Source organism: Miscanthus floridulus, chromosome 8, assembly GCF_019320115.1.
Source record: "Miscanthus floridulus cultivar M001 chromosome 8, ASM1932011v1, whole genome shotgun sequence".
NCBI classification, from domain to species: domain Eukaryota; kingdom Viridiplantae; phylum Streptophyta; class Magnoliopsida; order Poales; family Poaceae; genus Miscanthus; species Miscanthus floridulus.
Window position 1 is genome coordinate 160749295 of NC_089587.1, and position 121345 is coordinate 160870639.

Sequence of the window (121345 nt, forward strand, 5' to 3'; positions counted from 1 at the left end):
ACTACTGCTAGGTTGATAGCGGACAGTGTAAGGAGGTACGGGGCACGGAGGATTCCCCCACACCCTTCCGAGACTTCATGGAGACCTTGTGGACTCGGCTCATGACTCACAGTTTCAGCCGCCCCAGACTAGACTTGGGGTGTACCAGGGCTGAATGGTAGAGTGGCATTATCCTAGGCTAGCAAGCGGCCGGAATTAGCCCAGTTGACGACGGTCAACGAGGAAGGCGGATCTTATGGTTAAGTAAAACCTCTGCAGAGTGTATGGTTGATCGATCGATACATGTGCCGACTTGTCGGCTATGGATATTTCCTGGGTTTCGCTTAAACTAGATAGTGAGATGAGTCCTTCTCTTCTTCCCCCGTGAGAGAGTGTCGGTCGTAGCCAAGGGCTACAGGCCATGAGACAGTGCCGAGAGGGAGTTGGCCTATCGACTAAGCGATGGTATGGTAATGATGTGGAGATAGTGGTATATCGATCCTAGGATCAAAACCTGGCTCTAGACGGAAATGGGGTGGAATGGGTGTGGAAATGGTGTTAAAACTTGACCAACTACTATCAAACTCTTGATATGCTAATACATAGGAAACCCCAGCCTTATAGGTTCCTTTTGATTATATCCAACTTGCATCCAAATTCCACAAAGCAATGCTCATAGGGTGGGAGTGGCCAGTACAAATCGTACTGATAAATTTTGGCACACAGGTTCTGCTAAGGAGTATAGCTCTGAAGAGTTTGACGGTTGAGGGGTTCGCTCCTACACTCGAGTTTGGCGATCTTATCTTCAAGCTATTCTGAATGAATGCTACTTTTGATTCCGCCAATACGGCGATGTAATAAATTATGTAATTCCGCACTATTTGTACTATGATATTATCATTGTATGGATGTGATATTCGATTGGGATTTGGGTAATATGATCTACAACGGTCATAATACACTTCGACTCTATGGATTTCCCTTTGTGGAAATCAGGTCGTTTCAGTTGGTATCAGAGCCAAACTTGACCCTAGGACGAAACCCTCAGAAATGGACGATAGAATAGGACGTGAACATCCCTTCTTTCAGTTATATACCGACCCTGCATTTACTTTTATGCAAGGCTTATCTATTTACTGACCTACTAACACCTGTTTCCTTAAAACATGCAGATGGCAACGAATGTCAAATGGCCGCCTCTAGGACCACTACCTCTGGACCATGCCAAGCTTACCTTCGACCTACGTGAGCTCGGGAGTTTTGCACAGACCCTCTGCCGAGTTCTCGTCATGTTAGGAGTCCCTGACGAGCTTGTCAAGGTCACCTGCACTGGGAAGTTAGCTCAGGAAGGAGGAATCGAAGGACCAGTTGTCACCTCAGTCGAGTTCCTAGCTGGCACTACCTTACCTTCTATCCCAGCTTTCACTGAGTTGACTATAGAGGACATAGTCAAGGAGGGATTACGAGCTATCTCACATAAGGCACTTCGCAGAGTGATGAGGGACCACTACGAGCACCTAAAGACGACAGAGTTCCATCTACTTCCCCAGGCCTTCGACCTCAGCCTTACCCCTACTGAGCAGAGTTTTGCAGCCGACAGAGTTATCTTTGCCGAGGAGGACAGATGCCTTCGCGTCTCGGCTATCCACCTACTAGAGCAGGACAGGTACGTGACCCAGCTGGAGCAGAGGAGACATTAGGACTAGGCCCTTCTGAGGGAGTACCAAGAGCGAGACTCACAGGGAGCACAGGAGTGAGCTAGTCTGCTTGAGACAGTTGCCAAGCTACAGGATGAGCTCAACCGTCGTGAAGAAGTCCACGAAACCAAGGTTGTAGACTTACAGGACAAAGCCGCCGACCTAGGCAACAGGAACTGCTACCTCGAAAGTAAGGTCTTGGAGTTGTAGAGAGAGTTGGACGACAAGAAGGCCGAGTTCAACCGTAGAGGAGATAGAGAGAGGTACAAGGGGATTGATATGCTGAAAATCCAATCTTGGAACAAGACCATGACTTAGAATCTAGAGGAGTTCAGGAAGAAGGCCATTCGCAACTAGGGTCACCTGATCGAGGCACTCAGGTAGAACGAGTACCTACAAGACAAGTGTGAGAGGACTTGGCAGGCTTGGCAGAAGTCTAACAAGAAGCGCCTCAGGGAGATGAAGGGTATGTGGGATCAGCTACCCAAGGAGATTCGCAGTAAGATGAAGCCTAGGATAGAGGAGTTTGAGTTAGCCCCGACTCGCCTCAACCTAGACACCTACCCTACCCTACCTAGAGCCAAGCCTACTGAGGAGCTCGCCGAGGCCTTGAAGTACGTGTCCCGACTTCACAAGTCTGACGAGGAGATCGAGATCGAGAACAGTCGTATCCCAGCTGCGGTGTACGAGTTAGAGTAGATGACCCTATGTGGTCATGAGTCATGTCAGTGGCTTCCATAAGTTGTACCCTGTGATGTACCCTTATGAGATGTAATGTGAGACGCTATGCGTAGTACGATTCTCGCGAGTCTTCAAGTGTAGCTACTGGAGATGAAGCTATGTAATAAAACCCATGTAATGAATGTTTTGGATCTTATTGCTTCTTATGAATCTTATTGCTTCTTTGTAATGAGTGTTGGATAGTATAAATGCTTTTTTAAAATCATCAAAATCATGTAATCATACTGAATTATAAGCACTTAAGGCACAAACACTAAAATTCCTATGATCCGTGTTGCAGATGCCGAACCGCCGATCTGCTCGCCTGATGAACCGTGGACGTACGCCCACCCCCAAACCAGTCGAACCAAATAGGGGGCGTGGTGGCAACAACTATGGCCGTGGCTATGGCCATGGACGTGGAGGGATACCCTTCAACCTGGAGAATACCCCGCCGCTTGATGAGGAGAACATTCCGCCACCACCACCACCGACCCTGGCAGAGGTGATGGTGCAACAGACCCAGCTTCTTGCAGCTCTTATTGACAGAGCAAACCATCACCAAGGAGGCCAGTAGAATGACTTCCAAAGGAAGATGGATTGATTTCTGAAGCTAAGGCCACCTACCTATGATGGCACCAACCCTGACCCACTTGTAGCCGATGACTGGCTCAAGGAGATGGAGAAGAAGGTTGACCTCACCACTTTCATCGATGATGAGTGTGTTGGAGCTGCCACACACCAGCTCACAGGTGCAGCACATGCCTGGTGGGACAGTTTCAGTGATTCCCATGAGGACCCTGCCAACATCTCATGGGACGAGTTCGCTGAAGCATTCACTGAGTATCACATTCCCAAGGGTATCATGGAGGCCAAAGCCGAGGAGTTCCGCAACATCAAGATGGGAAAGGACAAGGTGACTGAGTACACCACTCATTTCACCAACCTTCTGCGTTATGCACCTTCCTATGTTGTGAACTCTGAGAAGGAGAAGCTATACTATTGCCGCAAGGGACTTAACCCGCACATCAAGCTGAAGTTTGGCAGTATTGAGAGTAGCACGTTGCATGCTCTGGTGGATCGCTACATCCAGATCGAGAAGGACTATGCTGGAGCTAGAGAGGAGTATAGAGAGAGGAAGCGTAAGCCTGAGGAGTCCTTTCGTGGTCATGATCGCAAGAGGTTCCATAGAGATGCACCATCCAGGGAACGATCCCGCCACAATAGGGATGACAACCCTAGATTGAGTAGGGGTAGTGGAGGCTACACCACCAAATACTCCCGCCCTGCTCAGGATCGTTACACTCAGGATTGTTATGCTCAGGACCGCAACACTCAGGACCATTTCAACCGTTCCCGCTCTATGAATGAACGCCCAGCACAGAACCGCTCTGCACCAAGCACTAGAAACTGGAAGGCACCCGTGCCAACCCCTACAGGCGGTGCGCCTTTCACCTACTTCGCTTGTGGCCAACCGGGTCACAAAGCCACTGAGTGCCCTCAGAACTCAGCCGCTCAGAAGTCTCAGTTCAAGGGACCTGCTACTCGTGGATGTCTCAACCATCTGGACGCCGAGGAAGCACAGGCTGCCCCTGACGTGGTGTACGGTATGTTTTTAGTTAATGACAATACTGCATCAGTTCTATTTGACTCTGGAGCAACTTATTCTTATATATCATCCAAGTTTGCACGAGAGCATGACCTGCCTGTAACCCCACGTGGAAAGCCTATCATCACCAGTTCACCTTTAGGAGACTTAAAGTGCACCCACATCTGTAAGGGAGTGAGTCTTGCCATTGAGGGTCTTACCTTTAAAGCCGACCTAACCCTGTTACCTTCCACAAACCTAGATGTCATCTTAGGAATGGATTGGCTAACCATTCATCGAGGCATCATATCATGTTCACCTAGATATGTCCAAGTGACCCACCCATTAGGCCAAGTTATTAGATGTGAACCCCAGTTTGGAAAGTCCACTTCTATCCTATGTGCCCTTAAAGCCAGTTCAGAATCACAAAAGAGGAGAAGATAGTTCATGATGTGCCTGTGGTCAGAGACTATTCCAATGTATTCCCTGAAGAATTATGAGGTATGCCACCAGACCATGACGTGGAGTTCATCATTGATCTTTTGCTGGGAACAGGACCCATTGCCAAGAGACCCTATCACATGTCAGTGGACGAACTAGCCGAGCTTAAGGAACAGCTTGATGAGCTCATATCAAAGGGGTATATCAGACCCAGTGCTTCACCCTGGGGATCCCCTGTCCTGTTTGTTAAGAAGGATGGCTCGATGAGAATGTGCATTGACTACCGGAACTTGAACGCAGCCACCATCAAGAACAAGTACCCTCTACCAAGAATCGATGATCTGCTTGATTAGCTTCGAGGTGCCAAGTATTTCTCCAAGATTGATCTTAGATTTGGCTATCATCAGATGAAGATTCAAGAGAGTGGCATCCCGAAGACAGCTTTCGTGACTAGGTATGGGCAGTATGAGTTCACTGTGGTGTCCTTTGGACTCATGAATGCTCCTGCATACTTCATGAACATGATGAATAAGGTTTTCATGAATGAACTGGACAAGTTCGTGGTAGTATTCATTGATGACATCCTTGTCTATTCACCCACCGCTGAAGAACACGAACATCATCTGAGAACTATGCTTGAGAAACTAGCCCAACATCAGCTCTACGTAAAGTTTAGTAAATGTGAATTTTGGCTACAGGAAGTTGCCTTTCTAGGCCATGTACTATCAGCTGAAGGTGTCACAGTTGACCCAGCCAAGATTGAAGCTGTGAAAGAGTGGGATCAACCTCGTAATGTGACAGAAGTCAGGAGTTTCTTGGGATTGGCTGGATATTACCGTCGGTTCATCGAGAACTTTTCCAAGATAGCCCGCCTGATGACCCACCTTCTAAAGAAGACCAAGGAGTTTGAATGGACGCCCAAGTGCGAGCGAAGCTTCTAAGAATTGAAACAGAAGCTTACCACAACTCCTGTTCTAGCATTGCCTGATATCAGCAAAGATTTCATGGTCTATTGTGATGCATCCCGTCAATGACTTGGCTGTGTATTGATGCAAGGTGGAAGAGTGATAGCTTATGCTTCTCGACAGTTGAAAGAACACGAGAACCGTTACCCTACTCATGATCTTGAGTTAGCAGTAGTTGTGCATGCTTTGAAGATCTGGAGGCACTACTTGATAGGCAACAAGTGTGATATCTATATGGATCACAAGAGCTTGAAGTACTTTTTCACTCAAGAAGATTTGAATATGAGGCAACGCCGTTGGCTAGAGTTGATTAAAGACTATGACCTGGAAATTCACTATCATCCGGGAAAAGCTAATGTAGTTGCAGATGCTCTCAGTCGCAAGAGTTACTGTCACACTTTGATCACTAAATCCATACCACCTAAGCTCAAGGAAGAGATTGAAGATTTCCAACTTGAGATACTACCGCATAGCTTGTTGAATGAGCTCCGCATACAGTATGATCTCACAAATCGCATCCGTCAAGCTCAGAAAAGTTGTGAAGAGATCGAATATCTCTGTAGTTTGATGAAACTAGGCTACAAGACCAACCACCAGGAAGATGAATAAGGAACCATTTGGTTCAAGAACAGAATCTATGTTCCATCTGACCCAGTACTACGAGAGGAAATTCTATTAGAAGCTCATGATTCCAAGTACTGTATTCACCCTGGAGGTTCAAAGATGTATCAAGACTTGAAGAAACACTTTTGGTGGAAAGGCATGAAGACAGACATTGTGGGACATGTGGCACGATGTGACACCTATAATAGAGTCAAGGCTGAACATCAAAGGCCTGCAAGATTGCTGAAGCCTCTTGACATTCCCGAGTGGAAATGGGAGAGCATATCCATGGATTTCATAGTTGGATTGCCCCGTTCACAGAAAGGCAATGATTTTATCTGGGTGATTGTTGATCGTTTGACCAAGATTGCTCACTTTGTACCAGTTAAGACCAAGACCGATGCCAAAAAAATTAGTAGATCTATATGTTGAGCATATTCTCAGACTGCATGGAGCTCCCTCTAGTATTGTATCTGATCGTGGTCCTCAGTTTGTGTCCCGATTCTAGGGAGCTCTGCATAAGTCCATTGGGACCAAACTTGATTTTAGTACCACTTATCACCCACAGATAGATGGACAGACAGAACAAGTAAATCAGATCTTAGAAGACATGCTTCGCGCTAGTGTACTGAATTATGGCTCTGATTGGGAGAAATGCCTACCCTATGCAGAGTTCTCTTACAACAACAACTACCAAGCTAGTATCAAGATGTCGCCATTTGAAGCTCTGTATGGCAGACCTTGTAAGACACCTTTGATGTGGTCTCAATCGGGGGGAAAGATCGTTCTTTGACTCTGCTAAGATTTAAGATGTCGAAGAAGGAGTTGCCCAAGTAAAGGAGAATTTGAGAATTGCCCAAAGTCGATACAAGAGCTATGCTGACAAAAGAAGAAGAGAACTTGAGTTCAATATGGGAGACTTTGTCTATCTCAAGGTATTCTCGCTACGTGAAACTATCAGATTCCATGTGAAAGGCAAGCTTGCCCCTAGATTTGTTGGGCCATACAAGATCTGTAAGAGAATTGGAAAACTCGCTTACAAACTTGAGCTACCTGAGGAATTGGCGGGTGTACATCCCGTATTCCATGTCTCACAGCTACGCAAGTGTTTGAGAGTGCCCGATGAAGTGATCCCAACTGATACACTTGACATCCAGAACACTCTCGAGTATAAAGAACATCCTATCAGAATTCTAGGTAGAGATACCAAAGAGACCCGAAGCAAAACTATTCCTATGTGCAAGACCCAATGGAGCAATCACACTGAGAGAGAAGCAACATGGGAGAAAGAGTCTGACCTCCGGATACAATATACTTATCTCTTCAAAGAGTACGTTACGCTTTAATCTCGGGGACGAGATTCTGTTAAGGGGTAGGACTATAACAACCCAAAAATCCACACACCAAAAATCCCAACTACAAAATTTTTTTTCTTCAAAACCCCATGTGATGATAAGTGACATTTGTAGGAGCTAACCCTAAGTGTTGCATTAATCATAATCTAACTAAACCTACATGACTTGCACAAGTATCTCACCTCATCACCTTGAATTTATTTTACCACATAACATACATCAAGTTGCATTATATTCAACATGGTGATTTGGATTTTATTTGTGTTTATGTGATGATTAATAAAAGCTAACAAATATTTGTTTATAAATAAATGTACTAACATGGGACATTATACCAAAGGAGAAATATGTTACTTTGATTTATATATATGAAAGAAGTGTTACATAACACAAAAAGAAATAGAAAAAGAAAAGGAAATAGGAAAGAAGAGGGAGGCAGCAACTCAGCCTCGCCTGCCCTTCCGCGCGCGTAGCACACGAAGCCGGCCTAGCATCACCGCCCGCACGCGCACAGTCGCTGACAAGCCGGGCCCACTCGTCAGCCATCACGCACCGCACACAGCCACATCGCGCCAAGCGCCTGACGACCTGACCCCGCTCGTCAGCACAGTAGCGTCTTCCTCCCCTCGCCCACGCTTTCTCCCCACACGACCGGGAGCCAACCACGGAGTAGGCATGGGCCCAGGGTCATGCAAATCGCATGACCTTGTTCCCCCTTGCACCGCGCTTACGCTACCACACGCGAGCCGTCGGATGCGTCGCACATATCACCACCGCCCGATCGCCGTCCGCCATTGGAGCCCTTGGAGCTCGGCTATAAAAGCCAATGTCCGTGAGCCCTAACCCTCAGCCCGTTCACCGCCGCCGCTGGTGGCACAGCACCACACAGCGTCAAGCCGAGAGAGAGGGAGGAGGGAGAAGCAAGGTGGAGAAGGAAGCCGCTGTGGGGAGGACCTCGCTGGAACAAGGAGCGCCGCCCTAATCTGCTACAGCGACGTAGCTGCTTGGCACGGCACTGCATCGCCTCATCATGGCCTCGCCACCGCACCGCCATCCTACCGCCATGAACCCTGCGGTGAGCCATCTTGCTGAGACCACCTCCCTAGCCAAATGGAACGTGCACTGCCATGATCAGAACCTTGCTGAAGCTTCGAGCTCTGGCCTAGCCCAACTGGTTAGCTAGGGAGACCGCCATGGCCACGCTTGCCGAGACCCAGGACACACCATGCATGCTGCCATCAGCCAAATAGAGGACCCCAGCCATGACGTAGTACACCAGCGTAGGAGCGCACATGCGCGAGCACGCTCACCATGGCCGAGAGCACAACAGTGGTGAGACCACTGCGTCTTCTACGTCGCGGTAAAGGCAACATTGACACCCCGACTGGCTCCGCCATGATGAGAGACACACCGCGCTCACCTTAGCCGAGGAAGAAGCCCACCGGAGCCCTGCGTTGCCGCACCGCACCTTGTCGGAGCGCCACCGCCTCCGCTTTGCCCCCACCACCATGGCTAGAGCCACTGGGAGCACCAGGAGCTCCTTCAACACGCCCACCATGGACGTAGAAGCACCATGGAGCTTACACGCTCCTCCAACTAGGCTCTCGCTACCACTATAGCCCTATTCATGCACACCGATGAACCCTAGGAAGCCCCAGCCGCCACTTTGACCCCACCACTACGCTCGCCGAGGCTTGGCGACGCTTTAGCCTACCTTAATCACGCACCAATACCGCTGCGGGGGCTCGCCGGTGACCTCACCACCGGTGGAAGCACGCCGGGGAAGAAATAGGGGATTTTCCCCTCGTAGACCACGTCCCGAGCAGCTCTACTGAGCACCGACCACGACCTCGTCGACCACATCCCGAGCAGCTCCACCGAGCACCGACCATGACCACGTCGACCATGTCCCGAGCAGCTCCACCGAGCACCGACCATGACCACATCGACCATGTCCCGAGCAGCTCTACCGAGCTCCGACCATGACCACGTCGTGCACGTGAACCGAACCCTGGGAAGGAGTAAGTGGACCAAGTCCTTCGTAGACCGGCTCTGCGGTCTATGGGCCAACACAGGTGGGTTCACCATGAACCGCGCCTCACCTGCGCCAGAGGATCACGGCCCGTTAGTGGCCCAGTAAGACGATGTGGCCGCACCAGCATGTGCCATGTGGCGGGCCAAAGCCTAGCTCGTATCCAGGCCCAACCGGCCCAGTTTGGGCCCGGCCTGAGCTGACCGTTGACCGGTCCCACAAGTCAGCGACACAGAGCCGTAGGACCCACTTGTTAGTGGGTGACGTCATGCTGACGACATGATGACGTTATGCGGGTCCCACCTGTCACTGACCGTTTGACCCAGGACCCACCTGTCAATGACCAACCGAGATGATGATGTCATGCTGACGACAACAGGACCCACCTATCAGCCGTGGTTTAGCTCTGATGATGCCATGCTGATGTCATGCTAACGTCAGCATGCCACGTGAACTAGTCACAGTGTGACACGTGTCAGCCCTGAATTAATCGGCCTTTATTATTTTTAGAAATGGATTTAAACTTCGGAAATTCATAACTAATTCATACGAACTCAGAAAAATACAAGACCAGGACCAAAATTCATCTAAAATCAAGCTCTACGCAATGGACCCATGTTTGTGTGCATTTGGCTCTTTTGAATTTTTGTTGCTTCTTTGTGCTATTCTATAGACATCGCTAACGCGACTATAACGCGATCGTTTGTAGACTCGGAGGAGAACCAGACGGACAAGGACCGAGAGTACCGTGAGGAGTACGAAGACGACTTCACTGAAGGTGCCACATCCCACCCAATCTCATAGCACCTATTACGCATGGCTAATATAGAACTGCTATTGCTTTACTTTATTGTTATAATCACACTATGATAGGACTTGCATGGTAGTATGCTTTCTTGATGGCCTTTACCTTGACGCAACCTTATCCCTGCTCACCCTGCTGTTAGGCTAGTCACACGCTCACTGCTATATTTCATTACTTATTATTTCTACTACGCTTATATATACTATATTGATGCGTGGTGGGAACTGGTGTCATCTGGACTATGGGGAGAGTGCTACGTGTGTGACTTGGGTGTGTGGAGGGTAAGGGTTGTGTCAACCAAGTTGGAGTATACGATAAGCCTAAGGCAAGTCTTGCCTTGGGGTGCTACCTGGGCACCCCTAGAATGGATACCTGTGGTGGGTAAAATGGTATATGAGGTGGCTCTGGGTGTGAACTTGTGATGGGAGAAGCCTAGGGTGGAGGTGCTATGGTGGCACGGTAAATGGAAACCCTGATGAAGACATTCTAACTTGGTCATCCCTAAGGACTTACTAGTACTCAGATTCACCGGAAAGCCTTACGTACCACTCGCCATATATGATGCGGGACGGCCGGACTACTTGGTAGGATATTGCCACTACTGCTAGTTTGATAGCGGACAGTGTAAGGAGGTACGGGGCGTGGAGGATTCCCCCACACCCTTCTGAGACTTCATGGAGACCTTGTGGACTCGGCTCATGACTCATAGTTTCGGCCGCCCTAGACTAGACTTGGGGTGTACCAGGGCTGAATGGTAGAGTGGCATTATCCTAGGCTAGCAAGCGGCCAGAATTAGCCCAGTTGACGACGGTCAGTGAGGAAGGCAGATCTTGTGGTTATGTAAAACCTCTGTAGAGTGTATGGTTGATCGATCGATACATGTGCCGACTTGTTGGCTATGGACCTTTCCTAGGTTTCGCTTAAACTAGATAGTGAGATGAGTCCTTCTCTTCTTCCCCCGTGAGAGAGTGTCGGTTGTTGCCAGGGGCTACGGGCCATGAGACAGTGTCGAGAGGGAGTTGGCCTGTCGACTGAGCGATGGTATGGTGATGATGTGGAGATAGTGGTATATCGATCCCAGGATCGAAACCTGGCTCTAGACAGAAATGGGGTGGAATGGGTGTGGGAATGGTGTTAAAACATGACCAACTATTATCAAACTCTTGATATGCTAATACATAGGAAACCCTAGCCTTATAGGTTCCTTTTGATTATATCCAACTTGCATCCAAATTCCATAAAGCAATGCTCATAGGGTGGGAGTGGCCAGTACAAATCGTACTGATAAATTTTGGCACACAGGTTCTGCTGAGGAGTATAGCTCTGAAGAGTTTGATGGTTGAGGGGTTCGCTCCTACGCTCGAGTTTGGCGATCTTATCTTCAAGCTGTTCTGAATGAATGCTACTTTTGATTCCACCAATGCGGCGATATAATAAATTATATAATTCCGCACTATTTGTACTCTGATATTATCATTGTATGGATGTGATATTCGACTGGGATTTGGGTAATATGATCTACAACGGTCATAATACACTTACCTTCTGTCCTAGCTTTCACCAAGTTGTCAGCTCAGTCGAGTTCCCAGCTAGCACTACCTTACCTTCTGTCCTAGCTTTCACCGAGTTGACTATAGAGGACATAGTCGAGGAGGGATTACGAGTTGTCTCACACAAGGCACTTCGCAGAGTGATGAGGGACCACTATGAGCACCTAAAGACGATAGAGTTCTGTCTACTTCCCTAGGCCCTCGACCTCAGCCTTACCCCTAGTGAGTAGAGTTTCGCAGCCGGCAGAGTTATCTTTGCCGAGGAGGACAGATGCCTTCACGTCTCGGCTATCGACCTACTAGAGCAGGACAGGTATGTGACCGAGCTGGAGCAGAGAAGATGTTAGGACTAGGCCCTTCTGAGGGAGTACCAGGAGCGAGACTCGTAGGGAGCATCAGAGCGATCTAGTCTACTTGAGACAGTTGCCAAGCTATAGGACGAGCTCAACCATCGTGAAGAAGTCCACAGAACAAGGTTGCAGACTTATAGGACAAAGCCACCGACCTAGGCAACAGGAACTGCTACCTCGACAGCAAGGTCTTGGAGTTGCAGAGAGAGTTGGACGACAAGAAGGCCGAGTTCAACCGCAGAGGAGACAGAGAGAGGTCCAAGGGGATTGATATACTGAAAATCCAATCTTGGAACAAGACCATGACTCAGGATCTAGAGGAGTTCAGGAACAAGGCCGTTCGCAACCAGGGTCACCTGATCGAGGCACTCAGGCAGAACGAGTACCTACAAGACAAGTGTGAGAGGACTTGGCAGGCTTGGCAGAAGTCTGACAAGAAGCGCCTCAGGGAGATGAAGGGTATGTGGGATCAGCTACCCAAGGAGATTCGTAGCAAGACAAAGCTTGGGATAGAGGAGTTTGAGTTAGCCCCAACTCGCCTCAACCTAGATGCCTGCCCTACCCTACCTAGAGCCAAGCCTACTGAGGAGCTCACCGAGGCCTTGAAGTACGTGTCCCGACTTCACAAGTCTAACGAGGAGATCAAGATCGAAAACAGTCGTATCCGAGCTACGGTGTACGAGTTAGAGTAGATGACCCTACGTGGTCATGAGTCATGTCAGTGGCTTCCATAAGTTGTACCCCATGATGTACCCCTTATGAGATGTAATGTGAGACGCTATGCGTAGTACGATTCTCGCGAGTCTTCAAGTGTAGCTACTAGAGATGAAGCTATGTAATAAAACCCATGTAATGAATGTTTTGGATCTTATTGCATCTTATGGATCTTATTGCTTCTTTGTAATGAGTGTTGGATAGTATAAATGTTTTTCTTTAAATCATCAAAATCATGTAATCATACTGAATTATAAGCACTTAAGGCACAAACACTAAAATTCCTATGATCCGTGTTGCAGATGCCGAACCGCCGATCTGCTCGCCTGATGAACCATGGACGTACGCCCACCCCCGAACCAGTCAAACCAAACGGGGGGCATGGTGGCAACAACCGTGGCCATGGCCATGGCTGTGGACGTGGAGGGATACCCGTTCAACCTAGAGAATACCCCGCCGCTTGATGAGGAGAACATTCCGCCACCACCACCACCGACCCTGGCAGAGGTGATGGCGCAACAGACCCAGCTTCTTGTAGCTCTTGTTGATGGAGCAAACCATCGCCAAGGAGGCCAGCAGAATGACTTCCAAAGGAAGCTGGAGGGATTTCTAAAGCTGAGGCCACCTACCTATGATGGCACCGACCCTGACCCGCTTGTAGCCGATGACTGGCTCAAGGAGATGGAGAAGAAGCTTGACCTCACCACTTTCACCAACGATGAGTGTGTTGGAGCTGCCACACACCAGCTCATAGGTGCAGCATGCGCCTAGTGGGATAGTTTCGGTGATTCCCATGAGGACCCTACCAACATCTTGTGGGACAAGTTCGCCGAAGCATTCACTGAGCAAGGGACTTAACCCGCACATCAAGCTGAAGTTTGGCGGTATTGAGAGTAGCACGTTGCGTGCTCTGGTGGATCAAGGGACTTAACCCAATCGTTGTCGCCCCTTCACCACCACCGCCGTCCAGACCGAACAAGGCAGCAGCATTCTCTTGGGTGTCGTCGTCGTCCTCAGGTGCTAGGCCTACCGTGTAACACCTCGGGTGTTTAAATACTAAAACATGCCATGTCATCATATGCATTGCATATCATTTTGGGTTAGTGAAAATTTTGATATGCATACACTAAAACAAGTTTACCTTTATGTTATATGTGTTGACTTGTATGGTTTGAATTGAGTTCAAAATCTTTGTATTGAATTGAATTTCCAAAAACCCTAATTTCTAGTATTTAAATTCTACCCTAAAAACCTAATTCAAAATCTAAGCACATTTTGGGGTTGAGCCTAAAAGCAAAAGTGTAGAGCTTGTCAAGGTGTACAAAGTTGGCCTTTGGAGTTTTCAAAGTTGTTATATAAAATTTGAAGTAATTTGAAAAGGCAAAATGTACTTTAAGTGTCCCCTTTTGATTTTAAACTTGCATTTCTAAATGTAGACCGAATTAGAGTATGGTTATTAAAGAAAAGTTGTAGAACTTTGAATTTGGAACAACTTTTATTTTTGGAGATTTTTGAGTTACTATATAAATTTGGGAGTAATTTGATAAATTAGACGAGTGGCAATTCGGTAATTAGTTGGAACAGTACCAACGGGCAGCTGTCACCGCCGCCGACCTTCCTCTGGCTTCCAGGCATGCTCGTGGCCATGTTCGGCTTCGCGCTGGCATGGAGAAGGCCGCAATGTGGCTTCCTCTTGCTTCCTGGCCGCTCTTTAAAGCTTGTGCCGTCGCCGTTCTTCTCTTTTCTTCTCCTCTGCTTTTCCTGTCGCCACCGTGCTGCTCCGGTGAGCTCGCATCGTCGCCATAGCGCATACCAGCCTCGGCAAAGCCTGTCTCAGCTCCACTTGTTAGTTGCGAACCCAGCCGAACCGCCCTTGTAGCTTGACTTCGCCGAGAAGCGTCGCTCATTGCTTTTCTTCCTCACGGCCGGCAGCGTCACCAGTGATCCCGCTTCACCGTGGCCGGAGTTCTACGGTTAGCCTCTGTCCTTGCGAAGTGTTGCTCCATCTTCTCCATGTTGCCGTGATGCTTTGTGCCTTGTTGCTTGACCATTTTGTCCACCGCAGCCACCGGAGCACCATCGCCGACGTTGTTCGCGCTGCCGTGATTGCTGGGACCGACGACGAGCTTCTCCGTTGCTCCTCCTGTCCATCTGTCTGCTCATGAGTGTTTGGGGTGAGCTCCTGATGCTTCCTGGGCCTTTTATTTAACCGCTACCGGCCTCCCTTCACCGGCGTAGTGCAGCCGCTCCGCTGTGTCTGCCATGGCCGACGTCGAGCTCGGTTTGAGCTGTAATTGGTGCAATTAATGCCACCAATAGGTGTGCCTCGTAGTAGTGATCACGTTGGTACCCTCGCCGTCGCCGTTGATCTCACCGGTGGCGAGAAATCGTCGGTCAGAGCGCGGTCGTCGCTGTTGAGCGTGGGAGGACGACGCTGACATGTGGGACCCCGTTGTCAGTGACCGTTATTTGAAAATGGATTTTTCTATTTTGCAGAATTGAATGAATAGTGCTGTGATTTGTTATTTTTGTATAGAATTAATTAGAGCTCCAAAAATTATGAAAATTTTTCTGTGATCTCCCTGAGATGTAAACTATGTAGGAAAAATATTAAATGTTGATTTTCAGTACATTTCGAATGTGATAAAATTTCTCTAATTAATTAATAAATGAGCTTCCATGATTTTTCTAGGCTTTATTATTTATCCAAAAATTATGAAAATTGTTTTGCCACTTAGTTATCATGTGATAAGCCTTCATAAAAATTTTGAGCTCATTTTGAGAAAGTTGATTTCTTTCATATCTTTTAATTAAATAATTAATTCATAAAAGAAAATAGTAAACCTTAATAATTTAGGTTTTTGTTTGAATTTTGGATTGAGTGATGACCTTGGGTCATTAGTATAAGATGATCCTTGGTACTTAAAGTAAGTAATTGAGTTATGAAAAAGGTTTAGTTAGTTTTGGCTTGTAACTGTACCGCGAAGGAAAGTTGTATTCAAGTTATTAATTTTTGCATCCATTGTCAAGCATCATGTTTCATATCGCGTATCATATTAAATATGGCATTGTTACTACGTGTAGTGAACGAAAGTGAGCACGTGGTAGTCAATCAAGTTGAGGAGGAGGTTAATCCGTCTGTTGAAGTCGGGTTTGATAATTGTGGAACGTCTCCAGAACCTGACTTTTCCGTTAATCAAGGCAAGCCCCGGATGCATTTAAGCCTACCTTGTGTTTTACAAATTTATATCGCTTTTGCTTTTCAATACTGCATTAAGTGATTAGGAGTTGAGTGAAAACCTAATTGGTGCATTACCAACCTTGTTTTTTAATACCAACCTTGTTAACCGTTTCAATCCGAGTATGCTTATTTCATGCTTAGCCATGCTTAGAATGATAAAAGTCGAGTGATCACCGGTCACCTATGAGATATAAAATGGTTTCTCGGTTATGATTGCTTACTTATATTATCATGAGATATGAGCATGTGGAGTAATAAATCGAGATCGGGCGGACTCGGTGTATGGGAGCCACAAGACATGGAGGTCTTATGAGTGGGTTCTTTCCGCCTATGTCGATTAAGACATGTCTGTTGTTGAATTGCATGAGGTGAGACTTTGTAGTACTGATCACATACTCCGGTAAGCCTTAACTTGGCTATTCTATTACTAGAATGGCTACTCACACACTGGGAGTGGAGAGATGGCGAGAGTAGCGTGTACCCATGTGGCAATGGGCTGGATTGGTGGAGTACTGTATTCTCGGGTGGCGCGGACCCATTCTTGTTTTAGAAGATCTGAGGGTGGGTTGGTATATGTAGGTCGGGGACCTACATATATCGTGTGGTTGGGAATCCCCAGCTGGGTTATAATCGGTTTGAATCATCGTTGCTCCTCGGTTATGGAGACTCAACTCACTATTCATCATCGTAGTTAATAACTAAAACTTGGGCTGGTTTTGAGAAAGAGTTTGATATGAAGTTCATGATCTCATTACGGATCATGGCAGATTCATATATGGTCTTTATGAAGAATTAAATGTTGAAAGAATCTTTTTAAAGAGCTTTTACGCAAAAGAACCTTGTTTATTGCTAAAGCCATATCTTGAATCCCTGAGCCTGCATTCCTGAGTCTTATCAGTTTTTATTTTAGTTAAGTCTTGTTGAGTACTTTTGTACTCAGGGTTCATTGACCCTTGTTGTAGGTGAGCCTCATGCGCAGGTCTGTCTGGGACCGTGCTGCATGACGGTTGTTCAAATCGAGGATGATAAGCAAACGTGTGACCCTTGGGCAGGGTACTTATATTGTGTGTTTGTATTATGTTACTAATGCCACTCCACTACTATGGTTTGTAATAATAATCAAACTTAGTTTGTAAGGTTTGAAACATTTGGTTTGTAAACTAAGTTATTGTAAGACTTCCGCTATTTTACTCTGATGTAGATATTTGAATAAATATTGTAATACTACGATGACTCTGTAATGGGATCCTGCTCAGAAATCATGGATGATTCGGGGTTCCCTGTGGACACCCGACAGTCTTCTTAAGTTACCGAGAACATATGCATAGTCGTTAGAGGTCATTGGACAGTGATAGGTGCATGTGGGCCCTATAATTTAGGAGGTTCTGCCACATACCACGATGAGACCATCATTGTCGGTGAGCGGCCAGATGATCTCGTCATTAGCACCAGCCATGGCGCCCTCGACCGTGGAGCGCTCTCTAGCACCGTTCCTCAACGGTGCGCGGGGCAACCTTGGTTGCTCTATGCCACAGCTAGAGGATGACGCATCGGCTACCGACCTACGTAAAGACATGGAAAAGGAGGCAAACAGTACATCATAATAGATCATAAACCATTCATCAATGGAAGACGAGGAGGGTTAGTGTTAGGGTTAGAGTTAGGGTTAGGGTTAGGGATGTACCTGTGCAATCGGAAGCCCGGTGTCGGAGAAGACGAGGGCCACCCAGAGAAGACGACAGTAAGCTTAGAAGGACAGCGAATGGCGGAGGAGGGGCAGACGGGGACACGAACTCACATAGTTACCGAGATCTAGAGGGGAGATAGGGATAGGGAGAAGGGAGAGGTGGAGAGGGAGCAGGGAGGGGATCAGGTAGGACTTAGGAGTAGTAGGGAGCTGCTCGCCGGCGGCAGGCGGGGTTAGGGTTAGGGTTAGGGTTAGGAATGTACCTAAGCAACTGAAGCCTGATGCTGGAGAAGACGAGGGCCACCCAGAGAAGACGACACACCGGTTAGAAGGACGGCGAGCGGCGGAGGAGGGGCAGACGGGGACACAAACTCACATAGTCACCGAGATCTAGAGGGGAGATAGGGATAGGGAGAAGGGAGAGGCAGAGAGGGAGCAGGGAGGGGATCGAGTAGGGAGCTGCTCACCGACGACATGCGGATCGTTGAGGTCACCTCACCGGAGTCGGGGAGGACGAAGCCGAGAGCGAGACTGCGAGGTGCGAGGCGAGTGAGCCAGCGAGTGAAATGAGCTAGGGTTTTTGGGTGTGAGCCACCGCGGCCGTGGCGTGCGTTATATATGAGAAGGGGGGGGAGGCGAGGACGAAGGCTGGGCCGAGCAGCGCGCTGGGCCGAGGGGGAGGGGGGTGGTCGGGCCGCTACCGGGCCAGCTGACGTAGGCCGAGCCGTGGCGTGCCAGCCCATGGGCCTGAGTAGCGGCCCAGGCATGGCCTGCTTCCTCGGGGCGGGCCAGCCTGGGCCCACATGTCATCGTGTTGTGCCGTGCTCGTGTCGGGCTAAAAAATCAGGCTTCGTGCCGTGTCGTCGTGCCTCGGGCTACATGCCCAGATATACCCACAACAAGCCGATCAGGATGGTGTGGGGTCCTTTGAGGCCGTGATACGATTCAGATGAGGAAGGGAGGAGGTAGCCAGGAGATAGAATGCAGGAGGGCATTTTGTACATGAAAGTTCAAGATGATCGCTACTTGTTTTACAGCAACGATTTAGAATCAGAGAAATTTACCTCTTAGATGATCTTCGCCCATGATAAGCGTGCTATAGATTAATTGAAACAGATAGGGAGCCCAAGGGACAGTAGTTGGTAGGTGATGGTACTTGTATTTTCTAGAAGAGCTTCTACTAGCGGTATTGAGTTACGACCCTGTAGAAAGTAGATGACGTGGCCTTATGATTTGCTTGAGCTTGGCTCGAGATTAGAGTGTAGAGATATACTCAAAGTTGTAGTAAAAGCCCTAACAGTACACGTCTAGAAAAAATGAGATGACATTCCAAACCTCACCAACACTGCAGCCCCGTTCGCTGGTTTGAAACTTGGCTGAAAAACACTGTTCTGGCTGGTTTGTTGTGAGAGGAAAACACTGTTCGACTGGTTTGATGAACAGTAACTTGTGAGGGGGATCAGCCGGCTGGCTAGACGAGTCCAGACCAGCGAACACCACCTGTAGGTGCTCATGTAGATGTTACTGTATCTTGTAGTTCATCCCCTCAATTGTTGGTACTCCTCCAGGCTCCACCTCCCGTATTGTGCCAATGCCGCCCTTTTCGGTCTCTGCCATCGCCAACCGCTTCGCGACCCACTGGATAGCTGACATCTTGGCCGTCGACGAGTCCCTTGAGGTCTCCGTGCTCAAGGGTGAGGCTCTAAACCCTAACCTCCTCCGTCGTTCGCCTAGACGCTTTTAGTCTCTGTCTCTCACCGGATTGAGTTATTGGCTTGTTGACGAGCACTGCTAATGGATTAGGCTAGAATGGGTTAAACAATTTGGGGTGTACGCAGCCTAGGGCCACTAGGGCCGTGGCCCTAGACGTGCTCTAGATACGCATATGCTCTTTGTAGAGAGGTATCTGGAAGAGCTCTAGGCATGTGAGGCGAATGGTGATTCACGAGAATGTTTTCCAAAGCCCATTATCCACGCACTTCTTTGTAGAGAGGTATCTGGAAGAGCTATCTGGAAGAGCTCTAGGCATGCGAGGCGAATGGTGATTCACGAGAATGTTTTCTAGAGCCCATTATCCACGCACTTCTTTGTAGAGAGGTATCTGGAAGAGCTCATGGTGACCAAGCCGGCTCAGGGGAGCACGCGGGTGGACTGTCGGCATCATCGTCGAGATGGCTACCCCCATCGCCTGGTCTCCCAAAAATAAATGTTGATGCAACAATGGCAAAGACCTCTGATCTTTCTGCCGCTACTGCAGTGTGAGAGATGAAGCGGATAATTTTTTGGGAGCATCAGTGCTAGTGTTGGAAGGCATAACCAACCCGAAAATAGTGGAAATAATAGCTTGCCGGGAGGGTTTGGCGTTGGCATCAGACTTGCTACCACACAAGTTTAGGGTGGCTTGCGACTGTATCAATGCAGTGGCCCTGTTCGCTTCTCTTATAATTTGTTTTTTTTTTCAGCTTGTTTTTTAGCCGGGACAATGTTTTTCTCTCACAACAAATCAGCTAAAACAATATTTTGGCTTGTTTTTTTAGCAAAGCAAACGGGGCCAGTGAAGAGTATTCATGGAGAGGGAATGGGACTATACGGGCCAATAGTAAAGGAAATCAAGACGAGGAGAGGGAATGGGACTACCCAAGCTCGCCTAATGGAGATGTAGCCATTGCCGAGGTGGATTTCTCTCATTGGAGATGCAGCCAATAACCAGGTCACCATGATCCCCATCAACAGCGTCTTTGGTGAGCACACCCTCGATCTTGTGCCTCTGAGAACTCGGTCTCGTTGGTCTCATCAGTGAGTTGCTTGAGCCATGCTAGCTTCAATTCCTTAAATAAAAAAAAGGAGAGGATGCTAGCTTCATGCATGTAGCTCTGGAGCTTGCACGCAGTTCTGTATTCGAATTAGTTATTGGTTGCCTCTTGAAATTGTAATAAGAGTTAGAGGTTGCCCAGTTCTGTAGCCTTTTGATACGGTGATGAGGTTCTTGTTTTATTTGTTGGGTGTGCATGATTTATGATTTTGTTTTGTGCCATGAATAAATTCTTTCCGTTTGGCTTACCCCATATTCGGCTTATTCGACTTCTTTTTTGGAATAGTGTTTTTCTCTCGCAACATTTCAGCCGGAACAGTATTTTCCAGCCAATTTCAGCCAAGATTCAGCAAGCTGAACGAGGCCATAGGATATTTCGGGCTTTAGCTCAACTCATGCAAGGAACCAGTCCATAGTCTGACAAACCATTAGTGAGCATATTCCCAACATCATCTACATGTTTTACCTGATAAGCCATCCTAGCTGTCAATGCAAATATGTTTACCTCATTATTAGAGCTACAAATAGTTCTCATTTTTCCCCTTGAAGTCATTATTTTGTACTTGTGAATATTGTAATGAAATAATACTTGCAATGAAATAGAAATAACATAACGTCAGGGGTTGGGATGGTTTCTTAGTGGGTTAAACCACACTTTGGCCAATGCTTTGGTACAGTACGGGCTGAAATAACATAACGTCGGGGGGGGGGGGGGGGGGGTGAGTTGGTTTTTGTAGACTACAAAAAGGATTGGGGTGGCTTTATTTTTTGTTGAATACTAGTATGGATTGGTGTGGTTACAGGTTGGATTTCAGCCCACTAGCAGGGCTAGTCTGCAGTGCTGGTGGGCTCCACGTCGGAGCCCATTGTGGGCGCCCCGGAGGCCATGCGTGAGCAGGTCGCGCTCTGGTGCCTGCAGGAGGTGTCGTCCGTGATAGCCGCTGGGGGTGATGCCGCAGGGACGTCGAGGGTGCTTAGGGTTGATGGCGCCCGGTCATGCGAGGATGTGTTGTTTCGGCTTATCAGAGAGTTGTGTTTTTCAGATGCTGTGATGCGCACTCTTGCGATCCACATTCGCCTTCCAATCTTGTTAGGTAGCGCAGAAGTTTTGTTGAGTGCTTGCATTTGTTTCTGTTCATGTTTGGAAGCATTTCATCTAGGGAATAGTGGCAGTGGGTAGTTATTTGTAGCCTCCCGGTTCCTAATTCGGCGTTGCTGCTTTATTACTTCGGGTTGTATGTTGGTAGAACAGTAGGTGGTAGATCCATTGGGATGGACCATGGAATATGTCCTGGAATTAGATTGTTGGTATTGGACTGTTGGGGTCTTGGGGATTGGTATAAATCTAGACAGGATGTCTCGTTGCAAACTTATCTTACTACAATGTCATTATCACAACTTGTTGAAAGGAAAACAAATGTAAACATATTGGTGTTAAATTTTTAGGAATCCTTCTCCATGGTAGCAATAGTGATTTATATTCTGGTGACATGCTCTGAGATATTCCCCAACATTGGCAAAATCCATAGCTACTTCCTCCTATTATGCCAATTATGTGCTGCCTTAGCACCAATTATCATAGAACTGTTATGGCTGGCGTGACATTTCTGCTACTCTGCTGCATATATGATTGTGAAGTTCTAAAATACTACTACATCTCCTTAAGATGGACGTTTCCCTGATATTTTCCTTTTTGCAGAAATTCAGCGTTGCCATCAATTTATCATTTATCACACGAGTGTGCATGGACATTTCAAACAATTCATTATATTATACAGCAGAGAATTTTGACAGACGCTTCATGCTACATATATGACTCTTACCAAGCATCAACATCGAAGAAACCCTCCATTCCTACTTGGCAGTGAGCATTTAGCACATTCACTATGTACTACTACCACATTAGTGTTCCACTATATTCTAGTACCTCATCAGTATTCACTATGTACCACTACCACATTAGTGTTCCACGATGTTCTAGTACCTCGTCGGTGTTCTATGTGGGCGGCATCATATTTGCAGATAAACTCAAAGAGGTGAAAGTATGGTTAGTAATTCAATATGACAACTGCTACATATATGTAAGATTGCCAGCATCAGTAGCCAACCCACTTCTTCATGTTTCACCACTTGACCATCAAATCAGATGGCAGGCGCTTCCTGTGAAACACATCACTACCATATTCTAATATCTGAATCCATGGAATTTGCGCATCATTCCGTGGAGTGAAATTTGCCATCGCTTTCTAGATCATCACAGTGAATAAATGATAGCCTGATGGCAACATCTCTGATGGCTGTGATGCACCTTTGTAGGAGATCTTAAGCAGATCTTATGATGTTGCCATATTACGAGCTGAAGCAAGCTGGTAATGACAACTCATCTCATGAAACAAGAGCTTCATCTCATAGAAGATGCGATCCTCCTTCAAATCAGGAGGTTGAGGCTGACCAGGAGGATGGTCTTATAGCTTCTAACCAAGCTGGTGGTTCTGATGAATTAGAAGCTACATCTGCAAATGACTCTAGCGAGCGATCATCACCCCTTGGTGTAATATGAGACACAACAAAAAAATATTGCAAGAAAAGGAATCAGCTGTATCAAGTAAATCTAGAAAACCTATTGCAAAGCAGGATCAACATATGCCTACTTCACCAAGAAAAAGAAATTCTATACACCCGCAAAAGTGCTAGTAAGTGTCAAAATGCAGTTACAGTACCACTTCTTTTCTTGACTTTAGTCTCAATTGTTGTGTTTACAGAGTAAAAAGATTAATCAGTGATTCAGTATAGCTCTGCTGGATTAACTAAACATGACTGAGGTCTATACCTGATTTAGGATTGAATGATATTTGAGTGTTCTGGTCTACATATGCAAATAATAAAACTCTACATGGATATTAGTGGGGGTGGCATTTGCATGTACCAGGTCTTTTGTTCTTGCTCAAACAGTTTCCATTATTCTGTTAGCTCGGTATCATGGATAACATGGTGGTGATCAGTTTTGACACTATTCGAACTTTTAAGGTCTTAGGCCTTTTGAGAGATCATTAACTATGTCATGGCTCATGACAGTGATTTTGTGGAAAGCCTCATTTTCCATGCATTGTTTTCAAATTCTTATGAGAGTTTTTCACATACATATGGTTAGTTCTATGATATATCAAATTAGATCACACTTAATTGCAATATCCCAATATAGGTACTTAGCATTGGTATTTCGTTATTATGCAATGTTGAATGCGCACCGATGGTATTACCCTGTGTTCCGTGCCATGATAAAATATTCTGCTCATATAAAAAAAGGAGGCTAGAGCATAAAAGTTGAGCTAACTGTCTTTTTGAGTACTACAGGTCTTGACTTCTCCATATATTCACATTTTCCATCTATTATAGGAAATTTCATTTCTAAAAATGTCTCATTTAATTCTATTTCAAGAACTGAGCACATGTGTCCTGTAGTTCCAATCTTGTTGCACCTACTAGAAGACGTAGAAAACTCTGTTGAACGGAAGAAGCTGCTGCTTTTTTTAGGGTAATCATTCTTTGGATGTAAATTTTATTGTTGAAACATCATCTTTTGTGCTGGCTATTCCTAGGCCAGGTTTATAGTTTGTAATTATGTCTTGCTTGGATGTGTGTATTTATACTTTTGATTGTGATGATCTAGGAAGCGATGGCAAAATTCATTCCACAGAATGATGCGCAAATTCCATGGATTCGGATATTAGAATATGACAGTGATATGTTTCACAGGAAGCGCCTGCAATATTTTTTTTTGCTGTGTCTCATATTACGCCAAGGGGGTGATGATCGCTCGCTAGAGTCATTTGAAGACGTAGCTTCTAATTCATCAGAACCACCAGCTTGGTTAGAAGCTGTAAGGCCATCCTCCTGGTCAGCCTCAACCTCCTAATTTGAAGGAGGATCACATCTTCTATGAGATGAAGCTCTTATTTCATGACATGAGTTGTCATTACTAGCTTGCTTCAGCTCATAATATGGCAACATCATAAGATCTGCTTAAGATCTCCTACAAAGGTGCATCACAGCCATCAGAGATGTTGCCATCAGGCTATCATTTATTCACTGTGATGACCTAGAAAGCGATGAAAAATTTCACTCCACGGAATGATGTGCAAATTCTATGGATTCAGATATTAGAATATGGCAGTGATGTGTTTCATAGGAAGCACCTGCCATTTGATTTGATGGTCAAGTGGCGAAACATGAAGAAGTGGGCTGGCTACTGATGCTAGCAATCTTACATATATGTAGCAATTGTCATATTGAATTACTAACCATACTTTCACCTCTTTGAGTTCATTTGCAAATACGATGCCGCCCACATAGAACACTGACGAGGTACTAGAACATCGCGGAACACTAATGTGGTAGTAGTACATAGTGAATACTGATGAGGTACTAGAATATAGTGGAACACTGATGTGGTAGTAGTACATAGTGAATGTGCTAAATGCTCACGCCAAGTAGGAATGGAGGGTTTCTTCTAACTAGGATATTGATGCTTGGTAAGAGCCATATATGTAGCATGAAGCATCTATCAAAATTCTCTGCTGTATAGTATAATGAATTGTATGAAATCGGCAGGTTACTGTAAAAAGGACATGAATTGTTTATCCTTGTCTAAAGACCTCATTGTTCATCCTTGGCTAAAGACTTTATTGTGCACCCTGGAAAATATTGTGTACAATGCATCTCTGCCTTTTTTTTGCATAGAATCCTATTTTATTTTCTTCTTATGCTGTACCCTTGTATTTAAAAAAAAGATAGAAAAATTTTGCTCCACCTATGTTGTCTCAACATAGCAGGTCCCAAGCCCTGGTAAAGGAGGAGGGTTATGATAGGCATGGTGAGCCAATGTTAAATCTAGCCATTCTAATGGAGATGAAACCTGAAAGAAAACCGTTGGGGCGTAACCCTCTTAGCGACGCGCCATATCGGAACCCGGGTATGATGTTAAATGAGCAAGAGCCGGGTCGTCACCCCCGTGACGCGTCGTGTCGCAATCTGGGCACGGTGTCAAGTGAGCAAGGATCGGATCGTCGCATCCTTAGTGGCGTGCTACATCGATGCCCGGGTGTAGTGAAAAATGAGCAAGGGTATTCACATCTGAGTCAACGGGTGCGAAGGGTAAGGAAGCTAGTCGAACCAACTAGGATCCATTTAGGTAGTTGGAATGTAGGGTCGCTTACAGGTAAGTTAAGAGAATTAGTTGATACCACGACTAGGAGGCGTGTAAATATATTATGCGTTCAAGAGACTAAATGGAAGGGTCAGAAGGCGAAGAAGGTGGACAATACAGGTTTCAAGCTTTGGTACATAGGGACAGTTGCGAATAGAAATGGAGTAGGAGTTTTGATTGATAAGAGCCTCAAGAATAGTATGGTGGGAGTGAGAAGGTAAGGAGATAGGATTATCTTAGTCAAGCTTGTCATTGGTGATATGGTCTTGAACGTAATTAGTGCGTATGCCCCCCAAGTAGGCCTCGATGAGAGTGCTAAGAGACAGTTCTGGGAAGACTTAGATGGCCTGATTAGAGCTGTACCTAGTAGTGAAAAGCTTTTTATAGGAGGAGATCTTAATGGGCATGTAGGTACTACAAGCATAGGTTTCGAGATAGTTCATGGAGGTTTTGGGTATGGTAGTAGGAATCAGGAGTGGGGGGAAGTTCTAGACTTTGTGGTAGCTTTTGACCTAATGATAGCCAACACTTTCTTTAGAAAAGAGAGAATCTCATCTAGTGACCTTCAGTAGCAGACAACACTCTAGCCAGATTGACTTTGTCCTCACAAGAAGAAAGGACAAACGATCATGCTTGGGGTGCAAGGTGATACCAGGGGAGTGTGTTGTTTCTCAACATAAGCTTTTGGTGGTTGACTTTCGTTTTTAGGTGCATGCCCATAGGGATAAACAAGCTAAGATTGAAAGAACAAAGTGGTAGAAACTGAAAGGGGAGACGTCAGAGGTATTTAGGGAAAGGGTTATCAAAGAGAGCTCTTGGAAGGAAGAAGATGACATAAACAATATGTGGGAGAAGATGGCAACCAACATTCGAAAGGTAGCCACAGAGGTGTGTGGAGTAACCAAAGAAAGTGGAGGTGAGGCTAAAGAGTGTTATAGACGCTTGTAGATGCTTGTACCATGATAGGAGTGTGGACAACATAGAGAAGTACAAGGTGGCAAAGAAGACTGCAAAGCGAGCTGTAAGTGTGGCAAAGGGTAGAGCATACGAGGATCTTTATCAATGTTTGAGTACGAAGGAAGGAGAGAAGGACATTTATAGGATGGCTAGGGTTTATGAGAGAAAGACAAGGGACTTCAACCAAGTTAAGTGCATTAAGGATGAAAGGGAGCATCTCTTGGTGAAGGAGGATGAGATCCAACATCGATGGCAAGAGTATTTTGACAAATTGTTCAATGGTGAGAATACGGACACAACCTTTCAGTTGGATGACTCTTTTGATGACACCAATAGGCGCTTTGTGCGGAGAATCCAAGAATCTGAGGTCAGAGAGGCGTTGAAAAGGATGAAAGGAGGTAAGGCGATGGGACCAGATGGTATCCCAATCGAGGTGTGGAGATGTCTCGGGGACATAGCTATAGTATGGCTAACCAAGCTATTTAACCATATTTTTCGATCGAATAAGATGCCTGATGAGTGGAGAAGTATATTGGTACCGATATACAAGAATAAAGGGGATATTCAAAGTTGTACTAATTACCAGGGAATTAAGTTGATGAGCCATACTATGAAGCTATGGGAGAGAGTTATCGAGCATCGCTTGAGAGCAATAATGCGGGTCTCTATGAACCAATTTGGTTTCATGCCCGGAAGGTCAACCATGGAAGCCATTTTCTTAATAAGACAAGTTATGGAGCGGTATAGGGAGAAGAAGAAAGACCTACACATGGTTTTTATTGACTTGGAGAAGGCTTATGATAAAATACCAAGGAATGTTATGTGGTGGGCTTTAGACAAACATAAAGTCCCAACGAAGTATGTCGGGCTCATTAAGGACATGTACAACAATGTTGTGACTAGAGTTCGAACAAGTGATGGAGACACGGATGACTTCCCGATTAGGATAGGACTACATCAAGGGTCAACTTTGAGCCCTTATTTGTTTGCCTTAGTGATGGACGAGGTCACAAGGGACATACAAGGGGACATCCCTTGGTGTATGCTTTTCGCGGACGATGTAGTGCTAGTTGATGAAAGCCAGACAAAAGTGAATCAGAAACTGGAGTTATGGCGGGAGACTTTGGAGTCCAAAGGTTTTAGACTCAGTAGAACTAAAACTGAGTATATGAGATGTGACTTTGGCACTACTACTCGGGAGGAGGAAGATATTAGTTTGGAAGGTCAAGTAGTGCCTAGGAAGGATACCTTTCGATATTTAGGATCAATGCTACAGAGAGACGGGGATATTGATGAAGATGTTAGCCATAGAATCAAAGCAGGGTGGATGAAGTGGCGCCAAGCATCTGGTGTCCTATGTGACAAAAGGGTACCATAGAAGCTAAAAGGCAAGTTTTATAGGACGGCGATTAGACCTGCTATGTTGTATGGTGCAGAATATTGGCCTATGAAAAGACGACATGTTCAACAGATAAGTGTCGCGGAAATGCATATGTTGCGTTGGATTTGCGGTCATACAAGAAGGGATTGAGTTCGGAACGATGATATACGTGATAGATTAGGGGTATCACCAATTGAAGAAAAGCTTGTCCAACACCGGTTGAGATGGTTTGGACATGTCCAACGGAGACCTCCAGAGGCACCGGTGCATAGTGGAATCCTAAGCCAGGATAGTAACGTGACGAGAGGCAGAGGAAGACCGAAGTTGACTTAGATAGAGGCAATAAAAGAAGACTTGAAAAGATGGAATATACCCAAAGACTTAGCCTTAGATAGGAGTGCTTGGAAGACAGCTATTCACGTGCCTGAACCTTGATTGCTTCTGCTGGATTTTAACTCTAGCCTACCCCAACTTGTTTGGGACTTAAAGGCTTTGTTGTTGTCGTCGTCGTCTAATGGTAGGTAACATCTACATTGTTGAATGTAAAGAGAAAACTAGCATGCGCAGTGTGGGAGGCCTGGCCTCAGTTGGATGGCAAAAAATGGTTGAGCTTGAGCCCAAATTTGGAAGCGTCCCAAACCTTTACTGCATTAATCTATTACTAGTCCATCACACGCGCCCTCGCGCGCGCCGTCAAATCACCTAGTTAAGGCCATAAATTTATCTATGCATATACGATAAACAACAATAATAAGAAAAAGCAAACAGTGCTAAAAGCGAAAGAACGGCTGCACAAATTGGAGTGGAAATAGGCTGCCAGGAAAAAAGCAGAGCAAGGCTAAACCAGTAACTGCAACAGTGTGCATAACATTAACTGAACAACTTAATCCTACGTGACATATTGCACGTAGTAGAGCAATGGAGCAAGTTGAAAGATGGTTGTACCTAGGTAGAATTGGGCTCTTGGCACATGTCATGGCCTCTGCAATTGGCTGGATGACTGTACCAAAGGCTGTGGGGGGGGGGGGGGGAGGGAACAACTATTCACTAAGAACAAGCATGAACCAGAAGTATCAAAGCATTGAGACGCGGAACTTTCCATTGCAATAGCAACACGGTTTCTGCTAACACTGCTGTATTTAGATTAGGCAAGAAGCTCCAACACTGGACAGGTAATGAACTTTTTATCCTCGCTTAACCAGAAAACCTTGTATTCACAACAGTAAATTAGGAGATGCAGATGAACTGATTTTCCATTTGTCGGAAAGATAAAGCAACGAATTTCAAACTTTAAGCGACCCAAATAGGACAGAGGATGACAATGCGCGTGCAGACAGTACATATCTAAGTTTGGGACTAATTTGTGCATTAACTGTAGAAAATCTAATAGGAACTACTAAAATGGCAAGAGCTGACCATGGATACTTAGAATAAGTTAGCAGAGCACATTTACATTCTCATCAACAAAATTATGAAAAAGCACTCATCAGTTGACACCTAGTTGGTCTTGAGAAGCACCTTAATTTGTAAATGTATAATTTCAATACAAATCTGCACTGCCCATGGCTTCAAGATATAACAACCAGAAAATATCAGAACACTCAATCATCAGTGAATGGCCAGCAGAACTTGCAAAGTGAAAAACAATAGGGCATGCAATTAATCTCTGAGCTAGAATGAAGTGAAATATAAGATAAAAAGTGATAGGGTATGCAATAGCTGGTAATGAGACAATTGGCTAAAACTAAATCACCATAATACAATCCATTAATTCAACATATAACAACTGGACAAGAACCCAAGATCTAATTATCAAGAGCCTATGAACCTGAAAATTCGAAACAAATCAATTAGTTAGTGTACAAGCATGACTAGGGGAAACAATTATAAGAAATTGAGAGTATTTACTTGTAGAGGAGGCCATGGGGAACCTACTTCAGCCATCTTGATAGAACACTGGTACTAATGAATCTAGAATTTAGGTTTGGAACGAATGGTACAACGGAACCTCTACAGAACAACAAGCCATCATCACTATATAAGTATATAACAACGTAAAAAGAGAACTACATAGATAAGTAGGACCATAATCAATGAACATCACCTGAGACTGATGCTCTGTGTGCCGACGGCGGCACCAGCGGGGCCCAGTCGCACCGAGGGCACCCACCATGGGCGACCACATTGGGAGAGGAGACAGGGGGAGAGAGAGATGCGCACGCGGAGTAGGGGGTGGAGGCGTAGTGGCTGGGCCCAGCAGCGAGGCCCGGCCGCGGTTGCGCCGCCTCGCCGGAGGATGGCCAGCAAGACAGTCCGCCCGCGCGCGCGCCGCTGTGTGTCTCCGCGAAGCGCTTGCTCGAGGCCGGACAACCAAAGCGGGGGGAGGTGCCGTGGCCGGCACGCCGTGCGGGGGAGAAGGAGGGGTGCTGCCGCGACGCGTGGGCGGGCGAGGAGCCGCGACCATCGGGACAACGAGCGAGGGCGAGAGAGAGGGAGGGGAAGGGAACACACACGAGGAACAACGGATCCGTGCGGAGCACTTGCAACAGCCCGCGCTGGGGGAGGGAGGGAGGCGATAGTGACTAGGAGAGAGCAGAGGAGACGAGGCAATGCCGCGGATAGGAGCTGGAGCAATGGGAAGCGATGAGATTTTTTTGTGGACAACCATTTACTATGTGATGCGTGGTGGTGCACAGTAAACGTCCGGTGGAGTAAAACTCAGCCATCGAAACAAGATCAAACGGCCGAAATTTATTTGACTACCGTGGCCACGCTAGCTGGCCGGCAAAGTAAACTGCCTTGATATATTAGAATTACTTTTAGTGAATGATGATCCAAGACTGGTAGGTAAGTAAAGGCGTGTTTATTTGCGTGGACACGGGCCAGATGCAGACCCATGGGGTGCAGTCGGCCTGGTTTGTTTGCCTGGATGCGTTTTGAGCCTGGCCAGCACGCTGCTTAAAGCAGCTGGGAGCCCGGCTCAAGAGAAACGAAAGGCTCGGCTGGTTGGCGTCACCGTCCCTTGCTCTCACCCACTGCGTTCTCCCTCCGTCCATCCTCTGCTCTTCTCCCACCCCGTCACCGGTGGCCAAGCACGCATCTCCGGCGCGGCCTCGCACCAGCGCATCCGAGCGCCGTCCTCACCCTCCCCTTCCGAGCGCGGCCAGTGCCACCATCCGACGCGGGGCCAACGTTCCCCAACGTGCTCGTCAACGCCGCGTGGGCCCAGCCACCGCCGACGCGCGGCCTGCGCAACCACGCGGCACCGGCACTTGCGCGGGGCCGCCGTGGAGCGCGAGCGTGGCAGCGTCGTGCGCAGCGGCGACGCGGGGGGCGTACGGCACGGAGCTGGCGGCCTGGCGCGGTGGATCGGCCACGGAATAGCTTGGGGCGTGCGGCAGTTGCAGCTTGGTGTGCGCCACCGGCGGCTACCGTACCGTCAAGCTTCTACCCATCTCCCTCCTGGACGGCCTGCTACTCGTGCCTGACATGGTGGCTGGATGCAGCTTGCGTGCATGGTGGATGCCAACCAATTGCTCGATGCAATGCCTATGAGACTAGTGCAGGGGTATCTTCACCACATGTTAGTCCAAGGTGGCCATATACCCGAGCGCAGGCAAACAAACACAATCCCATCCTAGCCTGGCTCTACTAGGAAAATGAACCAAACGAGCAGGTGTTGCCCCTGCTGGGCCTGTCCAGTGCTACCCTAGCTCTCCTGAGCCGGCTAGGCTAGAAACGTCCAGGCAAACAAACACGTCCTAATTATTCCTGTATCCTTTGGCCATGGTGCTGGTACCGCAACAAATATCACAGCCTCTTACTTGTAGTTAGTTAATATTGCAGCAGATGGCAATATGTAAACATGATTATAAGAAGGATTAGTTCGTTTGGAGAGAAACTGACAGGTTCTGGCCTTCTGGGCGTGAATTACCAGCTAGGAATACGATTCGGCCAGTATGTGGCTGATATGCCTAATATCTGTTAGGTTGTCACCAAAGTTTCGTATCCCAGTCGACGACGATGGAATACTGGCAATTCCATCCGAGGAAGAATCGAGAATGTGAGAAGAGCACGAGAGGTAGGAGAAGAAGAGGGAGGGCAGGTATGCGCCATTGACTCAAAAGAGTGCCGTCCTCGGCACAGAAAGGGGTACTTTGTTTTTCTTGGTGGTAGGATATAATGTTCATTGTTCAGTGATTATTTATGGCGCAGAGATGTGACGTACGCATGCTTGTTTATGTTAGCAAGCCATCCAAGCAAAATCCTTTTTAAGACTGCAGAGGTCCGTTTAGACGAGCTTACGATGATACTGAATTCTTATAGTTTATCCATGAGACTTAGGAAGGTTACAAAAAATTATCCCGTTAATATTAATTGGACTTAGATGACAATACAAGAAAACTTTAACCCGGTTTCTGCCTTTGCCAAAGTGATTGTATGTTGGTAGAATTTGAGTCACCCTATAATATTATTACTCGTTCGTTTCCTATGTATAATGTGAACAACCCAGGAACAAATAATGTTTTGATGCTAGGATTGAATGTTCCAGCCATGATGTGTGAGTGCTATTGACATTCGCATGATAGTGTCCCTCCTACTGAGTATCTTGCGAAATAAATAAATAAGGGACATGCTATACTTCAGGCACTTGAAAACGCCATCGGTTTCAGGGGACAATTATGAGCCGTCCGATACCCATTCAATGGCTCATGCCTTTTCTTCTTCCTCCAATGATGTATTGCTCATCTTCCTCCTCTCGCCATGGCATCCACACCGGCCCGCTCTTCGCCCCCGTAGCCGCCCACTGCCCCGCCGCAGCGCGCTAGAGTTTCGCCCGCGGCAGCGGAGCTTCAGCAAAACCCTAGCACGCCCGTGGCGGCTGCCTTCTTCCCCTCCCTCTCCCTCCTTCTGCTGCGAGCTCCGGCCATGGAGCTCCCCTGCCCCGACTTGGCTCGACCGCCTCCGCCGCTGCCAGGGTCCCTAAACCGCCCTGCCGCCATCCCTACTGCTTGGCCGCCCTTCTATGTCCGTCGGAGATGGAGAAGAAGAGAGGGAGAGTCGGAGAGAGAGGGTGCTGAACTTACCCGACGCCGGCGAGGTCTCGCCGGAACCCTAACCACAGGCGTGGCCACTAGTCAAGCGCGTGGGCGCATGGGAGCGGGCACGGAGCGCGAGCGCCGTCACCTGAACGTCTCCTCAATCTCAGTCGACTGAGATGTAGGAAGTGTGAATAAATAAATGTTTTTCACATACGATAATGATACTATGCGGGCGTCCCGTTGGGACGGACCCACACATGGAACGACTCACCGAGCGCACCCACCAACTCCTTATCCCATCCCGTCTCCCCCCAAGCCCACTCGCCGCTCTGCTCGCCCGCCCCCCCCCCCCCCCCCCCGCTCCTCCGCACCCCACTTGTTGCTGCGCCGCGCCGTTCTCCGGCCCGCCACCGGGACGGACGCGCGCGCCCGCGTGCTAGGTCGCTGCCGCCCCTCTCTCCCTCCCTCCTCCCTCCGCGACCTCCATGCGACCCCACCGGAGAGGAGGACGACGGCGGCGGCTCCGACAAGGTAGGTCGGTCGGTCCTTTTCTGGATCTGAGTCCTCCTCCTCAGCCTCCTCTGGATCTAAGCGCTCATCCTCCTCCTCCTTTGGATCTGAGCACCCTCCTCCTCCTCCTCCTCCTCTGGATCTGAGGGACACGGTGGTGGCTAGAGTTCCGGCGAGCTCTGGGTCCTATTCTCTCCTCCCTCCGGCGAGCTCGAAGGTGATGGGTCAAGGGTTGTTTTGTACGCTTTTTTTGTTGTTGTTTTCTCCCGTGTTGCAATGGATTTTTTTTATGTTGCAACAGATGATTTTTGAATGTTGCAATGGGATTTTTGGTTCGTTGCAACAGATGTTTTTGCGATGTTACAGTACTACTGCTTGAGATGTTGCAGTATATAATTTTCGATGTTGCAGTACATATTTTTTTGATGTTGCAGTACATGTTTTCGATGTTGCAGTACATGTTTTTTTCGATGTTGCAGTACATATTTTTTCGATGTTGCAGCACATAATTTTCGATGTTGCAGTACATGTTTTTTGATGTTGCAGTACATGTTTTTCGATGTTGCAGTACATATTTTTTTGATGTTGCAGTGCATATTTTTCGTTGTTGCAGTACATATTTTTCGATGTTGCAGTGCATGTTTTTCAATATTGCAATACATATTTTTGCGATGTTGCACTACATATGCCATGTTCGCTTAGCTGATAAGCCATGGCTGAAAGTACTCTTGGCTGATTTGTTGTGAGAGAAAAATACTGTTCGTTGGCTGAAAAAGTACGGCTTATAAGCCAAGCGAACATGGTGATAGTTTTTCATATGTTTGCAATGTTGTACTTGAAGTGTTTCATGTTCTTTTGGGACAGGGGCGCGGTGGAGGAACGGGGTGCGTTGGGGAACGAGGGACGGGGCACGGTGGGGAGTGGACAGGGGTGGGTTCCGTTCTATTCCATTCTATACATGGGGGGGCGGGTGGGATTCCGTTCTATTCCGCGCGGGGGCGGACGGGTTTTGGAAGCGGACCGGCGCACTCGCGCACCGGACGTCCGGACGCTAGAATCGCCGTTTCACATAAGCCTCTTGTTTTGTTTGCCACCTCTCGGTACATCTGACTGCATGCTTAGGCAGCGATCCAATACCACATTTCAATTTTTTTCCTTACACCAACATCATGGACGTGTTCCTGTACAATTCTGACAACGCCAACATTTTATACTTCGAATTGGTGGGTTGCATGCTCCGGTTTGGTTCTTTAATTGTATCATCTGACACTGAGTGCTACGTTATTTTGCATTAAATTTGCAAATTGAGGTGCAAGATAGATGCCAAAAATTGACAGACATCTAACTGCCTTCAACTATACCTGGAACCTAATTCAAGCAAGTGCATTCAGTGAAATTACCTGCAAGACATAACAAATGACACTGTAAGAAGCTTAAAGATCTGTATCCACTAACGAAACAGAAATGGCAGTGGCACTGCAGGGGGAGTTGATTAGAGCGTTTAGCCAATAATCATAACAAGATCAATGATGGCATGCCAAGAGGAATAATTCACAGTCAAAACTAAAAGGCATATTCAATCATGCCATACAACTTACTATTGAAAATTTCAGCTACCTTTGTCATCATTGAACACAATGCGGTCCATACTCCATAGATTATCATAAATGAAAATGCAAACATACTTGGTGATGCTAATATATATTAATTACAATTCAGAATGTAAAAGGAAAAGCGTGATAGAGAACTGCATAGTTCCAAGTCGTACCAACTGATGCATTTCACCAACGAGTGCCACAGTGCATATATATAGAGAGTAAACAAACAGACTCAGACAAGGTTTTCTTTATCAGATCTCATCGGACATCATGTACCACATAGTATTAGGAAATATCGACATCATGAATGTGTGCAATCTTGCCCCAATCAGAGCCTACATTCTTTTTGTAGCGTTCCTTGAGCTCAGTGTGGCAATTGTTGATGTGTAGATTACTCAGAGATGCAGGCATATCTGGAAGCATCTGAATCAGATTTGCATTGGATATCTGCAATAACTGCAGGGAGGTCAGACTTCCAATCTCTTGTGGTAAACGTTGCAAATGGGAAGCATCACGCGCTACAATCACTTCTAGGGCTTGACAGTTGCGCATAAGCCATTCCCCAGGTAAAAGTCTAAGTTCAGGACCGCCAGAAATTCGGAGCCTCTTCACAATGGCCATGCTCCTTAATGGCTCCTTGAGTAAGAGAGATGGGTGGTCAATATCAAGCTCGCTGATCTCCAAGGCACAACCGGATAGATCAGCACCCTCCCCTGATATGTCAGGCAAATCTTGAACAAGGCTGTCACAACCAATGATTACCAAGAATGTGAGCGAGCTGAGCCCTTGAATTCCATCCAGTGAAAGTATCTCTTTGCAATCCCAGATGTCTAGATTTTCAAGATTTGTCAGTCTTGCAAAGTCTTGTGCGGAGGGGAGGGATGTCATTGCACAGTCACTAAACACCACAGAAGTTAGGCCTGTCAAACACGCAAAAACTTTAGAAGGGAGTAATGACATTGCACACACATTTAAAAACAATCGCGTCAGTGATGTGAGATCTTGCAATGTGTAAATCAGTGGAGTTTCAGCATCACCACACGATCCCAAAGTGAAATATCTCACCGTAGGGGGCAACCTGATCTCTCCTGTCTTCAAATTTGGACACTTCACTATATCAAAGGTCTTCAGAGCAGAAGGTGAACAAAATGAATCCTAAGGTAGGTATGACAGACTCGCACATTGTTGGATGGACAATTCCTCCAGAACAGGAAGAGAGTACCCCTGCCACAAAGTTGACAGATCTGGGCAGCAAGAAATTGTTAACTTTGAAAGAGACAGGCCCAGCCTCGGCGATGAAGAGGAACTTGCACCTAAACTTGGTGGCAGCGGTATAGCATGTAGACCAGCATTATATATTTCAACATGTTGAATGCTAATAGGTATATTTGATAGTTGTCTCAACACCTTACAGTCACGCACCACAAGTGTGTCAAGCTGGGGAAATAAGTTATCACCCTCGGGTCCAACCCATTCAGTGCATATAGGCATGTCTTGAATCTCTAATACCTTAAGGGATTGCAGTCCATAAGGTTTCTTACTTCCAAAAAATGAAGAATCCACAAGGTCAACTGATTCCAGATTAATTATATAGAGATACTGGAGAGAAGGTAGCTGCCCAATAGGTGGAAGACGCTGCAATCTTTTACAATCACATATAAAGAGATATGTCAAAGTGATGAGTTTGGGAATTTCCAGCCAACATGGAGATCGAGAACCAGGATATCCTTGAATCTTCAATTTACAAGCGTTAGGATGTGGTTGAAGTTTTTCAAGAAGTTGCTCAGCTTTGCTTGGGTCACATGAGTCAGAAGAGACTGGGCTAACTTTTAGTGCGTCTCTAGGGCCTGGTGGAGACCAACTATAAGTGCTATTGCAGCTAGATTCTCTTTCTGGTTCAACATAACTTCAGCAGCTTCTTCTGTGTTCATTACTTTGTCAAGACCTGAAACATCCAAATAGCAGAGGTTCTTTAGATTCTTTAGTTCACCAATAGTATATCCATCTCTTTGTTGGATGAAGAAACCATATAGTTCATGTAGAGAAGTCATCTTTCCTATGTAAGGAATCCCATTATAAAATATGGTAACTGCATATGACACAAATTAACTAGATTACAGAGATTGTCCATTTTTCCTCTTACAGGAGCTGCAAGATGAGGATCATCGTACTTCATTATTTGCAGGTTGTATAACTTGTATACGGACTGTGGGAACCAGGAGACATGTGTCATGCTTTGTCCAATCCGAATGAGAGACAAGTAACGAAGGTGCACTAGATGCCCAAATTCATTAGGCAGCTTGAAGACAGAATTTGTGGTTAGGGACAACACCCGCAAGGTTTTGGCCACAGTCAACACTTTGTTGAGTATGAGTTCTTGTGCTGCTTGATCTTGCTCTTGAAAATGCATGACACGGGTGCGCAATTTCTTTGCTTTAGACATTTGTTCAACCACAGTAGGATTTATTATTTCAATGTACATGTGTCTAACAGTCTTTAGATTCATTTCAGAAAAATTCCTGTCAACTCTAACACATTCCTTTACTGAAGCTGAAACTGCCAACTCATGCAAAAGATCATGAATAACATATTTTTCTTCATCATATTCATTAAAATTGCATCTTATATCATGAAAAGATAGAGGCCTTGATTTGATATCAAAAAAAGATTTCTTGGTTAATATATCCAAGTACTCCATTCCAACATCCTCTGGCATCTTGTCATCCACCACATGTTGGATCAGTCCTGATCCCATCCATAAGTACACCAATTCTTTCTTTGTGAACTCATAGTTTTTATGAAATAAGCTGCAGTACCTGAAACATGCCTGCAAATGAGTTTGTAGATGCTGATAACTTAACCTTAATACCCGCATGATCCCTTCCTTACCCTGTTCGATATTATAAATACTTGATGTCAACATTCTGTTCCAAGCGCTACTGTCCCTTTTGCTGTTCAACAATCCACCAAGAACTTTTGCTGCCAATGGAGAACCACTGAGCTTTCCCACCATTTTCTTGCTAATCTGCTGCAGATTTCTGTAATCATCAGGATTAACGCCAGAAAATGCATGCATGTTCAGTAGATCAAGAAGGTCAGTTTCTCCTAGTCCACTCAATTTCAAAGACTGGCATTTTTCCTGCATTGCTCTTGCAGCAAGATCAGCTACTGATTGCATTCGAGTTGTCAGCAATATCTTAGGGCCTGTTTGGTTCCAAATAAGTCACCTACTTATAAGTTAAAAAGTGAAATAAGTGACTTATTTTGTCAAACACCACCAACTTATAAGTCACCCCTGCTTATAAGTTTTAAGTTGGTTCACCCCTGCTTAAAACTTATAAGTCACCCTTTTCTGCATGAGGCCCACACCTTTAGTGAGCTTATAAGTCATCTATAACCAAACAGGCATGACTTATAAGTCACTGGTTTTCAGTCACCTGACTTAATAAGTCATCTGACTTATGGAAACCAAATAGGCCCTTGCTCCCTCTCTTCCCATATCTCAATGGTGGTACTAAATTTTCCCAAGAATCTATTCTGTCATCATTCCACACATCATCCAGTACAAGGAGAAAGGTTTTGGAACTCAAGTTCTCCTTGAGCTCATTGTGAAGAGCATTTAGACCAACAATGTTTATTTGTTGTCTAGTTACATCTTGAAGAATCTTTCTTGTTAATGTCTCAACATCAAAATAATAAGAAACGCAAGCCCAGATGATTGAATCGGAATAACCTTTCACCTTATCATCATTGCATATAACTTGGGCCAGTGCTGTCTTCCCCAGTCCACCAATCACAACTATAGAAAATATAGGGATATTGTTGACGACCCGTTCAGATGCACTGCTTCCAGCCTTGGTCAACCAGTGAACTATAGTCTCCCTCTCCTTCTCTCTGCCAAGTACCAGGCTTTGAGGTAGCGAGCTTGTTTCACGCCAGTTCCTGAAATCCACATCCTGTTTATGCTTGTTCAACTTATTGTTATCAAACTGATTGAGAACAGGGAGAAAACGCTGCACATCAGCAACAGCCTCATCTAAAGTCTTGACAGCACTCGTCAACCTCTTCAGAGATCCAGTGTTGAACGTGTGATTAAACTTCTGTACGAGCTTCCCTTTGTACTTATGCAGAGAGCCACACACCTTGCTATCTCGCAATTTCACCTCTTCCTCAAGCTTGTAATACTCCAGCTCATCAAGTGCGTCCTCAGCTTCCTCGACGGCATCCCGGAGCTGCCACAACCAATCATCTAGCGCCTCACTTTGATCTCTGATCTGCTCTGTGTCGACGGCGTCAAAGACTACTTGGATCTGAGGGAGTAGTTTCTCTAACCTTGCTCTGGTACTCTTCAAACCTCCAGCTTTCTCGTTATCCTTGTTGATGATATAGGAGATGGTTGATGTCGCAACAGCTTTTCCTGCAAAAGCTGCAACAGCAGCCATGGCTGGGTTCTGGGAAGTGGAAAGCTTCAACTCAAGAGGAGCTTCCGACGGTATGCAGAAAACATGCTTAACTCTTGTAAATGCATATCTTGGTTAGGGACTAGTGGACAGCATTGATCAACTTGGCACATGGTTTGTCTATTGTATTCGCGACTAGACCCTTGGAAATTAGCAAGCAGGGCTGATTGACTTGGTTTCCTTTGCTAGTTATATCCACTAGTGGCTTACTGATGGATCATGGCTGTTTGACCGGAGCCGTCTTGAGTCTTGTCGCTATGAAACGTCTGAGAATAGTGCTAGAATATAGCATTAGCACTACTAAAACAAACCCTCCATTTACCATCTTACTGGACGCGAATTATACGAATCCTAGAGATCGAGGACTAAACAGGCATGTATCTTGTATCTTACAGATATGATAACCTGAGAGTGACAACCGACGGGCGATGGTGCTTGGCGTCTAGGCTGTCGGTGGGCCGGCCAGTGCCCAGGCAGCAGTCGGCAGAGGCCAGAGGATGCTCCAATTTGACATACACCTGATGCAATGCCATGGATCATGGATGCTCTCTTCGGCATTTCGTCGACCACCTGGTGGTTGTGGGCGACTACGCATCCAGCACAGAGGAAACAGGAGCAACGGCATGTAATGTAGATGTAGGTGGATTCTCTTGAAGATCGATCTTCGCTGCAACTGTCCGGCTCCATGACAAATCTCTGTATAATCTTAATTACCACTCTCCGCCATAGCTGAATTTGTGTTGCATCGTTCGTTGATTCTAGCTCGTGCTCGAGAAAAACGTGGCGTGGCTGCTCCCAGTCCCCGGATCTGGTCGACCACACGTAGCACGGCCACACTGGTGACCTGACCAACGGGAGGTGCGTGGACGAGAAGGTGGATGAGCCCGGGCCCAGCCATGCCTCCGCCGGCAGCACGGGCATTGCAACTGCGGGTGCGGGAAAATGGGAACAGAAAGTTGAAATGAAGACTCCTTTACGATGCATGCGTACGTGTACGTTTGTGAAATTGTGATTACATGGCCATCCTCCAGAAAGTTTTTTGAAACCTAACGAGGGGAAACCCCGGAGAGTTCACTGCCTGTTTACAACAGCCCAATACCAAACATACGACCGCAAGCAAAGCAATCAACACGTTGTGCTGAAATCAACCCCAATTATTGTGGCCACTGGTCAGACTTGGATCAAGTAGAACTTGCCAACCAACCAATTCCATAATACAGTACTCAGGTCTAACGACTGCAGATGACAGATCACGACAAAACGACGCTGTATACAAACCAACTCGCATTGCATCTCCAATTGTCTGTATTACCGTAACCGAGCTCAAGGCACGATCTGGTAGTTCAGCGCATTGTCCCAAACCATTTGGACCGCAGACTCCAGCATCTCCTTCACAGAGTTCTCCACCGGCTCACCTTCCTGGGAAATTAACAAAAGGCGTAATCAGGGCTTCAGTCTACTTCAATGTCAAACGGGATTGTGATGGCACCAACTGCACCACCAATTAGAAGAAATCACGATGACCACAATACAGTTATGAGTACCCCTGCTATGTTAACAAAACGAATTACTCTAAAAAAAAAAACTGCAACCAGATTCAGAACTTTGTGTTTTCCTCACTTTCAAGTTATTTCAATAGAGAAAATATTGCACAAGCAAAATCAACATAAAAACACAAATATGCAACCTAACAGCCTAACAGTAAGTGGCTACAGAAGAGTACAACACAACAATCTTTCGAGTAGATTTCACTGACCTCCAGTTTGCGAGAAATGGCAGTTAGTTTGAACGTGACTTCATTAGAAACTTCCCCACTCGAGCTCCGGTGATCGAATCTGTCAGCATGCCTTAGCTTGAGCCTCATGGTTTCATTTCTGAAAGCTTTGTAGTTTGTGTGCCACACCCCAACTATGCTGAACCTCTCCCCAATTGACTCCTTTCCAAGTGGCCATCTAATTCCCCCTTTCACATTAGGATCAATAACAGCAGCAGACACCAAGCTCTTTACAGCAATTTCCACTTCAGACTGCAGTTGACATCAAATAAGTCTACAATCTTTATTAAAAAAAACATAATACCAGAAAGGAACAAGGTGTTCTCAATGAGTACTTACATCTAGGTTTTTCAGGATCCTTTTCTTACACAACATCAGCCTTAGATCAAGACCTTTGAAAAGACAGGATATGTCTTCCACCAAGTGCCGTACCTGATTCAATTCAACCTGCATAAAAGGCAGCACTGAGGAATCAGAACCTGAAGTATGGTTTGAATAGCTGGTTGAAATTAATCACATTTGAAGAACACAGCAAGGCCCATAATATGTGGAGTATATCACATCCTATAATCTAACTAACTATCACCAGTTAATCCAGAAATTCACATATTTTTTCCATCCACCTACTGCAATACAATATAACATACGGTAGCACTCATTGGGGGAAATGAATTGCAATGACAAGCAACTAAATATAAGGTAGTTAGTATTCAGTAGCAAAGCCTGCTTCCATTCTTTGCTACCCTTTTAAAATAAGGCTAATCAATAGATGCGGTCAGTTGAGTTCGAATTTTCACTCCTGGTTTTGAATTAACAAAACAAAGAACATCAGGAATCATATGAAGATAATTGATCTATGGCAATCCTAAATATTGACAAGACATGTGGAAAGTAGCATAAACAGTTTTCTGCAAAGCTGAAAGTACAGCTAAATACATTGCATGATCAAATTATCTAGATATATAAAGTAATGCATGGGAATTTCTACTCAAGGATATACAAGCTTGGACAGACACACAACTCTCGAGGAGGCATCAGCTAAACAAGTCAAGCTACAATAATGAAGTTCAGAGATTTTCAGTTGTATATAGAAGTAAACAGCCCATAAGGATGTCTGAGGTAAACATGTTCATGTCTTTGCATCTCATAATATGTCAGCTATCAAGTTTTCGTACAGAACATGGCATTACAAATTTAGAATAGCTAGAATCAAGTTACGTGAAAGCCCCAAAATTCATGATTTTGTGGACCAGTTATTCATGCAATTAGATTAGATGTGCCTAAACATCAAGTGCTAAAAAATATTAAAAAAGTATAATATCCTCAGGAATCACGACTTTGTGGAGCTAGCAGCTATACTAGAATCAACACGTTCGATATTAGACAACAATCAAGACATGCTGCTGCCTCAAAGTGGACCAAGGAATCTGGTAGTCTAAATCGTTGAAATGAGCTGCAAAATAACAAAGCAAACAGAGTCCTGATGGGATGGTTAATGGCACACTAACCTTATGGATAGCAAGGCTCTCATCTTCCTCCACGGTGCATTTGCAAGATATTGTAGAATCACTTTGATTCTTGTCAAAAACCTGTCACAAAATTGAAGACCCTTATAAACTCATTTACTTATCTGAGCCCAACACAATTTGTAGTTCAATTCACTTTGGACTGGAGCATTAGAAGACCAAACCTTCACATGGTAGTGCTCCTTGGACGAATCAAAATCCAGCCCCATCCTCTTCACCATGGACCGCTCCATATCATCCAGACACTCACTAGGCACATTGGTGTAGAACGATTTACGCAACTGGCTCTTGGAACCATCTTCCCCTGCTTTAGCGGCCTGGCGGAGTGTGTCCAGTGAGACGGGCGATCCACCGCTGAAGACATCATTCACAGTAAATCGTCGAATTCAGCATTCACCACAAGATCGCGCGAAGCATAGGTCCCAGAAATGTAACTGGGATGCAAAACAAGAAGAGGAGAAAGGACTCACGGCTGGCACTGGAAGAGCACCTTTCCCAGCCTTGCCACGAGACTCAGCTTCACCAACTCATCCTTAGGCGCGCCTTCCGCCTTGGTCCTCTCCGCGGCGGCAAGGAGGTCGGGAAGGAACCTCTCGGCGATGGCGGTGACAGCCACCGCAGTGGAGCCAGAGGAGCCTTGTACTGGGGTGGAGGCGACGACGAGGGCAAGGGGTTTGGCGCCGGTCCTTTGCTCGATGGGGGCGCAAGGGAAGGGCTCGAGGCGGAGGGTGTGCTCCTCGCCGTCGCCGCCAGGGGAGAAGGGCGGTAGCGGGGACCAACGGGAGATGCAGCCGGCGGCGTGGATGATCTTTGTAGAAGCGCGCGGGTGGCGTCCGCCGGCGCCGCGGCCGCGGCCGCGCGCGGAGGCGAGGGAGAGGGAGCGGAGGGAGGAAGAGAGGGACGGAGGTGGCGGGTTGGGTGCCGGGGTGGACGTGGAGGCGGTGGTGCTGGGGTGCCGCTTGTGGGGAGGGAGGTACGCCATGGCCGCTGCCCGCCGGCGTGCGGTGCGATGCGGGTGCGGCGTCCAAGAGGTTTTGGAGAAGGCGGGGGCCGCGGCCCGCGGAGACTAGGGGAAACTGATTTCTTTTTTCTTTTTTTGGTTTGGAATACGAGTGGGAGAAGAAGGCTTCGTTGGCAAAACTTTTGCCATTCATGCGTTTTCTGTGTATAGTAAGGCCCTGTTCGTCACATATTCAGTTTGTACGGCTTATTTTTTCAGCTGGAATAGTGTTTTCTCTCACAACAATTTAGTCGGAACAGTATTTTTCAGTTAGTTTCAGCCAAGTTTTACACCAGCGAACGGAGCTAAAACAGTAAAAGATATCTGGGATTATAATGATGTTGGCAGTATGTACACTTCCCTACCAAAATTTTGCATGGGATCCATGTCTGAATATACTCATAATAATAATGTTACACTCCGTCTAAAAAAGTCTCATTCCCACTCTCTGCCAAATCTAATTTTGTTTCATACGCCATCAAAACTTATACCAAATGTTTATGTGCAATTGGATATAAATTGTTCACTTCAATGACACTATTTGAGCTGATTTGCTTACATTAAAGATAGAAAATACGAACAGTTAACCTAAACACTTGGTATCGCAATGAGATTAGCTAAAGATAGGAATAGAAATGGGCCAATACATTATTCGATAGTTAATCCAAGATAAAAAAAAAACAAACTCTAAAATAGACCAATAGAGACAAAATCTATTGACCCAATGGATATAATTGATCAATCTAGTCGTCAAATAGCAATCTTTTTTATTTATTGGTCTTCTTTATTTTTTCTGAATAAGCATGGTTGGAAGTTTTATTTTCCTGAATAAGCATGGTTGGAAGTAGATTAGGAGATATCATATTTTGAAAATGAAAATAGATAAAATTAAAATAATGATTCACTTGCAAACTTATTTAATATGATGCAACACTAATAATGTTAGAGGATTTTACCTGTGTACCATTAAAAAGGATAGCTCTTATCTACGAGCTACTAAAAAGTTCGGACGCACCCAAGTACGATTCACCTAAGCTTTTTTCGTCTCCTAGGCCATCCCATCCACTTTCACGGGTGACGGTGTTAAACTATGCTGTAAAAAGTCTAAACTACCCTGGTACAAGTGTATTTCTAAAATATTTCTGTATATTTGACCATGACCTCATGGTGAGGTCATCAAGCAAGATAGACAGCTTGCCGAGCTCGGCGTTGTGATCTTGCGGAGGCCCAGCGCGCGCGCGGAACACGCCACCTACGACGTGCGATAGGCGGTCCAGCCGCGGCGCGAGCTCTTCGGTGTGACTCTCCACCTCCTGCGTCGCGCGCGGCTCCTGCCCCGGGCGCCGGGCTTGAGCTGCTGCACCTGCTGGCCGCGTGGCACGAGGGCCCGCCGCACCTCCGCCTCACCGCCGTGCACGAGCACAGGGACGTGCTCACGTAGACTGCCATGGAGCTGACCAAGGAGGCGGAAGCGTCGTTCATCCCCCTGAAGCACGCCAGCGCCAGCCTTGGCGTCCCTAACGAGGCGGAGGCGAGTGAGTTGGCGGTGCACACGTCGGCGCCGAGGCCGAGCTTGATCACGACCACGTGTGCGGCGCGGCCATCGCCTAGCACGCCGACGCATGTGCAACACTTGACGTGGTACGCCGTGAGCGCGTGGAGCGGGAGGCGGACTCGAGGTGGCGTGGCCGCGGACCCGAACGCTGGCTTGACGAGGTCGTGGACGATGGTGTCGGCTCCTGGCTTGGCATGGCAGCGAGGCTCAGCTGTGTAGGTCGTCACGGCCAGCAGCAGCGACGTCCACTGCAGCCCGGGCTGCTCCCGACCGCGCGGCCCTAGGTGCAGCGAGCGCGCGCATGGGCACACGCGGCTCGGGGAGCATGCGGTCATTCGGCCATGGCGGCCAGAGCTCGTGGGGCGGGGCGCATAGGGCCAGGGTGGCGCTGGAGGTCTCGTGGCCGATGGCCATGGAGGGTAGGGGCGCACACGGCCATGGCGGCCGAAGCTCGTGGGGTGGGGCACGCGGGGACAGGGCGGTGCTGGAGGTGTCGCGGCCGACGGTGCGGGACGCGTCCGGCGGTGGGCGCGGACGGGTGCTCGTCAGAGCTCGGCCATCGTCAGTCTCGCCCCTAGCCACGCATGGGAGCAGAGGTGCCGGTTCGACCACCTCTGGCTGCTGGGGGGCGAACCAGGTCCGGATCTAGGCCAGGCCCCGCCGCGGCCACTAACGCCGTGGGCACGAGCAGGCAGGTCAGGCCGGCCACCGCCGCTGCCCGGGCCGTGGGCCCCACGTGACCTGGCTGGCGATGGTAGCCACCGCTCCCCTCTCTGTTTCCTGCTTGGCACGGCCAGCCCAGATGCTCAGGCTGCTCGCGCTGCTCTTCTTGAGGAGGAAGAAGGTGTTGGAGTCACTGACAGCTTGGCCCCACCCAATGGAGAGAGAAAGTAGAGGATGGGGTTATAAGAGAATGGCATTTTGGATATTTTTACTTGCCAGGTCCACGTGTCAGGGCTAGCAAACGGTAAAAACCAGACGGGAAGTGAACGGAATGGCTTAGAAGAAAAAAAGTTTAGGTGAATGGTACCTAAGTGCGCCCGAACTGTTTAGTGACCTGTAGGTAAGAGCTATCTTTTATAATGGTACAGAGGTAAAACCCTCGTAATGTTAATGTGTGAATGAAGGCTAGTACCCAGCTCGGCCCCACATCGCTCCTTCTCGAGGGCTGAAAGGATCAAGATGCCCAAGATTGAGGTGAATTGGGCTAATTCTAAAAATTTTTGTAATAATTAAACTCTACACTTAGCCCAGTTCACCCCTTGTGACTAGAAGTGATTTTAATGATCTACCGCACAAAAGTTTAGCACCCTAAGTTCCAATCCTACTCTAACATGACAATTCTAAGAATGTAAAGACAAGATCTCTAGGTGTCGTGTTTGACCCATCACCAAAAGGCTCTATGAAGCAAGGTCAAACCAAATCAGTAGGAGGCACAAGACCGCCGTGAGGGCGTCTAGGAGGCTCTGTCTGACCATAGCAAACCTTGTGAAGGCGGATGGGTGACTCTGGTATCCTGAGAATCTCTCGGACCCTAAAGCTCATCTACCTATAGTCATGGCCTCTAAATGCAAAGTGTATGAACCTGTGCCCTAGGTCAATCCAAAGTGTAGCATAGAACTCACGGATCCATGATGGAACATACCATCCAGTCTGTCTAAGTAGGTCTGTCAATCCTGGCAAGTAAGAGAGGTGAGGGCGGATCTACTCTCCTGTTGCTGCAATAACTGACTCAAGGAAGCAAACCCTCTGAGATCTGAAAGCCACACCACTATTCAGATAAGCATTGTAGAAGTTCTCCTACAGTGGTGTATAGAAACCCTCGAAAGCACGCTCATCCCGCCTCGGCGGAAACCAGTCCTCGAACTACACGAACCTGAGCTGCTGCACCTGCTTGGCTGTGGCTGCCCTCAGATCAAGGTGAGTCACTGGAGGTGGACCCTATGTTCTGAGAGGCGGACGAGAACCCCTCCGCTGTGTCTCTGGCCTTGGTGTCACCTGAGCATGAGTATGACTAGAGCATCGTAACTGTGGCTAAGGTGCCTGCTCTGTCTCCTTGGCCTGCTCTACCTCCTAAGTCTGCTCTGTCTGCTGGGTGCCCTCTAACTGCTCTGCTGGCTGTGTTTGCTGCTGTGACTCCCCCTAAGGTTGACTCTACTCTAAAGCGACCCGCCCGTCCTTCAAGCATGACAGTCCTAGCTGGACTACCATGACGTCGCTCAACCTGCTCGACGGTGGCCCTCTAAGCTGGTGAAAGCTGGTCTATAATGCGAACACCACTACGAGCTCCTCCTCTCTCTGCACGTTCTTCGACGGCTACAACTACTGCTACTCTCTCAGTGTCAGCATCTGCAAACTTGCACTTCTTTATCGTAAGCTTCTTCGCCTTGCCTTTTGCCTCAGCACACTAGCGAGGTGGAGGCCTTGGATCCTCATCACCAGGTCCACCTTCGGCATTCTTGACACATGCCATTGCTGGAGCTAAAAAGAATTACTAGCACTGACAAGAACCGACTGCCAACTAACACTTCCAAGGCTTGGCCTCGATCGGTACTCGCGGGCTTGGTCTCGAGTTGACTGACAACTGCCAAAGTGACCTAAAACACTGACTCACTGCATGATAGAATAGATCGGATATATGAATAATTACAATATACATCTAGAGATACGAAACCCTAAGAAGCAAGCAATAGATACAAAATTAGAGATAATGGCTTGCTACCTGATGAACTGGTGAACCAAAGAGCAGAGGAACGAATCGTGGGGAACCACCGAGAATCACCTAGGGTTAGGATTGCTATGCGGTGGCCGATCAACGCAATGTAGGCACGGCGATGGAGGCGCTGGTGATGGCAGCAGGGGCTCCAGCGTGGATCAGGACGGTGGTAGCGTTGGTGGCACGCAGTGCTAGTATGCTGTGGGCATAGGGAGGCGTAGTGCAGTGTGGGACAGTGGTGCTACAATGGTGCTGTGGCTCAGGAGCGACATGGGCATGGGAGCAGCGCGGGCGTGGCAGAGCACTATTGAGCGGCTAGGGCACGGGCGTGAGGCGAGCACAAGCTATGGAGGCGTGGCGACTTGGGCGAGCGGCGGTGATGTCAGCGCGGGTGCGGGGTTAGGTCAAGCGGCGCGTACGACAATTGGATTATATGGTGCCCCCCGTGACGGATTAAGAAAGGAAACAACATAGAGTCCTACGTCCAACTGACTTCTACTGACCGAATGCTCTGGTGGCAACGACCGTACGCTGCCACCCGGAGTCCGGTCGACAACAGAGAGGTCCAAAACCTCCCAAGTCATGACCGGACGAGTCCAGTTAACCCTGACCGGACACAGCCAGAGTCTAGTCCACCCTGTGTTCCTTTTCTTTGCTGTCGACCACCGTCTGACTGAACGCAGGGAGAACATTGTTTCAGTGTCCGGTCACTCCTTTGCGCTTCTGTTCACCTCATGTGAACTAATCGGACGCTAGAATTTAGAGTCCGGTGCAGCGTCCGATCACCCTTTTTCAGCAGATCTTCAAAGTTTCTTCGCGCTGCCTATTCCCAATCAAGTCCTAACTTCAATAAGACCCAAATAAACACCAATTGGGACTGATGTGAGTGACCTCTCTCAAACCCTCAAAATTTTCAAAATATTTTGCCTTAGGCTATAATTCTTTTTAAGAAAATAGGCAATAAAAGGGTGATCGAAGGGAAACGACAAAACAACACTGATGCATGTGCAATGCAATACTTGAAATTAATTCTAGTTGCTTGTCAAGTTTGATCCAAGGTTAAGCTTCTTCACTCGCTTTTTGGTGGTTATCTTAACCATGTTAGACAAGCCTTAAATGCATTACCAAGAATTAAACATGTTGTATATTACAATGCAATGCAAGTGACAACACAAGCTCATTTTCTAGTGAAGTTACTAAAATCAAGCACATTGAGCTCATTCCTCAACCGACAAAATGTCGCCTCATCTAGCGGTTTAGTGAAAATATCCACCAATTGATTCTTGGTCCTTACATCTTCTAGTGAAATATCATTCTTAGCAACATGATCTCTAAGAAAGTGATGGCAGATATCTATGTCCTTGGTGCGAGAGTATTGAACCGGATTATTAGCAAGCTTTATCGCACTCTCATTCTCACACAAAAGTGGTACTTTTTCTAGAACTATACCATAGTCTAGCAAAGTTTGCTTCATGTAAAGTATTTGTGCACAACAAGCACCCACGGCAATATATTCCGCTTCGGCGGTGGACAAAGCCATACTATTTTGCTTCTTGGAGGACCAAGACACTAGTGATCTACCAAGCAAATGGCACCCTCCGGATGTGCTTTTCCTATCAACTTTGCAACTAGCATAATCTAAATCGGAGTAGCCAACTAATTAAAATCTAGCTCCTTTGGGATATCAAAGACCAATGCTTGGTGTGTGCTTAAGGTACCTAAGGATTCTCTTAACGGCTACCAAATGAGCTTCCTTAGGATTAGCTTGAAATCTAGCACACATACACGCACTAAACATGATGTTGGGCCTAGATACGGTCAAATATAACAAGCTATCAGTCATAGAGCAGTGGAGAGTTTGATCAACCGTTTTACCTCCCTCATCTAGATTGAGATGTCCATTAGATGGCATTGGTGTCTTGATTGGCTTACATTCATCCATATTGAACCTCTTGAGTAGATCCTTGGTATACTTTTCTTGAGAGATGAAAATCCCTTCTCTTATTTGCTTGACTTGAAAACCAAGAAAGAATGTAAGCTCTCCAATCATAGACATCTCGAACTCTTTCGACATCAATTCACCAAACTCTTTGCAATAATCTTCATTTGATGATTTAAAGTTGATATCATCAACATATACTTGACAAATGGAGATTTCTCCATCAAGCTTCTTGGTGAATAGTGTGGTGTCGACCTTCCCAATGGTAAAGCCCTTCTCAATGAGGAAATCCCGAAGGCGTTCATACCAAGCTCTTGGGGCTTGCTTAAGTCCGTATAGTGCCTTGGACAACCTATAAACATGATTAGGATATCTAGGGTCTTCAAACCCAGGAGGTTGATCAACATAGACTAGTTCATTTATGAAGCCATTTAAAAATACACTTTTAACATCCATTTGATATAATTTCATTTCATGATACGATGCATATGCAAGGAGGATACAAATGTCTTCAAGTCTTGCAACCGGTGCAAAGGTCTCTCCAAAATCCAATCCTTTAACTTGAGAGAACTCATTTGCAACTAGTCTTGCCTTGCTTCTCACTACAACGCCTTGATCATCTTGCTTGTTGCGGAACACCCACTTTGTTCCAATGACTCTTGCGCCTTGTGATCGCTCTTCAAGAGTCCAAACTTCATTGCGAGTGAAGTTGTTCAACTCTTCATGCATGACATTAATCTAATCTGAATCTTAAAGAGCTTCTTCTACATTCTTAGGTTCAGCACAAGAGACAAAAGAGTGATGTTTAATAATGAAGCAAGTTTTTTAGATCAAGTCATTACACCCTTTGAAGGACTCTATATGATGAGATCTTGTGGATGAGCTTGTAGTAGAGGTGAATTTCTTCTATCAATCACTTGAGGGGGAGGTTGTGGAGCATCAACATCTTGTGCTTGTGTCACCATTTGATCATGAGAGACATGAGTACCTTTATTTTCTACTCTCTCATCTTTATCACCATCTTGTGGCACATTTGATGAAGAAGGTGGATCAATCACTTGTACATCATCTTCATCATCTTTAGGCTTGATGTCTCCAACCAGAATATTCTTCATAGCCTCTCTCAATGGTTCATCACCTACATCATCAAGATTCTCATGTGCTCCTTAGGAGCTGTTAGATTCATCAAATTCCACATCATATGTTTCTTCAACCAAGCCGGTGGCATGATTAAATACTTGATATGCTTTGGACTTTGATGAGTAACCAATAAGAAAACTAATATCACAATATCTTTAAAACTTCCCTAGGTGTGCCGCTTCTTGTAGATGTAACATTTGCAACCAAACACCTAGAAGAATGAGACGTCCGACTTCTTCCCATTGAGCAACTCATAAGGTGTCTTGTCAAGAAAATTTTGAAGGAATAGGCGGTTGGATGCATAACATGCGGTGTTGATAGCTTTTGCCATAGAGCTTCAGGGGTGTTGTACTCATCAAGCATTGTTCTAGCAAGTGTGATAAGTGTCCGGTTCTTTCTCTCTACTACACCATTTTATTGAGGAGTGTATGTTGCAGAGACCTCATGCTTGATTCCAACTTCATCACAATAGGCTTCAATGTTTATGTTGTCAAACTCTTTTTCATTATCACTTCTAATCTTCTTGAGCTTCACTTCAAACTCATTTTGTGCTCTCTTAGCAAACTTCTTAAAACATGATGCAACTTCGATCTTGTCATGAAGATAGAACACCCATCTATATCTAGAGTAGTCATCAACAATCACAAGACAGTAAAGATTTCCTCCCAAACTCTTGTAAGTTGTTGGTCCAAATAAGTCCATATGAAGGAGCTCTAGCATTCTTGTTGTTGACATGAAAGCTTTTGTAGGATGAGTGTTTGCAACTTGCTTACCAGCTTGACATGCACTACAAAGCTTGTCCTTCTCAAATTTCACATCCTTCAACCCTCTCACCAATTCATTCTTCATAAGCTTTTTGAGTGAGCTCATCCCAACATGAGCAAGTCTTCTATGCTATAGCCACCCAAGTGATGTTTTGGTAAATAGGCATGTCTTCAAGTTAGCATCTTTGGAGGTGAAATTCACCAGATATAGGTTGTTGTATCTAAATCCCTTGAATATAACTTGATCATCATCTTTCTTAGATACAACCACTTCCTTCTCAGTAAATAAGCATTGAAAGCTAAGATCACACAATTGACCAACAGATAGCAAGTTGAAGCTCAATGAAGCAATATATAGCACATTTAAGATTGAATGATCATTTGATATTGCCACTTTGCCCAATCCTTTGACTTTGCCGTTTGAATTATCACCAAATATAATTCTTTCTTGACCATCAACTTCGTCATCTAGTGAGGTGAACATATGAGGATCACCAGTCATATGTTGAGTGCAACCACTATCAATTACCCAATGACTTCCACCGGTCTTGTAGTTCACCTACACACAAGAGATCAAGCTTGTTTAGGGACCCAAACTTGTTAAGGGCCCTTGATTTTCTCAATAAGTGACTTTACAACCCAAATTTTCTTAGGCATATTCTTGTTGGGAGGTCCTAAGAACATGACTTTCATTTTACCACTAGAATCCTTTCTAAGCATATAATGAGCATTGAAAGCAAAAGGTCTAGCATGCTTGGGCAAGGGTTGTGGTGGAGGAGTTTGACACTTATGGGCAAAGTGATCTTCTTGTCTACATTCAAAACACCTCTTTGGCTTTGGCTTTGACTTATGTTGTTGTTGGTGTTGAGCTTGAGCTTTCTTCTCTTGATGTGCCAAGTATCCAATTCCACCTCTATCCATCTTCATGACGGTGTTTATGAGTAGCTCACTTTGAAGATGTTGACCCCTTGTGAATTTGCTCAACCCGGTCTTGAGATGTTCTTTTTCTAACTTGAGCTTCTTGTTCTCTTCTTTGAGCTCATCAAAATTTTTCTCTTTCTTGAGTCTCTTGTTCTCTTCTTTGAGCTTCTCATTCTCAAGAATTAGATCACTATCATGGTCAAGATTCTCTATCACAATAGTGTTGGTGGTTAATAGCTTTTCAAGATCTTTCTTAAGCTTCTCATTCTCATTCTTGATCTTGACGTACTCATCATAGTTGTCGGACTCAACTACTTGCTTGTATTTGCTACTAGAACCTTGCTCAATGCTCTCAATGATCAAATCATCACATGATGTAGCTATATCAATCTTAACAACATGGTTAGTAGCATCACTGTTCACCTAAACGGTTGTTTAACCTATTTAAACACCGTGTAAACGCTACACGGTGGTGCGCCGTTTCCGTTTAATCACCTGTTTACCCCGTTTAATTGGCCATTTAGCCCGTTTAATGGGACGTTTTGCCCGAATAATGGCTAAACGGTAGGTGACCGACTGTTTACCGTTTAGCGTTTAGGAAAACACTGAGTAGCATCATGCGGCTCATTGGATAATAGCTCATTAGAGACAACAAGATTATCATGATTGATCTTGAGATTTGTATATTCTTCTTTTAGCATGTTGTAGCTAGTGATGAGCTCTTTATGCACCCCCTCAAGTTTATCATGTTTTTCTTTAAGCTCTTTCTTAGAAGATTTGAGCTCCTTGAGTTTGGATGACAAAGCATCATTTGCTTCTCTAAGCTCAACACTAGCTTTTTCCGCTATGTCACATTTAGCTAAAAGAGAGTCATTCTTAAGTTCTAGCTTTTCATTCTTAGCTCTTGACTTTCTAATGATCTTAGTGTATTGATTTAGCAATTTAACATGATCATCATATGAAGGTGATTTAAATTCATCATCATCACTATCACTATCATCATTGCTAGCATGTTCATCACCACTACTTTCATCATCATTTGATACCTTTCGTTCACCCTTGGCCATAAGGCATAGGTGTGTAGAGGATGATGGCAGTGGTGTCGGTGAAGATGATGAGGAGTCAATCACAATAGTGGCCACCTTCTCATTCTTACTATCATCATCGGATGAGCAACTTGATGAATCAATATCTATGAGCCAATCACCGACGATGTATGCCTTGCCATTTTTCTTCTTCTTGTGAAAATCCTTCTTGTATGGCTTGTTTTTCTTCTTCTCATCTTCATCTTCATCACTTGAGTCATCTTTCTTGCCCTTGTACTTCTTCTTGTATTTGTCTTTCTTTGGCTTGGGGCATTGATGAGCTAGATGACCAAGTTCTCCACAATTATAGCAATCCATCTCAGAGATTAGCTTCCTTCTATTGCTAGTGAAGAACTTCTTTTTCTTGCCATCAAACTTGATACCGTTCTTGTTGAGCTTCTTTAGCATCTTGGTGATTCTTCTCACCATGAGAGCAAGACTTGCATCATCAATTTCATCATCACTTGAGCTCTCATATTCAACTCTTGCTTTGCTCTTCTCTTGGCTAGCCTTGAATGCCAAGTCTTTGTCTTTCTTCTTGATAGAGGAAGAGCCATCTTGTGGTGTGATGTGCATGTACATCTCATGAGCGTTGATCTTTCCCAAGATTTGAGTTGGTGTAGTGGTGTAAAGATCACCTTGATAAAGTATGGTCACAATATACCCATATTTGTCAATGGGGAGGACACTCAAAATCTTTCTTACAATATCAGATGGTTGCATTTGTGAGTCCAAGCCCATTGACTTCCTCTACAAGAACATTTAAGCGTGAGTACATTTCATTAGCACTTTTTTTGGAAACATCTCAAATGAATTAAGCTTTTTCAGGATAAGATGATAGCGTTCCTCATGCTCACTCTTTGTTCCCTCATGGAGCGCACAAATGTCCAACCATAGTGCATGGGTGTCCTTGTGGTTCCGCACATAGTTAAACACATCTTTTCAAAAGCCTCTAAAGATGGTATTTCTAGCCTTAGCATTCCATTTCTCATAATTGACCTCATCGCCTTGAAGGTGCGTGGGATCCCTAGGTTTTGGATAGCCTTGTGAGGTGGCTCTAAGTATTCCAACATCTAAGGCTTCTAAATAAGCCTCCATGCAGATTTTCTAATAAGGAAAATAATCTCCCTCAAAGATAGGAGGTGGTCAATCCCCGTGGGACATCTTTCTCTAGGCGGTTAAGCCTAATTACATGAGCATAAGGCTCTGATACTAATTGAAAGGATCAAGATGCCCAAGAGGGGGGGGTGAATTGGGCTAATTCTAAAATTCTTTACAATAATTAAACCCTACACTTAGCCCACTTCACCCCTTGTGCCTAGAAGTAATTTTAATGATCTACCGCACAAAAGTTTAGCATCCTAAGTTCCAATCCAACTCTGGCATGTTAATTCTAAGAATATAAAGACAAGAATTGAATTGCTCAAATATAAATGCTCAAAGTAAAGAGAGGAGAAGGAATGCGGTGATGTTTTGCCGAGGTATCAGAGAGTCGCTACTCCCCACTAGTCCTTGTTGGAGCACCCACGCAAGGGTGTAGCTCCCCTTGATCCGCGCAAGGATCAAGTGCTCTCTACGGGCTGATTCTTTGACACTCCATCACGGTGAATCACCCACAACCGCTCACAACTTGAGTTGGGTCATCCACAAGCTCCGCCGGATGATCACCAAACTCCCAATCACCACCAAGCCGTCTAGGTGATGGCAATCACCAAGAGTAACAAACATGAACTCTCACTTGACCACAACAAGCCTAATGAGATGGGTGGATGCACACTTGCTACTCTCCTGCACTAATGAGGCCTTAATCTTGGATTCTCAAATCTCAATCACCTCACTAGGTTCTTGCTCTCCTAAGCACTCTCAAGGGTGTTTCTCAGCTGTTGAAATGGGCAAGAGGCCTCCCTTGGATGAATAGAGGAAGTATTTATACCCCCTCATTCAAAATGAACCATTAGGAGGTGCGTCAGTGTTCTGTGGGGTGATCGGACGCTCCGGTCAAGGTGACCAAACGCTCCGGTTAGTTGTCTCTGCCACAGAACCGTTAAGTTATGACCGAACTCTGACCTATATCCGGTCAGCACTGACCAGACGCGTCTGGTCATGAAAACTTCTCTCTGGAACCTTACTGATGTTGATCGGACACTGGCGCCTAGAGTTCGATCACTTTGCTGTTCAGTATCCGGTCAGTAACCGGAACCTGACCAGCGTCCGGTCACACTGACCGGACACGTCCGATTAGGATTCTCCCTCTCTGGAACCTTACTGGAGTTGACCGGACTCTAGCACCCACCGTCCGGTCACATTTCACTCAGCATCCAGTCGCAACCAGACGGCTTTTGCTTGATCAAATGAACTGACCGAACTCTACTGCCGATGTTTGGTCTCAACCAATTTAGCGTCCAGTCAACATTTGACCCTCCATTCACTTCCAACTCGAAATCATATATGAATGAAGTTCACTCCAATTGATCTTAGGGCTACTCCTGAGCTACCTAGTGCTAGATTTGATAAGTATGCACCACACCTAACCCACTAGACTCACCTAGGTCAAGCTACTAGTCCATACTCCCTTAATAGTATGGCCAGAGGAAAGTCCTAAACTACTCTAAGTGTCTCTTCAACACAAAATGACACTTAGAACTAGTCCATCCTTAACCTTGTTGTCCATCCTTTAAAAACCGAAATGATTTCCATCGTAGGGGCATGACAACCATGATTGCCCAATCAATTGCCATTACCATGACCTAACTTAATTGTCTCTACAAAACACACGTTAGTCATAGTAATCACGTATTATCATTAATCATTGAAACCCATCTAGGGGCCTAGAAGCTTTTAGGGGCGACTCGGGTGGAACTCCTGGCCTGAGCGTCACCACCCAGACCCCTCCCTCCTCTGCCTCGACGTCACCCAAGCGGGTCAACGGAGGCTCGTATGACCGCAAGGAAGGTGGTGGCGGGGCTCTTCCATCCATCTCACGCTCGAGCGTTAGGTCTAACACCCATCTCAAGCTCTAGCCATGGTGACGGGCGGCGGCTGGCCTTGGCCTCCGGCGAGCGGATCTAGCCATCCCTTGGCCAGATATGCAAGAAGACACTAGATGCAGTTGGTCGACGTCCGTTTTCGGTCGCTTCAGCTTGGGTGGTGGTTTCCGAACGCGCTGTTGTGCTACCGCTAGTGAAGCTGCTCTGGCGCTGCTATGGCCGCATCGGGGGTTGTCTTCGCTGGATCCGTCGTCCTTGTGGGTGGATCTAGCTATGATGACAACGATGGCCATGTGTGGTGGCAGTTCTGGTAGTGATGACGAGTGTCGAGTAGTGGTGGCTCGGAGGCCACGCGTAGCGTGGTTTGGTGCGGAGGCTACTAAAGCCTTGCGTGGCGTGGTGGATGCGGGGCCAGCTTGTCAGGGGTTGAGACATTGGTGGGCTGGGAAACTGGGGCTTCTTCTGATCCCGGCCCTCTTCTCCCCACCATCTGCCTTCCCCCTTCCTCGAGCTAGCTTCATGGCAGAGCTAGGCGGATACGCTTGCTGCTGGCTGGCTTTGCCTATTCCGATAGGGGGCGGACTCTCCGATAGGCTTCTCCTGGTGTTTCTCCTGACCGGTGTCCCTATGGGCGGTGGCCGGGTGGGTTGCTGCTGAACCATCGCCGCACCCTGCCTCCCTGGTAGGGGTGGGGCTCCAATGGCTACGGTGTGGAGGTTGCTTGAGGTCGAGGCTTAAACTTGGACGACAATGTCTATGGACACTGTTACCTTCTTGGAGGCGTCCTTTACTACCTCTCCTCCTAATGTACTGGATGTTGAAAGTGAAAACCCTCCCTTGGCGTCGTTTCCTCCTTGGAGGCATTGCTAGGCTTTCTAGTTCTGTGTTGCTCCTTGTCGTCTGGCCCTAAGCTGTGATGTTCGGCGTCGCTAGGCAGGTCATCGTGTTTTCTCCAGTCCTTGTTAGTTGTTAGTTGAGTCGATTCAACCAAGTTGGAGCAAGTAGGGGCGTGAATTTTGATAGTTGTCCGGTTACTGTATCAAAGTTGTATAGGATGAGTGGAGCACTCTGCTCAGTTGTATGGTTTTTGGGCCCAATTTCCATTCAAAAAACTAAGTGGACATTTGCCTTTTTTCCTTTCTTCATCTAATAGAAATTGCGGCAAAGCTTTTGTCGTCCTTTCTAAAAAAATAACCTTAATGTGTTATCATGGTACATTTAAATCTTGTATCTTATGATTATAGCACATTGGGTTAGAGAGTTCATAGCCTTTAGATGAAATGGCTCAGCACATAACCTCTAAAATTGGCCTTGAGTCTACGAGGCTAGATCCAAGATCAGGGACGGGTCAGCCCATTTCCATCTTTACCGGCAAGTACATTGGTGTTGTCTTATAGGTGGTTACATGGAGTGACATGTAATCATGAGACGAAGAGACGATTGAACAACCAACTCATATATGGGTTTTATTTTAAGTTGTCTTATAGTAATTTTAAGTTATCTTATAGTAATTTAATTATCTTTATTTTATAAGTCGAATAACGAGATTAAATTATACAATGGTGAAATAGTTGTTTCATAGTGCTAATGTTTGCTCATGAGGTGGTTGCTTTACAAAATTGCCATATCTTTTTCTCACCTTTCTCTCTTTCTTCTTCACGTCATATATACTAGTACATTGCGTGCGCCCTTGCGAGCGTCGGACTATTTGCAATTCAAATTTGATATTTAATATGAATAAATTCATAAGGAAAGGCAAATAGTGGTATTATAAAAGATATATATATAATTCATTAGGGAGATCATGAAGGTGGAGGGATATTATACAGGCATATAATATTAGTTCAAGCCAAACATACTTGATAAGTCTAACATAGTTAATGTTAATGCATGGTTAGATATATATGGGATTGCAGTGTGTTGCCCTTAGAGGCTGATTCTCGTCAATTCAAAGTTTGGAGCATTGGAGTAACCTGTGACATAAAGTGAGCTCAATATGTTAAGCCAATAGGAATAATGTATCACAGGTATGACATAAAAGAAACAGTATGCATGACACCTTCAAAAAGGAGATCAAAAGCTGCTAAATAAGAATCGAGAAAAGAAGTATATGTAGAAACAATAAGTTGGGTACAAAAGTTAGACCTTCAGTAGCACAGGACAACTAAGGTAATGAGCAAACTAAGTGACAATATGTGGACACCAGCCTGCTCTAAGCTTGTAAGCACATTAGGAACACATAGACATCAAAAGTACAGGTTGGCAAGCAGTAAAGACCACGCCATGGCAGATATAGTTAGCACATGACCACACAATTTCACCATGTTCAACGATAAAATGCAATGTGTGGGAACCAAATGCACAATAATGTAGGTAGAGTGATAAGGACAAAGTATGGGATATATAGTTCCAATTGAACATTCAGGAATCCCACCATTGTGACCACCCCAATGGAAGCCAACTTGCAGACAACAGGGTGCCATTAGTGAAATTTTCGCAGGAGCATTTCATTGATGGGATAGCATGTAAAAATGTTGCACTACTAATTGCGATTTGATTGGCAAGGCAACATTGCCCATTTGCCCCAGACAAATAACTGCTTATTTTCATCGGTGGTTTTAGATGTACATCTGGAAGCTCATCCACAATTTATCATAGATGTTGGCTATCATAGTTGTTGCACTGTTAAATTAGCTAGCATATAAGAAAAAACAAAAGCTAGCAAGTGGTTGCAAATTACTGAAAGATGAGGAAAGAAGCTTACAATTGATTCCTGTTGTAGTATGGAAAGGACAAAGATATATACCTACACAAAAGACACGACAACTTGTATTTGTTTTGCATAGACCAACGACTTTTGGTAAAGTGAGACATCTAACATCGCTAGTAATAAATTTCTTTGTGGGGGCTCTGATTGATAATTATTTATACATGATTGAAGAAAATGCAAGCAGCACAAAAGAAATGTGAGAAAAAACAGTATTTATCATTAAGCAAATGGTAAAAACCATTATTTAGGTCTAAAGGCACTTTTAGCTTAACAACAAAGACCATCCATTTTCATGTGTCTTGTAATAAATTTGATGGTACCAATTCTTTCACATGAACAATCTGAATGGCTGTTCACGGATTAGCGGTCAAAGTCTGACCACTCAAATTCTAGACTGTAGTTTGCCTATTAGCACTTATTTCCCAGTTCCGAATGGAGTACATTTTTCTTATATAGTTTGCTACTGCCGCTTTATCTCCTGGTTCCCACTACCACGAAGCTACTAACAGGAGCGTTTGATCAAAAGTGTGCTAAAAAACTAAAACATGTTTGCAAAGCAAACACAACCCCCTAAAATTAGTGAACTGGAGGGAATAACTCCACAATATTAGATAAAACCCCATTGTGACATACATTTTACAAACTGCTAAAGCCAAATTATTATCATCAACCAGTGGGTCCTGCCAAAACAAATAAAAAGAGATCAAGATAGTAAGGGAAATCAAGTAAAGGGATTAAGAGACCAAAGAAACGAGGGGAAACAATAATACCTTGATACTGCAACAAAACTGCTAGGTGACCATAATACCTTGATACTGCAACAAAACTGCTAGGTGACATATTGCCTTGCTAGACTGCCCAGGCACCTCCTTGTTGCACAAACTGTAATATGTGGAAATTTAAGGTACCAACACAGCATGACTGATAAGTCTAAAAAAATTAGCAAATTTGGGGTTTACTTCTAAACTGGCATATTTCCTAAAATTTGCAAACAAACACCATCACCCACGTGGGGGTATCTTTTTCCCCATAGAGGAAGAATACAATAACTAAACTTCAACACAATGTCCTTTTCTAGAAACCAACGCAGGGTGATCCTTTTTCCACATAGAGGAACAATACATTAACTAAAATAGAGCACAATGTCCTTTTCTAAAAAGTAAGACACAATGTAAAATGTTATCGAATTAAGCGCTAGAAAAAAAACAGTAACATGAATTGCTCATTGTGCATCATACAAACAAAAAACTGCTTGGACCACAGAGAACTCCTCTCAAAATTGGATCATCAAGTAACCAAAAAAGCTTAGGAACTTATAATTGCAATTGTTAATTATACACCTTCTTTGATACCAAAACAGATAATATATGTACCTCCCTTCAATTGTGTGGTGCTCCTTGATCAACATCTGTAATTCGCCAATCAATGTCCAAGATAGCCAGGGCACGCACACAAGATGTGATAGGAATAACACTGGAACAATTTTTTTTCCCTACAAGCAAAGTGAACATTTAGAAGTTGCCAGTGTAACGCCCTAGGTGTTAGGCTTGCACTTTTGCACTTGCATTGCATGAGCATAAGCATCATTCATTCATATATGAGCATAAGCATATGAAACATTCATATGAAACATACCCTTTGTTATTCTACGTTGCAACATGTGTATGCTTTATGGTCATGCTTGTTAATGCAAGTGGTTGATGTTGATCACTAAAACACCTTAGACACACTTAAGATGATACATGGAACAAGTTTGGTATTCATGACATGGACCAAAACAGCCCCCAAGTCATAGTTATTCTAGAAACTCCAATTTTAATGATCTTACTTTGACCAAAGTTGAACTATAGCATAGAGTGTTTGCATGGCAGTGCACCCTTAATAAAAGTTGTAGCTTATCTTATGTGGAACAAACTTTATTTAAGGGTCATGAGCTAATTCAGTGTCTAACATGGTCAAATAAGGCTCAAAAGAATCAACAAAATGCTATTTTCAAACTTAGAAACATTTGCTAAGTCACAAGCTGATTTTAGTTTTGATGTGACCTACTTTGGAGCTTTGTGTTTTGAAAACCATGACGAATCAGATGTTACTCCTTAAAGCAAAGTTGGAGTTTACATGTAGCTCTACAACTTTTGTTAATGAAGTTTTTGCAAAGGTGCGTGAGTGGGAGTGGAGCAGTAGGGGCGCGGCCCTCTTGTCCGTGCGCTGGCCCGACCAGCCCGGCCGTCGCCGGCGTACGGCCAGCACGTGGCGGCCGTGGCCTGGCACGGTCGGCCACTGACGGCGCGGTGTTCGCGGCCATCAGGCTCTGATGAATCGACTAACAGCACGATTTCCTCCACCATCTCCTAATTCGTAGAGGAGGACCGGAGGAGCGCTCATGTGGTCGCGGAGTCGTCGATGCAGGAGGGAGAAGCAGAGGAGGCTATATACGGGAAAGAGAAGGAAAGATATTTTGGATGGAGCCACTTAGGCAATGACGCGTGGGCTGTAAACAGTAATTGTTCGGTGAGGGTAAAACTGAGCCATCAAAACTAAGGATGGCAACGGATCGGGTTTGGGGCGGATATCCGCGGGTTTCGGGTTCTGCGGGTTCGGGTTTCGGGATGGTTTTTCACCCACGGTTTTCGGGTTCGGGGCCCCAAAACCAATCGGTTTCGGTTTCGGGTTTGGTTTTCCACCCGTGGATATCCAATGAATATCCGAAATAAATCATTTGGAATTAAAACTCATGTTTTATAATATACTAATAATAATTTGTTTACTTAGATTATTAAATTTATTTAAAGTTGACTCATGAAAATATTTATTATTTGTCGCCTCTTGTTTATACATGTGAATATGTGTATATATATCCGCGGGTTTCGGGTATCCATTCGGGTTTCGGGTATCCGTTCGGGTTTCGGGTATCCGCGGGTTTGGTTTTGGTGATGGATTTCCACCCGAATCGGTTTTCGGGGCGGATTCGGGTTTCGATTTCGGGTTTCGGTTTTGGGTGCACGGAGACTCCACCCGATCCGAACCCGACCCGTTGCCATCCTTAATCAAAACAAGATCAGACAGTGTGACATTTTTTTACTGTCGTGGACGGGCTGGTTGGCCGCTGAGCTCCTAAGAAGAAATTCCTACATGACTAATTAGTCTCAACGATGCAAGGTGATGGGATAAAATTGAGACCTAAAACATCAAGGAAGAGAAAGCCATCGAAGGTCGGTGGTGCTCCGCGTGCAGGGGCAGAGGTTCAAGAGGGTGGCTCTCGTCGGTTTCGTTACCCACAGCGCCGGTTGCCTGTAGGGCATAGGTGAATCCGTTGCGTCACTTGCCGGGGCCACTCAGGCTACCAGCGCCGCCATCCTTCTCGCCGCCCCCGTTGTGATCCGACAAGAGTTGAAGCTGAATGCTGCAGCGACAATTGCTTCTGGTACTGTATGTAGTTATTATTATATCAGTCTGGTTGTGCTCCTGGAATGATCGAATTGACTTCATCATGCTTGCTGGATTAGTTAATTTTCTTTCTGTTCTGTTTAATTTGAATTTGAATTTGAACTGTATGTATATTGCAGGAACTATGCTTGGACTGTACGAGGATAGCAGATACAAGTCTGAATGGAAAAAGGTGCATCTGAAACAGATAGACCTAATTGGGTTGGGATCTGGTCCGGAGGTGGATCAGAAACTTCACCATGGTAACCATCTTTCATCGGGCGTCATGCTTGCGAGATATCTTGTGAACTCTCTTGCCAATGTCCTTACACCGGGTCAGTACAGTAGTCAGTAGGATTAGCCTCAATTTTCAGTAAACATTAGTAGGATAGTGTTACATCCACATGTTTGGCATATTAATTGTCAGAGTAGTCCTCATTCGTCCTTAATCATTCATTTCAGGTTCTCTTAAGGAAGAGGCGGCGAAGATCGCTTCGACATACAGCGATGTATTCACAGCCACAATATTAGATGCGGAGAAGTGCAAAGAACTGAAGATGGGCTCCTACTTGGCAGTTGCAGCGGCTTCTGAAACAAACCCACCTTACTTTATCCGCATGTGTTACAAATCCCCTGGTCAAGACAAAGCTGGCTCTTATTGGGAAGGGCATAACATTTGACAGGTTTATATATATACTACTTTCAAAACGGAATAATTGGTATTCTTTTTACTACTGGAATTCAGTAATGAATTAATGTCATGATAACTATATAAGTGATTTTGAATGCTTCACCTATGTCGTCTCCAGTGGTGGCTACAACATTAAGGCCATACCAGTCGCCACCATTGAGCTTATGAAGAAGGACATGGGAGGTGCGGCAGCTGTGTTTGGTGCAGCAAAAGTTTTGGGACAGATCAAACCTCCTGGAGTTGAGGTACTGATTCAGATTCAGTTGCTAGCTAGCTAGCTATTTCAAGTATTCAGCCTTCACGTTTTAGTGTATTTTCTGATGATCTCAATCTGACAGGTTCATTTCATATCTGTTGCATCTGAAAATATGATTAGTGGCTCAGGCATGAGACCTGGTGACATCGTGACTACTTCTAATGGAAAGACAATCGAGGTATATATATTTCTCTTGTAACAGTAATGCTCAGAATCCACTTGATCCAGTACTATAGTAGTAGTGTGATGACTATATATCCTTACACATGCTGGAACCTTTGGAAGGAAAGAAATCAAAGAATTTTCAATAGCGCTCAAGAATCGCCATTGCAAGTGGCTTCAAGAATTAAAGAAGACATTGAGCAAAGGAAGAGGACGTTCCAAGGGGCATTCCAGGGAGGGGCCTAGCAAGCCGGCTATTTTGGTTGTATACGTGATTTGGAGGGTTTTTTTACCCCTGTTCGTTTGCACAGCTCTTTGGGCTATTGAAAGGTCCTAATGGCCAGAGGGGTGAATAGCCTATTAAAATTTCTACAACAACACTGAGCAAACCGGTTAGACAAATATAAGGCGAAACGAGTGTTGTGCTAGCCTACTAAAAATGCAAGCCACCTACCACAATTCTAGTTTTTCTATAGTTTCTATCCACACAATGGCTATGTGACTACACTATGTTAGTATGCTCTCAAATGCTAACTAAAGAGCCACACTAACCAAACTAACAAGCTCTCATGACTAGCTACACTAAAGAGCTTGACAACTAGTTTGCGGTACTATAAAGAGAGAGATCAAGATGGTTATACCGTCAAGTCGAGGAATGAACCAATTAATCACAAGAGTGAATACCAATCACCTCAGAATCAAATGTTGACATAATTGCCGGCAAGCTAGTCCTCGTTGTGGCGATTCACTCACTTGGAGGTTCACGAGCTAATTGGCATCATACGCCAAACCCTCAATAGGGTGCCACACAACCAACACAAGATGAGGATCACACAAGCCATGAGCAATTCACTAAAGTACCTTTTGGCTCTCCGCCGGGGAAAGGTCAAGAACCCTTCACAATCACCACGATCGGAGCCGAAGACAATCACCAACCTCCGCTCGACGATCCTCGCTGCTCCAAGCCGTCTAGGTGGCGGCAACCACCAAGAGTAACAAGCGAATCCCGTAGCAAAATCCGAACACCAAGTGCCTCTAGATGCAAACACTCAAGCAATGTACTTGGATTCACTCCCAATCTCACAAAGATGATGAATCAATGATGGAGATGAGTGAGAGGGCTTTGGCTAAGCTAACAAGGTTGCTATGTCAATACAAATCGCCAAGAGAGTGAGCTTGAGTTGGCCATGGGGCTTAAATAGAGAGCCCCCACGAATAGAGCCATTGGCCCCTCTATTCACTGAAAAGTCGACCCGACCGAACGCACCGACCGGTTCCAGCGTCCAGTCGCGCGATGCATGCCACGTGGCCCCTACTTCAAATGCTTATCGTCCGATCTCAACGGTCATCAGTGCACATAAGTTGTGACCGGACGCGCTACAGTGTAGGACCGGACACACAGTTGCCTAGCGTCTGGTCACTTCCAGTAAGGTTCCATTCACGACCGGACGCGTCCGGTCATGACCGACTTCTCTATGCACCGCCACATCAGCAGGACCGGACGCTGAACAGTATTCAGCTAGAGTCCGATCGCCTGCGTCCGGTTTCAAACCGAGAGTACCACCTTCTTTTATAATTGACCGAACGCTGCTCCCCAGAGTCCAGTCATCACGTGACTAGCATCTGGTGCACTATGTGAAACCCTGTCTTTTCTGTATAGGGCGCCGGTGGCACCGTCGGACTGTCCGCACTCTACGGGCGGACACTCCATCAGTGAAGTTTCGAACCCTTGCTCCCAAGTGCTAAACACAATGTGTATCGCCTTTATACATGTGTGTTAGCATATTTTCAAAAAATATTTTCAAGGGTGTTAGCACTCCACTAGATCCTAAATGCATATGCAATGAGCTAGAGCATCTAGTGGCACTTTGATAACCATATTTTAATACGAGTTTCACCCCTCTTAATAGTACGACCATCGAACCTAAATGTAATCACACTCGCTAAGTGTCTTGATCACCGAAACGAAATAGGTTCTACCACTTATACCTTTGCCTTGAGCCTTTTGTTTCTCTCTTTCTTCTTTTCAAGTCCAAGCACTTGATCATCACACTACCGAAGACGGCTTCTTTGCCGAGTGTCCCAGACTTTGCCGAGTGCGAGAGAGAAAGCACCTGGCAAACAACTGGCACTTGGCAAAGAGGTAGTTTGTCGAGTGTCGAGCACTCGGCAAACAATAACACTCGGTAAATACCAGGTTTGTCGAGTGTCGAGTGTCGGGCACTCGACAAACTAGACCACTCGGCAAAGGGCCACCACCGTTAATGGCTGGCAGCCGCCGTTAACCCTTTGCCGAGTGTCTTCTCCTAACACTTGGCAAAGGGCCACCACCGTTAATGGCTGACAGCCGCCGTAAAGTGCATTTGCTATGGCCCACAAGGGCAAGGCAACGTCCGACGTCGACTACAACCCGGAGGATGGGCCCGAGGTGTACAGCAATGCGACCGTCCACAACCGCCTCAGTGAGTACACATCGATGGTAAGGGAGGTCCATGGGCCAGAGTACGATCCGAGCACTAAGGACCTTGATGGAGAAGTCGTCATGAGGGTGGAAGGAGGCAAGAAACATGGGCGGTACTGGATTGGCGACGACGCAATCGACTCGGCCGCTACTCCCAGTCTCTCCCAGATTCAAGCAAGAAGCACGAGCACGAGCCCGGCCATACGACCCCGGCAAGACACTTCACACCACCGGGTGGAGGCACTCGAGGTTATTCCTAGTTTATTCGTCGTTCATTGATTTTTTCATACCTTTCCTTTGCATTATTGTAACATTGCGGTGAATATATTGCAGGCCTAGCTGGAACAAGAGAGGAGGATACGGGAGCAGATGCAGGTGAAGATGGAGAGGGTGGAGGCCGAGCGGGAGGCCGAGCAGCGGAGGATGACGGACATTCTTCAGTACATGCAAAGTCTTGGCGCCACTACGGGTATAGTTCCACCACCTTTGCTATTCGCTCCACCTACACCTCCTCACTATTCTACTCCTGCGAGTATAAATGTTTTAGTTTGTATGTTCATGCTTACGGTCAAACCTAGTGGAGTATGAAAGTTTTATTCATGTATGGTATATATTTATCTTGTCTCACACATGCAATCTCTTCTCCTTTGTGCAGAATCAATCGGCGGCATCGAACGATCCTCATGCTTCAGCGAATCCTTCACCAAATCAGTCTCATTGGCCATCTTGGTGATGATGCTTGTGGTTGTTAAAGGTACTTCTATTTACAATTGTGGTTGTAGATGATGGAGCACTTGGATTACTTGTGAACTTATTTGTGATATATTGTGAGACATGTGACGTTTGTGATATATATGTGACGTTTGTGATATATATGTGGTGTTGGTGATATATATGTGATGTTGGTGATGTTTGTTATATATATCTTCTGTTTGTTTGGATGGGATGTAAAAAACAAATAAAAAAGTTGTTTTCAGTCACTTTACCGAGTGCAATGGCCATGGCACTCGGCAAAGTCACTACCTGGAAACATGCTTTGCCGAGTGCCACGGGCAAGGCACTCGGCAAAGGTCGCCTGTTTGCTGAGTGTCTTGCCGGTGGCACTCGGCACAGTGGCCAACTTTGCAGAGTGTCTGAGTCAACGGCGCTCGGCAAAGCGTCGACATTTGCTGAGTGTTTGACCTTGACACTTGGCAAAGCCGCCGTCACGGTGACTTTTCTTTGCCGAGTGTCAGATTAGCATTCGGCAAAGGCTTTGTCGAGTGCCCGATAAAGTGCACTCGGTAAAGAGGTCTTTGCCGATAAACTGTTTACCGAGGGCCCTTTGCCGAGTGTATATCGGCCTTGCCGAGTGTCTGAGGCCCTCGGCAAAGAAGCTGAATCAGGTAGTGTCACCATAGCATCACCATCATCATGTCATGATCTTCATTTGCTCCACCACTTGAAATGTGTCACATATCTCATAATTACTTTGATAAACTAGGTTAACACTTAGGGTTTTATCAATTTACCAAAACTAAATTAGAGCTTTGAGCTGTGGCTGTACATAAATCTTCTTTATTCCTTCTTTAATTGAGAGGCAGAGCTCCTGCCGTTTGTTTAAAAAAAATTGACTATATATCCTGCCTTGTAGTATTAATTTGTCTTCATATATAAATATATGCTTCTTCTTCTTCGGTAGATAACACGGATGCGGAGGGGAGGCTTACACTTGTTGACGCTTTGGTCTATGCTTGTAACCAAGGTGTTGACAAGGTAACGACTTACGCTTTGGTCTATGTCAGTTGCTAAATGCGTTTTCCTGATGCCATTACCTATATAAATTCCTCTTGCACTAGCATCATGGTTCATGGACTTCTAGGCCAATAATTTAGACAAACATGGTTTTCTCTGTTTATTAGGGAAGAAAATTTGTTCAGGTGATGATGAATTCATTCTTTATTTAGTGATTCAGCTGTGCTTGTCAGTTTGTGTAGGAATAAGATACTAAAATGCAGATGATCATGCTGAATTGATAATACACAAGTAGATTTCACTTTTATCACACTATTCCTTGGATTCATAGGTTGTAATTTTCTGTCTGTTTGTGGAAGACTATGCAAGTACATAAACAACTGTATCTTGCGAGTGTCTTGCTTGATCTATTGACCATTGTAATCATGGTATGCAGATTATTGATCTGGCAACATTAACCGGAGCCATTCGTGATGCACTTGGGCCTAGCATTGCTGGTAATATAACTAACCGTGACCGGTGCTCCACTCCTGACCTCCGCTAATAATTAAGTTTTACTAGCATATAAAAAGATAACAATAAGTTTTACAGCATGTATGCATGCATGTGTCCAAAATAATGCGGCATAAGCTACACGGCCCCCGCGTCGCTCTCTCCAGGGCGACTCGGGCGGCGCCGCTCCTGCACACGCCTCCGGGCCCCCTAACGCCCCCATCCCCGGCCGCCGCCGGAGCTCGACGCCGGCAGGCCGGCCGAAGGCAGGGATGGCGGCGGCTGGGTCTTCCCCCCCCCCCCCTTCTCCTCCCTCCTCTCTCTCTCCCGGAGGTGCTCCCAAGGGACTCAAGCCATGGCGGAGGTCTGCATGGGGTGGCGGCCGGCGGCGGGATTCCGGCCTGCCATGCCCGGATCCGGCGTCCCCTAGGCTGGATCTGGCGCGGTGGCAGGAGGCAGCTGCGGCGGCGTGGTGGTGCGGTGGCGGGGCTGTGGTGCAGCGGCGGCGCTGCGGCGGCGCGGGAGCCACGCGGGCTGCTCCGGTGGCCCTGCTGCTCCGGTGGCAGTGGCGCTTGGAGCTGCGGGCAGCTTCAAGGCCGGACCGACGCGACTACGGCGGTGGCTCGCTCCGGGCTGCCAGTGGGCTGATCCGCTGCCTCCTCGCCAGGTGCGCCCGGCGTCGGCGTGCAGCGGCCGCGAGGCGCCCGACGTCGGCGGGCATGGCTGCAGGGTGCTCGGTGCTGGCATACGAGGCCGGATCTGGACTCCAGGTGGCCGGTTCGGCTTCGGGGCCGGCGGCGGGCGGTGCCTGCGGTCGTGGTCAAGATGGAGGCGGCGGCGGCGGCATGGGGCACCGGGTTCGGGGCCTGGTATCCGGATCCGGCGGTCCCAGGGCAGGGGGCGGCGCCCGAGATGGTGGGGCACACGCCCTGTTGCGGCTGGCGGCGAGGTCGGCTGCGACATCGGCGGGTGCCTGGGCCGACGACGATGGTCTGTGGCGGCCTCGTCGTGCGGCGCTGGGACGCGTGCGGCGGAGCCAGGTCCGGCTATGCGTGGCCCGGACGGAGGGGGTGACGGTCGACGCAGCTGTGCGGCTGCTGCGTGCAGCCGGCGTGTCGATGCCCCTCTGAAGGGGCTTCCGTGGGGCGGCGGGACAGCGACGATGGCGGTGTTGGCTGGCAGGGGGTCCGGTTCGTGACCCGGCGTTCGTGCTAGAGGGTTCTTGGGCGAAAGCCTTAGCGACGGCGACGTCATTGGGCGCCGCTTCCCTGTTGGGGGCGTCGTGTTCCCCTCTAGCATGTCATCCAAGGGTGAAAACCCGGTCCACTTTGGACGTGCGACGGTGGCGCCATCGGCGTCGCTCCCTTCCTGAAGGCGTCGCATCTGGATTATCGCCGCGGCCTCGATGCGAGGCATGGGTTTGCGATTGGAAGTCGGAGCTGCTCTTCGTGGGTTGAGCTTGGCAACGATGACCGGTGGCGGTCGTTCCTTTGGACCCGTCGGGAGGTGACCAGTGGGTGGCCTGCCATGGGAGGTCCAAGCTGCTGGCAGCTTTGCTTCCATGCTCGGCAACGATGATCCATGGCAGTGTGTCGTGTTTGTGCTCAATCGCGTCGCGTGGGGTGGTTAGCCCCTCGGGTGCCATTTTGGCTACTCGGTTGGCTAACCTTCTTGTACATTATTACTTTCTTTCGTCTTAATTGAGCGGCAGAGCTCCTGCCTTATGTTTCAAAAAAAAAAAATAATGCGGCATCAGATTTCTTTTTGAATGTTTTGCATATAGGAGTAGTAGGCAAAGGAAATTAACACCGCCTTCCATTCCATATATACACAGGGATTTTAACACCAAGCGATGAGCTAGCCGAGGAATTTGCGGCCGCCTATGAGGTCTCCAGAGAGAAGTTCTGGAGGCTGCCGATGGAGGAGAGCTACTGGGAGTCCATGGAGTCCAGCATCGCTGATATGCTCAGCGCCGGCCCGTTGCAACCCAAGGCCGGCGCTATCACTGCCGCATTGTTCCTGAAACACGTACCTACAGCAACCATCTTTATTTGCTTATCATGGTTTATTATGCACGCACCCATATAAATTGGATCAGATGTTCGTAGAAACAAAACAATTGACTGATGCTCTGTTCTATGTACGTGTTGCAGTTTGTTGATGAGAAGGTTCAGTGGATGCACATCGACATTGCCGGCACAGTCTGGAGCAACAAGAAGCGGGTGGGTACTGGCTTCGGAGTCACCACCTTGGTGGAGTGGGTTCTCAACAACTCGTCGTCCTGAAGAAACCCTTCAATAATTCAAAAATCCCCTCCCATCCTTTCTTCAAAAATTCAGATCCCCTCCCATCCTTTCTTTAAAGACAGGATCAAGCAAAGAACAAAAGAGCACGGTGATATATATGGTGTTCAGTACGTGTTTAGCCGGAACTGTCGGACGTCGCAAGTTGTAAGCCCAAAGCGTTGCATGACACACTGATAGAATAAGCAAAGAATTAATTAAACATCATCAGTGAATGTTGCCATCCATCGGCACAACTGGGCATTCTCAATGTTTGAGTAATGAATGATATTAGCTTTTGTAATTTTGCTATACATGTACTTCGTCCGTCTAAGAAAAGATACAATTATAGGATTGGACAAGTCAAACTTGCATAACTTTGATCAAGTTTATAATGAATAGTATTATCATTTATGTTTGCAACTAGATCTACTAAAAAACATATTTCATAATAATTTAATGGTACTTATTTTGTATCATAAATATTAGTATTTTTTATATAATTTTAGTCAAACTTTAGATCATTTGACTTTTCGAAAAGTGATAATTGCATTCTTTTATAGATAGAGCGAGTATTAACTACATAGTTTTGTGTCTTTTTTAAAATATGAGTGTTTTTTAAAGTTTCACTAGCGTAACTAGATGCCCATCCTCTTTCAAATTGGGCCGCTAAAGGCCCCTGACCGGATGCATATCTAGCCCGTTTTGGCAAAAACACCTGAAGCAAGATATTGTACCAGCATTTCAAAAAAAAATGATAGGCATTATGCGGTAAACGAGACATCTATTGTGCTTATAACAAAGGTATCACTTCGAGTCTCCGAAAGATTTCAGACCGAATAGTCTATGCACTGTCATATATAAAGTCAACTCAAGTTCAATATCAATGAAAGGGTCCCCTTGGGTTGGTCTTTTTAACCCTCCAGATGTTGATGCTATATCAAAAATAGGCCCCCTTTGGAATGGAGGAGAAACGCAGGAAAAATGTAGGATTCTAATTTCTGGGGATGTAGTTCCTGCAACAGCATTTGGTTTATAGTAATAGGTCACAGTAAAACTAAGGGTCCTTTGGAATGCAAGAATTTCATAGGAATCAATTTATTTTTCATAAAAAACACAAAAGCATGAAAAAATTTTGTAGTCCGGGGGGGGGGGGGGGGGGGGGGGCTAAAGGAAAAATCCTTTTCCCCTAATTCGATAGGAAAATATTTCACTTACGCCTCAAGAAAAGTTTTGTGTGCACAAGGAACAAGGACAAGCAAGGGATTAATAACTGCACTTGGTGTCTAATCAAGCAGGTGTATATTGTATTATGATAGGATACCAAGGTGAATAAAGAAGTAACATGAATTTGTTCTTCAAACTCTTTTAAAATTCCCTACTTTTTCTTGTACACAGCCAAACGCATAATGCTACATAATTCCTATGTTTTTTATTACTTAGGATTGCATATATATTCCTACATTAATCTTATATTTTCTTATTTTGTGTTTTTCCTATTCATGCATTCTAAAAGGGACCTTTAAAGCTTCTTATAGGATCCTCCAAGGACTGTTTGGCATGACATTCGGAGAAGATACGAGTTTACTGTGAGGAGTGCCTACAATCTAGCTCTAAAACTGCAGGAAATACCATGGGCAACAATACGAGTGAGCATCAAGTGGAGACAGGAAGATAATATGGAGTAATGTTGTACGCGTAATCTATCTTAAGGTATTTATGTCAATGTCTAGTTAATAACGTTCTCTTTTACTGAAGAAACATATGACAATTTATGTCTCAGTATGTCATCTCTCACTCTTAACCTCCTTGTTTGGATTAAAAAAAATCTGTGTTAGTGTCATACCACTCATATCATGGCCGACTGTCCGAACCCATGCACATCGCTTTGCACCTTTGTTAAGGTCTGGTTTAGTTCCTAAAAATTTTCACCCCAAACTATCACGTCGAATCTTGCGGCACATGTATAGAGTATTAAATATAGACGAAAAAAAACTAATTGCACAGTTTGGTTGGAAATCGCGAGATGAATGTTTTAAGACTTAGTCCATGATTAGCCATAAGTGCTACAGTAACCAACATGCGCTAATGATGGTTAATTAGGCTTAATAAATTCGTCTCACAGTTTTCAGGCGAGCTATGTAATTAGTTTTTTTTATTAGTATCCGAAAACCCCTTCCGACATCCCCGAAACATCCGATATGACATCCAAAAATTTTCATTTCACGAACTAAACGCGCCCTAAACTCCCAATAGATACACACAAAAGTCACTCATTTAATTAAATTGAGTCAGTCTTCCGTCAATCTTCCATACGTGATTTATTGTTTGTTGCATTAGCATTTATCATGAGCCTAGAAATTTATTATTTAAGATTAAATCTAATTAAATTCAACAAAAATAGCTAGCTCATTAATTTTGGTACAAGCATCACACGACAAATTGTACGTTCAGTTGTAACAGCCAAATATACTCGTATTTGCTAGTCTAATTAATGTTTCCCTAATCTCCCATCCATCACTGTGGCCTTCAGCCAGAAGCCACCCGTCTCTCGTCGCCATCGGAGCTGCCAAAGCAAGCAAACCCCGGTAGGCACACCAAATGTGCCAACCACCCAAACAAACACCCCCCCCCCCACCCCCACCAACGCCATCCTCTACAAACGGCTCTCTCCCTGGAGGGATTTTTTACTTTTTGCCATCCTTACGGATGTTACTCATCCATTTGTCAGTTTTACGTGTGCCCCTACACAATTGTCATCGCAAACATTGAACTTCCTACAGTTTTACCACTTTCGCTGATGTGGCATGCCAAGTGGGCATGCCAGCGTGGCAGCGAGCCTGGGAATCTCTACAAGGCATGCGAAATTACTTGTTTACCCCTGCTGCTTCTCTCTCCCTCCTCTCACTGACGCGTGCTTCTCCTTTACTACTGCGCAGAAGTCAGTGCCGGTGATGGTGGCCGCCAGCGCCAGAGCTTCCCGACCCCCTCCTCCCCGGACGAGCGCGGCTCCACTAGCATTGGCTGTCCTTCGCCACCGTCGGCACGCCTAGGGGTGAAAGGTCCTAATATGGCTAGAGAGGGGTGGATAGCCTATTAAAAAAACTACAAACCAACTAGAGCAATTTGATTAGTATAACAAATAGCGAAATACAAACTTGCTCTAGCTCTATAAGGGTTGCAAGCCATCTATCCAACAATTCTAGTTGCTATGATCACTAAACACATAATTTGATATGTCACTACTCACTAAGAGCTCTCACACTTGTACACTAAAGAGCTCTCACACTTGCTACGCTAAAGAGCTCCACTAGATGAACTTAAACTACAAAGCAAGCTCTCAATTCTAGCTACACTAAAGAGCTTGCTACAACTAGTTTGCAAGAATATAAATGAGTGAGTAGGGTGATTATACCACCGTGTAGAGGAGTGAACCAATCACAAGATGAATACTAAATCAATCACCAGGAGAATACCAAAGGGCAAGAGACAACCAATTTTCCTCCCGAGGTTCATGTGCTTACCGGCACGCTAGTCCCCGTTGTGTCGACCAACACTTGGTGGTTTGACGGCTAAGAGGTGTTGCACGAACCTCGTCCACACAATTGGACACCACAAGAACCTACCCACAAGTGAGGTAACTTAATGACACAAGCAATCCACTAGAGTTACCTTTCGGCACTCCGCCGAGGAAGGCACAAGACCCCTCACAATCACCATAATCAAAGCCAGAGACAATCACCAACCTCCGCTCGACGATCCTCATTGCTTCAAGCCATCTAGGTGGCGGCAACCACCAAGAGAAACAAGTAAATCCCGTAGTGAAACACAAATACCAAGTGCCTCTAGATACTATCACTCAAGCAATGTACTTGGATTCTCTCCCAATCTCACAAAGATGAAGAGTCAATGATGGAGATGAGTGGGAGGGCTTTGGCTAAGCTCACAAGGTTGCTATGTCAATGCAAATGGTCAAGAGGGTGAGCTTGAGTCGGCCATGGGGCTTAAATAGAAGCCCCCACGAAATAAAGCTGTTGGCTCCTTAGTCCACTGAAAAACGGGGCGACCGGACACGCCGGTCAGATCGACCAGACGCTGGACCCCAGCGTCCGGTCGCTCGATGTGTGCCACGTGGCCCTGCTTCAAATGTTGATCGCCCGATCTCAACGGTCATCAGTACATTTAAGTTGTGACTGAACGCGCTGTTTCGAAGTGACCAAATGCAGGACCCCAGCGTCTGGTCATTTCCAGTAAGGTTCCATTCACGACCGGACGTGTCCGATCATGCCCGACCGGACTCACCCAACGTCCGATCACTCACCGTCTCCTCTGTGCGCCGCCACGTTAGCGTATGTCAGCACTGACCGGACGCAGGCCTTGAGCATCCGGTCACACTTTGCGCTAGCGTACTGACCGGACGTAGGACCCTAGTGTCTGGTCACTGCGTGACCAGCGTCCGGTGCACTCTGTGAAAACCCTATCTTTTTTTTGTACAGTGCGCCGGTGGCACCGTTAGACTGTCCACACTCTACGGGCGAAAACTCCACCGGTGGAGTTTCGAACCCTTGCTCCCAAGTGCTAAACACAATGTGTATCACCTTTGTGCATGTGTGTTAGCATATTTTCACAAACATTTTAAAGGGTGTTAGCACTCCACTAGATCCTAAATGCATATGCAATGAGTTAGAGCATCCAGTGGCACTTTGATAACCGTATTTCAATACGAGTTGCAACCCTAAAAGGTCCTAATATGGCTAGAGGGGGGTGAATAGCCTATTTAAAAATCTACAAATCAACTAGAGCAATTTGATTAGTATGACAAATAGCATAATGCAAACTTGCTCTAGCTCTACAAGGGTTGTAAGCCACCTATCCAACAATTCTAGTTGCAATGATTACTTAGACACACAAACTTGCTACTCTAAAGAGCTCAACTAGATGAATGTAAACAATAAAGCAAGCTCTCAATTCTAATTACACTAAAGAGCTTGTATCAACTAGTTTGCAAGAATGTAATCAAGTAAGTAGGGTGATTATACCGCCGTGTAGGGGATGAACCAATCACAAGATAAAGATCAAGCCAATCATCGGCAGAATGCAAATAACAAGAGACAATCGATTTTCTCCTGAGGTTCACGTGCTTGCCAACACGCTATGTCCTCGTTGTGTCGACCAACACTTGGTGGTTCGGCGGCTAAGAGGTGTTTCACAAACCTCGTCCACATGATTGGACACCGCAAGAACCGACCCACAAGTGAGGTAACTCAATGACACAAGCAATTTACTAGAGTTACCTTTCGGCGCTCCGCCGGGGAAGGTACAACTCCCCTCTCAATCACCGGAGATGGCCACGAACAATCACCAACTCGTGCCGATCCTACACCGCTGCACTGAGCCGTCTAGGTGGTGGCAACCATCAAGAGTAACAAGCGAAATCCGCAGCGCAACACAAATACCAAGTGCCTCTAGATGCAATCACTCAAGCAATGCACTTGGATTCTCTCCCAATCTCACAAAGATGATGAATCAATGATGGAGATGAGTGGGAGGACTTTGGCTAAGCTCACAAGGTTGCTATGTCAATGAAAATGTACAAGAGAGTGAGCTTGAGCCAGCCATGGGGCTTAAATAGAAGCCCCCGCAAAATAGAGCCGTTGTACCCCTTCACTAGGCACACTACGGGCTGACCGGACGCTCCGGTTAGACTTGACCGGACGCTGGCCCTCAGCGTCCGGTCGCCCGATGGACGCCACGCGTCACTAGCTTCAAACGTTGTTCGTCAGATTTCAACGGCTACGAAGCTGACCGGACGCTCCGACAAAACTGACCGGACGCTGAAGCCCCAGTGTCTGGTCGTTTCCAGTAAGCTCCCCGAGGCGTATTTTTCGACCGGACGCGTCCGGTCCACCTTGACCGGACATAGACCAGCATCCGGTGCAATACCCCTCGGTACTATGTAGACCCGTCAGTTTGACCGGATGTAGCCTATCAGCGTCCGGTCGCTGAGTGACCCAACGTCCGATCAATAGACCGACACGCGCACCGTCTGCTGCCACTGATCGGATGCACCAGTCCAGTCGAGGCCAGCGTCCGGTCACTTGTAGTGACCTCCAGCTTTTCTGTCTAGGGCGCCGGTGGCACCGTCGGACTGTCCGCACTCTACGGGCGGACACTCCGTCGGTGGAGTTTCTTACCCTTACACCTAAACTTCACCACCCTTGATCAAATGTGCCAACCACCAAGTGTATCACCTTGTGCACATGTGTTAGCGTATTTTCACAAACATTTTCAAGGATGTTAGCACTCCACTAGATCCTAAATGCATATGCAATGAGTTAGAGCATCTAGTGGCACTTTGATAACCGTATTTCGATATGAGTTTCACTCCTCTTAATAGTACGGCTATCTATCCTAAATGTGATCACACTCACCAAGTGTCTTGATCACTAAAATAAAATGGCTCCTACATTTTATACCTTTGCCTTGAGCCTTTTGTTTTTCTCTTTCTTCTTTTCCAAGTTTAAGCATTTGACCATCACCATGCCATCACCATTGTCATGATCTTCGCCATTGCTTCATCGCTTGGAGTAGTGCTACCTATCTCATAATCATCTTGATAAACTAGGTTAGCACTTAGGGTTTCATCAATTAACCAAAACCAAACTAGAGCTTTCAATCTCCTCCTTTTTGGTAATTGATGACAACCCTTATACAAAGATATGAATTAAAGTTCATTTGAATCCATGTTGCTTGCCCAAGCACATTTACCATGTGTAAAGGATATGGGCAAGTTTCATGAACTCCATATGATAGCAATTGCTCCCCCTACATATGTGCTAAGAGTTTGGATTGAAGCTTTGCACATATGATTAGATAGGAAATATAGGAGTCAATTTCTACCAAATGATGCTAAGGTATAAGAGATGGACCTTTGAAGCGTGATACCAATCGGAGTGCACCAATATACCATCCTTAGCACCATTAGTAACTAGACATATACAAGAACTAGAATACCCCGTGAGATCAACATTACATGCAAGGGTCTAGTTTCCATAGAATGAACATAAGTCTAGTTACTTAGTCTATGCATGCTAGTTTTTCATTTCAACATTCAAACCTACAACTGGCATACACCACACAAGCATGGATATTTAAAAATTTTGTGCCATGCAAGCAACCATATGTAATGCACATACAAATTTACCATATGAGTTCATGAGCTTGCTCCCCCTATTTGTATGCTCAAAATTTTAATTGATCCCCTTCCTTTGTCATATATTATCTTTCCCCTTTGTTTCACTATCTTTATACACTATTTCTCCCCCTTTGTCATCAATGACCACAAAGGCTTAAAGTATAGATAGGGTAGGATTATTAATGTCAACAATTTGCACAAAAGGTAGCCTCAAATTATAGATATGTTGGGGTGAAACCATGTGAAATGAGGATCATTTTCCCAATTTGGTTCAATCTAAATTACTTGCAAAAGATATTTAGCTCAGTTTGATCCAAGGACAAGCTTCTTCACACCTCCAAATAAGGGTTATCTTGTACCATGTTGAGTTAAACACTTATAGCTCATTTTCTAAATCAAACACTAGGTTTACAAGCCCACAAACATGTCATATGCTACCACTAGATCATTTCAAACATTCAAGCAATAGTGATACCATACAAGCATCAAATTTATTTGATTTTCATGAATGAGCCTATTCAAATGTGAAATATGTCTAGATGCACTAATCATGTCCTTAGCAATGGATGGATGACATGTCAATCAACTTTACCTTGCTTGGCTCAAAGGAGAGGCATGTCATATAATGGGGGTGCATCAACACATATTGGAGAAGTCAAGTATGTTCAATTCATTCCTTAGCTTGCAAAACCTCTTCTCATCAAGTGGCTTAGTGAATATGTCGGCAAGTTGATCTTCGGTGCCCACACTCTCTATGCAAATGTCCCCTTTTTGTTGGTGATCTCTTATGAAATGATGGCGGACATCAATATGCTTTGTTCTTGAGTGTTGAACCGGGTTGTTGGTGAGCTTTACGGCATTTTCATTGTCATATAACAATGACACTTGCTTGAACTTGATTCCAAAATCACTCAAGGTAGCCTTCATCCAAAGTAATTGAGCACAACAACTACCGGCCGAAATGTACTCCGCTTCAGCGGTTGAAAGTGCTACACTATTTTGCTTCTTTGATGACCAAGACACAAGTGATCTTCCCAATAGTTGACATGTGCCCGATGTGATCTTTCTCTCAACTTTGCATCCTGCATAATCGGAGTCCGAATATCCAATCAACTCAAATCTTGCTCCTTTGGGATACCATAATCCAAAATGTTGTGTATGCTTCAAGTACCTCAATATTCTGTTTGTAGCCTTCAAATGACTTTTTCTTGGCGAGACTTGAAATCTAGCACATATGCATACACTAAACATCACATCTGGCCTTGATGCGGTCACATAAAGTAGACTTCCAATCATAGACCGATATATCTTTTGATCCACCATGTTGCCACTAGCATCGCTATCCAAGCTTCCATTTGTCCCCATTGGTGTACTAATAGCTTTACTCTCATCCATTTTAAACTTCTTAAGCATGTCCTTGATATACTTGCCTTGACTCACAAATGTGAAATTCTTCATTTGTTTGATTTGAAGACCAAGGAAGTAACTAAGTTCTCCAATCATAGACATCTCAAACTCACTTGCCATCATCTTGTCAAACTTCTCACAAAATTCTTGATTTGTTGACCCAAAGATGATATCATCAATATAGATTTGCATTACAAACAAGTCATTCCCAAGCTTCTTGGTGAAGAGAGTGGTGTCAACCTTTCCCATCTTGAATCCCTTAGAGAGTAGGAAATCCCTCAATCTCTCATACCATGCTCTAGGTGCTTATTTCAATCCATACAAAGCTTTTCTCAACTTGTAGACATGGTTGGATTTCTTCTCATCTTCAAAACCGGGAGGTTGCTCAACATACACAAGATCATTGATGTACCCATTTAGAAATGCACTTTTCACATCCATTTGGTACAACTTGATGTTGTGGGCACAAGTATAAGCTAGCAAGATCCTAATTGCTTCCAATCTTGTAATCAGGGCATATGTTTCTCCAAAGTCAAGACCTTCAACTTGAGTGTAACCTTGAGCCACTAATCTTGGTTTGTTCCTTATTACTATCCCATCTTGATCTTGCTTGTTCCGAAAGACCCACTTAGTTCCAATCACATTATGATCCTTAGGCCTCTCAACTAAATCCCATACTTGATTTCTTGTGAAGTTGTTTAGCTCTTCATGCATAGCATTGATCTAATCAACATCCCTCAAAGCTTCATCTATCTTCTTAGTTTCAATGGATGACACAAATAAGAAATGCTCACAAAATGAAGCCAATCTTGATCTTGTTTGCACACCTCTTGAAATATCACCAATGATAGTATCCAATGGATGATCTCTTGCAACATTGGTTGGTTGAAGCATTTGCACTTGATTGCTAGCATTTGATTGATCACTTGGTTAAGATGATGAACTAGCCATTTGTTGATCTTGCACATTGCCATTACTAGTGCTTGCTTGGATTTGATCATGAGAACTACTAGATTGCATATTTGAGTTAGAGAGCACTTGATTCTTGTCATCTTCAACATCAATCACCTCTCTAGGCCTTAACTCACCAATGTCTATGTTCTTCATTGCATTGACCAATTGAGTGCCTTTTACATCATCTAGGTTCTCATCTTCCTCTTGGGAACCATTTGTTTCATCAAATTCCATATCATGAACCTCCTCAAGAGTACCACTAGCCAAATTTCAAACTCTATAAGCCTTGCTAGTAGTGGAGTAACCAAGCAAGAAACCTTCATCACATTTCTTTTCAAACTTACTTAATCTAGTGCCTTTCTTCAATATATAGCATTTACAACCAAAAACTCGGAAGTATGCTATGTTGTGCTTTCTTCCATTCAATAGCTCATAAGGTGTCTTTTCCATCATGGGGTGACAATAGAGTCAGTTGCTATAGTAGCAAGCCATATCGATTGCTTCGGCCCAAAATGAATGACTCACATTGTACTCACTCAACATTGATCTTGCCATGTCAATCAAAGTTCTATTCTTTCTTTCAACTAAGCCATTTGATTGAGGAGTGTACTTGACCGAGAATTAATGTCTAATTCTAAATTCATCACATAGCTCATCAATTCTAGTGTTCTTGAATTCACTATCATTGTCACTTCTAACTTTCTTAATGGTTGTTTTAAACTCATTGTGAATGCCCTTGACAAATAATTTGAATGTTGCATACACATCACTCTTATCAATAAGAAAGAACACCCATGTGTATCTAGTGAAATCATTCACAATCATAAATCCATATTTGTTTCCACCAATGCTAGTGTATGTGGTTGGTCCAAACCAGTCCATATGCATCAACTCAAATGCCTTAGATGTGCTCATCATGCTCTTCTTAGGATGTGTGTTACCAACTTGTTTTCCGGCTTAACATGCACTACATAGCTTATCCTTCTCAAATGTGACATCTTTCAAGCCTCTAACTAAGTCATGCTTAATCAACTTATTCAATTGTTTCATTCTAACATGACCAAGCCTTCTATGCCATAACCAACCCATGCTTGACTTAGTGATCAAACATGTTGACAATTGAGCTTCTCTAGCATTGAAATCAACTAAGTATAGATTCTCATATCTAAATCCTTTGAATATCAAGTTAGAGCCATCTACACTTATGATCTCTACATCATCCACACCAAATAGCACTTGAAACCAAGATCACACAATTGAGCTACTGACAATAGGTTGAAGTTCAAGCTCTCTACTAATAGCACATTGGAAATGCTCAAATCATTGGATATTGCAATCTTACCAAGCCCTTCGACCTTGCCTTTGCCATTGTCACCAAATGTGATACTATCAATCCCATTGCTCTTGCTTTCATTGATTGAATTGAGCATTCTTGGATCACCGGTCATATGTTGTGTGCACCCACTATCAAGCACCCAATGCCTTCCTCCGGCTTTATAATTTACCTACAAAAGAAGATCAATTCTTTTTAGGTACCCAAACTTGCTTGGGTCCTTGTAGGTTAATCACCAAGGTCTTTGGTACCCAAATGGCCTTCTTCTTTGGGCCCACAATTGGTGCACCAATGAACTTAGCCTTCACACCATTGGCACCCTTATAAAGCATGTAACAAGAATCAAATTTGATTGAGGATACATTAGATAGCTTGTTCTTGTTAGTCTTGCAATTTTGCTTTATATGCCCAACTTGCTTGCATCTATTGCAAAACCGATCATTGCCCTTCACAAAGCTAGCTTTGGGAGTGACAAAGGCCGCCTTGCCTTTCTTGAGGGTATAGCCTAATCCCTCTTTATTGAGAGAAAACCTTTGGCTACCCAAGCACTTTAGCAAGCGGGCATCTCCACCATAGGCATTGCCTAAGGCACGAGTGATCTCATTTACCTCCTTCTTGAGGTTCTCATTTTCCACCATTAGTGATGTATCATTCATAGGTGGAGTGGTAATGGTTGTGCTACAAGAAGTGTTAGTGGGAGCAACAATAATGGGTTCATGAAAAGATTCATCAATAAGATCACATGTTAGTCCCACATCACATGTAATCATCACTTGCTCCTTCTCGGCCTCCTCCTTCTTGACTTCCTCTACTTTGACTTGCTCAATGAGAGAGGAGTGAGCTTTTTCAAGCTTAGAGTGAGTTTTGCCAAGCTTCTCATGGGCTTCCATTAGCCTCTCATGAGTGTCATTTAGCTCATCAAAGGATTGCTCAAGAGATTTTAATTTCTTGCGCAATTCTTTGCACTCCTTTCTTTTCATCTCATTGCAAGTGTGCACTTGCTCACACATGTCCAAGAGCTCCTCCTTGGAGTACTCCTCATCATCATCATCACTCCTACAAGTATCACTTTCGCATTCATGATCATCACTTACATCATATTTTACCTTGGTAGATTTTGCCATGAGGCACGTCGATGGAGTGTCGAAGATGGAGGGCTTGTTGTTGATGGCGATGCTTGCTAGTGCTCTCTTGATAGATTTCTTGTCATCATCACTAGAGCTATCACTATCCGAAGAGCCATCACTATCCCATGTGACTACATAGCCTCCGCCCTTCTTCTTCTTTTAGAAGGTCATTCTTTTTTTTCCTTCTTCTCCTTCTTTTCTTTCTTATCCTCCTTGTGCTTCTTCTTCTCATCCTCATCATTGTCACTATTGTATGGACAATTTGCTATTACATGATCGGAGCTCTTGCAATTGTAGCATCTTTTCACATACTCTTTCTTCTTGATGTGATCTCTTCTCTTTCTTGCACCATAGCCCTTCTTCTTCATGAACTTGCCCATCTTGCGCACAAAGAGAGCCATAGCCTCATCATCAATATCACTTAGATCTTCATCATCACTTGATTCTTTCTTGGACTTGCCCTTGTTTTTGTATGATGATGAACTAGTCTTGAATGCTATGCTTTTCTTCTTCTTGTCCTCTTCTTCCTTCTTGTCCTCCTTGTCATCCCCCTCCCTTTCCACACGGTATATCTCTTGTGTCATAACATCACCTAGTACTTGGTTGGGGGTAATGTCCTTCAATCCTCCTCTTATGATGAGCAATCTTAACATCTCAAATCTTGAAGATAAGCACATCAAGAATCGATAGGAGACATCATCATCCTTGATCTTCTCTCCCAATACCTTCAAGTCGTTGACAATGACTTGCAATCGATGGAACATCTCCGGGATGCTCTCATCATCCTTCATCTTAAAACTTGTCAACTTGTCTTTGAGGATGTACAACTTGGCACTCTTCACCGCCGGTGTGCCCTCATATGTTTCTTCCAATCTTTTCCACACCTCATTTACTCTATCACAATCCTTGATTTGCTCAAACACCTTGGAATCAATGGCATTGTATATGGTGTTGAGAGCCATTGTATTACATTGCTTGTTGATCTTATCTTGATTTGTTGGATCATCGGGATCAATGATAGCATAGTCATTCTCAGTCACTTCCCAAACTTGATCATTGATTGAACCAAGATACATTCTCATCTTTCTCTTCCAATAATCATAGCATGTGCCATCAAAGAATGGTGGTTTGCCCCCCACATGGTTGAACACAACTTGAGCCATAATTTGACACCAAGGTTGTTAAGCCTTTAATCAAACGGTGACCACGGCTTTGATACTACTCGAAAGGTCCTAATATGGCTAGAGGGGAGTGAATAGCCTATTTAAAAATCTACAAATCAACTAGAGCAATTTGATTAGTATGACAAATAGCGTAATGCAAACTTGCTCTAGCTCTACAAGGGTTGCAAGCCACCTATCCAACAATTCTAGTTGCAATGATTACTTAGGCACACAAACTTGCTACTCTAAAGAGCTCAACTAGATGAATGTAAACAATAAAGCAAGCTCTCAATTCTAATTATACTAAAGAGCTTGTATCAACTAGTTTGCAAGAATGTAATCAAGTAAGTAGGGTGATTATACCGTCGTGTAGGGGATGAACCAATCACAAGATGAAGATCAAGCCAATCACCGGGAGAATACAAATGACAAGAGACAATCGATTTTCTCCCGAGGTTCACGTGCTTGCCAACACGCTACGTCCCCGTTGTGTTGACCAACACTTGGTGGTTCGACGGCTAAGAGGTGTTTCACAAACCTCGTCCACACGATTGGACACCGCAAGAACCGACCCACAAGTGAGGTAACTCAATGACACGAGCAATTTACTATAGTTACATTTCGGCGCTCCGTCAGAGAAGGTACAACTCCCCTCTCAATCACCGGAGACGGCCACGAACAATCACCAACTCGTGCTGATCCTACACCGCTGCACCGAGCCGTCTAGGTGGTGGCAACCACCAAGAGTAACAAGCGAAATCCGCAGCGCAACACGAATACCAAGTGCCTCTAGATGCAATCACTCAAGCAATGCACTTGGATTCTCTCCCAATCTCACAAAGATGATGAATCAATGATGGAGATGAGTGGGAGGACTTTGGCTAAGCTCACAAGGTTGCTATGTCAATGAAAATGTGCAAGAGAGTGAGCTTGAGCCGGCCATGGGGCTTAAATAGAAGCCCCCGCAAAATAGAGTCGTTGTACCCCTTCACTGGGCACACTGCGGGCTGACCGGACACTCCGGTTAGACTTGACCGGACGCTGGCCCCTTCGGTGTCCTCTGCTTCAGCAACGACGACGACCATGGAGGTGAGAGCGCGGTGAGGAAAAGAGATGGGCCTGAAGGAGAAGCTGACATGCGGGGCCCTCGCGTCAGCGAGAGGAGGAAGAGGGCCCACGCATGAGCGAATGTCGGGAGAGAGAAACAGCAGGGGTAAACTGGTAATTTTTGCATGCCCGGTAGAGGTTCCCAGGCTTGCTGCCAGTACACATCAGTAAAAGTGAAAAAAAAACATAGGAGATTCACTGTTTACCGGGCAATTACACAGTACCATACGTAGAGTCGGCAAACGGAGGAGTGTCATTTGCATGGCAAAAAGTTAAAAATCCCGCTGGCTCCCCGACTCCTCCCCCATCGCCGCCCTCCGATCCCTCATGGCCGCTGCCGCCGCCGCCGCCGCGCTCGCCTCCCCGGCGGCCATCCGCGCATCGCCGGTGCGCCGCGGCCTCTTCAGCTTCGCCCCTGCGCTCCGCTCCGGCCCCGACCGCAGCTCCCGCGCCGTCGCCCTCCCCGGTACGGCGTGCCGACCTCACCTCTAGAGTGACAGCAGTAGTTTGCTTTGATTTCGTGGGTTCTTAGGCTCTGCATCGTTGGGAAGCTGCTGGCGATTATACTATTGAAAGGATTCCTCGGTATTTCAAGTTTCACCTTGGCAGTGTATTGGAATTTTGAACAATGGGTTCCTGCTCTTTCGAATGCGTGCTTCCTGGGCGTTCGTATATCATCACTTTGTAACAACTTTGAGTGTGGATTTGGTATACTTGTGTGAACAAGGCATATATGATGATGCCCTTGCCTGGTCATTCACAGGGAAACACTGTAGTTTGAACATGACATCATTCCAATTCCTTTTGTCAACAACTAAATTAATTAATATTTTTTCTTTTTTACTAAGTAATAAATTGTATTTGCAGGTGTAAGAACTCATGTTGCGGCTGTGGATCAAGCCATTGTACAAGGTGAGACAAAGTTGGAAGGTCCTGTGGTTGTTGTTACTGGTGCTTCCAGGGGGATTGGAAAGGCCACTGCATTGGCTCTTGGAAAAGCAGGCTGCAAGGTTAGCAGTTTAAGTAATCTGTTTATAAATATATAGAAGTTTATCGAATGTGTATGGTGCTTCTTAAACTCTGCACAAACCTCAAGCCCACAATGGCCATTGCTAGAGCAAGCTGTTAGATTTCCAATTTAAATGGACCATTATGCATAATGGATAAATGGTTTTATCCTCAGAATATTATGAAAGCTGTGATTAAACTTCAGGTCTTGGTGAATTATGCCCGATCTTCAAAGGAGGCTGAAGAAGTCTCCAAGGAGGTAAGCTTCAATTGTGGCAAGTGGCCTCTTAAATAAAATACTTTGGTTTCCTGTTCTTTCTTCTTCTTGTTGTTTTCTTTTTGGCGCTCCCCAAACAATGCCTGAAAGACAAGAGTTAAGCAGAGAAAATGACTTAAATGCAATGACAGGATGCTATGTTTAAATTAAATTTGCCAGGCTCCCATCTACATTAAACATGCATTGTGACTGATAAATTAATTTCTCGTTAAGTTTCCTTGCTATCCACTCAAAGTTTGTGGACTTCTATTGAAATAGTTACTGCTTCTTCTGGAAGTATCCTTTATGTTTCTCTTAGAGCAAATCACTCAAAAATTTAAATATATATGAATATATGATATAGGATTTTTTATTATACTAGTGCCAACTTTAATATGGCAAAATAACCAATAGATACCTCACTGATGATTTTATTTTCTATTTTTGCATGGTACGTTATCTGCAAATACATGTGTAGATGAGTGTACTTGATGATCAATTATTACCCTATTACACATGACTCAAAAAAAGACCCCACCCCACCAATATAGCGTTTGCATTCCATTAAACATTGTTGATCCTACTGTCATTCTAAAAGTTATCCTTAGTTGCTCTTCCATCTCCAACACATTTAAGATGACAATGTCATGTCAGTAATTGTATTTTATTAGGGCAACTGTTATCCAAATCCGTTTGTCTCAGCATTCTCTCAATTATACATAACATTCCACCTCTAACGTTAGGTGTCAAGATACATACTCCCTCCTTTCCAAATTATAAGACGTGTTAGCTTTTCTAGATACATAGATTTTGAGTTTTTTCGGAAAAAAGATACATAGCTTTTGCTATGCACTTAGATATACACTATGTCTAGATACATAGTAAAATCAATGTATCTAGAAAAGCCAAAACGTCTTATAATTTGGAATGGAGGGAGTACATACTAATGCATGTAGTTTATGAGTTTTTGTCTAGTACCAAAATGGAATGTTTCATTGGTATGGGTCATGTTTCAATATTTACTTATAATATAATCAATGTTTCCCTTGGTGCTCACCTAGCCCTGCCCTAATCTCCAATCAGTTTCTAGCTGCTGGTCTGGCATTAGCACTAGTGTTAGGTCGTAGGGGAACAATAAGGATTACGAATGAAACAAATTTTTTTCAGATGTCACAGTTCAATTATAGCCTGATATCCTTTGGTCATTGACAAGAAAAATATATTTAATAAACTATTTTTTCACAAACACGCAGGAGATCTGCATACCATCATATATTTATAAACTATAGCTTGACATCTGTTGGTGTTTCAAGGGATTGTCAATGAATTTACTATTTGAACGGAGAACACACCATGTTTTTTTGGGAGCAGATTTTATTTTCAGTCTAATTTTGCACCAAACTATATCAAACTTAAACACGTACTAATATTTCTATATTTTTACAGATTGAAGCATCTGGAGGCCAAGCCATTACCTTTGGAGGAGATGTTTCCAAAGAGGCTGATGTTGAATCAATGATAAAAACGGTAGGTAAGTTGGGAGTGAATTTTTGAGTTGCCAATTTGTTGTTTCTTACATCAATTCTTCTCCTTTTCGATTCTGACAAATACCCATGTGCAAATCTTGCACTTGCAGGCTGTTGATACATGGGGAACAATTGATGTACTAGTCAATAATGCAAGTACTGCCAAATGTATTTTTTTTTGTTTTGCAACTATTCCCATTTGTTTCACTTCCAACAATTTGAAGCAAAAAACTGATAATAGGAATCACACGGGACACGTTGTTGATGAGAATGAAGAAATCACAGTGGCAAGATGTGATTGATTTGAATCTTACAGGCGTTTTCCTTTGCACGCAGGTATTTTGCCCCCTTCTCTCCCCATTTTGCTGCAACAGTTATTGTTACCATCTCACATCAACATATACTTTGCAGGCTGCAACAAAAGTAATGATGAAGAAGAAAAAGGTTGGCAATTTTTTTCATTGTCAGACTGATATTTTATTTCTGTTTTTTTGTTGTTATGCATATATCTCACTTTGTATACCAGACTCTTATTTTCATACTGCAATGCAGGGAAGAATTATCAACATAGCATCAGTTGTTGGTCTTACTGGTAATGCTGGACAAGCTAATTACGCTGCTGCCAAGGCTGGGGTTATTGGGTTCACAAAAACAGTTGCTAGGGAGTATGCCAGCAGAAATATTAATGTGAGCACACCTTTTGATTCATCATCTCAAAACTTTTATCCAGTTTTGCAGTTAGTGAACTATTTCTGAACTTCTCTATTTAGGCAAATGTTATTGCTCCTGGATTTATTGCATCAGATATGACCGCTGAACTTGGTGAAGAGCTAGAGAAGAAAATTCTGTCAACTATTCCCTTAGGTATAATATTACTTACATGTTCGCATTCTAAGCTGTAACCAATATTCCTTAGTGTCTAATTCAATGTGGTTAGTTTCTTCATTAATTAATCTGCTCATTACTTACTGCTTTTCACTCCTTTTGGGCAATGCGCTGGTCTGTATTTTTGAATTGTTTCTTGTTATTACTAGTCAGTGCATGTGTGAAGTTCATGTTAACTGCCTTTGATTTGGCTTATGAAAATGTAGGGACATAGTCTGTATCAGCCAAATTCGTGTTTTTTTATTATTTCATAGTACAGATGATGACAATATAATTAATTAACTATTACTAAATACTTTCAGTGTGGTTATTAGCTATTGACTGCGTGCATTCTTCATACGTTGTAGCATATTCAAGCATTAAGGATAGGAAACACACACACGCGCGCGCGCACGCACGCACGCACGCAAAACCTCTTTCAAAATATTGAACCTTAATCTCAAAGAATCCATTGTTGTTACTGGTAGGTGGAAGGTCAAGTGTTCATGTCAGTCATACTGGAGTTTTTAAAACTTTTTAATAGGTTCAAGGTCCAATAATACTTGACTTTCTAAAACTTTTTGAATAGGTAGGCCCTTTAGGGATCAACGTGAATGCTGACTGGCTTGTTTTAGCCCTTAGATAAGCTAGGTTTCAAGCTGAGGCTTCAGTTGAAGCTGGAGAGGGGAACAGGCTTGTCTAAGTGTATCTATATCTATGAATTTTATTTACCAGTGAAAGTCACTTTGACGATTTATTTACTATGTAGTTCATCAGCAACAGCAGATAGACATGTAGATAGAGAAAGCAGCAACAAGCCCAAAAAACACATGTATCGACGTTGCTTACTAAATGCAGTTTGTTCTCTTTGAAAAGTAATTGAAACACACCATTCTTTGGGCTGGTGTGTATACACCTAATTGTTATTAATTAAAGACAGCTACAGATTCAAATATGGTGTGTCATGAACTCATGATGGAACTGGGGATTTCTGTCGCTTGACTTACTATATCCACCTTCCAGTTATTTTAGAGTACATGCTGATTGTGAAAACAAGGTGACTGATTGGATTGACTCACTATATAGCATGTTCCTGTGTAGTGCTCTCACCTTTGTCAAAACTTAGTAGTGCTCTGATCTATGAATAAACATGATTACATGAGTGTTGGATAATGCAGTTTTGTGAATATTGGAAAAATACAGATATTATCTCATTGCATCACTTTCCTGGAACTAATGGGTGTACACAAATTCCTAGGGCGATATGGTCGTCCAGAGGATGTAGCAGGTCTGGTGGAATTCTTAGCCCTCAGCCCTGCTGCAAGCTACATCACTGGACAGGTCTGGTTACAGATGGTGTGCGTTATCTTTTCGTGGTTCTTGAAACTTCTGATGCGTTCTCACCGAGCTCCTTTGCCTTGTGATGAAACATGCAGGTCCTTACAATCGATGGAGGCATGGTGATATAAGGCTTCAAATTTGTGCCTCCGGCCTCTATTATCTGTCGCAGAAAAAAAATGTAATTTAGTTTTGAGGGTCATTGTTTTAAGGGTTGATTTTTTGTCCACAGCGATTTGTTGTATCTAGTTCGATACGAAGGGAGAGTTGTAAGAGATACTAGAGATTACAGACGTATATTTAGCTTTCTTTCTGAGCGATTGGCCAATTGCTTCCGGCTCCAGCCATGTTTTTTTTTTATTACACAGTACAGCGTAGATACTCATAACGTACGCATACTCACCTCTACAAACGTGTGCATGCAAATTTTATCCCTATGAGTATCTTTGAAGACTAGGTCAGCAAATGTTCGAGATTACAGGTGACTCGCTGTTAATGGGAACGTCATATACCTATGGATAGGAACATCTCATATCATTGAAAGTACAACGGACCCGAGTCGAACCCAGTACCTGACGTGCTACAGGCCCTTTGGTCATGTGCATCCCTTATTGGCATACTCTTTCCTTTTCGGTCCCCTACTCTTGGGCCAATGCTTGGTTTCTCTTCTGTTTCTACATTTTTAATTCCACGCGTGTTTATTTTTGCGAAAATTAAAAGCCTCACGAGATTCATACTTACCTGTGCTTGGGTTGGATCTGAACAAAGTACGCTCGAAGTAAGATGGCTCCCAGATGGAATAAAGGTGCTGTTTTTAGCAGGCTGGTCGATATATTAACCATGCAAGTTTCTTTCCATTTAGTGCCACAGCACGAGGAATGCATCAAACATAGATGGAACAAAGGTGCTGTTTTTAGCAGGCTGATCGATATTAACCATAAGAGACTAGTTTCTGCTTCCATTTACTGTGGCAGCATGAGGAATGCATCAAACATGACTCATCATAATTGAATTCAGAACCACCACACAGGACTGTTTATACTCGGTTCAAACTGAATTTGTGAATCAAATTCAGAAGCACCCACGCAGGATTGTTTATACTCGTTCGAACTGAATTTGTGAATCAAATTCAAAAGCACCACACAGGGTTTATACTCGGTTCAAACAGAATTTGAAGCTTGCTAACTTAGCATGGCTCCTCAACCAGAGATATGACTGCTTTTGCAAAAAAAAAAAAAAAAAAAAAAAAAACAGTATGAGCGCAATTGGTTAAAACGGTCACAGATATAATGAACGTTAGTGATAAGATTGTAGACGAAAAGAAGTTGCCACCAAGTATGAACGCCAATATGAATTGCCAGTCAAACCAATCTAGGCAATTATGGTAACAGAGGAAATACATCGTACTTTCGACACACAGCAAATGTCCATACAAATCAAAACTTAAAACACTTCCTAGGGAAAGAAACTGCCGATGATATGCTAAGCACAGCATCTCACAGTTCTGACCTAGGCCTTGATAGCATACTTCCTCATGGGGAAGTACTTCTCACGCTTCTTTTCCCTCTCCGTCTTCAGAGAAAGCTGCAGGACAAACAGCGAAAAATGTCAGGCCATCTATGGTTAAAAAACCAACACAAAAGAACCACCACTAAAAGAAATATGTCATGCAATTTCAGCTACAAACAGCTGGTGATGGATAACAGACTATCAATCAATTGAAATTCCAGTGTCACATTTTAAACAAGTTATTGTTTCAATTGTCACTTGCCCACATGTCAAACATTCAGAAACTGATTATATACCACCATTTTGTGCTGTCATAGCAATTGAAAGATAACACAACTGGCTAGTGCTTGCAGACACCTGATAACCCTAAAACCTAAACCTGGTTGCAAACTTGAGCTCCGCATGGAGAGGGTTATCAGGTATCTGCAAATGCTTAAAACCGTATATGAACAGATTGAAGGAAAAATATCACCAACCACAAACACTTACCTTGATTTTGCACATCAAAGAGCAATAACATTATTCAGCTCATATATTCAGTCAGCAAACATAACTCACATTCTAAAGTTGCATCCATACGCAAAATCTATTGGCTCATGAAGCTCAGAGGAATTTCAAAAGAAAAAAACTGTTACTCAATTAATGATTCATCCAACAAGGAACATAACATAACTTATATAACACTTATTGAAAGAGCCAATCAAATTGATGCAACAGATTATCAGGATATTTATTCCTGTCAATTATAAAGGATATAAAAATGCTCTTGGAGTTGCCCATCATGGAAGAAACATAGCATAATAACTTGTATACCACTTATTGTAAACAAGACAATCAAATTACAGAATGACAACTCAACAGATTATCAGAAATAATTGCCACTGGAATAATATATACTCAAGGTTCCAGCCTAAGTGCACTGGAATTATATACTCAAGGTTCCACCTAATTTCACTAAGTCATGATGTTAGTATCAAATGAAAGTTGTAGCAGAACATCTGCAAGTGTTTCAATTAAAACGCCATATTCTAACATTACGGGGCAGTGGTCGTAGGAGTATGGCGTGTATACCTGGTGCTTGGTCAGGCGGCGGCGGATGGCACGGGTCTTCTTGGGGCGGAGGTCGAGGGGGAGCAGCTTCTTCTTCTTGTAAGCCTCCCGCAGCGCCGACTTCTGCTTCTGCGAGATCACCGTGAGCACGCGCGCGATCGAGGTACGCACCACCTTGCTGAAGAACCACAGGGGATGGGTACAATTCGATTCGATTCAGTCCAGTTCAGGAGCAGAGAAGAGCAGGAGAAAATAGAGGCTGGAGGTACGCACATCTTGGACAGCTTGTTGGGTGCGCCGCCGGTGACCTTGGCGACGCGGAGGAGGGAGAGCTCAGACTTGAGCTCCTTGAGCTGCGCCTGCAGGTCCGTCTTGCTCTTCCCCCGGAGCTCGTGCACCTTGATCCGGGCTGCCAGTCATCGCCACACAACAAAACGGGTGTCAGATCGGCGCGAAGATAAGGAGGATAACTCCAACGAAGGATGGAATCCTGGCGGTGTCTTACCCATGGCGACGGTGGCAGTTGCGACGGCGGCAGCTGCGGCGGCGGGGTGGGGAAGAGCGGCGCGCGAGGGGAAGAGGAAGGGTAGCGGCGGCGGAGGATTTATATAAGAGAGGGGGGAGCGTGTGGCGGAGACGAAACCCTAGGCTGAATAGCGTGGGCTGACTGGGCCTAATTGTGCTCAAGGGGATGCGACTGGGCTATAGCGTCGAAATCAATAAGAGTTTGGTTTTCGCTTTTTATATTATGAAAAAGTCTACATTAACTCCTCAACTTTCGTGAAAATCCGCTTTTACTCCCTAAACTCCAAAATCGGGCAAAACACCCCCTCAACTTTTGAAACCGTTCATCTTACCTCTCTGTGGCCATGTTATAAGCAGTTTTGAAGGTGGTTTTCTCTTTTTCTTTTTTATTTATTTTGGCTGAATCTTTGAAAAATTATAGTAAATCACAGAAAAATCATAAAATAGAAAATCTAATTTTGTTGGACTCCACATGAGTAGATCTACACAATGAACATATAATATGGTATGCTTTAGTATAAAGTTTTTGTTGTGGCTTTAGATCTATGATTTTCTGTAATTAGTTGGAATAATTCATAGCTGCAGTTTTATGGTCTAATTGTAATAAAATTTTTATGGTGAGATAATTATTGTATGATTGAACTATAGTAAAAATCTCATACTCATTGGATCATGTATATCTTAGTTATAGATTTATTTATATTTAACAAGCATAAATCTAAATAAAATCTATAGCTAAGTTATACATGATCCAATGAGTATGAAAATTTTACTATAATTTAAGCATGTAATAATTAGCCCACCATAAAAATTTCACCACAATTGGACCATAGAAACTGTATATATAAATTATTACATTTAATTACAGAAAATCATAGATTTAAAGCTACAGCAAAAACTTTGTACTAAAGTATACCATATTATATGTTCACTGTGTAGATCTACTCACGTGGAGTCCAACAAAATTAGATTTTTCATTTTATATTTTTTCTGTGATTTACTATGATTTTTTAAAGATTTAGACGAAATAAATAAAAAAGAAAAAGATAAAACCGCCTTCAAAGCCGCATATAACTGGACCAGGGAGGTAAGATGATCTATTTTAAAAATTGAGGGGGGTGTTTTGTCCGGTTTTGGAGTTCTGGGAGGAAAAGCGGACTTTCGTGAAAGTTGAGGAAGATAATGTGGACTTTTTCCTTATATTATTGTTATGGTTAATGCTTGTATTATTTGACTTTTTAGACCGTGTTCAGTGTTCTTCTTCATTTTAAATTGGACAAGGTTGTATCTTGCACGATGCTCTCTCTCTTGAATAATAGACGGGTACATGATGTGTCCATGAATTGCTGTAGTATCAGTGATCAAATTATTTTGGCCTCGTTTGCTGGTCTGAAACTTGGCTAAAAAATACTGTTCCGACTGATTTATTGTGGGAGAAAAACACTGTTCGGCTGGTTTGATGAACAGTAACGCGTGAGGGGACCAGCTGGCTGGCTGAACCCGTCCAGATCAACAAACGAGCCCTTTATTTTACAGTCTCATTTTATGTCCATGTCAGATTTTTTGAACTGTCCTCCCTTGTCAACTTGAGAAAATATCCTATTTGACACCAAAAATAATGCTGCTCTCCTATTTGACACCGAAACTGAAATTTTTTCCTATATATCCTCTACTCCAGTTTTTCTTTCCTATTTAACATTTCTATCAATTCTTTGAGCAAGCACCATTGGTTGTCCAAGTCACGCAATGGGAAAAAAACATAATGCCCTTTGAGGGAAGCAAATGAACTCGATCATCTATGAGAGTCGTGGTTGTTTGAACTCCGGAGTCGTGCTCGTATGGGCAACTCCCTCCCCGTAACCCTATATCAAGGTGGCCACGGAGCCCCCCTTCCACGCGCGCGGCATCGGAGGAGGGTGGTGCGACCACATTCAAAAAAAGAATAGCAATATCAACCATGGAATGTCATAACTGGTAAAAAACTCTAGGGGTAAAATAGACTTTTCTCCTAGGCTTAACACTGTTAGCGGTTCAAATTGACTGAAATGTTAAATAGGAAAGAAAAACTCGAGTGGAGGACATATAGGAAAGAATTTTAGTTTCGATGTCAAATAGGAGAGCAACATTATTTATGGTGTCAAATAGGAAATTTTCTCTACTTTTCAATGCTAGAGTAGACTCGAGTGGAGGACATATAGGAAAGAATTTTAGTTTCGATGTCAAATAGGAGAGCAACATTGTTTATGGTGTCAAATAGGAAATTTTCTCTACTTTTCAATGCTAGAGTAGACTTGTGATCTTATAAGTGAATTTTTAGACAATGAGACAAAATTGGACTAGTATGCATCTAAACATTGGAGATTTTGAAAACATTCCACCGGGTCAAACCTCAGTTAGCTATTTCAGCACCGGATGTCTCATTGATAGGTGAGACTAAGCGCATGTTTGGTAGGGATTCACCGTGAAAAAAGTGAATCTGGATCTAGGATTAATTGTGGATTAGATCCACCGTGGATCTATCAGTGAACTGTTTGGCAAATGCAGAAGCTTCAGATCCATGAAAGGGTATTTTCGTTGGAATTGCCAGATTTTCCCTTGGCTCTAGTGTTTCTCCCTATCTCACTAACATCTGGACCCACGCTTAGGATGAAAAAAACACCGGGCGCTTTTTTTCTTCTTCCAGCACGGGCGTAGGGCAGGGTCGGAGTAGGGGCCGGCCAGGGTGGGCGCATCAGGAGGGCTAGGACGACCAGAGTGGGGCCGATCGGAACAGGGCGCATCAGGGACACGCGGTGGAGCGTTGGAGGGATGGCGGCCGCCACGGCCAAGGGTGCGCCGGTGGGGATCGAGTCCTGCATTAGGATCCTCGAGGAGGAGCGACATTGGGGGATTGAGTCTTGCATCAGGCACGAGCTCCCGCTCTGTGTGTGCCTCCTCACCGATGGTCTGCGGCGACCGCGACCGGGGACGGCGGGGCTGGTCGGCTGGGGAGGCCGTGGCCGGGGGTGGCGGGGCCAGGAGGGGGGAGGCCATGGATGGGCAACGTTGAAAGGTCCTAATGGCTAAGGGGGAGTGAATAGCTTATAAAAATTTCTACAACAACACTAAGCCAAGTAGTTAGATAGATATGAGGCGAAATTTTTTTTGCGCTAGCCTACTAAAAATACAAGCCACCTACCATAATTCTTGTTGCTATAGTCTCTAAGCACACAAAGGCTAGGTGACTGAAAGGATCAAGATACCCAAGAGGGGGTGAATTGGGCAAATTCTAAATTTCTTTGCAATAATTAAATCCTACGGTTAGCCCAATTAACCCCTTGTGTCTAGAAAGTGTTTCTAAGTGTTCTACCGCACAAAAAACTTGCAACCTAAATTCCAATACTACTCTAGCATGGCAATTCTATGAATGTAAAGACAACTATTGAATTGCTCAAAGTAAATGCTCAAAGTAAATGCTCAAAGTAAATGCTCAAAGTAAATGGAGAGAGAGAGGAACGCGGCGATGTTTTGCCGAGGTATCGGAGAGTCGCCACTCCCCACTAGTCCTCGTTGGAGCACCCATGCAAGGGTGTAGCTCCCCCTTGATCCATGTAAGGATCAAGTGCTCTCTATGGGTTGATTCTTCGACACTCCATCACGGTGAATCACCCACAACCGCTAACAATGTGAGTTGGGTCATCCACAAGCTCTCTGGATGATCACCAAGCTCCCAATCACCACCAAGCTGTCTAGGTGATGGCGATCACCAAGAGTAACAAGCACGAACTCTTACTTGACCACGACAAGCCTAATGAGAAGGTGGATGCACACTTTGCTACTCTTGATCTTCACTAATGAGGGCACTCTTTGGGATTCTCAAATCTCAATCACCTCACTAGGACCTTGCTCTTCTTGGCACTCTCTAAGGTGTTTCTTAGCTGTTGGAATGAGCAAAAGTACCCCCACACACAAGCAGAGATGGTATTTATAACACCGGCTGAAAAACAAACCATTATGTGCCTCTACAGGATGACCGGACGCTTTGGTCATGTTGACCGGATGCACCGGTCAGTATTCCCCAAGCTCCAGTAGTTATGAGTTGACTGGACGCTGGCAGCATCCGATCAACACTGACCGGACGCGTTCGGTCACGTTTTCCCCTCACTAGAATCTTACTGATGTCGACCGGACACTGGACCTCCAGAGTCCGGTCACTTGCTGAGCAGCGTCCGGTCAGCTTTGACTAGATGCGTCCGATCAGGATTCTCCCTCTTTGGGACCTTACTGGAGTCGACCGGACGCTGGCCCTCAGCGTCCGGTACCATGACCTGGCAGCATCCAATCATTTCCAGACGAATTCACCTTGGTCAAATGAACTGACCGGACTCTGAGCCAGCGTTCGGTCACACCAGAGCCAGCGTCCGGTCAGTATTTGACCCTCCATTCACTTCCAACTCTCAAACATATGTGAATGAAGTTTGCTCCATTGGATCAAAGGGCTGTTATGGAGCTACCTAGTGCTAGTTTTAACAAGTGTGCACCACACCTAACTCACTAGTCTCACCTAGGTCAAGCTACCTGTTCATACCCCCCTTAATAGTACGGCCAAAGAAAAAACAAAGTCATAAACTACTCTAAGTGTCTCTCCAACTCCAATCGACACTTAGAACTAGTCTATCCTTAACCTTATCGTCCATCCTTTGAAAACCAAAATAATTTCCATCGTAGGGGCATGACAACCATGATTGCCCAATCGATCTCCATTACCGTGACCTAACTCAATTGTTTCTGCAAAACACATGTTAGTCACAGTAATCACATATTGTCATTAATCACCGAAACCCAACTAGGGGCCTAAATGCTTTCAATCTCCCCCTTTTTGGTGATTGATGACAATACTACCTCGAGTATGTGAAAGAGATGAGGTTTTTAACATGCTTGGTTCATATAAGCTTTAGGCAATAAGAACAAAGGTGTTAGACAAGCTTATATGACCCAAGCCAACATGATGTACTCAAAAGATATGGAATAAGCATGAGTACAAGTAATAAAGCTCATTTGCATCGGAGTAAAGCGCGAAAGCAAAGGAAAATGAGCAAAGCACAAGTGATATGACATATAAAGAATTCAAAGTAGAGAGCACACATGTCATATATCATGATCACTTAGATATCACTATCACATAGATATAGTAGTAAACATGAATGCATAATGTATCACACACACAAAAGCATAATAGTGTATCTCACAAATAGAAACTCCAAATATAAATAGATAAGCTAATATTATAACTAAGCTCCCCCTAGATAAGTAGCTCCCCCTAAGCCTAACATACTCGAACCCTCTCCCCTTTTGGCGTCAAACACCAAAACCTACGGGTCAGTCGGCAGGGCTGCAGCGGATGAGCTGGGCGCTGAGGTATGAGGAGCAAGGTGGAACTAGATGCCATCATTGTCTGATCCTAAGCTCTAGGCTGCTTGACCCTCTAAAGCTAGAAGTGATGCAGAAGCAATCTAGGTCAGATCAGGAACTGGTGCTATTGTAGGCTGAGCTGGTATAACTGAAGCAGCTGGCTCTGATGATGCCACTGAAGAGGGGAGAGTCTCTATCGTCGCTGTGATAGGTGCAGCCATAGAAGGTCTTGGAACATGCAGGTATGGAGGAGTGGGCTGCCCTGTCAACTCAGTGAAAGAGGCTCCAAGACTCCTGGAGACTGAAGTGTTTGGCTCAAGTAGCAACAATGTCTGTGCTGGTGTGAAGCCCATCTGGAGTGGTGTGAACTGTGGGGCTACCACTAGCGAAGCGAACCACTGGGACACCTACTCTATAGGAGAAGCATACTGTGCTGGTGGCTGTCCCTGACTCTAAAGCCCACTAGGCTGTAACGCTGGAGTCATCGAAGTGGTAGCAGGCTGACCAAGCTGGGGCGTAGACTGTGGCGGTGGGGCCCCAATCACCTGCACAACATGCTGCATGAACCCGAGAAGCTACTGCTACATGAGTATCTGCTGCTGATGCATAGCCTGCTACTGCTGTAGTGCCTGGGTCTGCTGCTGAATAACAAGCTGCTGGCGCTGGAACTCATCCTGACGAGTCTGGAACTGTGCAAGTGTAGCGGCTGTCTCCTGAGCCTATCTGGCCTGGTCCTACCTCATCCACTCAAGTATAGCCAGAAGAGCAGGGTCAGTCTATGGGGCAGGTGGCGCTGAACTGGAGCTGCCAGCCTCAGCATCATGTCGGCATGGAGGCATCTGTGGAATGGGCTGGTAATCATCATCAAAACTATCACTGGGCTCGCTAGTGACCAACCCCTCCTACTGAGCAAGCTCATCCTCCTCTGTAGCTGCAATACCCCTGATGATATCATCCTACTGGGCTGCAGTCTCTGGCACCTCTGGACGACAGCGCGGCTGACTCGGTGCCTATGGTGTACTATGTCGGATCATCTGAGACAGGTTATAAGCAGGGAACTCAGTCGTGGCACCACTGTACTCAGCAACCATCTTAGGTGACTTAATAGAAACAACTTTGTGGATAAGAAAAGTGACCCAGTGAGCATAGGGTAGCTGCCTGTGACCTCTGAAGCCCTCAACTATAGTATCCTCCATCTCTGACAGAAGGAGATCCCAGATGTCAAAGACTGTCTGCTGCATGAGAGAGTTTAGAAGCCATAGCTGAATCTGAGTCAATCCATCTCTGTATCCCATCCTCGGGAGTAAAGTCCTCCTCATAATAGCCTCAAGCATGCGAGCAGTGGGCGTGAGATCACTGGGGTTCCTCCTCGAACCCTCGCCAAAAGGCTCTATAAAGTAGTGACATACCACGTCTATGGGGGGTACCATGCCACCATGAGGACGTCTGGGGGGGGGGGGCAGTCTATCCATAGCACACCTCATGGAGCCTGACTGGCTGCTCCTGAAGCCTAAGAATCTCCCTGGCCCTAGTGCTCATCAATCGATAGTCTCTCCCACCGAATGCAAAGTGAATAAAGTTATGGTGCGGGTCAATAAAGAGAGAAGCATAGAACTGCCGAACCCAAGATGGAACATATAATCTGGTCCGTCCAATTAGATCTGTCAGCCCCGGCAGATATGCAAGGTAGGGGCAAATGTGCTCTCCAGCTGCTGCAACAATAGACTCTATGTTGCACACTCTCTGTGGTCTAAAGACTGCTCCACTATTCAGATAAGCATTATAGAAGTCCTCCTGCAGGGGTGTATAGAATCCTTCTGATGCTCTCTCATCCCTCTTGGGTGGAAACCATACCTCAAAGTCAACAAACCTCAACTGTTGCACCTGCTTGGCCGTGGCGGCCCTCAGGTCAAGATGGGTCACTGGAGGTGGACCCTGTGGTCGAGGCGGTGGACGAGAACCCCTCCGCTGAGTGACTGGCCTCGGTGAAACTAGGACACGAGTATGACTAGAGCGGCGTAACTGTGGCTATGGTGCCGTCTCTGTCTCCTCGGCCTGCTGAATCTGCTCACCCTCCTGAGACTGCTGTGTCGGCTATGGCTCCTGTGTCTGCTGAGCTAGCTGAGGCTACTGCTGTGGCTCCCCCTGAGGCTGAACCTCGTCAATGGCAACACGTCATCCTCCAATCATGAGGGTCCCAGCGGGACCACCATGAAGACGCTCAACACGCTGAAGTGTAGCCATTACCTCTGGTGAAAGTGGATCGGCAATCCGGACTCCACTACGAGCACCTCCTCTCTCGGCACACTCTGTGGAGTCTACAACTGCTGCGGCTCTCACTGTATCTGCATCTGGATACTTGTATTTCCTGACTGCTAGCTTCTTGGTCACCTTACCTTTAGGTTCTGTAGGCTGGCGAGGCGAGGGCCTTGGATCCTCGTCACCGGGACCACCTCCGACGTTCTTCGTCCAAGCCATCTGAAAGATCTGAGATGAATCAACTGCCTCTGACAAAGATCAACTATCACTAACACTTTCAAGGCTTGGCCTCATTCCGTACTCGCGAGCTTGGCTCCGAGTTAACTGTCAACTGCCACACGATCTCAACGACACCAACTCGCTGCATGATGGAATAGATGGGATATACGGCCCTGTTTGGTTGGGCTTTTGGCTTTGGCTTTTGGCCCCAAAAGCCAAAAGCCCAACCAAAGGGGCTGTTTTTGGAGGGTGCTTTTTCAGAAGCAGCTGCTTTTCCGTAGTTCATTTTTGAAAGCTGGTTTGACCCTGCTTTTGGCTTTTGGCTTTCTGCTTTTCAAAATTGGTGGAATAAAAAGCTCTTCCATAGTTGTTTCAAGAGAGATAAAGATAAAAGGTATATTTTATACTTGTTTAACCAAACAGCTTTCAGCTTTTCTACAGCCCACAGCCCACAGCAGCTTTTCCACAGCTCACAGCCCACAGCAGCTTTTTCCCACAGCCACAGCTCAACCAAATAGGGCCTACAAATGAATACAATATACCTAATAGATGCGAAACCCTAGGAAGCAAGCAATTTAGATACGAAATTGAAACACAAGGCTTGCTACCTGACCAACTGACGATCCGATGAAAAGATAAGCGATACGCGGGGAACCACTGAATCTAGGGTTAGGGTTGCGGTGAATAGTGAATCGATGGCCCGACGCTGTGCAGAAGCTAGGGCTGGATCAAGGTAGAGCTAGGGCACGGTGTAAACGTCGATGTTGAAGTAGGGCTCGACTGTTGTGGAGGCACTAGTGGTGGTGCAGTCAATGCTGCAGGCGCTAGGGCGGTTGAGCGGTGGCTCTAAATTGCGGCGGCACAGGGAGTAGGGGTAGTGGCGGCGCAGGGGCGCAGTGCGGCGTGCGAGCGAGCGGTGGCGGCGCGCGAGCTGCGGTGGCGCAAGGATCGGGCACGTGACTGCGGTGGCACAGTAGCGAGACGGTGGCTATGGCGTGCACAACAGCTTAGAGCTCGAGAAAGATGGCGCGGTCAAAGATTAGGTCATGCTCTTGGATTTTATGGTGGCCCCCCACAAGTAAGAAAGGAAACGGGAAAAGAGTCCTAAAACCGCACGAAAACTACTGACCGGACGCTCGAGAAGAGAGGTCCAATTCCTCTGGAATCACGATCGGACGCGTCCGGTGGACACCGACCGGACGCAGCCAGAGTCCGATCACCTAGCCTTGATGTCTTTATCATCGGTCGGACACTGAAGCTCCTCCTGACCAGACACTGGGAAAACACTGTTTCAGCATCTGGTCACTCCTTCTTCAGCAAATCTTCAAAGTCCTTCGCGCTGCCTATTCCCAATCAAGTCCCAACTCCAATAAGATCCAAATAAACACCAATTGGGACTGATGTGAGTGATCTCTCTCAAACCCTCAAGTTTTTTCAAAATATTTTGCCTTAGGCTATAATTCTTTTTTAAGAAAATAGGCAAAAAGAGGGCGATTTGAAGACAAATGACAAAACAACATTCATGCATATGCAATACTTGAATGTAAATCTAGTTGCTTGTCAAGTTTGATCCAAGGTTAAGCTTCTTCACATGCTTTTTGGCGGTTATCTTAACCATGTTAGACAAGCCCTATATGCATTATAAAGCATTAAGCATGTTGTATAATACAATGCAATGCAAGGGACAACGTAAGCTCAATTTTTAGTGAAGTTGCTAAAATCAAGCACATTGAGTTCATTCCGCAATCTACAAAAAGTTGTCTCATCTAGCGGTTTAGTGAAGATGTTCGCCAATTCATCCTCGGTCCTTACACCTTCTAGTGATATATCATTTAAGATCATGATCTCTAAGAAAGTGATGGCGGATATCTATGTGCTTGGTGCGAGAGTGTTGAACTGGATTATTTGCAAGTTTTACCGCACTTTCATTATCACACAAAAGAGGTACTTTATCTAGAACTACACCATAGTCTAGCAAAGTTTGTTTCATGTAAAGTATTTGTGCACAACAAGCACCCACGACAATGTATTCCGCTTCGGCGGTGGACAAAGCCACACTATTTTGTTTCTTGGAGGACCAAGACACGAGTGATCTACCAAGCAAATGGCACCCTTCAGATGTGCTTTTTCTATCAACTTTGCATCCGGCATAATCCGAATCGGAATAGCCAATTAATTCAAATCTAGCTCCTTTGGGATACTAAAGGCCAATGCTTGGTGTGTGCTTAAGATACCTAAGGATTCTTTTTACTGCAATTAAATGAGTTTCCTTAGGATTAGCTTGAAACATAGCACACATACACTAAACATGATGTCGGGCCTAGATGCGGTCAAATATAACAAGCTACCAATCATAGAGCGGTAGAGAGTTTGATCAACCGGGTTACCTCCCTCATCTAGGTCGAGATGTCCATTTGTTGGCATTGGAGTCTTGATTGGCTTACATTCATCCATCTTGAATCTCTTGAGAAGATCATTAGTATATTTCTCATGAGAGATAAAAATCCCTTCTCTCATTTGCTTGACTTGAAAACCAAGAAAGAATGTAAGCTCTCCAATCATTGACATCTCAAACTCCTTCGACATCAATTCACCAAATTCTTTGCATGAATCTTTATTTGATGATCCAAAGATGATATCATCAACATACACTTGACAAATGAAGATATGCCCATCAAGCTTCTTGGTGAATAGTGTGGTGTTGACCTTCCCAATGGTGAAGCCCTTCTCAATGAGGAAGTCCCAAAGGCGCTCATACCAAGCTCTTGGGGCTTGCTTAAGCCCATATAGTGCCTTGGACAACCTATAAACATGGTTAGGATATCTAGGGTCTTCAAACCCGGGAGGTTGATCAACATAGACTAGTTCATTAATAAAGCCATTTAAAAAAGCACTTTTCACATCCATTTGATAAAGTTTTATTTCATAATGTGATGCATATGCAAGGAGGATACGGATGGCTTCTAATCTTGCAACCGGGGCAAAAGTCTCTCCAAAATCCAAACCTTCAACTTGAGAGAACCCCTTTGCAACTAGTCTTGCCTTGTTCCTCACAACAACACCTTGATCATCTTGCTTGTTTCGGAACACCCATTTTGTTCTAATGACTCTTGCACCTTTTGGCCGCTCTTCAAGAGTCCAAACTTCATTGCGGGTGAAGTTGTTCAACTCTTCATGCATGGCATTTATCCAATCCGGATGTTGAAGAGCTTCTTCTACCTTAGTAGGCTCAAAGCAAGAGACAAAAGAGTGATGAGCAATAAATGAAGCAAGTTTTTGAGATCGAGTCATTACACCCTTTGATGGACTCCCTATGATGAGATCTTGTGGATGATCTTGAAGTAGGGGTGTATTTCTTCTATTGACCACTTGAGGGGGAGGTTGTGGAGCATCAACATCTTGTGCTTGTACCATCATTTGTTCATGGGAGACATGAGTATCTTTATTTTCTACTCCCCCATCTTTTTCATCATCTTGTGGCACACTTGATGAAGAAGGTGGATAAATCACTTGTACATCATCTTCATCATCTTTAGGCTTGATGTCTCCAACCGGAATGTTCTTCATAGCCTCCCTCAATGGTTCATCACCTACATCATCAAGATTCTTATGTGCTCCTTGAGAGCCGTTAGATTCATCAAATTCCACATCATATGTTTCTTCAACCAAGCCGGTGGCATGATTAAATACTCTATATGCTTTGGACTTTGATGAGTAACCAACAAGAAAACCAATATCACAACGTCTTTGAAACTTCCCTAGGTGTTGCCACTTCTTGTAGATGTAGCATTTGCAACCAAACACCCTAAAGAAGGAGACGTCTGGCTTCTTCCCGTTGAGCAACTCATAAGGTGTCTTGCCAAGGAACTTTTAAAGGAATAGGCGGTTGGATGCATAGCATGCGGTGTTGATTGCTTCTGCCCATAAAGCTTCGGGGGTGTTGTACTCATCAAGCATTGTTCTTGCAAGAGTGATCAATGTCCGGTTCTTCCTCTCAACTACACCATTTTGTTGAGGAGTATATGTTGTGGAGACTTCATGTTTGATTCCAACTTCATCACAATAAGCTTCTATGTTTGTGTTGTCAAATTCTTTCCCATTGTCACTTCTTATCTTCTTAAGCTTCACTTCAAATTCATTTTGTGCTCTCTTGGCAAACTTCTTGAAGCAAGATGCAACTTCAGATTTGTCATGAAGGAAGAATACCCATGTATACCTTGAATAATCATCAACAATCACAAGACAATAAAGATTTCCTCCCAAACTCTTGTATGTTGTTGGTCCAAATAAATCCATGTGAAGGAGTTCTAGCACTCTTGCGGTTGACATGAAAGCTTTTATTGGATGGGTATTTGCAACTTGCTTGCCGGCTTGACATGTACTACAAAGCTTGTCCTTCTCAAACTTCACATCCTTCAACCCTCTCACCAAATCATTCTTCATAAGCTTCTTGAGTGAGCTCATCCCAACATGAGCAAGTCTTCTATGCCATAGCCACCCAAGTGTTGTTTTGGTGAATAGGCATGTCTTCAAGTTTGCATCTTCGAAGGTGAAGTCCACTAGATATAGGTTGTTGTATCTAAACACTTTGAATATCACATGATCATCATCCTTCTTGGACACAACAACCTCCTTCTCGGTAAACAAGCATTGAAAGCCAAGATCACACAATTGTCCAATGGATAGCAAGTTGAAACTCAATGAAGCAACATATAGCACATTGGAGATGGAATGATCATTTGATATTGCCACTTTGCCCAATCCTTTGACCTTGCCCTTTGAGTTATCTCCAAATGTGATTCTTTCTTGCCCATCTACTTCTTCATCAAGTGAGGTGAACATATGAGGATCACCGGTCATATGTTGTGTGCAACCACTATCAATAACCCAATGACTTCCACCGGTCTTATAGTTCACCTACACACAAGAGATCAAGCTTTAGGAACCCAAACTTGTTGAGGGCCCTTCACCTTCTCAACAAGTGACTTAGGAACCCAAATTTTCTTAGACCTATTCTTGTTTGGAGGACCTAAGAACATCACTTTCATTTTCCCACTAGAATCCTTTCTAAGCATGTAGTGAGCATTGAAGGCAAAGGGTCTAGCATGCTTGGGCAAGGGTTGTGGTGGTGGAGTTTAGCACTCATGAGCAAAGTGGCCTTCTTGTCCACACTCAAAGTATCTCTTTGGCTTTGGCTTTGATTGTTGTTGTTGTTGAGCTTGAGCCTTCTTCTCTTTGTTTGCCATGTACCCAATGCCACTTCTATCCATCTTCATGACGGTGTTCATTAGGAGCTCACTTTGAAGATATTTGCCTCTAGTGAACTTACTCAATCCAATCTTGAGATGCTCTTTTTCCATCTTGAGCTTCTTGTTCTCTTCCTTGAGTGCATCACTACTTTTATCTTCCTTGAGTGCAACCTTGTTTCTTTCTTCCTTGAGTTTCTTGTTTTCTTCTTTTAGCTTCTCATTCTCAAGAATCAAGTTGCCATCATGATCAAGAGTTTCTAGTACAATGGTGTTGTGGGTTTTGAACTCTTCAAACTCTTTTTTAGCTTTTCATTGTCATGCTTGAGCTTGACATACTCATCATAGTCATTGCACTCAACCACTTGCTTGCCTTTGCCACTAGATCCTTGCTCAATGCTCTCATCAATTAGATCATCACATGATGTAGCTATATCAATCTTAACAACATCATTAGTGGCATCATGTGGCTCATTGGGTAAAAATTCTTGAGCAATAACAAGGGTATCATGATTAACCTTAAGAGTGGTATATTCATCCTTTAGCTTGTTATGACTAGTGATGAGCTCTTTGTGCACCCACTCAAGTTTATCATGTTTATCTTTGAGCTCTTTCTTAGAAGATTTGAGCTCCTTGAGTTTGGATGTCATAGCATCATTTGCTTCTCTAAGCTCAACACTAGCCTTTTTGGCTATCTCACATTTAGCTAAAAGAGAATCATTCTTAATCTCTAGTCTTTATAATGATCTTAGTGTATTTCTTTAGTAATTTAGCAAGATCATCATAAGTAGGTGACTCATATTCATCATCGCTATCACTATCACTATCATCATTATGAGCATGATCATCACCACTACTATCATCATCATGTGATACCTTTCGTTCACCTTTGTCCATAAGGCATAGGTGTGTAGAGGATGATGGCGGTGGTGGCGGTGAAGATGATGAGTCAATAGCAATGGTGGCCACCTTCTCGTTGTCACTTTTATCATCGGATGATCCACTAGATGAATCAATGTCCGTGAGCCAATCACCGATGATGTAAGCCTTTCCACTCTTCTTCTTCTTGTGGAAATCCTTCTTCTTGCCATCTCTCTTCTTGTATGGCTTGTTCTTTTTCTTCTCATCTTCATCTTCATTGCTTGAGTCATCTTTCTTGCCCTTGTTCTTGTTCTTGAACTTGTCTTTCTTGGGCTTTGTGCATTGGTGAGCTAGATGACCAAGTTCTCCACAATTGTAGCAATCCATCTCGGAGATTGGCTTCCTTCTAGAGCTTGTGAAGAACTTCTTCTTCTTACCATCAAACTTGATGCCACTCTTGTTGAGCTTCTTTAGCATCTTGGCGGTCTTTTTCACCATGAGAGCAAGACTTTCATCATCAACTTCATCATCACTTGAGCTTTCATACTCAAGTCTTGCCTTGCCCTTCTCTTGGCTAGCTTTGAATGCTAAGTCCTTATCTTTCTTCCTGGTAGAGGATGAGCCATCTTGTGGAGTGATGTGCATATACATCTCATGAGCATTGATCTTCCCCAAGATTTATGTTGGTGTAGCAGTGGAAAGATCACCTTGATGTAGCACGGTCACAATATGCCCATATTTGTCAATGGGAAGGACACTCAAGATCTTTCTTACAACATCGGATGGTTGCATTTGAGTGAGTCCAAGCCCATTGACTTCCTCTACAAGAACATTCAAACGTGAATACATTTCATTAGCACATTCTTTAGGAAGCATTTCAAAAGAGTTGAGCTTTTTCATGACAAGATGATAGTGTTCCTCACGCTCACTCTTAGTTCCCTCATGGAGCGCACAAACGTCTGACCATAGTGCATGGGCGTCTTTGTGGTTCCTCACCCGATTGAACACATCTTTGCAAAGGCCTCTAAAGATGGTGTTTCGAGCCTTTGCATTCCACTTCTCGTAATTGACCTCATCGCCTTGTAGGTTAGTAGCATCCTGAGGTTTTGGGAAGCCTTGTGAGGTGGCTCTAAGTATACCAACATCTAGAGCCTCTAGATACGCCTCCATGCGAATTTTCCAATAAGGAAAGTCATCTCCCTCAAAGATAGGAGGAGGTCCATCCCTGTGAGACATCTTGCTCTAGACGGTTAAGCCTAAATAAGTGAGCATGAGGCTCTGATACCAATTGAAAGGATCAAGATGCCCAAGAGGGGGGGGTGAATTGGGCAAATTCTAAATTTCTTTACAATAATTAAATCCTGCGGTTAGCCCAATTAACCCCTTGTGCCTAGAAAGTGTTTCTAAGTGTTCTACCACACAAAAGACTTGCAACCTAAATTCCAATCCTACTCTAGCATGACAATTTTATGAATGTAAAGACAAGTATTGAATTGCTCAAAGTAAATGCTCAAAGTAAATGGAGAGAGAGGAACACGATGATGTTTTGTCGAGGTATCGGAGAGTCGCCACTCCCCACTAGTCCTCGTTGGAGCACCCGCACAAGGGTGTAGCTCCCCCTTGATCCGTGCAAGGATCAAGTGCTCTCTACGGGTTGATTCTTTGACACTCCATCATGGTGAATCACCCACAACCGCTCACACTGTGAGTTAGGTCATCCACAAGCTCTCCGAATGATCACCAAGCTCCCAATCACCACCAAGCCATCTAGGTGATGGCGATCACCAAGAGTAACAAACACAAACTCTCACTTGACCACGACAAGCCTAATAAGAAGGTGGATGCACACTTTGCTACTCTTGATCTTCACTAATGAGGGCTCTCTTTGGGATTCTCAAATCTCAATCACCTCACTAGGACCTTGCTCTTCTTGGCACTCTCTAAGGTGTTTCTCAGCTGTTGGAATGAGCAAAAGTACCCCCACACACGAGCGGAGATGGTATTTATAACACCGGCTAAAAAACGAACCATTATGTGCCTCTACGGGGTGACCGAACGCTTCGGTCATGTTAACCAGACGCACCGGTCAGTATTCCCTGAGCTCCAGTAGTTATGAGTTGACCGGACGCTGGTAGCGTCCGATCAACACTGACCGGACGTGTCCGGTCATGTTTTCCCCTCACTGTAATCTTACTGATGTCTACCGGACACTAGACCTCTAGAGTCCGGTCACTTGTTGAGCAGCGTCTGGTCAGTAACCGGAACCTGATCAGCGTCCGGTCAACGTTGACCAGACGCGTCCGATTAGGATTCTCCCTCTTTGGGACCTTACTGGAGTCGACCGGACGCTAGCCCTCAGCGTCCGGTACCATGACCTCGCAGCGTCCGATCATTTCTAAATGAATTAACCTTGGTCAAATGAACTGACCAGACTCTGAGCCAGCGTTCGGTCACACCGGAGCCAGCGTCCGGTCAGTATTTGACCCTCCATTCACTTCCAACTCTCGAACATATGTGAATGAAGTTTGCTCTATTGGATCAAAGGGCTGTTATGGAGCTACCTAGTGCTAGTTTTAACAAGTGTGCACCACACCTAACTCACTAGTCTCACCTAGGTCAAGCTACCCATTCATACTCCCCTTAATAGTAAGGCCAAAGGAAAAACAAAGTCATAAACTACTCTAAGTGTCTCTCCTACTCTAATCGACACTTAGAACTAGTCCATCCTTAACCTTGTCGTCCATCCTTTGAAAACCAAAACGATTTCCGTCGTAGGGGCATGACAACCATGATTGCCCAATCGATCTCCATTACCGTGACCTAACTCAATTGTTTTTGCAAAACACACGTTAGTCACAGTAATCACATATTGTCATTAATCACCAAAACCCAACTAGGGGCCTAGATGCTTTCAGTGACTACCACTAAGTTAGTGAGCTCTCAAAGACTAACTAAAGAGCCTCACTAACCAAACTACATAAGCAAGAAAGCTAGCTCTCAAAACTAACTACACTAAAGAGCTTAGCTGCACTAGAAAAGTAATGCAAGGTAGAGTGGAGAAGATATACCGCCGTGGCAAGTGATCAATCAAGAATACCAATGAATACGAAGGAGACAATGATGACACAATCAATTTTTTCTTCGAGGTTCACTTGCTTGCCAGCAAGCTAGTTCCTGTTGTAGCGATTCACTCACTTGTAGGTTTACGCGCTAATAGGCATGCATGCCTAACCCACAACCGAGTGCCGCACAACCAACACAAGATGAGGGTGCACAAGCCATGTGCAATCCACTAGAGTTGCCTTTGGTGCTCTACCGAGGAAGGCACAAGAACCCCTCACAATCACAATGACCGGAGCCGGAGACAATCACCTTCCTCCGCTCGATGATCCACCAATCACCAGGCCATCTAGGTGTCGGCAAACACCAAGAGCAACAAGATCTCCACCAGCCCAAATCGCCCAACTAGTGCCACAAGATGCTAGAACACTAAGCAATGCACTAGAGGCTCTCCAATCTCACTCAAGATGATGAAATCAAGTGTGCAAGTGAGTGAAGTGGTGTGCTCAGCTCCCAAAGGGTATATGCAGCTGTTAGAAGTGCCAAGAGAGTGGCCAAGGCTAGCTACAAGCTCTATTTATAAGCCCACAAGCAAATAGATTTGTTACCCCTTTGAGTCAGCTTCTGCGGGGGCACCGAACAGGGCGGTGTGGTCACCAGACAAGGGGTGACAGTACCCCTCCCAATGGTCACCACTAGCCATTGGGGCATTGGACAGGCGGCAGTGGCATCAGACAGGGTGCGGTGGTGCCACCCTGAGCTAGCCTCCCATAGGGTGGCGGTGCCCAGCTCTCCTTCCCTTGCTCTCTGCTAAAAAGAGGTGGTGCCCCAGGGGTGGTGGTGCCCCACCAGAGCACCTCCTTCTTGGTCTCTCTAGTTGGACACCACCACAGGGGTGACGGTGCATCGAACAAGGGGTGGCGGTGCCCCCGGGGCAGCACCCCAAGCCAAATTTCGCCTCATTTTCTTCACCTTTTTCACCACCTTTGCAAATGTGCTAACACTCTAAATGTTTCACCATCACGTGCAAGTGTGTTAGCATTTTCACAATCATTTTTTCAAAGGTTATTCACTTCTCACCGATTGTGCACTAGGCCTAAAATGCATATGCAAGTTATCCAACACCTAGTGGCACTGGATGATCGAGTTGTCCAATAAGAGCTCCCCTCTTAATAGTATGACCATCTATCCTAAATGTGATCGCACTCTCTATAGTGTCTCGATCACCAAAAACAAAATAGCCCTATGGTTATCACCGATTGCTTCATTCATTCCAAACTTCTTGAGCATGTCTTTGATGTACTGGCCTTGACTCACAAATGTACCATTCTTTAATTGCTTGATTTAAAGTCCAAGGAAGTAACTCAACTCTCTAATCATGGACTTCTCAAACTCATTAGCCACCATCTTCCCAAACTCTTCACAAAAGTCTTGATTGGTTGACCCAAATATGATATCATCAACATAAATTTGCAACACAAACAAGTCCTTTCCAATCTTAGTGAAAAGAGTGGTATCAACATTGCCCATCATGAACCCCTTTGAGAGTAGGAACTCCCTCAACCTCTCATACCATGCTCTAGGTGATTGCTTCAAGCCATATAGTGCCTTCTTTTACTTGTACACATGGTTGGGCTTCTTGTCATCTTCAAAACTAGAAGGTTACTCATGAAGGGGACCATGACGCCTAAGAAGGAGGGGTGAATTAGGCAACTTAAAATTCTAACTCTAAACTATGACCACTTTTTCTAACCTTAGCAAAACATATGCAAAAGATAAACTATCTAAATATGCAACTACGGTTTTGCTAGCGTGTTGCTATCTCTACCGCAAAAGGAGTAATACAATCAATGTAAATGCAGAAGCTAAAGAGCAAGGTAGAGATGTGCAAACTCCCATCGACGACTTTGGTATTTTTACCGAGGTATCAAGAAGCGTGCAAGCTTCCCCCTAGTCCTCGTTGGAGCCCCTCGCAAGGAATCCCTCGCAAGGGCCAAGCTCCCGGTCGGGTAACTCTGTGGATAGCCTCGGGCCTTTCCCACGCGCAAGTAGGTCTCCGATGTGCCTTCCGGCAAGCCTCTCCCGGATGCTCCCCGCCGTCTTCACTATCAAGCTTCCGGCCAAAACACCGCGGGCCTTGTTCCCTCCGGTACACGGTGGCGGCCACACCACAAACGCGGTTGGTGTGATCTCGCAAGACTACAAGCCCCTCCAATGTACAACAATGGTGCGCGCAAGCACCGAGCGGTAAGAGGTATGCAAACCTCACTAAACCCTAGGCCTAAACCTAGAGCAAGCGCATAAGCGGTGGTCTAATCAGCCTAAGCACTTCGTAAAGCACCTATGCTAATCACCTAATAAAACACTAAGCACTATACAAGTGAAGATCACTAAAATGGTGTATCAACACCCTTGGTATGTTTCCTTAGCTCCACACTTACCATTTGGCCGGTTGGGGGTTGTATTTATAAGCCCCACTAAGAAAGTAGCCGTTGGGGACGAAATCCCACTTTTCTGCTACTGACCGGACGCTGGAGTCGTCCTGATCGGACGTGTCCGGTCGTCCCAACCGTTGGAGCCGCGAACAACTGATCGGATGCTGCTAGTGTCTGGTCACTTGCCACCAGACATGTTTGGTCGCATTTTCGCTACTCTGGAACCTCTCTGTACTCAATCGAACATTGCTGTCTGGCGTTCGGTCAGTTTGCCGCCAGCGTCTGGTCACTTGCTGAGTGTGTTGCCGGACTAATGAACAGTGCCATCAGTGCGTCTGGTCGTTTTGCTTGTTTAGCATCCGGTCGCTGCTGCTGACGCCTGCTGTTGCCGAGCCACTGATCGGACCGTCCGGTCACTTTCTTTCAACGTCCGGTCCAGCGTCCGGTCACTTCTATGAGCTCGTTTCTTTGATATCTTGCGTACGGCTTGATTCCTATCTTTATGCTTGAACTTTGCTTGATATCTTGGGTCTTCTCTTGTGCTCCTAAGGTCTTGCTTAAGGTGTTGATCATCGGATCATCATGTTGCCTTCGTCCAAGTCACGTCTTGCATCCTATTGAACTATAAAACAATAACTTGCAAATTCATTAGTCCAATTTGGTTATGTTGGTCAACAAACACCAAAATCCAAAGTAAATGGGCCTAGGGTCCATTTTCCTTACAATCTTCCCCTTTTTGGTGATTGATGACAACACGACCAAAGCAAGCAAATAATAAAAATTTGGAATTTAAAAACTATCTACTTGCTAGGATGCAATGCAAGGGGCAAGATTATATGATGCTAAAAGATACTACTTGTAAGACTATATAAAAACTTATCTTGCTCTTGCAAATGTCCCCATGTGGTATTATGGATTTAAGCCTTGCTTCCTACAAATTCTCCCCATTACATAGGCTAATCCATAATCCACTATCCTCCCTTTCTTGGACCATTACCACTTGTAGACACCATTTGTAGACCATTACCACTTGTAAATGATCTAGCTTTTGGTCCTACTTATTAATGCTTGCTTTTGGTCCTCTAAATTCTCCCCCTTTGGAATCAAACACCGAAAAGGAAGACATTAGTAGCACAAGGGAGGGTCAAACTTTGTGATCCTTTGTGTATAGGGTGAAGTAGATCACAAAATTTGACTCTCACATTATATAGATTAAGCTCCCCCTAAATATATGCATACATATGGTAGAAGGCTAAGCATATGCATAATTTGCAAATTATTGCACAAGGGAATTTAATCTATATAATGCATGGAGAAAGCATGTAAATATCAAAATAAAATCAACATGATGATATTGGGTTAGAAATACCACATGTGGAAACCAATTTGAATTCTACCACTTGCATTAGGTGGTGGATGTTTGAAGTATGATGCTTAACTCCGGGGACTCTATTTTCCTTGCAATGAGACTACTACACACATGATAAGCTTGAAAAGGTGTTAGTCTCAAAGCATCCAACTTGTAGAGTAACCTCCCCCTAAATTTGTGCATACAAGCATGGACTACTTGTAGGAATCATGCACATTTAATTTTAGAGTCCAAAATACCACTTGAAAGATGACATTTGTAACACCCCAGGTGTTTGCCTTCCACATTTGCACTTGCATTTCATGAACACGAGCATCATTCATCCATTCATAAGCTTATATCACATGAAACATGATTTCGAAACATTGCAACATGTTGCATATTTCATGTGTGTTGTTTCTTTTATGAGATGAATAGTGTGCAACACTTAAGTGCAACATGTGCAACTCACTTTAGTGAAACAAAGCTAGATAATACCATGCAACAAGATCATGAAACATGTGAAACAGGACTATGAAACAGATGTAACATTTCATGTGTTTTTCATTATTTTAGTACATACAATGCTTGATTCTTGTGTGACCAAGGTGTGGTGTGGCTAATAATTCTCTTGAACAACTTAGTGACACCTAGAATGTCATTTGGAACATTGTTCATATTGATCATGTTGCCTAAATAGGATTTCAAAAAGTGGGTTGACTTGTTTTGACCCCTAAACCCTTGTGTTTGACTGTTTAAAAAGTGTATCTTAGGATGTTTGCATGTCTGAGCAACCTAAAGCAAAGTTGTAGCAAAGTTTATAAGGAATAAACTTTGTTTAGGAGCCAAGTCATGAAAATGTGCACAACATGTTCAAAAAGGACCCACAAGTCAGTTTTGAGATCTATTTTGTAACTCTGAAAATTTTCTAAGTCACAAAGCATGTTTTAGTTCCATGTACTGATGTTTAGTGCAGTGTATCTCCCAAACAAAGCCAAACCAGCTCAAGCTCCCATTGTAAAAGTTGTAGTTCACATGTAGATGTTCAACTTTGTCAATTATACCTTGAGCTATATCATCATGGATTAGGAGTTAATCACTGTCAAACTTCGCCTGTCAGTCGGGATCGTTGAACTCTAAAACGCAAGGTTCAGACCGGTCATGGCCGACCGAGGTCAGAAGATGGCCGCCGCGTGGCCGCCACGTGCCTGGCTTGGCCTGACCGCACCGCGCGCTGGCCGGCTTGAAGTGGAGAGCGCCCTGCTGCCTCTCAGCTCGCCCACATGCGCTCTGCCTTCTCCTTCGCTTCCTCCGCTCGCCCGAAGCGCCGCAGCAACAGCCGCAGTAGCTCCGACGAGCTTGTGCACGCTCGCCGCCGCAAAAACGTGAACTACATCTTCACCATAGCTCCGCCGTGTCCTCCTCTACTCCCTTCACCTCTTAGCTAAGCCGATTGAGCTTTGGTAAGGGCACATTGACCATTCCCGCCACCGCTGCCATGAGCGTGTCCTCGCCAGAGTTGAGGCCGCCATGGTCGGGGTAGCTAGGAACCTTCCCGTCCTCTTCTCTTTGCTTGGGTAGCATCATAGTGACCTCCTGAAGCTCATACCGAGCTTGGTTGAGGCAGCCATGGCTCGTCGTCGCCGGCACCTCGCGCCGGAGCTTTGCCGTGCCGCCATCACCGGCGACGAGCCACCTCCGCTAGGTCTTAGGTCTCACCGGTAGCACTAATCGGTTCCCCTCATCACATAGAGCACATAGGTGGCCTTGGTGTCGCCGGAGCCCTCGCCGACGGTGAGCTTGACCACCGCCGCGCCATCGAACGCCGCCTCCCCTGTTTCACTGTCGCTGACCAGTGGGTTCGGCTGATAGGCAGGTCCCACGTGTCAGTGACTGTTTGATTCAAAAGCTAGCTCATTTATGCAGATTTTGACGCTGTTTTGTGAATTTTGTAACTCCAAATGTGTAGATCTAAATGGTGTGATTCAAATTTTGGTAGGCTCACAGTGAAGTCTAGTATTTAAGAAAAATATGACATGAGCACATGATGTAGAAATTTTGGATGAATTAAATAGGAACTTGAAATGTGTTTTTGAATGCATGCAAACTTGTTTAAATCATATCATGAGTTTCTGTGATCCAAAAATTTTGAAATTTTGTGGGTAAGCTAGCCTTGCTTAGTAGAAGCTCTGGTTAAAATTTGAGAGTCATTGTATGTATGGTTTTTGAGTTATAGATTTTCCTTTTATCATTGATTGATATTGTGTGAATTTTTGTAAATTATCTAGGAATCCTATGACCATGAAACTTTGTGGGTAGTATCCTAGTACCTTAAGGATGCTAGGAAAAATATGAAATCTGTTGCTTGACACTTTTCACTAAGGTTTCCTAATTATGCCATTTGAAGCCATTATGTCTTATCATTTTTGTGTAGGCTGTTATACTCGCTCAAATGGTGTGAAATTTTTATGGTAGTCTACTTAGAGCAGGTAGTATCTGCTGTAATTTTTGTAGATTTAATGGTGTAGTGTTCATATATGTTTACTATTTCCTCTAATTAATTAAATAAATTAAGAAAGGTATTAAAAGAAATGTTTTGGTGATGAACACCCTACTTTCTGGTGTTCTTGTGATATGTGTAATAAGTGAGTAGAGTTAGTTTTATCCAATTATGTGTTTACATCATAAGTTAATAATTATTTGTTTGCATTATGTCACTCTGGACAGATCTGGGGACTTTAGAAAGTTCCCCATGATATTTTGGTTTTCTATGAGTGTGATGAATATAAAAGTTGTAGATAATTTATGTATCTAGCTCCTATAAAAATTTGATGGTATTCGGCCAAGTAATTTAGGAACTACAGCTGTTTAAAGTTAGGTTCCAGTTTTGCTTACTCTCTGTCTTGTGAGGACAGAGTTCTGGTGATTAAAGAATTCAACCTGGTAAAGGTGGGAATCATGCTTAGAGGTCTGAAAATGAATTGTAGACAATTTCATAAGCTTTCCAAATTGTCTTGTTGCATGTCATTTGGATTTATAAATCTCCAGTTATGGCCAGTTTACTGTACCACTATATAGTCTCCCTTTTGCTGAAGTACAAATGCTTGAGTGTATGTTTGTTGCAATGTTCTCGTTGATTGTTTAGGGGTTAGCCTAACTTCAGAATATGCTTAGGTGCAGGTGCTAGGTCATTAACTGAAGATGAGCAATTATACATTAGGTGGTATAAACTTGGTAAGTAAAGTGATTTGAATAGGGCTTAAGTTGGTATATGCAGACTACAGCGAACATGTGCATTCCCCGAGCATCCCTGATATTCGTTCATGTGCATCCATGATATTTATCTTGCGCATTCATGCAATAGGTGTGCCGGAGGGAGTGACGTTGCTGGAGTTCGAGGGAGCCAACTAGGAGGAGGAGCCCGAGGTGCAGGAAGCCGACGAAGCAGCCGCCGTTGAGGAGTTGCTCGAGTGCCCTGACCACCAGCCTTCCTCTTTCCTGAAAGGCAAGCCCCGGAGCATATTAAGCCTCCCATGTTTTTTTACAAATACATTGAGTATCTTTTATTCGTTGATGATGCATTAAGTATAGGAATTGGTTGGAACCAATTGCTGCATTATATATCCCTCCTTGTCCAGATATCGCACTGGAATCCTATTTAAGTTTAGGAACGGGTTAAATGCTTAGCCATGCTTAGTGCGGTAGAAGTCAGGTGATTTCCTATCACCTGCGAGCTTTAGGATGAGGTGGATCACGATTGGCTATATTTGCTATCGTGGAAAAGAACCATGTTGATAATGAATTAAGATCGGGCGGAGTCTTGTGTAGGTTTGGACATAGTGACTCCGTCCGAGTCGTTTAAGGGCCGATACGCTGTACGTCCTTATGTCATATTGAACGCAACCTAACACTTAGCTGGCCAGATAAGTCATTCCAACCACGAAGCCTAGTAGCTCGATTTAAGCCGGGGACGCGAGCAGGGGTCCACAATCTAGATGGAAGTAAGGATGTGTAGGGAACCATTGGCGTAAGCCTAAGGGCAGGTTAAGTCACCGAGCACTCATGGCAGAGTGGTTCTCTAATTTTGCGGCACTGTTCGGACTCGCGACTTCTGAATTGTACCAACGGTGACTTGTTTGCGACCCTGATGGGGGAAGCAGGGTTTGTGTTAGGAATACCCCTCCAGCTGGATAGGAATCGATTCAAATTGCCGTCTCTCCCGGATAGTGAGAACTTGACTAAGCAGCGGCAACGTAGATTCAATTAATTTAACGAAATGGTTAAATGGATGATGATGATAAGGTTGCCACAGTGTATACCTGATATGGTTATTAATGTTTGCACCCTAATGAAATGATTGCTTAGTACAGGTGCTAATATAGACAACAGGTTAATGGCTAAAAGTCACTGCTAGATCAGGTTAAGAGTTGATCTTATTACTTATGCTTTTCCGCAAAAAGAAAGTGTCAGCCAGATCCACTAAATTAAGCTATGCATAATCCTTGGTGTCATTTGTTTTGGTTTTCGATGGGTAAGTCTAGCTGAGTACATTCCCGTACTCAGGGTTTATTCCCTCTTGTTGCAGATGACCTACTATATCAGGGATTCTATAAGTATTGTCTCCACCCGGCGGGTGACGACGACTAGATCATGGGCATGATCTCCATTTCTCTTATCTGAATGCTTTTGCGGGATTGTGATCAGTGAACCAGTATTTGTATTTGAACTCGGGTGTGTAAGTCAAACTATTTGCTTCCGCATGTTTTACAAGACTTATTTTGTAATAACGATGACTCTGTGATGATGTAATCTATTTGCAAACGTCTACAAAATGTTGTAACGTACGATATATTATGTTGAATTACTGTGATCTTGGTTGTATGCAAGTTGGTTTGAAATCCTTCAAGATTTTATTTGACTACCGGGTTTATATGGGCTCAAGTTCGAGAATTTGATCGTTTCGGCGATTGTTTTTATACTTGTGCTCTTATAAATTGGTCTGTTCTATGACAGCTGGTATCAGAGCTAGATTCAACATTAAACATGTCTTACGGCTATTTAAAACAAAAGCTTTTGTTGTGAAAACAGTTTGCCAACTCATAGTTATATATAAGTGTTCAAAAATCAAAATTTTTATGGTGTACTGGTGATCACATCCCTTGTAGCCCACTTAAGGACTTCTAGGTGGCTTATATATATAATTACTAACTTGGGGGAAATTGATTGTTTCTATTTCGTCGTCCATGCGGCGTGATATTGCATGGGTGCCATTTGTTTGAATGGTAATGTATGGATCAATTGCCTCTACGCCAAGGTAAGTGTGAGTTGCGAGAGCATGACCGTCCAACCGTTGGTCTAGGGGAGAGCTAGTTGTGGTTACTGGAGTATTTACATGTTGCATACATGTATATATATGAAGGTACTTAATTGTGGGTACATTTGTTGGGTAGTTTGGATACCGAAGTATATATATCTGGGGATGTATATATGGAGAGTGTCTTAGTTACTACTTGTGTATTAGCATTATATCTTGTTGGGTTGGGCTGCAATGAAGTTTTCTGCAGGTACGCTAACAACGCATCGTGTAGATCGACTAGTTACCGTTAATTGAGAGAATGTATGTATGCCACCGTATATTCCGCTAAAGCTTAACTTTTCTTAGGTTTGTGAGGACGTACGGAACGAGCATGCATCATATTCACTCATGTCATTCATATTGCATTACTCCCTCCCTTATAATTGCTTATCCCAAGTATTAAGTGCAACTCTCAGCAAAATAATCATCTCACGTGAATTGCATCCCTTTTTTGATACAGATGGCCACGCCCGTGTTTCCTACTAGTAGCAGCACCTTTTTGGACCAGTTCGGTACTCCCACTTTGCTCTGGAGGGTGCTCAGTTTAGTTGGGTACCCAGAGGCACCTAGCTACACATGGAGGCAGGCAGTACCATTGGGAGATGTACCATGGTACATTGTGACCTTTGTAGTGCCGCAAAACCCCACAAGACCGTTGTGGCATGGGTGGAGCATTGAGACTGATGGACGAAGCCCATGGGAAGCAGCTCAGGTTGCTGCCCTTGATGTGCTGATGGATATAGCACAGAGCTTCGGGGATGAGTTAGTGGGTGGACCTGCTTCATCCATTCCCTGAGTGTCTCCTACTAAGGCTGAGTGGACTTAGGACGTTGGTCAGGCCTTGGTTCGAGGCCATGGTGAACGTGTGCAGAGCGACAACGCTAGAATGAGTGCTATGATGGCAGTCTTGAAGCTTTATCGAGTCAGGCAAAACACCCTTTCAAGTGCACTAGATGAAGCTGGCAAGGCAATGGTAGCCCATCACAAGTTCCGATTGCGTGCCCGCAAGTATTGCCATAGGGCGGATGCATGTGGGAGAGCTCAGCAAGAAGTTGAGGAGATTCGTAGTATTGCAAATTATCGTCTGCAGTAGTGGGGTCAAATAGCACGCGAGAGAGACGAGCTTCATAACTAGCTGATGAACCTCACTATTGAGAGAGATGAGGCTGCACAAGAATTAGATTGTGTGAACCGTCACAGAGATGCATCTTTAGAGTTAGCAGAAGAAAGACGTCGGGGTTGGATTTTGGCTAACCACAACGCCTTTCAAAGGGAGCAAGCACTAAGAACAGCTTGAAGAGCTTCAGGTTGAGCACCATCAACTACACAACCATCTGTTTCCTATTCCTCACCCCATACCAAGGTATCCAAATGTGGGTGGACCTCAAGTGATTGAGGCCGATGATGAAGAAGAGGACATGTAGATGGATGACA

General features: G+C 44.9%; 3 protein-coding genes and 2 pseudogenes across 5 annotated transcripts; 2 read left to right on the plus strand and 3 right to left on the minus strand.

Annotated features, from left to right (window-relative positions):
* Positions 1 to 35403: 35403 nt before the first annotated feature.
* On the minus strand, positions 35404 to 39675 carry LOC136470080 (putative disease resistance protein RGA4; annotated as a pseudogene).
* Positions 39676 to 40719: 1044 nt separating this feature from the next.
* On the minus strand, positions 40720 to 44074 carry LOC136473857 (uncharacterized). The gene is made up of 6 exons (XM_066471499.1): positions 43464 to 44074; positions 43158 to 43347; positions 42976 to 43056; positions 41807 to 41914; positions 41450 to 41719; positions 40720 to 41112 (listed from the first exon to the last, which is right to left on the minus strand). The coding sequence occupies exons 1-6, from the start codon at positions 43973 to 43975 to the stop codon at positions 41017 to 41019; spliced, it is 1257 nt and encodes a 418-aa protein (XP_066327596.1). The 5' UTR covers positions 43976 to 44074; the 3' UTR covers positions 40720 to 41016.
* An 18948-nt stretch (positions 44075 to 63022) lies between these two features.
* On the plus strand, positions 63023 to 71548 carry LOC136470081 (leucine aminopeptidase 2, chloroplastic-like; annotated as a pseudogene).
* Positions 71549 to 85930: 14382 nt separating this feature from the next.
* On the plus strand, positions 85931 to 90997 carry LOC136473858 (3-oxoacyl-[acyl-carrier-protein] reductase 4-like). Of its 3 annotated transcripts, none has more exons than XM_066471500.1 (11): positions 85931 to 86126; positions 86528 to 86670; positions 86844 to 86927; positions 88371 to 88451; positions 88561 to 88606; positions 88692 to 88786; positions 88862 to 88894; positions 89003 to 89137; positions 89221 to 89314; positions 90573 to 90655; positions 90751 to 90997. In XM_066471500.1, the coding sequence occupies exons 1-11, from the start codon at positions 85988 to 85990 to the stop codon at positions 90781 to 90783; spliced, it is 966 nt and encodes a 321-aa protein (XP_066327597.1). In that variant the 5' UTR covers positions 85931 to 85987; the 3' UTR covers positions 90784 to 90997. The 3 variants fall into 3 exon arrangements, 2 of the variants coding, with proteins under 2 accessions (XP_066327597.1, XP_066327598.1); XM_066471501.1 differs by having other exon boundaries at positions 86874 to 86927; XR_010762764.1 differs by lacking the exon at positions 90751 to 90997 and having other exon boundaries at positions 86874 to 86927; positions 89255 to 89314; positions 90573 to 90650.
* A 942-nt stretch (positions 90998 to 91939) lies between these two features.
* On the minus strand, positions 91940 to 93872 carry LOC136473859 (large ribosomal subunit protein uL29w). The gene is made up of 4 exons (XM_066471502.1): positions 93717 to 93872; positions 93485 to 93620; positions 93233 to 93389; positions 91940 to 92236 (listed from the first exon to the last, which is right to left on the minus strand). The coding sequence occupies exons 1-4, from the start codon at positions 93718 to 93720 to the stop codon at positions 92162 to 92164; spliced, it is 372 nt and encodes a 123-aa protein (XP_066327599.1). The 5' UTR covers positions 93721 to 93872; the 3' UTR covers positions 91940 to 92161.
* Positions 93873 to 121345: the final 27473 nt, after the last annotated feature.

Coding starts and splice junctions, on each gene's coding strand:
- LOC136473857 (XM_066471499.1), bottom strand. CDS start 43,975: ATGGCGTACCTCCCTCCCCACAAGCGGCACCCCAGCACCACCGCCTCC. Junction 43,057..43,157: donor AGGAGCACTACCATGTGAAG/GTTTGGTCTTCT, acceptor ATTTTGTGACAG/GTTTTTGACAAGAATCAAAG. Junction 41,113..41,449: donor CCATTTCTCGCAAACTGGAG/GTCAGTGAAATC, acceptor TTAATTTCCCAG/GAAGGTGAGCCGGTGGAGAA.
- LOC136473858 (XM_066471500.1), top strand. CDS start 85,988: ATGGCCGCTGCCGCCGCCGCCGCCGCGCTCGCCTCCCCGGCGGCCATC. Junction 88,787..88,861: donor GCGTTTTCCTTTGCACGCAG/GTATTTTGCCCC, acceptor TATACTTTGCAG/GCTGCAACAAAAGTAATGAT. Junction 90,656..90,750: donor CAAGCTACATCACTGGACAG/GTCTGGTTACAG, acceptor TGAAACATGCAG/GTCCTTACAATCGATGGAGG.
- LOC136473859 (XM_066471502.1), bottom strand. Junction 93,390..93,484: donor CCCAACAAGCTGTCCAAGAT/GTGCGTACCTCC, acceptor GTGGTTCTTCAG/CAAGGTGGTGCGTACCTCGA. Junction 92,237..93,232: donor GCCGCCTGACCAAGCACCAG/GTATACACGCCA, acceptor TTTGTCCTGCAG/CTTTCTCTGAAGACGGAGAG.